Source organism: Manis javanica, chromosome 3 (assembly GCF_040802235.1).
Source record: "Manis javanica isolate MJ-LG chromosome 3, MJ_LKY, whole genome shotgun sequence".
Taxonomy (NCBI): domain Eukaryota; kingdom Metazoa; phylum Chordata; class Mammalia; order Pholidota; family Manidae; genus Manis; species Manis javanica.
The window spans coordinates 184,307,241-184,451,419 of NC_133158.1; the positions used below are offsets into that span (position 1 = coordinate 184,307,241).

The following is a 144,179-nucleotide window of genomic DNA, read 5'->3' on the forward strand; positions in this document are numbered from 1 at the left end:
GACAGTATTAATTTTTCCTAGCCAAGAGAATGGGATGAGTTTCCATTTGTTCGTGTCATCTTTAATTTCTCCTAAGAGTGTCTTGTGGTTTTCAGGATATAGGTCTTTCACTTCCTCAATTAGGTTTATTCCTAGGTATTTTCTTCTTTTTGATACAATTGTGAATGGAATTGTTTTCCTGATTTCTCTTTCTATTAGTTCGTTGTTACTGTATAGGAAAGCAACAGATTTCTGTGTATTAATTTTGTATCCTGCAACTTTGCTGTATTCCAATATTAATTCTAGTAGTTCTGGAGTGGAGTCTTTAGAGCTTTTTTATGTACAATATAATGCCATCTGCAAACAGTGACCGTTTGACTTCTTTACCAATCTGGATGCCTTGTATTTCTTTGTTTTGTCTGATTGCCATGGCTAGGAGCTCCAGTATTATGTTGAATTACAGCAGGGAGAGTGGGCATCCCTGTCTTGTTCCTGATCACAGAGGAAAAGCTCTCAGCTTCTCGCTGTTCAGTATGATGTTGGCTGTAGGTTTATCATATATGGCCTTTATTATGTTGAGGTACTTGCCCTCTACACCCATTTTGTTGAGAGTTTTTATCATGAATGGATGTTGAATTTTGTCATATGCTTTTTCAGTGTCTATGGAGACGATCATGTTATTTTGTCCTTCTTTTTGTTGATGTGGTGGATAATGTTGATGGATTTTTTAATGTTGTACCATCCTTGCATCCCTGAGATGAATCCCACTTGATCATCGTGTATGATCCTCTCAATGTGTTTTTGAATTCGGTTTTCTAATATTTTGGTGAGTATTTTTGCATCTATGTTCATTGGGGATATTGGTCTGTCTGTAATATTCTTTTTTGGTGGGGTCTTTGCCTGTTTTTGGTATTAGAGTAATGCTGGCTTCATAGAATGAGTTTGGAAGTATTCCCACCTCTTCTATTTTCTGGAAAACTTTAAGGAGAATGGGTACTATGTGTTCTTTATATGTCTGATAAAATTCAGTGGTGAATCCATCTGGCACCGGGATTTTGTTCTTGGGTAATTTTTTGATTACTGATTCAATTTTGTTGCTGGTAATTGGTCTGTTTAGATTTTCTGTTTCTTCCTTGGTCAGTCTTGGAAGGTTTTATTTTTCTAGGAATTTGTCCATTTCTCCTAGGTTTCCAAGCTTGTTAGCATATAGGTTTTCATAGTACTCACTAATAATTCTTTGTATTTCTGTGGGGTCCATCATGATTTTTCCTTTCTCATTTCTGATACTGTTGATTTGTGTTGACTCTCTTTTCCTCTTAATAAGTCTGGCTAGAGGCTTATCTATTTTGTTTATTTTCTCGAAGAACCAGCTCTTGGTTTCATTGATTTTTGCTATTGTTTTATTCTTCTCAATTTTATTTATTTCTTCTCTGATCTTTATTATGTCCTTCCTTCTGCTGACTTTAGGCCTCAATTGTTCTTTTTCCAATTTCAATAATTGTGATGTTAGACTATTCATTTGGGGTTGTTCTTCCTTCTTTAAATATGCCTGGATTGCTATATACTTTCATCTTAGAACTGCCTTTGCTGTGTCCCACAGAAGTTTGGCTTTGTGCTGTTGTTGTCATTTGTCTCCATGTATTGCTTGATCTCTATTTTAATTTGCTCATTGATCCATTGATATCTATTAGGTTCATCTGTTCTAGTGCATTGTTCAGTGCCTCCATGTCCTTACTTATTTTCTGTCTGGTGGATTTATCCTTTGGATTGAGTGGTCTGTTGAAGTCTCCTAAAATGAATGCATTGCATTCTATTTCCTCCTTTAGTTCTGTTAATATTTGTTTCACATATGTTGGTGCTCCTGTATTGGGTGCATATATATTTATAATGGTTATATCCTCTTGTTGGACTGAGTCCTTTATCGTCATGTTATGTCCCTCTTTATCTCTTGTTACTTTCTTTGTTTGAAGTCTATTTTGTCTGATACTAGTACTGCAACACCTGCTTTTTTCTCCCTGTGCTTGTCTTTGGGTTTGAGGTGAGTTTCTTGTAAGCAGCATATAGATGGGTCTTGCTTTTTTATCCATTCTATTACTCTGTGTCTTTTGATTGGTGCATTCAGTCCATTTACATTCAGGGTGACTATTGAAAGATATGTACTTATTGCCATTGCAGGCTTTAGATTCATGGGTACCAAAGGTTCAAAGGTACCTTCCTTACTATCTTACTGTCTAACTTAACTCACTTATTGAGCTATTGTAAACACAGTCTGATGATTTTTTATTTCTCTCCCTGCTTATTCCTCCTCCTCCATTCTTTATATGTTAGGTGTTTTATTCTATACCCTTTTGTGTTTCCTTTGACTGCTTTTGTGAATAGTTTTTATTTTTTGTCTTTAGTTAGTATTTTGTTCATCTGGTTTCTTTGGTGTGATTTTATTTTCTCTGGTGACACCTATTTTGCCTTAGGAGTGCTTCCATCTAGAGCAGTCCCCTTAAAATATCCTGTAGAGGTGGTTAGTGGGAGGCAAATTCCCTCAACTTTTGATTGTCTGGGAATTGTTTAATCCCTCCTTCATATTTAAATTATAGAATCATGCTGGATACTGTATCCTTGGTTCAAGGCCCTTCTGTTTCATTGCATTAAGTACATCATGCGATTCTCTTCTGGCCTGTAACATTTCTGTTGATATGTCTGATGATAGCCTGATAGGTTTTCCTTTGTAAGTAACCTTTTTTTTCTCTCTCTGCCTTTAATACTCTGTCCTGAGTTTGATCTTTGACGTTTTAATTATTATATGTCTTGATGTTGTCCTCCTTGGGTCCCTTGTGTTGGGAAATCTGTGGTCTTCCATGATCTGAGAGACCATTTACTCCCCCAGTCTGGGGAAGTTTTCAGCAATTATTTCTTCAAAGACACTTTTTTCCCCTTTTTCTCTCTCTTTTTCTTCTCGTGCCCCTATAATGCGAGTATTGTTCCATTTGGATTGGTCACACAGTTCTCTTAATATTCTTTCATTCCTGGAAATCCTTTTATCTCTCTCTGCCACAGCTTCTCTGTATTTCTGTTCTTTGATTTTTATTCCATTAATGCTCTCTTGCACATCATTGAGTCTGCTCTTACATCCTTCCAGAGTTTGTTTTATTTCTGTATTCTCCCTTCTAACTTGATCCTTTACCTCTTGCATATTTCTCTGCAGGTCCACCTGCATGGTTATGACCTTTATTTTGAATTCTTTTCCAGGAAGATTGGTTATATCTCTCTCTCCAGGTCCTTTTTCAGGGGTTGTGTGGGTAATTCTGGGCTGCACCAAATTCTTCTGCCTTTTCATAACAATAGAGGTAGTCGTAGGCAGGTGGCATGTGTGTCAGCTGGGATAACAAAGTCTCTTCCTGCTTGCTGTTCACCCTGCCCCTCTCTGTTGCCTGTAGCAGTGATCCACACACTGGCAGCAGCCCTCGGAGTAGCCCAGAGCCCTACAGGGAGTGGCAGGCATACCGGGTGTGCTCTCCTGTGAGAACAGTGCCCCTTCACGCCCTGCTCCAGCTTTCTCTGCCTGTGCTGGGCAGCTGTGCACTGGTGGCAGCTCTTGGGTCTGGTCCTGGTGGCTGTGCGCTGGGAGGAGACTCTGAGCGGGTGCTGTGAGCACGGCTGCTCTCAGGCTCAGCTGCTGTGGTGGGGCCATGCTGGAGGGGGAATGGACGGCAGGCTGTTTTTCACTGTGAGGGGCTTCAGATCTTTACTGCCTCCTAGGGGGCTGGGGTGCCCGAAGCTCCTCAGATTTCCCAGCCTTCTGGGCTGAGTGTGCTGGGACGATTCCATCCAGCTGTGAGTCCCCTGTTCCTTTAAGACTTTGAAAAGGCACTTACTTTTCTTTTGTCCCAGGGGAGCTGGCTGCAGGGACCCGCTCACAGATTTTACTTTTCTGTTTCCCTAATATGCAGCACACCATGCAATGTGTTTCTGTGTTCCTGGTGCAGATTACTAGGACTGTGTATTTAGCAGTCCTGCGCGTCCTCTCCGTCCCTGCTCCAACTTCTTTCCTCCCCCAGGTGAGCTGGGGTAGGGGGAGTGCTCAGGTCCCACCAGGTTGCCGCTTGTATCTTACCCCCTGCATGCGATGCTGAGTTCTCACAGATGTAGATGTAGCCTGGCTGTTGTACTGTATTCTCTGGTCTCTCTCTTAGGAATAGTTGTATTTGTTGTATTTTCAAAAATATATATGGTTTTAGGAGGAGATTTCTGCTGCTGTACTCATGCTGCCATCTTGGCTCCTCCTCCAGGATTTATCTTTTGAGGTAGAACCACCATCTGCTATAATAAAAGAGGATTATTTATAATATTTTTCTGTTTATCCGGTCTAGTTCAACAATTCATAGTATTGCTATTGAATACAATAAAACAAGAACATGCTTTAAAATAAACACCACTAAATTTATATAAACAGAACTATCAGTCACTCTAAATATCATTTATCAAAGATGCATATTCTTCTTGTTACTCATTATTATTTTCATCACTTTTAAGAAAGTTTTGAAGAGTAAGTAGAATGCAACAAATAAAGGAAAATACATCGGCATAGAAATAATACCAGGTGATTAATGAATATCTTTACAAATGATACAATTAGAAGTCAGTAAATGCTCCCCAAATTTCTATTCTTCCGAATTTAGTCATATTTAGCACATCTTTTCATTTTTCCATGCATATACTATAAGAAGATAATAATTGCAATAGCTTATCATAAGTCCAGAGAAAGATTATTATGGAATTATTATTATGGAAACATTATAAACCTAATTTGGCACAGATTTAAGTTACACAAACCTTTGGAAACTATTTTAAGTTCAGAGGCAAATAATTGCCTGAGTCATGGGCAATCTAGTTCTTTTTTAACCCATGTTATTGTATTAATTGTATCTGTAATATAGTTCTTTTTACAATTTTCCTTCCATTAAAAATGTTCCAGAACTTCAGAGGAGATTACTTTGCCTTACTTGGTGTTGGTAAGAAAACAGAATGTGGTGCTCATCTTGAAGTTGCCTATTTTCAGAAGAATATTAAAAATCTAGAGAATACCTTCTGTTCATTTATTCACTTATACATATATGAAATACTTATTGAACATGTGCATGGTCCAGGAAGCATGGTTAAAGTGAAGCAACATCTTTTGTAGGAGTCTGGAATTTATTTAAAGGAACTTCAGAAAGCTTGCATTTTCTCCTGGGATGGCGTCTAAAATAAGTAAAATTATTAAGGCTAGTAGCCAAGTTTGTATAATCATGAAATGGAACAAATGCTACAGCTATAGAGACTTCAAGAGAAAACTGTCACCTTCAGAGACTGCTTAACCTCAGAATTCCCGGAGAACTCTATTGAAATCTATGGGGTAGTTTGTAGTTGCTGTAAGCCATAAAATTGTGTTGCTTTAGCCAGATCTTGTGTTTGCAAAGAAAATTGCAAAAAGAAACTTTGCGCATAGCATATTGACTAGGTATTTTTGGTGAAACTTCAAAGAATATGTTACAAAAGCCAGCTAATTTATATCCCTAGGATGCTTGCAACAACATAAAAAACACATATACCATATATTTGTGGACCAGACCTTATTTGGTTCTTGTTATGGGACAGAAATTTCAGCTCACTAAGATACAGAGACAAAATAAATGTTTTCTTATTGGAAAAAAAGTATTTTCAGTAATTCTAATCCTAACTAAGAACTGAAAGTTCTGGACAAGAATTAAATAAACTGAAATCTATTTGAAGGAATAGGAAAGATGCCAAAAAGCAAAGATTTGGAAGATCAAGATACCAGAGAGAATAGAAATTCAGAGAGGTGAGTCCAGAATCCATCAATTCCAAAAGTAACTGAGGCTACAAATCTAAGCAGAGACTTTGATAGACTCCAAAGGTTCTAGTGCCAAAAAAAAAAAGAAAAAAAAATGGGTCTAAGGGGCTGCAAAGGAGGAAGCCTAATAAATGTTACCGGTTTTATGGTAGGACCCTGACAGTCCCCATTGTAAGAATCAAGGGTGAGCCAGAAATAAGGCCCAAATTAGAATCATTTCAATCCCTAATTAAATTAAGGTGATTTGTGATTTCTAGCATCTTAGTGTAAGAAAATTTTATCTGCAGGAAAATATCATGTAGAGGCTCAAGTTATCTATAATTTTCCATAAATAATGTCTGACATTAGTAGAAAAAAACATAACAGAATGAAAGAAGAATAAGTGAATAAGAATAGAGGCCAGAAAAAAAAGTGTCCAAACTGAAGTATGAGAGACAAAAAGACAGAAATACCTAAAAGAGCACAAGCAACATGTGACATGGTAAAATGGTCTAGCTCATGTGAATTCAGAGTCCCAGAAAGAGAGGACAGAAGCAATGGGACAACAGTAATGACAGAAGAGATAATGCCTCAGGTTATTTTCCAAAACTAGATTTCATAATGAAGAGCTGAGAAAAATACCCTTGTCGCTCTGATAGCGTACAGGAATATTTTCACGGTTTTCATTGTGAAAAATGCCCAGGGCATTCTCCATAACAAAGACTTGCTTTCTGTGAGAAAAATCTTTAGCAGAGCCTTATTCCAAGTTGGGAAAGAGAATTTCACTTTAGCTTTTCTGTCTTACATAAGAGGGGAACATTGAGAAGGTAACAGTCCAAGGACAGAGATGCACTAACAGTGATCATGGAATGCCTCCTCTCCCTCACACCTCACCACGTGCTATAGTGTAGTGACAGTGGGTTACTGCTGAAAGCGCTATGAGATGGAGACTCTCTCTGAGGAGGGGTCTTCATGGAAGTCTAGAGTCAACAGGGAAGAAAAAAGAGGTCATTCAAGGAATTGGATGTTTCTGCACTTACAGCTACAGAGACATTAAACACAGCTGAATTCCTAGCCAGATTAACATGAAATCTACATTGAAGACTATTTGCTTGTTTTATTGCCTGATATATCATGTCTAGCTTTTAACAAAAATAATTACAAGGTAAAAGACAAGAAAAAACAGTCTGAAGAGAAAAAACAAACATCAGAACAGGACTTAGCTATGATACAAATGTTGAAACTATGAGACAGGAAATGTATAATGCTATGATTAATATGTTAATTGTTCTGATGGAAAAAGCAGGCAACAAGCAAGAACTGATAGTAATATAAGTAAAGAGATGGAAACTCTAAGAAAGAATAAAAAATAAATGCTAGAAATAATTTTTAAAAACACTTAAATGAAGAATGCCTTTGATGAACTCATAATGGGACATGCGAAGACTGATGAGCTTGAGACAGGTTGACAGAAAATTCCACAAAAAAAATAAACTTAAAAAGGATAAAGAATGAAAAGGACAGGAAAAAAAATCCAAGAATTGTGGGAAAATTTCAAAGGTGTAATATATGTGTAATTGGAACATGTAATGTACTGTTTGCATATAATTTATAAGCAATGAATATGCATATTTAGGGGGCACATACTCTCAAATCATTTTCTGATGATGTGGTATAGCAAGTATTTTTCATTTTCTGGCAGAGGAGAGACCGGCCCTCCAGGGGTTAGCCAATTCTCTGAGACAGCACAGGGCCCAGTCAAAAGAGTGTCTCTGATATGCAAACTAACTGATCCCAAACTAGACTTCCTGTCTGCTGCATGCACCCTGGAGGCAATACTATTCTGTTTTAGTCATGCCTGGCCAGGTGCCAGATAACTAGGGACCAAAACCAGCTGAAATTATTCAAACTAGCCAATCCTAAACTGCTCACCTTGTCCTTCTTGCCTACCCACAGAAATCCCAATAAAGACTGTAGCCTAAACCTCTCCCTCATTTTTTTTTCTTGTCTTGTCTAGCCTGATGACTTTCCCATGGGGTTCTGCATGGCATGCTTTGCCTCCTGTCACTAGGACCCCTGAGTACAATAAACTGTTGTTTCCTCACCTCTCTACTGTGTCTTGTTGTAAAACACCTGTCCGACCATCTCATGAAATAATACAAAACAGGTGCATGTACCAAACAAAAAGTTTGGAGACCACTACTCAAGCTGTCATCTAGTCTACCTTCAAGCACAGTGTAAAATTCTTCAATATTCTCTTATCCTTTGCTTGAAATATTCTAGCATGGTTTTAAACTCACCAATCATGAAGAAGCCGACTACACTGTTAAACCATGTAGCTTGCAACAAACAAACAAGCTAACAAACAGTCTTCAAACTGGCACACCCCAGGTGAGAGGAAAAGAATGGATAGATGTAGTTGGGGCACTGTTTTTACCTTTAGGGATGATTGAGAAGAGCTGAAAAGTGAATTAATCACCTGATCTCTGAAAAATATTGAAACACTCTTACCTACTTTTGTCAGTGCTCCAGAATGTCTGACAAAAAGACTTCAGGGCCAGCAAGGTTGAACCTCCTTGTCCTCATGCTATCATCCCACCAGCACCTTTCACACGATATATGCAGTAAATGATGCACTGTTTGCCAGCATCCAGTCATTCAGAGGATTGAACAAGAAGGACCTGGACATACCTGAATTTGAGATCTGGAGGAAAATAAAAATAAACTGTTGTCTAGAAGAATGTTCCTCTGATCATTAGTAATTCTCAACAAGGTGAAAATAATTTTTTCTGGCTCAGCAAACAAACAAACCACCAAACAGAATCCATTTTTGTAGCTTTTTCTCCAAATGAAAATGATAACACCTGCTTTGTTCTCATTGGCTGGTTCACAAAAGTGTTCAGCAATTGATTGACTTCTGCTTAACTTTCACATGGCTTTATTAAAAAGAAAATATTTTTCTTGGAAGAGTAAAATCAATTTTAGTAACTTCAAGATTGAATTATAGGCAGCAAATAGAAATGCTCAAAATTGGCCAGTACACTATAATTTAGAAAAAGTGGAATGTAACCCTGGCTTCAGACAGAACTGAAAATAAACAAGAATGAAGTGTAAGAAAATTGTTAAGTGTATTTCTTTCATATCCACTTTAGGTTACAGCAGTTCCAAAAACACACAATAGTTTCTTTTTTCTATTCTTATTTTTAAAAAATTCAGCTTTATTAAGGTATAATTGACATATAAAATTGACTCGAACTTTCCTGATGGTATCTGCTCTCAGGCCCCTGTGCCTGCTATGTCTGCTTGACTCAATTCAGATCCTGCCCTTTGTAAATAAATAAAAATTCAACTGAGTAAATCTGAAGACCTAATCAGCTTTATTCAATGACTCATGAATCAGGCAGCATCTCATCCAGCAGGTGGACAGGAGCTCCAAGAAACTGCACAAAATGGGAGGCTTTTATCGGCAGAAGGGGGAGGAATATGTAAAGAGAGGATTACTGCATCTGCCTTTGGGGGACGGGAAAGGTCTGTGCGGCAGATGACTTCAGTAGTGTTGACTAGAAAGCTCCAGACTGAACGTTTAAGAGTACATGCCTGGTGAAGGCTGACACTGCTTTTAGCTTAGGCATTAAACCTTGGCTTAGTGCTGTGGGCTTAGCACAAGTGACTCTGTTTTGGGCCTGTTGTTTCTTTTTAATACCTTAAAGCAGAGGTGAGCTAAGTGGGTGGCAGAACTGTTCACAATGACATACCCACAGGTTAGAGATTTTTTTGAGGTTAAGTAGCGATTTTGAAGCAGTATTGGCCCAGATAGTTCTAAGCTGTACAATGGGATGAAGAGACAACATTTAATAGGGTAAAAACATAAATAGATACAACAATGAATGCAAAGTCCAAAAGGTGGGACCAGAAAAGATTTAAGAATAATAAAGAGTTAATCAAAGATAGATGTACAGTATGGCTTGTGTCCTGAAGTTCAACATGACTGGGTCTAGGAGTTTAAGACACCTTTTAACCTGGGGCCCTGAGCCTGTTGTGGAAAGTGGCTAGCCATCAGTTTTTGCTTTGTTGTTATACTGCACAAATGAGTGAAATTATTTGGTACTTACCTTTCTCTACCTGGCTTATTCCACTGAGCATAATATCCTCTAGCTCCATCCAGGTTGTTGCTAATGGTAGGATTTGTTTTATTATTATGGCTAAATAGTATTCCATTGTGTATATGTGCCACACCTTCTTTATCCATTCATCTACTGATGTACACTTAGGTTGCTTCCATATCTTGGCTATTGTAAATAGTGCTGTGATAAACATAGGGGTGCATATATCTTTTTAAATCTGATCTTGTTTTCTTTGGATAAATTCCTCTGAGTGGAATTCCTGGGTCAAATGGTACTTCTATTTTTAGTTTTTTGAGGAAACTCCATATTGCTGTCCACAATAGTTGAACTAATTTACATTCTCACCAACAGTGTAGGAGGGTTCCCCTTTCTCTGCATCCTTGCCAGCATTTGTTGTTACTAATATTTTCAATGTTTACCATCTGAACTGGTGTGAAGTGATATCTCATTGTGGTTTTAATTTGCATTTCCTTGATGATTAGCAATGTGGAGCATCTTTTCATGGGCCTGTTGGCCATCTGAATTTCTTCTTTGGAAAAGTGTCAGTTCAGACTCTCTGCCCATTTTTTTAACGGGGTTATTTGGTTTTTGAGTGTTGATGTGTGTAAGCTCTTTATATATTTTAGATATTAACCCCTTATTGGATATGTCATTTATGAATATATTCTCCCATACTATAAGGTGCTTTTTTGTTCTACTGAAGGTGTCCTTTGCTGTACAGAAACTTTTTAGTTTGATGTAGTCCCGTTTGCTCATTTTGACTTTTGTTTCCCTTGCCTGGGGAGATATGTTCAGGAAAAATTGCTCATACTTATATTCAAGGGAGTTTGCCTGTGTTTTCTTCTAAGAGTTTTATGGTTTCATGACTTACATTCAGGTCTTTTATCCATTTTGAGTTTACTTTTGTGTATGGAGTTAGACAGTAATACGATTTCATTCTCTTACATGTAGCTGTCCAATTTTGCCAATACCATAATATAGTTGAAGAGGCTGTCATTTCTCTATTGTATATCCATGGCTCCCATATCATACATTAATTGGCCATATATATATATATATATATATATATGGATTTATATCTGGACTCTATTCTATTCCATTAATCTATGGGTCTGTTCTTGTGCCAGTACAATATTTTCTTGATTACGGTGTTTTTGTAGTAGAGCTTGAAGTTGGGGAGTATAATCCCTTCAGTTTATTCTTCCTTCTCAGGATTGTTCTGGCTATTCAGGGTCTTTTGTGTTCCATATGAATTTTAGAACTATTTGTAGATTGCTTTAAGCCGGATGGCCATTTTGACAATATTAATTCTTCCTACCCATGAGCATGGGATGCATTTCCATTTATTGATGTTTTTTTTTAATTTCTCTTAACAGTGTCTTATAGTTTTCAGGGTATAGGTCTTTTACTTTGGTTAGGTTTATTCCTAGGGATTTTATTCTTTATGATGCATCTGTGAATGAAATTGTTTTCTTGATTTTTCTTTCTGCTAGTTCATCATTTTTATATAGGAATGCAACATTCCTGTGTATCAATTTTGTATCCTGCAACTTTGCTGAATTCAGATATTAGTTCTAATAGTTTTGGAGTGGATTCTTCAGGGTTTTTATGCACAGTATCATTTCATCTGCAAAGAGTGACAGTTTAACTTGCTCCTTGCCAATATGGATGTCTTTTATTTCTTTGTGTTGTCTGATTGCCATGGCAAGGACCTCCAGAACTATGTTGAATAAAAGTGGGGTGAGTGGCATCCTTGTCTTGTTCCTAATATTAGAGGAAAAGCTTTCAGATTTTCACTCCTAAGTATGATGTTGGCTGTGGGTTTGTCATATATGCCCTTTATTATGTTGAGGTAATTGCCCTCTATACCCATTTTGTTGAGAGTTTTTATCATGAATGGATATTGAATTTTGTCAAATGCTTTTTCAGCATCTATAGAGATGATCATGTGATTTTTGCACTTCTTTTTGTTGATGTGGTGGATGATGTTGATGGTTTTTCAAATGTACCATCCATGCATCCCTGAAATAAATTACACTTGATCATGATGTATGATCTTTTTGATCATGAATTCAAAAAGTATTCGGTTTGCTAATATTTTGTTAAGTATTTTTGCATCTGTGTTCATCAGGGATGTTGGTCTGTAGTTTTCCCTTTTTGTGGTATCTTTGTCTGGTTTTGATGTTAGAGTGATGCTGGCTTCATAGAATGAGTTTGGAAGTATTCCCTCCTCTTCGACTTTTTAGAAAATGTTAAGGAGTATGGGTATTATGTCTTCTTTAGATGTCTGATAAAATTCAGCAGTGAATCCATCTGATCCACGGACTTTGTTCTTAGGTAGTTTTTTGATTAAATTTCATTGCTGGAAATGGGTCTGTTCAGATTTTCTGTTTCTTCCTGTGTCAGTCTTGGAAGGTTGTATTTTTCTAGAAAGTTGTCCATTTCTTCTAGATTATAGAATTTGTTAGCATATAATTATTCATAGTGTTCTCTAATAAATATTTGCAATTCTGTGTTGTCCTTAGTGATTTTTCCTTTATCATTTCTGAATGCTTATGTGTGTAGACTCTTTTTTTCTTGATAAGTCTGGCTAGGTATTTATCTATTTTGTTTATTTTCTCAAAGAACTGGCCCTTGGTTTCATCAATTTTTTCTGTTGTTTTATTCTTCTCAGTTTTATTTATTTCTTCTGTGATCTCTTTTATGTCCCTCCTTCTACTGACTTTGGGCCTCATTTTTTCTTCTTTTTCTAGTTTTGTTAATTGTGAATTTAGACTATTCATTTGTGATTATTCTTCCTTCTTTAGATAGATATACTGAATCGGTATACACTTTCCTCTTAGGAAAGCCTTTGTTGCATCCCACAGAAGTTGGAGCATTGAGTTGTTTTCATTTGTCTCTCTATATTGCTTGATTTCTGTTTTAATTTGGTCATTGATCTATTGATTATTATTGTTAAACTATAGGAGCATGTTGTTAAACCTCCATGTGTTTGCAGGCCTTTTTGTTTTCTTTGTACAGTTTATTTCTAGCTTCCTATCTTGTGATTTGAGAAGTTGGTTGGCACAATTTCAATCTTTTTGAATTTGCTGAGGCTTTCTTAGTGGTCTACTATGTGATCTATTCTGGAAAATATTCCATGTGCACTTGAGAAGAATGGGTTTCCTGTTGCTTTTAGGTGGAGTGTTCTGTAGATGTCTGTTAGGTCCATCTGTTCTAATGTGTTGTCAGTGCCTCTGTCTCCTTACTTATATTCTCTCTGGTTGATTTGTCCTTTGGAGTGAGTGGTGTGTTGAAGTGTCCTAAAATGAATGCACTGCATTCTATTTCCCCTTTAATTCTGCTGGTGTTTTTTTGCACATATATGGGTGCTCCTATGTTGTGTGCTTAGATAATGGTTATATCCTCTTGTTGGACTGACCCCCTTTATCATTATATAATGTCCTTCTTTGTCTCTTGTTATTTTCTTTGTTTTGAAGTCTATTTTGTCTGATACAAGAACTGCACCTCCTGCTTTTTTCTCCCTATTAGTTGCATGAAATAAGTTTTTCCAACCCTTCACTTTTAATCTGTGTATGTCTTTGCATTTGAAGTGAGTCTCTTTTAGGCAGCATATAAATGGGTGTTGCTTTTTTATCCATTCTGTAACTCTGTGTCTTTTGTTTGGTGCATTCAGTCAATTTAGATGTAGGGTGATTATCAATAGATATATACCTATTGCCATAGCAGGCTTTGTATTCATGCTTACCAAAGTTTCAGGTACAGCTTCTTTACTATCTCACAATCTAACTTAACTCACTTAGTAAGCTATTATAAACAGAACCTGAAGATTTTTTCTCTCTCTCTTCTTCTTCGTCCTCCACTTTTTATATGTTAGTTGTCATATTCTGTACTCTTTGTGTATCCTTTGACTGACTTTGTGGGTAGCTGATTTAATTTTACATTTACTTAGTAATTAATTGGTCTACTTCCTTTAGTTTGGTTTTATTTTCTCTGTTGACACCTATTTAGCCTTAGGAGCACTTCCATCCAGAGAAGTCCCTTTAAAATATACTGTAGAAATGGTTTGTGGGAGGTAAATTCCCTCAACTTTTGTTTATCTGAAAATTGCTTAATCCCTCCTTCAAATTTAAATGATAATCATTCTGGATACAGTATCCTTGGTTCAAGGCCCTTTGGTTTCATGGCATTAACTATATCTTGCCACTCCTTTCTGGCCTGTAAGGTTTCTGCTGAGAAGTCTGATGATAGGCCAATGGGTTTTCCTTTGTGTGTGATCTTATTTCTCTCTCTGGCTTCTTTTAATAGTCTGTGCTTGTCCTTGATCTTTGCCATTTTAATTATTATATGTATTGGTGTTGTCCTCCTTGGGTCCCCTGTGTTGGGAGATCTGTGTACTTCCATAGCCTGAGAGACTATTTCCTTCCTCATACTGGGAATGTTTTCAGCAATTATTTCTTCAAAGACACTTTCTATCCCTTTTTCTCTTTCTTCTTATTCTGGTACCCCTATAATGTGAATATTGTTCCATTTGGATTGGTCACACAGTTCTCTTAATATTCTGTCATTCTTAGATATCCTTTTTTTCTCTCTCTGCCTCAGCTTCTCTGTATTCCTGTTCTCTGATTTCTATTCCATTCACGGTCTCCTCTCCCTCACCTAATATGCTTTTAAATCTATTATTTGTTTTATTTCAGTTGTCTCCCTCCTGAATTCATCCCTTAGCTCTTAAATATTTTTCTGTAGCTCCTTTAGCATGTTTATGACTTTTATTTTGAATTCTTTTTCAGGATGATTGGTGATTTCAGTTTCACTGAACCCTCTTTCTGGCATTTGAGGAATTTTGGATTGAAGAAGGTTCTTCTGCCTTTTCATAATCCTGGAGCAAAGGCAAGGGTCACAGGCAAGTGGCACTGGTGCCTGCCAGGAGGACAGAGCTCTTTCCTGCTTCCCAGCTGCAGTTCTTGCCTCCATGGTCAGGCCAATGCACCCACAGGGAGTAACCTCTGCATCAAGCCCCTGTAGTTGCTGTTGGCAGGGCTGCCCTCTGGCTGGCTTGTAGTGGTAGCAGAGGCAGCAGGTTTTCATGCAGGTGCCAGCTGGGAGGAAGGAGCGGTAGGCTGCTTATTGCAGTGGGGTGTCTCAGGGCTCATTGCCAGCCATGGGGATGGAGCGCCTGAATCTTCTAAAAGTTCCCAACTGCTGGACTGAGTGTGCTTGGATGATTTTGTCCACCTGTTCCTTCTCCTGAGCTTCAAGCTCTGTGAAATCCTTGCCCCTTTAGGAGCCATCTCACTGTTGGGAAGTCTTTCAAAGTGCCTGCCTTTGTTTTGTCTCAGAGCAGCCGGTTGTGGGATCCTGTTCTCCACAAGTGGTGGAATCTCAGTCTCTAACTTTGCTTTTCAACTCCTGTAATCTCTAGAACACCATGCAATGTGGGTTTGTGCTTGTGGAGTAGATCTCCAGGGCTGGCTATGTAGTGTTCCTGGGCTTCTACTCCCTTCCTGCTCTGTTTCTCTTCCTCCTGCCAGTGAGCTGGGGTAGGGGAAGGGCTCGAGTCCCACCAGGTCATGACTTTGTTACTTTATCTTTTTCTGTGAGATGTTCTTTTTCCAGATGTAGGCTGGCTGGTGCAATCCTATTTCTGTTCACTTTTTAAGGATTAGTTGTATTTGCTGTATTTTCATATTATCTATGTTTTCAGGAGGACAGTTCTGCCTCACTTCCTACACTGCCATCTTTTTTCCCTCTCTATAACTGCTGTTGTGAACACAGTGGACTACAGAGTAATCCATAAAACAGCTTCACTGAAAAATAAATAAAATATATATATATAGAAAACAAAAAGCAGCTTTACTTCAGTATTCTGCTGTCCCATTAAATCTGTCCTCTAGGAGTAATTCTTCTGTTTGCATGAAAACTCAATTCCTTTGGCTTTTATGGTTATTCTGCAAAAAGAGAAATTCCTATGACCTTTTGAAATGGATCAAACATGGTCACAATTCAGAAATGCAATATGTCCTAAATAATAATTGGAATTCTAACTTTGATTTCAACATAAAATCTTTACACTTCCCTCAAACTGAGGCCTTCTTTGAGCTGGTTACAGACAGTGAGAAAGCTGACATGATCTTCCTTTTCTCTTTTATCCTGTCCTACTGTTTCTCCCCCTTACCCAGCTTGTTCTCATTCTAGGTTTTTTGGTCCTTCCTGTATTGAAGGGAAATCATGGAGAGAAAAACTGTGGTGGGATTGAGGAGAAGGTGGGAATCACAATAGCCCATCATCCTTTTCCTTCCAAATCTTCATAAAATCCATTGACTGCCCCTCCTTCTACTCTTTCATATTTCTGATGTGAGTGAAGAAGTACAAGGTTTTTTTAAATGAGCTTTGGCTATTTACTTTAAAGTCAGCATTCAAGGACATCTAGCATTGGCTCCTGATGCACTCTGAAGGGTTTATGAGCTCTGCTCTGATAACCATCATTTAAAACTAAAATTGCATAGTTTGAATTCCATGAGCTCTAGGACCTTCTCTGTTTTGTTTACCAATGTATACCCAATACCTAGCATGGCACTTGACACACACTTGGTGCCTGGAGCATATTTATTGAATGAATGAGTACTTGAATATCAGACAGGGAAAATTACACAACTTGAACTAAGTCACACAGTAAATTAGTGAGGCTGAGACTTAGTATACAGTGAGTGAGTGGTTAGATGTTGCTGGCATTACCAGAATAGGAGACAAAGGAGGAGAAGCATGGGGAAAAGGATGTTAAGATCAGTTTTGGATATGAGAGTGAGACTTTTGCAGGACATTCAAGTAGAGGTATCAGCAGCAATGAACTATTCAGTCTCTTCAGTTCAAACTCGAAGGTCTAGCAATTCCACTCTTCTTACAAAAGTCTTTAATTCATTATACTTGCAAGCATTATGTTAGTCTGAGGATGTTTCCTGACTGACATAGCTATTAGGGCAGAATTTCTTAAACTTTAAAGTGCATGCAAACCACATGGGAAATCTTGTTAAAATGCAGATTCTGATACAGAAAGTAGAACTGAGCCTATTCATTTTTAAAAAGTTTCCGTGTGGTGCCAAAGCTGCTTCTCCATCACCACATTTTTTTTTGTAGATAATTATGTTTTATTGAGGGGTAGTTGACACACAGTATTACATTAGTTTCAGGTGTACAACACAGTGATTCAACATTTATATACATGATAATTCTAGCTACCAGCTATCACCATTCAAAGTTGTTACAATATTTTGACTATATTCCTTATGCTATACATTACATCCCGGTTACTTATTTATTTTACAATTGGAAGTCTGTACTTTTTTTTTTTTTGAGAGGGCATCTCTCATATTTATTGATCAAATGGTTGTTAACAACAATAAAATTCTGTATAGGGGAGTCAATGCTCAATGAACAATCATTAATCCACCCCAAGCCTAATTTTCATCAGTCTCCAATCTTCTGAAGCATAACGAACAAGTTCTTACATGGAGAACAAATTCTTACATAGTGAATAAGTTACATGGTGAAAAGTACAAGGGCAGTCATCACAGAAACTTTCAGTTTTGATCACGCATTATGAACTATAAACAATCAGTTCAAATATGAGTATTCGTTTGATTTTTATACTTGATTTATATGTGGATACCACATTTCTCTGTTTATTATTATTATTTTTAATAAAATGCTGCAGTGGCAGGTAGATGCAAGCTAAAGGTAGAAAACATAGTTTAGTGTTGTAAGAGAACAAATGTAGATGATCAGGTATGTGCCTGTAGACTATGTGTTAATCCAAGCTAGACACGGGCAATAAAACATCCACGGATGCAGAAGATTTCTCTCGGAACAGGGGGGGTGAGGTTCTATGCCTCACCTCTGTTGATCCCCAATTTCTCACCTGATGGCCCCCCTGTGACTGTGCCTGTCTTAGGTTGTTCCTCCCTTGAGGAATCTTACCCGTCTCTGGCTAACCAGTCATCTTCCAGAGCCATACAGGGAAATGCAAAGTTGGTAAGTGAGAGAGAAGCCATATTGTTTGAAAAGGTTAGCTTTTTACTTCTTTACATATTTATGCCCTGTGGCTTCTATGCCCAGCACTTGTCTTGAGGTATCTTTACCACTGGAAGAATTATGTGGAAGAAAACATGGGAAGATTGATTATTTCTTTGACATATCTTCTTGTAGAGTAACTTAAGCATGTATAGGTTTTGTCCTACTAATTAAATTGAGCACACATATCAACATAATAGGAGTACAGTTACATAACCAAAACAGACCTACAATTATCAGCCATCTCCAGTGAAACCAAGAAAACCAGTTAGGCACCTTAGGCATTTGTCCATCACCACATTTTGAGTAGAAAAGCACCACCAATCAGTGAAAATGGCACTTTGAGCTAATTAATAGTTTGTTTTCTTTTCGTAAAGTTTACAATCTTTATAGAGACTGTTGAACTTGCAAAATGTTGTTTTTCTAATATATTTCTTCTCATAAACTTTATTTTTATACTTTAAAGAGTATGTTTAGATTTTTTACATTTTTTCTTTGAAATACGGTTTTTAACTCAGAATTAATTCAAGAAAAACTCTTAATTTTATTAGTGGTCCTATAAGTACTTAGTCTCTCAAGGAGCTTTTTATTTTATTTTTTTTTTTTATTTTTAGCTTTTAGCCTTGGGCTAAAGATTTCAGGCTAAATTTAGAAGCTGTTAGAAATAATGCATTAGAGAGGCAGGCTCTGGAAGCAGGTAAATTCAAGACATTTTGAAACATCCAACCACTTAGAAAAAGTGCAAATTGCAAAATAGTGACCTAGTTCAGAGGTAGGCAGAGGTAGTTATTTTTCTCCTGAAATGTGGAGACCTCAAAAACAAAAGAGATTTTTATTAGAAACCAGTAGCCTCTTTTAGATTTTATAAGATTCATTTACACTGAATGAATAAATTGGATCTCATCTGTGCCTTTATCTGTAAAATCATTTCACCTTTACTGTGGTTGTTTCATAAATTTTCTTTTCTCTTTCATTCATTCAAAAAAATCTTTTTAGGATTTGTTATGATCTGGACACTGGGAGACAACTGTGAGTTAGACAAAGATCTTGAGTTCATGATACTTAGTTTTATGGGAAAACAGATGATAAAGAAGTAAATAAATATAACTTCATGTGAAGATATGCATTGTTAAAAAGCAATGAGAGTGACTGGTATTAGGGGGTACTCTTAGAGTGGCTAGTCTGGAAAGCCCAATTTAGGCTGTAATAACTGAATAGAGACATGAATAAAATGAGGAAATGAACCATATTAAAATGGAGAGAAGAGATAGTAGCAGGGAGAAAATTCCATAGGTAAAGAATAAGTTTGCTGTTGAAGTGAGATGAAGAAGACCAGTGAGATGAATAGCACAAGGAAGGGAAGTGATGGGAGGTGGAATTTGGAAAGATGAGTAGCAGCCAGATCAGGCAGAGCTCTGAAGGACACAGTAGGGAGTCTGGACTTTATTCTCAGTGTGATTGCAAGTATTTAGGGCTTTAAACAGAGAATTACATGATGTTATTTATTCCCCCTTATGAAATTCTACTTTCTAAGATTAACAAATTCATAATACTCTTTAAAGGCCCAGTCCAAATGTCTTACTCATTGGAAAGCCTTCCTTAACTTTCCCAGTACTTTCTCTCTCCTAAGAATTCCCATTGGTACATTCCACTATTATACTACTTGTTTCTACTATAATACATTTCTCTAATTAGTATTTATTGCTTGTCTCCTACTTGTCTTTTCTAGTAAACTGTTAGCTCCTAAAGGGCAGGGACTGTGCTTTAGTGACATGCCCACTTCATAGTGCAGAGTGTAGCACATAGTCAAGTACATTATTATTGAATGAACAAATGAGTATTTGAATTGTTTCCAAACCTATGCTTCTGGTCTTAATCTTTCTATCAAATTATAGTTCTCATATTTTCAAATGCCTATTGGCATTTTCAATTGATCAGTTTTTCCTCAAACTCAGCATCACAGACTCATTATGCCATTCCATCTTCTCTATATTTATTGGTAACACCAAGTACTTTTTAGTTTGCTTTGAAATTTTAAAGTACTTTGATTCTTCTGAGTTGGGGATTTATTTTACTATTTCATTGACCCTAGCCCTGGTTCAGACTTTCATCACTTAATTCCTGGAAAAATGCAACAGATGACTGGATTACAACAGCAATGGCTGGAGGGTCATTCTCTCCTCAAATTCATGCTGCATAGCTTTGCAAGATCATTGTCACTTCAGTTTCATTTTATTCAGAAGTTTATGCATTGTTCTGTTTATTTTATAAAAAAATTATTTTTGCTATTATGTATATGGTTTGTGCAATTCACTCATGTAAATCCTAATGCTTACATCAACTAAATGAGATAGTATTTTTATCTTCATTTTACAGATAAGGAAAATGAGATTTAGGTGCCCAAAGTTACAGTTACCCTGGCAAGGAAATGAGACGTGAGATTTGAACACAGGTCTATTTAGCTGGGAATACTAATACTAAACTCTGTTTAATCATTGTATACTAGTGAATAATTCTTCAAGTTTAAATTCCAGTATCACTTTGGAGGATTTCCATAATAAAGTCTACCAGTCTTACTTTGTTGTGCCCAAAGTCGCGAATCCCAGACCACCAAGGAGCCAACACCGATGCAAAAGCAAAGAGCCTTTATTCGAGCTAGCTTGAGCTCAATCTCTCATCTACACCAACGCAGTGGCAAGATGCCAGAGAAAGGGAGTGAGTTTCAATACCACAAAGGTTTTGTGGGGTTCTAGGGCAGTTGGTGGGGTGGTCATGGCTCTGGCTGATTGGCTGGATCTAGGGGTAGTTGGTGGGGTGATAGGTTGTGGCTCTGGTCAATTGGCAGGGTTTAAGGGTGGTGGGGAGCTCTTGGCTGACTGGTGAGGAGAGAGACCAAGCTCCAATTGGGTGAAATAGGATCCAGGTCCTGATTGGATCTGGGTCCCAATTGACTGAAATAGAATCTGGGAGCTTGCCCTTTCATTCCCCCCTTTCTCTGGATCCTAAAAAGGGACCCAATCATGGGTCTAATAAGGTTTTGCAGTTGTAAGGAGATAAAGGCTGATACTGTTGTCTTAGCACCATTAGCTGAACTGTATTAATTATATCTTTAATAAAAGTTATCAGTTTATTGAGCATACATGGTCTAAAGGTAACAAGATTACTAGGGGCTTGTATTGAGCAAGGAGGACTATCAGTTGGATGACCCCCACATGGTCTCTGAGAATCTGGACCAGCCTGTTGATGATACAGGACCCAAGGGTTAGTAAAAGGAGTAGGATGGCAAGGGGTCCTTGAATATTAAAAATAATTTCCTGCTTTGATTTCTCTCTGGGACACTGGCGCCTTGGTTCAGGCACACATCAAAAGACTGCGTGCCGAGCTTCTAAGGTGGGCTGAGATATTGTCTATTTGCTAAAGAAACCTGTCTTTTACTATGCCATCTACAGCTGGGTCTGCATGCTCAGTCAATTGCTCAGCTTGCAAAATTACCTAGTCAGATCTGAAGGAGGGAAGACAGCACATAGGCCTGGGCCTTTTAGTATGCTAAAGTGAATCTTATACACGATTACAAATGATTAGCATAATAAAACATGTGCTACTCTTCTTTATCTGGGGAACATTAACTGATCTCACTGAAGAATGATTCTAGAGCTTAATGTTCAAACATAGTTTTAGTGGGGGGGTGGGGGTTTCCAGCATGTAGTTATGTTGCCCTGATTGCAAATATCCTGCCTTGCTTTCTCCAGAGGCTCTCACCTTATTCTGTCTAAGCCTATGGTCCCTGTCTCATTCTCCCCACTACAGATGGAGACCCTAGCTGCTGCTAGGGAAAAGGGGCGATGACTGCTCTGGCTGCTTCATGCTGAGAGGGGGCGCAGTAAAGGGTGAAGCTAGATCTCCATCACTGGTAAGTTGAGAGGGCCTCAGAAGGTTGGCACTTCTATTCCGGGTTTTATCTCTATTACTATTTGCAGTTTTGTGGCTTCTAGGCAAGATAAAACAAATTGTGTTATTAGGTTAAGTAGCAACATCTGGAGTTGGATTTTCTATTCTGGAAGGACAAACTTGACAAGATTAAGAATGCATGGCTGAATATGAGAACTAGAAATATGAAGACTCTAATTGAGAATCATAGTCAGGTATTATGGGGAAACTAGAATTCTGGATATTAGGATTTAGTATAGATAAGACAGCATTATTGAAACAACACTTTTCTCTAAAATCACCCTTATTTTTATTAGAATTAGCCAGATTAAGAAAACAATTAAGAGTTGGCTTGATTATTTGCATAAGTGCAGCAAGAAGAGCAATTGATTACATAGGCTCTTTTAAACGTGCCTTGGTGGAACTTTTTGTAAGGAATTTCAGATTGAACTTTTAAAGGCCTCTTGAGGCCAGACAGCCAAGCCAGACTTGCCATCAGGTTTTGCCTGCAGTACCTGCAGATTTGGGTGAATTCCTCTCTTCTTGAGGTTCCTGCGCCTGCCAGGAAGTGACCTTCCTTACTCACCTGGTAAGGCTGCTGGGAACTCTGTAAGCAAGGTACCAGGCCAGTTCTTCCAAGGGGCTTTGTTGGCTTTATAAAGTCAACCTTAGTTCCTTAAAGCTGTCTTGCTCATATCTGAGTATATGCACGTGTCTCTCAGGTATGACATTCCAGTCAAAGCTTTGGTAGTATAACCTGTGTTTTTAATTGGTCCTCTTACAAGGAAAGCAGGTTCTTATTACACTTATGCAAATAAACATACTGCCATGAAACATAAAAATACTGAAAGCTTTTAAATTCTTGAGGGGTCAGGTAGAGAGAAAGATAAATGTTTCAATTCTGCTTATAAAGGTATTGTCATTTATGAAACTGTTGTCAGCTTAAGAGAAAAAGCTTAAAACACTTTATCAACATCTGAAACAAAAAGTCACAAAACCATCTTCTGTAGTTCACTTAATCCTATGTAACCAATACCTGTTCTGCTGAAATCTAGTTCTTTACTAGTGTAGGAGTAATAAAACAGTGACTATAAATGGCAAAAGACTTACAAATGACAATGGTTAAAGATCTGATGAGAGCTTACTGCAAGACAGTACACATAAGGAAATTCGGCTATTTCTGTAACAAAAAAACATTCAGTAACAAAGTTTAGCATCATTCCCTTTGACAGTGCTTTCCAGGTAATTAAGCAGGTAAGTATATATCAGATAAATAAGCCAAATTAGTCAAATACTTTCTCCAATGAGAAAAAAAAATTCCTCTGACATGTTCCAGGGGCCCTCTGGAAAATATCAGAGTTAACTAGAGGTAAAAGTACCTTTTTGAATTTGATTTTGGGAAGTTGTCAGAAGAAAGTTTATTTGGCACTTGCCTAAATAGTATTATAGGTTGCTCTGAAGCAATACTTATCTATTTAACCAGAATGACAAAATACCTCAAAGGCAAATAAAGAAGTTTACACAGTTGTTAGCAAACTTTAGCTTTTAGTCTTTTTAATATTAAGATGTCATTTTCTTAAATACTCAGACAACTCATTGAGACTTTAAGCATGAGAAACTTCTTTGATAAAACAAATAGAAAGCCTTTTGCAATCTTTCAACATTAAGAGTGGACTAACAGTTTAAGAAAACTTTGTCTTTTTAACTGAAAACAAAATTCTAATTTTGCTGTGTACTTGATACCGAGATTCATTTGCTTTAATTTTATATAGCATGACCATATTAAATTCTTCCAAAGCTTTCTACAACCTTCTTATATTTAGATTTCTCTTTCTAAATAAACAGCTGGACTTTACAATGAAGTTACTTTCTTTTATCAAAAGACACGTTCTTTAGCATACAGAAATGTTGTCCTTATTACTTTAAGTAGTTTTAATTAAAACTTAAAACCATTAGATACCTTAATTTCTAGTGAACACTGAGAAGCAGGCTATTGTAAACTGTTACACTAGCATTCTTTAGATTGAAAAATTTATGAACATTTTATAATTTCTGTAACTATGAGCTTTACAGCACAATCTCTCACTAAACATAAAGTATATCAACTTAGCAAAACTTTAAGATTTTAGGTTACTACAAAGATTCTCAGGCTGCAGGGAGGTATACACACTGTAACACACAATTAAAGAGGTGTTCACTTGCTACACTCATTCAGTTCACTCATTCGTAACAACTATGCTAGATTACTTACCAGACCTTTACTGAATATTAGACAAAGCCAAGCCTTTAAGCATTTTATTCTTAAAAGATTTAGCAGATAACATCACTTAAATGACCTTAGGTAAACTTAGGCAGCTGATAACTACAAGGACATGCCCGCCTCAGGCAAACCCAAATTAGTATCATTAATGCTTAACACTTTTTTATCAGATTTTCTGGAAGTTTTAGAATGCCCAATTTTCACAAGCGCTTGTCTTTAAATCAATTTCATTAATACCATCCGGAAGTAGAAAGATATTTTCATTTACACACTTAGACACACAAACATACAGACTGAGACATGATGATAAGGTTCCCTCTGGCAGCCATCTGACATTGAAAACTGGCTACTCACTAGAACAAGAGTCTGCCACCGACCCTTCTGGACTTCCACACTGAAGTTGTTAGCTCTTCCCTTGGTATCTTTAACCTGTAAGAGAGTGGTTGGATTAAATGTTCCCTCCGGCAGCCAGCGAAAGTTTAAGGACGGCCACTCGGAGGTGCAGAAAACACGAAATTTTCACTGACATCCGTGCTCAAATTGTGAGCTCTCTCCCTTACGTCTGAGAAAAATGGTCTGTCATGAGAGAGAAGGGGGTCATCTGAGTCTGTCCCATTTCTTTTGTCAACAAGACTTAAGACAAACACGACAAACAACAAACAGGCGCCTACAGAGAAGAATCTGCTGCGGCCGCGGAGGCAAAACTGAAAGTAAGTTGAGGGCGTGTTGGACTGCAGTGGCAGCCGACTTTCCTCACAGATGAGGACCTCATCCTCCAGACGGGGGCACGGGATGTCTCCCAAGACCCCCCGGTCGACGACCTGCCAGCGCGTCCACCTAAGTCAATGCCGACCCTGATACAGATTGGAGCTCCTACAGGCTTATACAGGCTTGTTCGCGAACAAAAACAGTGAGACACAGACAGACAAAGACAGATAACTGAGCCGGCACTCACCAGCCAGCACAGGGCTCTCTGGGTCGGGGGTCCTGGGGATCTCTGGGATCCCGGACGAGCCCCCAAATGTTGTGCCCAAAGTCGCAAATCCCAGAAGACCACCAAGGAGCCAACACCGATGCAAAAGCAAAGAGCCTTTATTCCAGCTAGCTCGAGCTCAATCACCTACACCAACGCAGTGGCAAGATTCCAGAGAAAGAGAGCGAGTTTCAATACCACAAAGGTTTTATGGGGTTCAAGGGCAGTTGGTGGGGTGATGGTCGTGGCTCTAGCTGATTGGCTGGATCTAGGGGTAGTTGGTGGGGTGATAGGTCGTGGCTCTGGTCAATTGGCAGGGTCTAAGGGTGGTGGGTGAGCTCTTGGCTGACTGGAGAGGAGAGAGACCAAGCTCCGATTGGGTGAAATAGGATCCAGGTCCTGATTGGCTGAGGTAGGATCTGGGTCCCAATTGACTGAAATAGAATCTGGGAGCTTGCCCTTTCAAGCTCCTATCACTTCCTATCACCTTAACTTCCTATCACTGTTGAACTTGAATCTTCCATTCCACATTTCAAATATTTTTCTTGCTGTCTCCTGTGTATTCACCTTTTTACTTTAATTAGATAGTAAGCTTCTTAAAACCAGAGACCAGGTATTACTTTTGTATTTAATTTCCATGAGGGTCTACTACTGGGGAAGGCACACAATAAATTCTCAGTATAGAACTGATAAAATATTTAGAACAGTTGTTACTCTGGGGGGGAAAATCCCAGGGCAAACCAAAATCAGGCAAAGGGAGAAATAAAGTGAAAGAAACCCTTTTATTTCTCACAGGCAGCCCACTTCTGCTCTCCCTGGTCTCTCGCCATTGGGATGCAGAAGACGAGAGTCCACCCAACCACTACTGTCCAGATAAGCCCTCCCTTGACCCTGTAATCACCTATTGATATGGAGATGCACTAAGGCCAGGTGAGAGATTCTGGAAGTATTGCAATTTTGCACACAACAGTCTTGGTACATATGCATGCTTAATAAATGGTAATAATGATTATTATTTATTATAACTGGAGGGACTGATGCATCAAACTTAAGTTCTAGTAGGAAATCTAGAATTTTGATTTCTACATCAATCCTAGAACATTTTGCTTGCCTTCCTTACTCTCTAGAGTAATGCCTCCCCAGCTAAGGTGGTATATTTTGGTCTCAGCCCATCCTGAAGCAGTGTCAACCACAACATAGATAACACCTTATTATAATATCAAAAGCTGTAACATTCAGAACCCCATTACTGCTCTTTTGAGAGCGCTTTGGAGAAAAAAAATGAAATCGTTGTAATTTCTTCGCGATGAATGTCAACATACTTACTATCTATCAATCGATTTAACTTCATTTAACCTTAGCGAAGTTTACGAGAGTGTCTGTTCAAGAATTCCTGGCTCACGTTTCTGCTTCGAGTAGGCCTAGCCCAGATCCAGGGACAGGCAAGTCCAGCCACTGGGCTTTGCAGTGTGAGAGGAAATTCGGATGAGGCTGTGAAACGGCGGGGTTAGGGCCGCGCCAAGTCTGGTTTCCAAAGGTTCTGCGACTTCGCCCCGCCCCAAGCGAGCGTAGCGCGTCACGTTACGTAAGACACTCTCCCGGAAGTGCCGCTGGTGAACGGCGAGGGGCGTGTCTCCGGGCGGATCGCGTGCAGTTACCGGAGAAACGCGGGCGGTCGGGCCGTTGCGGTGTTACCTCCGCTGCAGATACTGTTTTTGTCTCTTCCCGACGGAGCCGGAAGCCTGTCTGGGTCTCCTGTGAGACGCCATGGAAGTCGTGGAGGCCGCCGCCGCTCAGCTGGAAACTCTGAAATTCAATGGCGCCGGCTGTGGGGGTGGCCAGGGGGAGGAGGCGCGTGCTGAGAGCTCCGCAGCCGCCCCAGGGCCGCGGCAGCGGCCGCCGTCGGAGGAGGCGCGGCCGGACACTGGGCAGGTCGCGGGGCCCCAGCCTGCCGGGGAACGGCCGCTACACGTCCGGCCGAGCGCCGCTGACGGCGGGGTCCCTGAGCCGCGGGCCAGGCCGGAGCCGCCATCCGGCGGGAGCTGCGTTGCCGGCCCGGGCGCCGCGGAGCCGGCGCGAACCCCATACTCGCTGGAGACGTCGGGCTCGGACTCGGACTCGGACAGGTCGGGCGCCTGCCGGTCCTGGAGCCGCGGGGAGAGGGCTCGTGGGCCTGGGGCCGGGAGGGGAGAGGCGGCTGGAGCGCGCTGCGCACGCGGTGACACGCAGCTCGCTCGCACCGCCCGTGCCTCGCGGTTCACGACAGATGGAGTTGTGAATCTGAGTTTAGTAGTCACATCTCTTCTTCCCTAAGTATAGTAGTCTGAGAGGTCCTATGTATAGATGGTGCCGTTTTTGGTTAGAGTATAGAAAACGTGAGGGTATTGGGTTTTTTCCATTAGCTACTCAGTGTGGCGTGTTTTCTTTGTGATTATGACTTGAGTTTTGTATGAGAGGTGTGTGTCTGTGTGTGCATATATGTATAATTAAGTTTAGCGTGTGCTCTTGTGTTTTGAACCAAGTGAACTGAGAATTAGTAACAGGATTTTATTTGTTGGGTTCTGACAATTTTATTAATTCGTAGAATTCTCGTGGGGAGCACGTGTTCCTGGAGTAAGTGGAAAATGGTTGTTAAGTTTATTCTATGATTATATAGTTTATATAAGAGCTAATCCTTTTTGTGTATTAAATATGAAACCCCTGTGTTGGGAGAGGACTTAAGCATATAAGATGTTACTGAACTATACTGAATATTGTCTACACAAGTATTTGAGTGTATTCTGTGGGAAGCTGAACAGGTGAACAAAATAAATACAATCCCTGCCCTTCATTCTAGTAAGATGTATTTTAAAAAACCCACTAAACTAAACATACAAATAAATTAGATGTGGTAAAAATTACCAGTGGGGAACAAGCAAGGCATTGAGAAAATATTAAGAGCCAACACTGTAGGACCCTGTAGCCATGTTAAAGTTTTAATTCTAAGTGCTGAAGAAGCTATTGAATTTAAGCAAAGAAATAGCATGCTCAGGTTAACACTCATAAGCTTTCCTCTGTACGGAAGGAATTGAACTGGGTTCAAGAGTGAAAGCAGAGGAGGAGGAAGAGTGGAACAGGTGGAAAGATGTTCTATATGGCCATGATGTGACCATAACTGTTTATATTAAGTATTTTAAAGTTACTCTAATGAAATTTGCTAATAGATGGGGCAATAGGGTAGACAAAGAGGCATCAACTGGGAGAGTATCACTGAGGTGGAGAGTAGCTTATCTGGGATGGGGGCTGGAGACCAATACAAATGTTTAATTTGGACAGTCAGTTTGGATTTCTCTGACAGCTCATTGGAGAAGCCATGAAACCAGTTGAATAAAGAGTTTAGAGTTTAGCCTGGAGATGTAAATTTGAGCATCATCAAATTACAGATACAACTTACTTTAACTTTTATTATGGATATCTTCGAACTTGTAAAGAGTAGAAGATGATATAGTGAATGCACATATACTCATCACCAAATTTAAGAGTTTCCAGTGTTTAGCGAATCTTGTTTAGTATTTCTAACATTTTTAACCTAAGAGTTTTAAAGAAAGTCTTAGCAAGACCCGTTACCTGCATATTCTTTAAATATATTTCTGATAAAATACTTCTCTACGTAACGACCCAGTCATTATCAAACAATAAAATTAACCCTAATTCCTAAATACCACTTAAATCCAGTCTGTATTCACATTTCTCCAGTTGCCTCAAGGTTGTATTTTTAACCGTTGATTCTTTTGAATTAGAATTCAAGCAAGATTCAAACAGTGCATTTGGGTGTTACATCTTCTTAGTTTCTTTTAGTGAAGGTCCAAAAAATTTTTTTTATTAAGGTGTTATTGATATACACTCGTATGAAAGTTTCACATAAAAAAAACATACGGTTACTACATTCACCCATATTATCGTGTCCCCCACCATACCGCATTGCAGTCACTGCCCATCAGTGTAGTAAGATGCCACAGAGTCACTGTTTGCCTTCTCTTTGCTACACTGTATTCCCCATATCTCCCCTACACCATGTGAGCCCCTCAATCCCCTTCTCCCTCCCTCCCCACCTGTCCTCACCCACCCCTCCCCTTTGGTAACTGCTAGTCCGGGCTTGGAGTCTGTGACTCTGTTCCTTCAGTTTTGCTTCCTTGTTATACTCCACAAATGTCTTTCTCAGCCTCACTTATTTCACTGAACATAATATCCTCCAGCTCCATTCATGTTGCAAGTGGTAGGATTTGTTTGTTTCTTATGGCTGAATAGTACTCTATTGTGTATATGTACCACATCTTTACCCATTTATCTGCTGATGGGCACTTAGGTTGCTTCCATTTCTGGCTATTGTAAATAGTGCTGCAATAAGCATAGGGGTGCATATGTCTCTTTCAATCTGAGAAATTATATTCTTGGGGTAAATTCCTAGGAGTGGAATTCCCGGGTCAAATGGTATTTCTATTGTTAGTTTTTTGAGGAAACTCCATATTGCTTTCCACAATGGTTGAACTAGCTAACATTCCAACCAGCAGTGTAGGAGAGTTCCCTTTTCTCCGCATCCTCACCAGCAATTGTTGTTCTTAGTCTTTTCTATATTGGCCATCCTAACTGCTGTGAGGTGATATCTCATTGAGGTTTTTATTTGCATTTCCCTGATAGTGATGTGGAGCATCTTTCCTGTGCCTATTGGCCATCTAAATTTCTTCTTTGGAGAAGTGTCTGTTCATATGTTCTGCCCATTATGTGATCGCGTTATTTGTTTTTTGGTTGTTGAGGCATGTGAGTTCTTCATGTATTTTGGATGTTAACCCCTTGGTGGATATGTCATTCACAAATATATTCTCCCATAATGTAGGATGCCTTTTTGTTCTGTTGATGGTGTCCTTTGCCATACAGAAGGTTTTTAATTTGATGTAGTCTCACATGTTCATTTTTGCTTTTGTTACCCTTGCTCAAGGAGATGCGTTCAAGATAAAGTTGCTCATGTTTATATTCAGGAGATTTTTGCTTATATTGTCTTCTAAGAGTTTTATGGTTTCATGTAATTGATCCATTTCGAGTTTACTTTTGTGTATGGGGATAGACAATAATCCAATTTCATTCTCTTGCATGTGGCTGTCCAGTTTTGCCAGCACCAGTTGTTGAAGAGGCTGTCATTTTCATCATTGTATGTCCATGCCTCCTTGATTGTATATGAATTGACCATATATGCTTGGGTTTATATCTGAGCTCTCTAGTCTCTTCTATTGGTCTATGAATCTGTTCTTGTGCCAGTACCAAATTGTCTTGATTACTGTGGCTTTGTAGTAGAGCTTGAAGTTGGGGAGCATAATCCTCCCTGCTTTATTCTTCCTTCTGAGGATTGCTTTGGCTATTCAGGGTCTTTTGTGGTTCCATATAAATTTTAAAACTATTTGCTCTAGTTTGTTGAAGAATGCTGTTGGTATTTTGATAGGGATTTCATTGAATCTGTAGATTGCTTTAGGCAGGATGGCCATTTTGACAATATTAATACTTCCTATCCATGAGCACAGGATGTGTTTCCATTTATTGGTATCATCTTTAATTTTTCTCATGAGTGTCTTGTAGTTTTCAGATTGTAGGTTTTACCCTTCCGTGGATAGGTTTAGTCCTAGGTGTTTTATTCTTTTTGATGCAATTGTGAATGGAATTGTTTTCCCTGATTTCTCTTTCTGCTGGTTCATCAGTAGTGTATAGGAATGCAGCAGATTTCTGTGTATTAATTTTGTATCCTGCAACTTTGCTGAATTCTGATATCAGTTCTAGTAGTTTCGGAGTGGATTCTTTAGGTTTTTTATGTACAGTATCATGTTATCTGCAACAGTGACAGTTTAACTTCTTCTTTACCCATCTGGATACCTTTTATTTCTTTGTGTTGTCTGATCCCATGGCGAGGACCACCAGAACTATGTTGAATAAAGGTGGAGAGAGTGGACATCCTTGTCTTGTTCCCAATCTTAAAGGAAAGGCTTTCAGCTTCTCGCTGTTAAGTATGATGTTTTTGTATCATGATCTTTATTATATTAGGCTGTGGGTTTTTGTATATGATCTTTATTATGTTGAGGTACTTGCCCTCTATACCCATTTTGTTGAGAGTTTTTATCATGAATGGATGTTGAATTTTGTCAAATGCTTTTTCAGCATCTATGGAGATGATCATGTGGTTTTTGTCTTTCTTTTTGTTTATATGATGGATGATGTTGATGGATTTTCGAATGTTGTACCATCCTTGCATCCCTGGAATAAATCCTACTTGATCATGATGGATGATCTTTTTGATGTATTTTTGAATTTGGTATGCTAATATTTTATTGAGTATTTTTGCATCCATGTTCATCAGAGATATTGTTCTGCAATTTTCTTTTCCTGTGGTATTTTTGCCCAGTTTTGGTATTAGAGTGATGCTGGCCTCATTGAATGAGTTTGGAAGTATTCCCTCCTCTTCTACTTTTTGGAAAACTGTGAGAATGGGTGTGAGGTCTTCACTAAATGTTTGATAAAATTCAGCGTTGAAGCTGTCTGCTCCAGGAGTTTTGTTCTTAGGTAGTTTTTTGATTACCAGTTCAATTTCATTGCTAGTAATTGGTCTGTTCACATTTTCTGTTCCTGGGTCAGTCTTGGAAGGTTGTATTTTTCTGGAAAGTCCATTTCTTCTAGGTTATCCATTTTGTTAGCATATAATTTTTCATTGTCTGCTCTAATAATTATTTGTATTTCTGTGGTGTCTGTAGTGATGTTTCCTTTCTCATGTCTGATTCTGTTTATGTGTATAGACCCTCTTTTTTTCTTGGTAAGTCTGTCTAGGGGTTTATCTATTTTGTTTATTTTCTCAAAGAAAACCAGCTCCTGCTTTCATTGAATCATTCTATTGTTTTATTTTTCTCAATTTTATTTATTTCTGCTCTAATCTCTATTATGTCCCTCCTTCTACTGATTTTGGGCCTCATTTGTTCTTTGTTTTCTAGTTTTTTAATTGTAAGTTTAGACTGTTCATATGGGATTGTTCTTCTTTCTTGAGGTACGTGTGTATTGCAATATACTTCCCTCTTAGCATGGCCTTCACTCCATCCCACAGATTTTGCAGTGTTGAATTATTGTTGTCATTTGTCTCCATATATTGCTTAATCTCTGTTTTAATTTGGTTATTGATCCATTGGTTATTTAGGAGCATGTCGTTAAGCCTCCATATGTTTGTGGGATTTTTAGTTTTCTTTTTGCAAATTCTAGTTTCATATCTTTGTGGTCTGAGAAGCTGGTTGGTACAATTTCAATCTTTTTTAATTTACTGCGGCTCTTTTTGTGGCCTAGTATATGATCTGTTCTTGAAAATGTTCCATGTGCACTTGATAAGAATGTGTATCCTGCGTGTTTGGGTGGAGAGTTCTGTAGATGTCTGTTAGGTCCATCTGTTCTAATGTGTTGTTAAGTGCCTCTGTCTCCTTACTTATTTTCTGTCTGGTTGATCTGTCATTTGGAGTGAGTAGAGTGTTGAAGTCTCCTAGAATTAATGCATTACATCCTATTTCCTCTTTTAATTCTCTTAGTATTTGTTTCATATATGTAGGTGCTCCTGTGTTGGGTGAATAGATATTTATAATGGTCATATCCTTTTGTTGGATTGACCCCTTTATCATTATATAATGTCCTTTGTCTCTTGTAACTTACTTTGTTTTGAAGTCTATTTTGTCTGATAGAAGTACTGCTTTTCTCTCCCTATTAGTTGCATGCACTATCTTTTTCTGTCCCTTCACTTTTAGCCTATGTATGTCTTTGGGTTTTAAGTGAGTCTCTTGTACACAGCATATAGTTGGGTCTTGCTTTTTTATCCATTCAGTGACTCTGTGTCTTTTGATTGATGCATTGATGTCTCAGCTTCTTTGTATGCCTCTTCTCTAATTTCTATTTCATTTTATTGTCTCCTCCACCTTTTCTAATTTGCTTTTAAAATGCTCCATTGTGTTCCTTAACGATTGGATCATCTCCATCCTAAATTTGTTTCTGAGTTTTTGAATAACTGATTACGGTTATTATCAGTAGGTATATACTAATTGCCATTGCAGGCTTCAGATTCAAGGTTTCCAAAGGTTCAAGGTTATCTACCATACTATCTAAGAGTCTAACTTAACTCCTTTAGTATGCTATTGCAAACACAATCTAAAGCCTTTTTTTCTCCTCCTTTTTCTTCCTCCTCCATTCTTTATATATTAGGTATCATATCCTGTACTCTTTGTCTATCTCTTGACTAACTTTGAGGGAAGTTGATTTAATTTTGCATTTGCCTAGTAATTATTGTTCTACTTTCTTTACTGTAGTTTATCACCTCTGGTAACAGCTATTTAGTCTTAGGAACACTTCCATCCTCAGCAGTCCCTCCAAAATACACTGTAGAGATCATTTGTGGGAGGTAAAATCTCTCAGCTTTTGCTTATCTGGAAATTGTTTAATCCCTCCTTCAAATTTAAATGATAATCTTGCCAGACAGAGTATTCTTGGTTCAAGGCCCTTCTGTTCATTGCATTATATATATCCTGCCACTCCCTTCTGGCCTGTAAGGTTTCTGCTGAGAAGTCTGATGATAGGCTGATGGGTTTTCCTTTGTATGTGATCTTATTTCTCTCTCTGGCTGCTTTTAATAGTCTGTCCTTATCATTGATCTTTGCCATTTTAATTATTATATGTCTTGGTGTTGTCTTCCTTGGGTCCCTTGTGTTGGGAGATCTGTGCGCCTCCTTTCCCTGAGAGACTATCTCCTTTGCCAGATTGAGGAAATTTCAGCAGTTACTTCCTCGTAGACACTTTCTATCCCTTTTTCTCTCTCTTTTTCTTCTGATACCCCTATAATACAAATATTGTTCCATTTGGATTGGTCATACAGTTCTCTCAATATTCTTTCATTCCTAGAGATCCTTTTTTCTCTCTTATGTCTCAGCTTCTTTGTATGCCTCTTCTCTAATTTCTATTTCATTTTATTGTCTCCTCCACCTTTTCTAATTTGCTTTTAAAATGCTCCATTGTGTTCCTTAACGATTGGATCATCTCCATCCTAAATTTGTTTCTGAGTTTTTGAATATTTTTTGTACCTCCAGGAGCATGTTTATGATTTTCATTTTTAAATCTGTTTCAGGAAGATTGATTAGTTCAGTTTCACTTGACCCTTTTTCTGGTGTTTGTGGAATTTTGGTCTGAACCGGTTTCCTTTGACGTTTCATGTTTGTATGTGGTGTCCTCTAGTGCCCAGAAGCTCTAGTCTCTGGGGCTTCTAAGCCATTGTAGCGATATTGGGGGTGGCAGAGGAGGGGTGCTGGTTCCTTGGGGGAGGAAAGAGCTGTTTCCTGCTTCCTGGCTGCTATGCCTGTCTCCACTGCCACATCCAGTGGGCTGAACATACAGGTGTAAGCCTTTATGCTTTGCCTTGTAGCTACTGTAGGTGGGGCTTCCCTCTGGCTGGATGGCAAGGCAGGGGTGGCCGCTTTGTGAGCCAGATACTGGCTGGCTGGGAGGAAGGTGCAGCAGGCTGCATATCATGGTGGAGGGTCTTGGAGATGTATAGCCATCCAGGGGGATGGAGTGCCTGAAGATCATGAAAGTTCCCAACATGCTAGGCAGAGTGCACCTGGACTATTTTTTCTTTCTGTCCTTTCTCCTGAGCAGTAAGCTCTGTGCAATCCTTGCCCCTTTAGCAGCCCTTTCACTGTTAGGAAGTCTCTCAGACTGCCTACCCAGAGCAGCCGGATATGGATCTCTGTTTTCCACAAGCAGCTGGAATCTCTGTCTCTCCAGGAATTCCACCTCTCTTAGCTTTCCAATCCCACACTAATCACCAGAGCACCATGCAATGTAGGTTCGTGCTCCCAGAGCAGATCTCCAAGGCTAGGTGTTCAGCAGTCCCATGCCTCCTGTCCCTCCCCAGTCCATTTCTCTTTCTCCCTTTGGTTAGCTGAGGTGGGTGAAGGGCTTGGATCCCGCTGGGTCACAGCTTTGGTACGTTATCCTGTTCGGTGAGCTCTGTCCTTTTCTCCAGGTGTAGGCAATCTGGCGCAGCCTTCTTCAGCAGCCCTTTCGCTGTTAGGAAGCGATTAGTTGTTCCTCTTTCAGGATTAGTTGTATTAATTGTATTTTCATATTATATGTGGTTTTAGGAGGAGTTCTCTGTCTCACCTCTCACGCTGCCATCTTAAATCTCAAGTGAAGGTCAAATTTAAAGCCAGGAAGACAGAAATTACATCAGAGTGGAAAACAGCGCTAGCACAGTAGATGCCAATAAATGAAAGTGTTTTGAGGAAGTGAGTGGGGAATCATGTCAAAAGTTACGATGGGTGTTGTCCACTGCACTTGGCAACATGAAGATTGTTGGTGACCGTATAAAGTAGTGGTGGTGATGTAAGCCAGTTTGGGGTAAAAACTAAATTGGAAATAAAGGAATAGAAACAGCATGTGGTAACAACTCTTTTAAGAAATTTTAAGGGGAGAATTGAGGGCATAGCTGGAGAGGGGTTAAACAGAATGGTGGTATGCTGATGGGAAAGATTTGGGAGAGAGAGAGATTAATTCATAATACTGTAAGAGTAAGAAGGAATTTACTGTGAATGGGAAAGGATACTGATCCCAAGTAGAGAAACTCGCCTTTTCCAGTTTCCCCTTGTAACAGGAGGAAGACAATACTTGTCAGAAGAAACATTCACGTACAAGTTTTACTTTCAAATACTTTATAATCCATCTGGAAAGACATGTTTTTCTGTGAAATATGATTTAGTATGGGGCAGGCTCTAGTAGGCAGTTTGAAAAAATGCTGTGGGAGATACGGAAGGAAGCAAGTCATTCTCCTCATGGTAATGGGGTGGCATAGAGAAGGTAATATTTGAGTTGAGCATCTGAAGAGGAATGGAATTTCTCTGAACTAAGGACATTCTAGTTAAAGGAAATAGCACAAACGGTGGCATGTGGCATTGAAGGTACAAGGGGGTTTGGAAAGTTGTACAAGCTTCCACACTAGATACAGGGTCTCTGTGTGAGAAGTGGTAGGAGGTGGGATTGTGAAGGTTTCAGGGGACCTGATTGCAAAGCGCTCTGCATTGTCATGTTAAGGAGCATGGCCTTTATCCCTTATGTAGTACACAGTGTAGGTTTATGGAGGAACATTTTAAGCTTTTCTCTGTTTTAATGTCTTCTAGTAAAAAATGGAAAGCATAGTACAAACCATATAGCAATCATCTTGATTTAATAGTTACTAACATTTCAGAACTTCTAGTTTTACATACATACATTTTTGAGCCATTTTAAAGTCATTTACAGATGACATGACATTTTATCCCTAAACATTTCAGCATGCATTTTGTAAGAGGACGTTCTCGTACATAATAACAGTACTATTATTACACATAACAAAGTTAAAATTCCCTCATATCTAATGGCCAGTTATGAATTTCTTTCTTTTTTTAAAGCAAGAGAGTGAACTCATTAGGAAGGAAGGTCTTGAGAGGTAACAGTAGTAGGAATAAGGGGTGATTGTTGTATGAGGGGACTAGTATTGACATCAGTTATATGATTATCATAGAAAAAGTGGTGATAATAGGACCCACAGATAGGGTTATAGTAGAAGCAGAAATGGGCTGCAGAAGTGGAGTAGGAGTGATATTTCCCAATCTGAAGGTAGGATTTGATCATTGACTATGAAAATGGAAAAGGTCAAAATGATTCCAAGGTTTCTACTTATAGTGACTGGACTGAAGAATAAGCAGTGAGTAAAATAGAAGCTCAAGGAGAGAAGCAGGTTCAGTAAGAGAGAATGCCCTTTTTTTTCCTCTTGTTGCTCTTATGAGCTAAGTGTAGGTTATTCATACACAGGTGGGCCAGTATGCTACCAGAGATGAGGATTAGAGCTTAGAGTTATCAAGGCTGAAGATTTAGGAGTTATGTCTTCATGGGTGATGATTGAAAAATTGGAGTAGATGAGGTTATCCATGGAAAGAGTAGAGAGAGAGGGAGGAGGAAATAGAGAGGAGTAGAGAGAGAGGGAGATAGAACGCTTAGAAACAGCACATAAAAGGAGTTGAAGCAGGGTAGCCAGCAAATACAATATAAACTAAGTGAAGGGTTACTAGTAAGAATTGCTGTGAAATTCAAGGGCTAAAGGAATTTTCAGGAAGAGTGGTCAGCAAGGTTGATAACTTTGAGGTTTCCAAGTTGTGTGAAAATTGAGAAACTTTATTGATAATTAAGTGATTTGATCATTGTTGACTAATTTGTTAGTGATTTGTCACATGTTTAAGAGAGCTGTTTGTGATGTGTGAGACTTGTAATATGTAATAAGAGGGCTTGAATCATGGCAGGGATTTTGAAAACTTTATCAGTGTTTTGAAGACCACTTTCATCTAACATAGTCAAGTTTGAAATGCTAGCTTTTGAGTATACCAGCAACAGAAATGTAGTAAAGTAGATATTCCCTTGTTGAATCATTTTACTGTTATATCATGGTGCAGTTATATGTAACTGTATCAATATAATAATCCTATACTGTTTTCAATTTTTCCTTTCCTACAGTGAAACAGATTCAGAGAGTTCAAGTTCCTCTTCTTCCTCATCATCTTCCTCATCATCTTCCTCTTCATCTCGTATGTCACTTCCTCCAGTGCTGTCAGATGGAGAAGATGATTTACAAGTTGAGAAGGAAAATAAGAATTTTCCTCTTAAAACAAAAGACGAGTTACTTCTTAATGTAAGTATTTACATTTGTTATTACATTTAATTTGGATGATCAAGAATAAATTTTGGTTCTAATGTTGATCTCATTTTGCCTATATCTGCTCCATAAATTTGAAGACTATTCTCAACTTGTTGGGCATATTTTTGTCATGCTTAGCTTTCTTACATAAAAGGGAGGATCTGAATAATTTCTCAGGGTGCTTCTAACTCTAATATTGGGTATTTGTTCTTGCTAGGACAGCAACTTTAGCTAGCTCTCTTCTGTTTCTTATCTTTCTTAGAAGATATTTATTACATAGATTCATAACCTTGCTTTTTTTTTTGGTTACAAGTTAGGAAATTTTGCCCAATGGCAATTGGAATCATTCTTTTTAGTTGATAACATTTAGAGAAATAGAAAGTGAGATTAGATGAGTTGAACATTTAAGATTCCTATTTACTTGAAGTTTTGGGAACATTTTTATTATTAAATAGGTGGAGAAAATTTATTACAGGATGGTATTTATTGCCACTTGACAGTTTGCAATAAGTAGGTTGGTTTGTAAAGTTGATCCCAGTGTGGTTATTAATACCATTAAGCTGTAAGCTGCCCCTAGGAGGAGGATGACAGTCTGGTTGAAACCTACCAATGACATGGTCCAAGAGCAAAGTCCTCTCAGAATTTTAGGATGTAGGCTATATTGCCACATGTTTATTCTTCCCACTCCTATTATGTACTTTAGTTATTTTTAATGTTCTTCCAATATTTAATGATCACTAATTACAAATTACCATGTAATACATAAGTCAATGAAATAGTTTAATGCCCTATTTTCTAAAAATTTTAAAAGGCTAAAGGTAGTTAGGCACCTTCTCATGACTAAATTCTACCAGTATTATTTCTTTTTCTCTACTCTATTAGTAATTAATAAAAAATTTCCTGTCTCCCTTCATGTAGTGAAAATGCTTGGATTTGTAATGCAACTTCAGCAGTGCTTCATGTTTTCATATTACAGACATTGATATGTCTCAATGGATTTTTTATACAAGGCTCTCCCAACTTATGACTGTTTTCTGAAAGTATTGGGAGACTTGATATTTTTCCCCATATCTTGATCACCTTTCTACTTAAGCTCACTCTTAGTGTATAAAAAAATAACAAAGGAAAGTACTTTGCCATATGTATGTGTATCATTTATTTTTTATTTTATTTTGGTATCATTAATCTACAATTACATGAAGGACATTATGTTTACTAGGTTGCCCCCTTCACCAAGTCCCCCCCACATACCCATTCACAGTCACTGTCCATCAACATAGTAAGATGCTGTAAAATCACTACTTGTCTTCTCTGTGTTACACAGCCCTCCCCATACCCCCCCAACATACATGTTAATCGTATGCCCCCTTTCTTTTTTCCCACCCTTATCCCTCCCTTCCCACCCATCCTCCCCAGTCCCTTTCCCTTTGGTAACTGTTAGTCTATTCTTGGGTTCTGTGCTTCTGCTGCTGTTTTGTTCCTTCAGTTTTCTTTTGTTCTTATACTCCACATATGAGTGAAATCATTTGGTACTTGTCTTTCTCCGCCTGGCTTATTTCACTGAGCATAATACCCTCTAGCTCCATCCATGTTGTTGCGAATGGTAGGATCTGTTTTTTACTAATAGCTGAGTAATATTCCATTGTGTATATGTACCACATCTTCTTTATCCATTCATCTGTTGATGGACACTTAGGTTGCTTCCATTTCTTGACTACTGTAAACAGTGCTGGGATAAACATAAGGGTGCATCTGTCTTTTTCAAACTGGGCTGCTGCATTCTTAGGGTAAATTACTGTGAGTGGGATTCCTGGGTCAAATAATATTTCTATATTGAGCATTTTGAGGAACCTCCATACTGCTTTCCACAATGGTTGAACTAATTTACATTCCCACCAGCAGTGTAGGAGGGTTCCCCTTTCTCCAGAACCTCGCCAACATTTGTTGTTGTTTGTCTTTTGGATGGTAGCCATCCTTACTGGTGTGAGATAATATCTCATTGTGGTTTTAATTTGCATTTCTCTGATGACAAGCGATGTGGAGCATCTTTTCATGTCTCTCTCGGCCATCTGAATTTCTTTAGAGAACTGTCTGTTCAGCTCCTCTGCCCATTTTTTAATTGGATTGTTTGCTTTTTGTTTGTTGAGGTGTGTGAGCTCTTTATATATTTTGGATGTCAACTCTTTATCAGATCTGTCATTTATGAATATATTCTCCCATACTGTAGGTTACCTTTTTGTTCTATTGATGGTGTCATTTGCTGTACAGAAGCTTTTCAGCTTGATATAGTCCCATTTGTTCATTTTTGCTTTTGTTTCCCTTGCCCGGGGAGATATGTTCAAGAAGAGGTCACTCATGTTTGTGTCTAAGAGATTTTTGCCTATGTTTTTTTCTAAGAGTTTTATGGTTTCATGACTTACATTCAAATCTTTGATCCATTTCGAATTTACTTTTGTGTATGGGGTCAGACAGTGATCCAGTTTCATTCTCTTACATGTAGCTGTCCAGTTTTGCCAGCACCATCTGTTGAAGAGACTGTCATTTCCCCATTGTATGTCCATGGCCCCTTTATCGAATATTAGTTGACCATATATGTTTGGGTTAATGTTTGGAGTCTATTCTGTTCCATTGGTCTGTGGCTCTGTTCTTGTGCCAGTACCAAATTGTCTTGATTACTGTGGCTTTACAGTAGAGCTTGAAGTTGGGGAGTGAGATCCCCCCACTTTATTCTTCCTTCTCAGGATTGCTTTAGCTATTTAGCTATTCTGCGTCTTTGGTGTTTCCATATGAATTTTTGAACTATTTGTTCCAGTTCATTGAAGAATGCTGTTGGTAGTTTGATAGGGATTGTATCGGATCTGTATATTGCTTTGGGCAGGATGGCCATTTTGAAGATATTAATTCTTCCTAGCCAGGAGCATGGGTTGAGTTTCCATTTGTTAGTGACCTCTTTAATTTCTCTTTAGAGTGTCTTATAGTTTTCAGGGTATAGGTCTTTCACTTCCTTGGTTAGGTTTATTCCTAGGTATTTTATTCTTTTTGATGCTACTGTGAATGGAAATGTCTTCCTGATTTCTCTTTTTATTAGTTTATTGTTAGTGTATAGGAAAGCCACAGATTTCTGTGTGTTAATTTTGTATCCTGCAACTTTGCTGAATTCCGACATTAGCTCTAGTAGTTTCGGAGTGGAGTCCTTAGGGTTTTTTATGTATAATATCATGTCATCTGCAAATAGTGACAGTTTAATTTCTTCTTTACCAATCTGGATTCCTTGTATTTCTTTGTTTTGTCTAATTGCCATGGCTAGGACCTCCAGTACTATGTTGAATAACAGTGGGGAGAGTGGACATCCCTGTCGTGTTCCCGATTGCAAAGGAAAAGCTTTCAGCTTCTCGCTGTTCAGTATGATGTTGGCTGTGGGTTTATCATATATGGCCCTTATTATGTTGAGGTACTTGCCCTCTATACCCATTTTGTTGAGAGTTTTTATCAGGAATGGATGTTGAATTTTGTCGAATGCTTTTTCAGCATCTATGGAGATAATCATGTGGTTTTTGTCTTTCTTTTTGTTGATATGGTGGATGATGTTGATGAATTTTCGAATGTTCTACCATCCTTGCATCCCTGGGATGAATCCCACTTGGTCATGGTGTATGATCCTTTTGATGTATTTTTGAATTTGGTTTGCTAATACTTTGTTGAGTGTTTTTGCATCTATGTTCATCAGGGATATTGGTCTGTAGTTTTCTTTTTAGGTGGGGTCTTTGCCTGGTTTTGGTATTAGGGTGATGTTGGCTTCATAGAATGAGTTTGGGAGTATTCCGTCCTCTTCTGTTTTTTGGAAAACTTTAAGGAGAATGGGTATTATGTCTTCTCTGAATGTCTTATAAATTTTGATGTAAATTCATCTGGCCCGGGGGTTTTGTTCTTGGGTAGTTTTTTGATTACCGCTTCAATTTTGTTCCTGGTAATTGGTCTGTTTAGATTTTCTGTTTCTTTCTGGGTCAGTCTTGGAAGGTTGTATTTTTCTAGGAAGTTGTCCGTTTTTGAAAGTTTTAAAGGGTCAGGGACCCCAGAGCTGGACAGAAGCATCCCAGGTCACAGTCCAGCAGCTGGAAATTCCAGGGAACTCCGGGTGCACTAACCCCCTGGGTAACAGCTCTGAGACCCCTTACAGAAGTAAACAGCCAAACAGCGCCCCCCCCCCATTCATTACCCCACTGGGGCCCCACCATAGCATAGCAGCGGGCTGAGGCTGGCCTCGCCCACAGCTAGGGAGCTTCCTCATACCCGCAGGGCAAGATACAGAGACCCACTCTACACACAATTGCCCAACACAAGCCACTAGGGGTCGCAGTTTCCCAGCTTGTTAGCATATAGGTTTTCATAGTACTCTCTAATAATTCTTCGTATTTCTGTGGGGTCCGTCGTGATTTTTCCTTTCTCGTTTCTGATTCTGTTGATGTTTGTTGACTCTCTTTTTCTCTTAATAAGTTGGGCTAGAGGCTTATCTATTTTGTTTATTTTCTTGAAGAACCAGCTCTTGGTTTCATTGATTTTTGCTATTGTTTTATTCTTCTCAATTTTATTTATTTCCTATCTGATCTTTATTATGTCCCTCCTTCTGCTGACCTTAGGCCTCATTTGTTCTACTTTTTCCAATTTCGATAATTGTGACATTAGACTATTCATTTGGGATTGTTCTTCCTTCTTTAAATATGCCTGGATTATTATATACTTTCCTCTTAAGACTGCTTTTGCTGCGTCCCACAGTAGTTGGGGCTTTGTGTTATTGTTGTCATTTGTTTCTATATATTGCTGGATCTCCATTTTAATTTGGTCATTGATCCATTGGTTATTTAGGAGCGTTTTGTTAAGCCTCCATGTGTTTATGAGCCTTTTTTGCTTTCTTTGTACAATTTATTTCTAGTTTTATGCCTTTGTGGTCTGAAAAGTTGGTTGGTAGGATTTCAATCTTTTTGAATTTACTGAGGCTCTTTTTGTGGCCTAGTATGTGGTGTATTCTGGAGAATGTTCCATGTGCACTTGAGAAGAATGTGTATCCTGTTGCTTTTGGATGTAGAGTTCTGTAGATGTCTATTAAGTCCATCTGTTCTAGTGTGTTGTTCAGTGCCTCTGTGTCCTTACTTATTTTCTGTCTGGTGGATCTGTCCTTTGGAGTGAGTGGTGTGTTGAAGTCTCCTAGAATGAATGCATTGCATTCTATTTCCTCCTTTAATTCTGTTAGTATTTGTTTCACATATGTTGGTGCTCCTGTATTGGATGCATATATATTTATAATGGTTATATCCTCTTGTTGGACTGAGCCCTTTATCATTATGTAATGTCCTTCTTTGTCTTTTGTTACTTTCTTTATTTTGAAGTCTGCTTTGTCTGATACCAGAATTGCAACACCTGCTTTCTTCTCTCTGTTGTTTGCATGAAATATCTTTTTCCATCCCTTGACTTTAAGTCTGTGCATGTCTTTGGGTTTGGGGTGAGTCTCTTGTAAGCAGCATATGGATGGGTCTTGCTTTTTTATCCATTCTGTTACTCTGTGTCTTTTGATTGGTGCATTCAATCCATTTACATTTAGGGTGATTATTGAAAGGTATGTACTTATTGCCATTGCAGGCCTTAAGTTTGTGGTTACCAAAGGTTCAAGGTTAGCTTCTTTACTATCTTACTGTCTAACTTAACTTGCTTTTTGAGCTATTATAAACACGGTCTGATGGTTCTTTATATCTCTCCCTTCTGATTCCTCTTCCTCCCTTCTTCATATGTTGGGTATTTTGTTCTGTGCTCTTTTTAGAAGTGCTCCCATCTAGAGCAGTCCCTATAAGATGCCCTGTAGAGGTGGTTTGTTAGGCAAATTCCCTCAACTTTTGCTTGTCTGGGAATTGTTTAATCCCTCCTTCATATTTAAATGATAATCGTGCTGGATACAGTATTATTGGTTTGAGGCCCTTCTGTTTCATTGCATTAAGTATATCATGCCATTCTTTTCTGGCCTGTAAGGTTTCTGTTGAGAAGTCTGATGATAGCCTGATGGGTTTTCCTTTGTAGGTGACCTTATTTTTCTCTCTGGCTGCCTTTAATACTTTGTCCTTGTGTTTGATCTTTGCCATTTTAATTATTATGTGTCTTGGTGTTGCCCTTCTTGGATCCCTTGTCATGGGAGTTCTGTGTAGCTCTGTGGTCTGAGAGGCCATTTCCTTCCCTAGTTTGGGGAAGTTTTCAGCAATTATTTCTTCAAAGACACTTTCTATCCCTTTTTCTCTCTCTTCTTCTTCTGGTACCCCTATAATGCAGATACTGTTCTGTTTTGATTGGTCACATAGTTCTCTTAAAATTCTTTCATTCCTGGAGATCCTTTTATCTCTGCATCAGCTTTTCTGTGTTCCTGTTCTGTTTTCTAGTCCATTAATGGTCTCTTGCATCTCGTCCATTCTGCTTTGAAGTCCTTCCAGAGATTGTTTTATTTCTGTATTCTCCCTCCTTAGTTCTTGCATATTTCTCTGCAAGTCCATCAGCATGATTATGACTTTTGTTTTGAATTCTTCTTCAGGAAGAGTGGTTAAATCTCAGGGGAAGATGTAGAAGATGTCAAAGCTGTCTGGGTTAGTCTTGTCTCGATCAAATTTTTTTGCCTTTTCATGTTGATAGGTGCAGTGATATGCTATTGACTCATCTGTCAGCTGGGAGAGTCAACTCTTTCCACTTGCTCCTGGCCTTTCTTTACAGGGACAACTGCGACCCCTAGTGGCTTGTGTTGGGCAATTGTGTGTAGAGTGGGTCTCTGTATCTTGCCCTGCCGGTATGAGGAAGCTCCCTAGCTGTGGGCGTGGCCAGCCTCAGCCCGCTGCTCTGCTATGGTGGGGCCCCAGTGGGGTAATGAATGGGGAGGGGGGGTGCTGTTTGGCTGTTTACTTCTGTAAGGGGTCTCAGAGCTGTTACCCAGGGGGTTAGTGCACCCGGAGTTCCCTGGAATTTCCAGCTGCTGGACTGTGACCTGGGATGCTTCTGTCCAGCTGTGGGGTCCCTGACCCTTTAAGACTTTCAAAAAGCACTCGCTTTTCTTTGTCCCAGGGGCACCGGGTGCGGGACCCGCTCACAGGTCCTACTGTCCTGCTTCCCTCATTTCCAGCACCCCATGCACGCACTGTGTCTGTGCTCTGGTGCGGATGGCTAGGGCTGGTGTTTGGCAGTCTTGGGCTCCCTCTCCCTCCCCTCTCCGACTCCTTTCCTCCTGCTGGGAGCTGGGGTGAGGGGCCTCGGGTCTCGCCGGTTTGCGGCTTCTTTCTTACCCCTTTCACCAGGCACTGGGTTCTTGCAGGTGTGGATGTAGTCTGGCTGTTGTCCTGTGTCTTCTGGTCTCTCTTTTGCGGATAGTTGTATTTGTTGTATTTTCAAAAATATATATCTTTTTGGGAGGAGATTCCCACTGTCCTACTCACGCCAACATCTTGGCTCCGCCTATGTGTATCATTTTTTAAATCTGTTTTACAAGATATGGAATTCTGACCTTAGGAATCCCTTAAAATCTAAAGCAAAATTTTAGTTTACATGTTTAGGTATTTTTCTGGATAGAATGCCCATATTTTCATCAGAAGGTCAAAAAGAGTCCACGTCCACCAAGAGGCCAGGAACTGTGTTCATTCTTGAGGACTGAGTTTATTACATTCAATCTTTGCAGCTCCCACAGTGCCCAGTAGAGAACTTTACAGATGATGGGTCCTCAGTCAACAGTGATAGATGATTGTAGAATGAGTGACTGAACAGACATCTTATGTTCATTCATTCTTTTTTTTTTAATTAAGGTATCATCGATATACGCTCTTATGAAGGGTTCACAAGTAAAACAGTGTGGTTATTACATTCACCCTTATTGAGTCTCCCCCATACCCCATTGCAGTTACTGCCCATCAGTGTAGTAAGGTGCCATAGAGTCCCTGTTTGTCTTCTCTGAGCTACACTGTCTTCCCAGTGTCCCCATACATACCATCTGCACCAATCATGATACCTCACAATCCCCTTCTCCCTCCTTCCCCACCGCTCCCCTTTGATAACCACTAGTCCCTTCTTGGAGTCTGTGAGTCTGCTGCTATTTTGTTCCTTCAGTTTTGCTGCTTTGTTATACTCCACAAATGAGGGAAATTATTTGGTATTTGTCTTTCTCTGCCTGACTTAGTTCACTGAGCATAATACCCTGTCATTCATTCATTCTTAAACTATTACAGCACACCTGCCATATGCTAATTGCTATAAACAAGCTCCATCCAGTTTCTGGAGAGAAATACAGTAAATAAAGCAGAGACAAATATAATTGCTGGAAGTGCTATTGAATTGTGTGAGTGTATGTTTGGTTCATATCAGAAAATTATATTTTTCTGAGAAAGGATATTAGCTTGGAACAGTGGGCTGGTTTTTTTCTTTTTGTGCCATTTCCTGGGGATCTCTGAGAAAGATGGAAGAAGCAATTAAGGTCTTTATTTTTAATTTTTGGGTTTTTGAATAGCTGTTCACTTTACTTCACATTTACATGATTAGGAAGTAAACTTGTTAGAAGTTCCTAATCCTAATCCTTTAGACCACTATCCTACTAGACATAGGTAGAGGAATGAGTTCCCTGGTCTGCTGTTAATCTTTGACTTAGGGCTCTTAAAAAGTATGTTAGGACTCCGTCAGGACTTCAGCTCTGAAGTTCAAAGGAAGAGAATGACTTGGCCCTGCTGAATACCAAGGATGGTATGGCTGCATGTACTCTTTAGGGCTCTGCCTCTTTCTCTGTTACTCAGTGTTTCTCCATGGGGCTGGCAGTTTGGCCACTGATACTCCTATACAAAAGTCATGGGGAGGATTTGTTCTGGCTTATCGGAGGCTGGTATACAGCCCTGAACAAGTCATTGAGACTAGTGGATTGGCTATACTGATTGCTTGAGTCACATAATTACTCCTGTTTGTGGGGGAGAGTATGTAGGAAAGTGAGTGGTTTAGAGAAAACACACTGAGGGCAGGAGTGTATAAGAGCCAGCAGACAGAAAGGGAGTGTGAATGTGTATTTTGAGGAGGGTGGGGGTTAGGTGGGTGGGATAGCTCCATAGCAACCACAAGGAATTGGTTTGCTGTCAAAGGAAAGGGAGGCTTATATCCATTGCAGAAAGGGGATGCTGTTCAGTTAGTAATAATTATCCTGTTCAGAGGGCAAAAGGGATATACTTGGAAGGGGTTATCAAACGTGACTTAGGTGGATTTGGGATTTGAGCAACAGAGACTCTCACATTACCTCCAGAGAAGGGGGATTTACTGTGAACTTACTTGGATAGGAAAGCCAGTGGTAACTAAGGGAGCTGTCAAGGATGGCCATGCTGCTGCTTTTATATGCCTCTTAGACATTCTCACTGTTTTCTGAGTGTCATTTTATTCTTTCTTTACTCACTGACTTTCTCTATTTACCTGTAGATTTATCTTTTAAATCTTAATTCTAGCCTGCACATGAGTTTCTGTGACCCTAGTTGTAAATAAAGTATCTTCTATTTTCAGCTTCTCCATGAACTGGCTAATTAGTGCTATAATTTTTTGCTGACTTTTAGGACAATCCTATTATTTAGCTTATTAGATTTATTATTTTTTTTGGAACATGACAATCCACATTTGCTGGGAAGTATCCCCTCTTGTTACAGCTGGATCTGTCTGTTGTCAAATGTGCCTGTTTGTTTTTTTTTTTTCCGGTTTACCTGAATATCCTTAGGCAACAGGGGTTGTACATAAAGCTGTTTGCTGAATATAGTCTACTAATTTAAGTTCCTAATGAATCTGGAGAAAATTAATGAAATATTCTATCCATGTTGTCTTTGCTAAAAGATATATATAAATTAAAATGGGCCAAATAGTTACTACCAATTTCAGAGTTTGTGCTGGATTTTGAGATCTCTAGAATATAGACATGCCCAGTTTAGCCCAGTTTTATGTTCCACCTCTTTATAAAGTGTCTCATATTCTAGACCATTTCCTGTTGTCATTGAGGAATTATTCTTTTAAACATAAACCCTTCTTTAATGCTGAGGTTTACATATAACTGAAACAGTAAATGTAAACAGCATACATATTGCAATTTTGGAGCTACATTAGACTACATAGGGTTTATTCAGTGTTTCAGTCAACTAGAAAATTAGGTTTTTTGAAAAAACTTATTGGCATTTTATGCACTGAACTCTTCATTAAAATAATTCAGTTGTAATTAAATTTAGAATCAAAAACATTTATGTAATTATGACATTTCAAAGTTATAATCAGAAAATCAAATTTTATATATTAGTGCTTATTGGTTTACTGTTCTGAAAACGTGAAAGGTTATACTAAGATTTAAAAATTATGATTACCATGCTTATGGGGTAAGAAATGGGTACAATAGAGATAATAATGCATATTTATACACAGCATTACCAAGAAAAAAATTTAATGCTTGTAGGCAATTCCTGGTAAATTTACTTACGTGATTTGTAGACTGTCTTTATTATATTGTAAAACAAGTGGACTTTGTAGTTAGGTTGGGTACACTATATTCTCTTTCTGATTCTAGCAGTTTGGACACCTAATATAAAACATCCTAACATTAGGATATGGAAATACTTGGGCCACCTCGAGTTGTCAGAATTTACAGGAGATTGCTTCATACCTTTTTGCGCTCCCATCGTATGTGAAATTGTACCATGGTTTGTACTTAATAATTGTTGACTGAATATGTTATTTTAAAAATGTCTACCTTGGTTTATAAGTTTTGTCCTAAATGCAGGACTCTTTTAACTTCAGCTTTTTATGACTCTAGATGTATTTGGAATTATTGCACCATATCTCAGAATACTGATGACACTTATTAACATCCTTCTCAAAATGCCTGATATTTAAGAAATGGCTTATATATGTAAGAGGAGATATTTTTAATTAGTGCTTTGAGCTTTTTAAAAATAATACTCAGATTTTTTAAAAAATTAAAATTATGTGCTTCATTGTACAAAATTATTTCAGCACAGCTTATATCAAGTACAAAAGATCCCTTAAACTTCAAATAAATACTGTTTTATTCAGTATTATGTCCTACATATATAAGTATTTATGATTGTCATTACACACAAACATTCCATTTATTAGATTACCCCTTTCTCCAGTATAGTTTGTGAGTTCTGATTGCTTTAGGGCATAAAAACAAATGTTTTTACCTAAAAAACAAGAGAAATCTAGCTGGAGAGTAAGCGTATACACTTACGCCAAAAGCAGAGAAGCACCAGAGATTTAATGATTGAATGCCAGTTGAATGACAGACATAAAAAGCTGTAAAATAGAGAACAGGAGATAACTTGTGCTGTAGTGGTCAAGGAAGGTATCATGACTTTGATTGAATTTAGATTGTAAGATGAATAGGACAGATGGGAAAAGGTAACAGGTGAAGAGGAGATGAACTTCCCAGTAAAAAGACCAGGTTTGTTGCATGACAGTTATATTCCCAATGTTGGTTACACAGTAAGGACATTATTTTATTTATTTATTTTTTTGTTTCTTTGTTCATCCATTCATTCATTCATTCATCATCCATATAGCTAATGTCAGTTTTAAAACTGACACTTTTTTCATCTTTTAGCATTTCTGAAAAGTTGGAACTAATAAGTGATGTCATCTCATAGTTATTTGTTAGTGCTTTTATCTTTATTATGTATAAAAATCTGTGTCTCAGATCTGATGGAATAGGAACTCAGTTAAATAAAAGGTAATGTTTAGTGGTTATCACTGATGACTTTTTTCTTACTAAGATGGATTATAATTTTAGTTTACTTTTATATTGAGTCAACTTTTGAAGGTATTCTTACGAACTTTGATTCTGTGACAGTGATTTTGGAGAAAATCAGGATAGCATTGTATTATTAGACAAGAGAAATATAAAGATACTTCAAAGAAGTGTTGACTTTCATTTTTTAGGTGAAATTATTTAATGGGCTAGTCTGAAGCTAAGTTTAGTGTCATATAGAATAATTAATGAAGGCAGTTAATGTGTACTGATGATAGCTAAGGAAAAAAGTGAGTTCCACGGAATGTTGTAGAAGTACTTTCCCTGGAGAAATTCATGAATTAGACTAAATATTATATGTGGTCATAGTTGACACACAATGTACAGACCTAATCCATTTTTTTTCCAATATGTTTTACCAGCTATAGGGAAAAAAAAAAATCCAATTATGGCTCTCAGTCCTCCAGGGATTGGATTCTACTTTCCAACCATATCTGAAAGTGAAGCCTCACCTAATAGCATCAGGTAATTGGCTGCCGCCTGCATGTCCTCTATTCTTGGGTAATATGAGAAAAGTGGTCGGATAATTTCATTCCACTTTCCTCACTTTTTAAATCTCCCCAAACTAGCACCAAAAAGGATTAGTTGCCATTTGGAATGTTTGATTCCTTTTCCACCACCCTCTGCTGCCCATTCTCTGTATTTGTGAGTGAAAACTCAAATCAAGGTTCTTTAGATAATTTTGCTCAGAAGATGAAGTTACTGGCCGCCTCAGAGTAAGGGAAGTCAAGGCCATTGTAAAGTATGACTGCCATATTCTCAGAGGGTCATTTCTGACCCGTTAGCTCCTTCCCTTTCTGGGCTGGAAATCTTAGATGCTTGTTTTTAGAATGGTATGTCTACAATTTAGTTTTTACTACAGTATATTTTTAATGTTTTGTGCTACTCATTTGAATATTTTGTTTCACTGAGCAATCTTATTAGCCATACAGATGTTGATGAATATGAATATAAAAATGTTCTTGTAATAGATAATACTTGCTCCATGGATATTTCAGAAATGTAGTTAGGACCTTGCATTTTTTTAATGCCATAATCATGAGTATCTATTATTTAGAATCATAGTAATTTTGTTCAAGTCTGGTATATAATTTCTATATTAATGCCCTGTCTTTGATTCCATGCAGTTAACATTTTAAAAAATTGTATTGTTAGCCATTCTCATGAATTATTCAGAACTTTGCTCAGTTTCCTCACTATTTATAGATGAAAATTGATACCCAGAAAGTGATCTGCCTGAGGTAGTGTAAGGGGGGAGGAGAAGAATGAGAACTAGTAACAAGTAGATTCTTGTGTGCTGTATCTTTAGTACATGTACAGACATCGCTAACAACACTGGAATTTGATCTTTTGAACTTCCTTTTTACTTGTTTTCTGAATAATGTAGAATATTTTTGTCATGGTAAAGGATTGTATCATCTAATGTAAGCTTTCTTCAATTTTATTGGCTTAGACCATTGCCTTTTAATAAAGCTTTTGACTTGGAACCATAAAATGTGTAGGAAATAAATGATTGCATTTCTTCAGTTGTTGAATTTCAGTAGTCCTTTGATAGATATTGTGATGTGCCTGGGATTTATTTCCGTGTGGCCTTTTTTTTGCTGATAATGTGAATGAAATATCTTTCTTCCTTTCCTTGACTACCCTTTGTTATTACAAGTTTGAATAAATAAGTCCAGAAAAACTTTTTACTGTTTTTTGATTCTGAATCAGTAAACATAGTATTTTTGTTTAAATGACAGCATAGATATTTATCTCTAGGTACACATACTGTACATCCAAAACAGGTTTTTAGTTTCTTTTTAACTTTGGGAAATAACAATGATGAAAATAGAGATTTATCACAAATCTTTGTTTCCCAAGTAGAGTATTTGGTTTAGCATTAAGACTTCATACATGTTGTTACAATGCAGTCTTAAAATGAGACCTGAATTAATGACCAAAAATGTTGGTGCTATTAATACCTGGGTATGTTTTATAATGGAAGACTCTGGATGTGTGAGAATGTAAAGCAGTGCTGTCCAGTAGTGGAGGGAATGCAGTGATGGGAAGTTCTATATTCATGTGGTCTTAGTACTGTAGGTATTGAGCACTTGAAATGTAGCTAGTGCAACTGAAGACTGTATTGTTCAAGTTTAATTAACTTAATTTAAATAACCAAATATAGTCAGTGTCTAGTATTGGATAAGCAGAATAAAAGGAGTCTTTCCTATCCAATCCACTTGTCCATCTTTTTTTCATTGAAGTATAGTCGATACACAATATTATATTGGTTATTTTTCTTTTTTGAGAGGGCATCTCTCATATTTATTGATCAAATGGTTGTTAACAATAAAATTCTGTATGGGGGGGTCAATGCTCAATGCACAATCATTAATCCATCTCAAGCCTAGTTCTCGTCAGTCTCCAATCTTCTGAAGCATAACGAACAAGTTCTTACATAGTAAACGAATTCTTACATAGTGAATAAGTTCTTACATGGTGAACAGTACAAGGGCATTCATCACAGAAACTTTCGGTTCTGATCACGCATTATGAACTATAAACAATCAGGTCAAATATGAATATTCGTTTGATTTTTATACTTGATTTATATGTGGATCCCACATTTCTCCCTTTATTATTATTATTTTTATTTTTAATAAACTGCTGAACTGGTAGGTAGATGCAAGATAAAGGTAGAAAACATAGTTTAGTGTTGTAAGAGAGCAATTGTAGATGATCAGGTGTGTGCCTGTAGATGATGTGCTAATCCGAGCTAGACAAGGGCAATAAAACATCCATGGGTGCAGAAGCTTTCTCTCAACACGGGGGGGTGGTGAGGTTCTAAGCTTCACCACTGTTGTTCCCCAATTTCTCACCTGATGGCCCCCCTGCGACTGTGCCTGTCTTAGGTTGTTCCTCCCTTGAGGAATCTTACCCGTCTCTGGCTAACCAGTCATCTTCCAGGGCCATACAGGGAAATGTAAAGTTGGTAAGTGAGAGAGAAGCCATATTGTTTGAAAAGGTTAGCTTTTTACTTCTTTGCAGATTTATGCCCTGTGGCTTCTATGCCCAGCACTTGTCTCGAGGTATCTTTACCACCTGGAGGAATTATGATACTCGGTAAATTCGATATGAGGCACAAATTCTATTTAAGGGTTGTATTAGGAAGGAAGAAGAAAAGCTATAGAGGTAGCATATGGAAGAAAACATGGGAGGATTGATTATTTCTTTGACATATCTTCTTGTAGAGTACCTTAAGTATGTATAGGTTTTAAACTACTGACTAACTTGCATACACATATTAACATAATAGGAATACGGTGACATAAACAAAGCAAATCTATAATTACCAGCCATCTCCAGTGAAGCCAAGAAAACCATTTAGGCACCCTAGGCATTTGTGAAAATTAGTCTATGATATGATGGATATTGTCCAACTGTACTTGAACAGTCTGAGAGAAATCAGACAAATTAAAGCAACCCATTTCTGGAATCTGTTCACATCCCATATGTTCTTTTAACCGTAGATAGTCTATAGTCGTAAGATTTTGGAGCGCTACAACTTGCACCCCTCCCAACTCCTGGTTGAGTTCCAACAGTACAGATCCGGTCAAATTCGTTGTCTCACTGTATGCACATGCCAGCCTGGACATCTCCCTCCTCATTCCAATGGCAAGTCCAGGAAACGGTGGGGTGGACGTAGCCACAACCGCAGCATCGCCCGGATCCCTGTGGAGGCTTTTTTGATGATCATCCCCCGGCACAAGTCCTCCAGAGAGTGCTGATGCCGGAAGCTCCTCCTCATATCGTATCTTAGTTCATTTTCTGGGTAGCCAAGCTAGGCCTTGATCTTCTGCATAGAAACAAACAGACCCTTTGCCCACACTTTGACATGCCCTCTATACCACTGTGTAGAACTCATTGGAGGTCAGCACACAGGAGCTGCTTTTTTTTTTTTTAATTTTTATTAAGAGAAAGGAATATTATCAGAAAAGAGTACCTCCATAGCTGATCATCTGACACCCTTTAAATGATCAACATTAAGGATATTTAAAGCATGCGTTAATCTTTTATTTACCAATTGTTTTATCCTGTCAAGGAGTAATCCCCCTTTTCTTTCTTTCTTTTTTTTTTTTTTTTTTTAATCTTTAATCTACACTTACATGAAGAATACTATGTTTACTATGCTCTCTCCTATATCAGGTCCCCCCTAAAAACTACCTTACGGTCACTGTCCATCAGCATAGCAAAATGTAGAATCACTACTTGTCCTCTCTGTGTTGTAGAGCCCTCCCTCTCCTTTCTCCCTCCCTCCCTATGCATGCTAATCTTAATACCCCCCTTCTTCCCCCCCTTATCCCCCCTGCCCACCCATCCTCCCCAGTTCCTTTCCCTTTGGTACGTGTTAGTCCATTTTTGGGTTCTGTAATTCCGCTGCTTTTTTGTTCCTTCAGTTTTTCCTTTGTTCTTATACTCCTCAGATGAGTGATATCATTTGGTATTTCTCTTTCTCCGCTTGGCTTATTTCACTGAGCATAATACTCTCCAGCTCCATCCATGTTGCTGCAAATGGTAGGATTTTTCCTCTTCTTATGGCTGAGTAGTATTCATTCCATTGTGTATATGTACCACATCTTCTTTATCCATTCATCTACTGATGGACATTTAGGTTGCTTCCAATTCTTGGCTATTGTAAATAGTGCTGCGATAAACATAGGGGTGCATCTGTCTTTCTCAAACTTGATTGCTGCGTTCTTAGGGTAAATTCCTAGGAGTGGAATTCCTGGGTCAAATGGTAGGTCTGTTTTGAGCATTTTGATGAACCTCCATACTGCTTTCCACAATGGTTGAACTAATTTACATTCCCACCAGCAGTGTAGGAGGGTTCCCCTTTCTCCACAGCCTTGCCAACATTTGTTGTTGTTTGTCTTTTGGATGGCAGGTATCCTTTCTGGTGTGAGGTGATACCTCATTGTAGTTTTAATTTGCATTTCTCTGATAATTAGCGATGTGGAGCATGTTTTCATGTGTCTGTTGGCCATCTGTATTTCTTTTTTAGAGAACTGTCTGTTCAGTTCCTCTGCCCATTTTTTTTTTTTTTTTTTTTGAGAGGGCATCTCTCATATTTATTGATCAAATGGTTGTTAACAACAATAAAATTCAGTATAGGGGGGGTCAACGCTCAATGTACAATCATTAATCCATCTCAAGCCTAATTCTCGTCAGTCTCCAATCTTCTGAAGCATAACGAACAAGTTCTTACATGGTGAACGAATTCTTACATAGTGAATAAATTCTTACATGGTGAACAGTACAAGGGCAGTCATCACAGAAACTTTCGGTTTTGATCATGCAGTATGACCTATAAACAATCAGGTCAAATATGAATATTCGTTTGATTTTTGTACTTGATTTATATGTTGATCCCACATTTCTCCTATTATTATTATTATTTTTATTTTTAATAAAATGCTGAAGTGGTAGGTAGATGCAAGATAAAGGTAGAAAACATAGTTTGGTGCTGTAAGAGGGCAAATGTAGATGATCAGATGATCAGGTGTGTGCCTATGGACTAAGTTTTAATCCAGGCTAGACAAGGGCAGCAAGACATCCACGGATGCAGAAGATTTCTCTCAAAGCAGGGGGGGTGAGGTTCTGAGCCTCACCTCTGTTGATCCCCAAATTCTCACCTGATGGCCCCCCTGCGACTGTGCCTGTCTTAGGTTGTTCCTCCCTTGAGGAATCTTACCCGTCTCTGGCTAACCAGTCATCTTCCAGGGCCATACAGGGAAATGTAAAGTTGGTAAGTGAGAGAGAAGCCATATTGTTTGCAAAGGTTAGCTTTTTACTTCTTTGCAGATTTATGCCCTGTGGCTTCTATGCCCAGCACTTGTCTCGAGGTATCTTTACCACCTGGAGGAATTATGATACTCGGTAAATTCGATATGAGGCACGAATTCTATTTAAGGGTTGTAATTAGGAAGGAAGAAGAAAAGCTATAGATGTAGCATATGAGGGAAACTTGGGAGGATTATTTCTTTGACATATCTTCTTGTATAGTACCTTAAGTATGTATAGGTTTTAAACTACTAACTAATTTGCACAGACATATTAACATAATAGGAATATGGTGACATAAACAAAGCAAATCTATAATTACCAGCCATCTCCAGTGAAGCCAAGAAAACCATTTAGGCACCCTAGGCATTTGTGAAAATTTATCTATGATATGATGGATATTGTCCAACTGTACTTGAACCATCAGACAAATTAAAGCAGCCCATTTCTGGGATCTGTTCACATCCCATATGTTCTTTTAACCATAGATAGTCTATAGTCATGAGATTTTGGAGTGCTACAACTTGCACCCCTCCCAACTCCTGGTTGAGTTCCAACAGTACAGATCCGGTCAAATTCGTTGTCTCACTGTATGCACATGCCAGCCTAGACATCTCCCTCCTCATTCTTATGGCAAGTCCAGGAGACGGTGGGCTGGATGCAGCCACAACCGCAGCATCGTCCGGATCCCTGTGGAGGCTTTTTGATGATCATCCCCTGGCACGAGTCCTCCAGAGAGTGCTGATGCCGGAAGCTCCTCCTCATATCGTATCTTAGTTCATTTTCTGGGTATCCAAGCTAGGCCTTGATCTTCTGCATAGAAACAAACAGACCCTTTGCCCACACTTTGACATGCCCTCTATACCACTGTGCAGAACTCATTGGAGGTCAGCACACAGTAACTGCTTTTTTGTTTTTTTTTTTTTAATTAAGAGAAAGGAATATTATCAGAAAAGAGTACCTCCATAGCTGATCATCTGACACCCTTTAAGTGATCAACATTAAGGATATTTAAAGCATGCGTTGATCTTTGATTTACCAATAGTTTTATCCTGTTAAGGAGTAATCCCCCTTTTCTTTCTTTCTTTCTTTCTTTTTTTTTTTTTTTTTTTTTAATTTTTAATCTACACTTACATGAAGAATACTATGTTTACTATGCTCTCCCCTATATCAGGTCCCCCCTAACAACCACATTACGGTTACTGTCCATCAGCTTAGCAAAATGTTGTAGAGTCACTACTTGTCCTCTCTGTGTTGTGCAGCCCACCCTCCCCTTGCTCCCTCCCCCCCATGCATGCTAATCTTAATATCCCCCTTCTTCTTCCCCCCACTTATCCCTCCCTGCCCACCCATCCTCCCCAGTTCCTTTCCCTTTGGTACCTGTTAATCCATTTTTGGGTTCTGTAATTCCACTGCTGTTTTGTTCCTTCAGTTTTTCCTTTGTTCCTATACTCCTCAGATGAGTGACATCATTTGGTATTTCTCTTTCTCCGCTTGGCTTATTTCACTGAGCATAATACTCTCCAGCTCCATCCATGTTGCTGCAAATGGTTGGATTTTTCCACTTCTTATGGCTGAGTAGTATTCCATTGTGTATATGTACCACATCTTCTTTATCCATTCATCTACCGATGGACATTTAGGTTGCTTCCAATTCTTGGCTATTGTAAATAGTGCTGCGATAAACATAGGAGTGCATCTGTCTTTCTCAAACTTGATTGCTGCGTTCTTAGGGTAAATTCCTAGGAGTGGAATTCCTGGGTCAAATGGTAGGTCTGTTTTGAGCATTTTGATGCACCTCCATACTGCTTTCCACAATGGTTGAACTAGTTTACATTCCCACCAGCAGTGTAGGAGGGTTCCCCTTTCTCCACAGCCTCGCCAACATTTGTTGTTGTTTGTCTTTTGGATGGCAGCTATCCTTACTGGTGTGAGGTGATACCTCATTGTAGTTTTAATTTGCATTTCTCTGATAATTAGCGATGTGGAGCATCTTTTCATGTGTCTCTTGGCCATCTGTATTTCTTTTTTGGAGAACTGTCTGTTCAGTTCCTCTGCCCATTTTTTAATTGGGTTATTTGTTTTTTGTTTGTTGAGGCGTGTGAGCTCTTTATATATTCTGGACGTCAAGCCTTTATCGGATCTTATGTTGGTTTTAAGTGTACAGCACAGTGATTCAGCAGTCACACTGCACTTGTCCATCTTTGCATAAGGGTTGTAGGATAATCTGGGCTTTATAATTTTCCTGACGTGCAGCAAATAGCCTTCTTGCCTTTTATTTTCAGTACACTAGGTTTTTGCTTATAATATGATGAAGAATCTGTCCCAAGTTTCCCTCAACACGTCTACATTGAATTTTTTAGTTTATCTGTATGCCTTTTACTTCTAATTCTTTATATCTCATGTACACTGGCTGTACTTCGGTATGTGTTCTGACCATTATTGTTTCCTTTTTTGTAGTGTGTGTAGTTCTCTTTCTCTTTTCTGTCCCACTCATTGAAAAGCAAGTGATTAATTTTTATTTCCTTAAAGGAGATTATGAGATTGAGCAGATTTATGCATTATTTTACCAGGGGCAGCTGCTGTGTTATCTGGGTGCCAGGTGTTAATCTTATCTACTAATCTAACATTGTAATGTTTGCTGCTGCAAACCTGAGGTGTCTGTGCATCCAATCTGGGCAGTGAAGCTTCCTCAGAAGCCTGCATTTTTTACTTTCCTTTTAAGAAGATTGGGGTGAAGTCTTCATTCCTTGATGATTCCCTTTTGAATTCTAGCATAAATGTTCATTATCTGATTTTGCTCTGACTAGAAGACCATGAACTGTTCTCACCTCTGTGCTGGTCATTGTTTTGGGTGCTATAGCAGTGAGAAAGGCTTACAAGTCCTAGTTATTACTGGATTCATTGTCTAGTTAGGACAATGAACTTTAAGCAAGTAAACAAATAGGCTGTTAGACAGTAATGTGTTTACAGGAAAGAAAAGCAGTGGGATAATTTGATAAAGAGTCACTAGGTTTGGTGGTGTTGGTACAGTACTTTAGATTTAATAGTCAGGAAAAAGACAGTGATATTTGATATCCAACGTCAAGACAAGATCTTATATTGCCCTGTCTGACATGGCAATCCAAGGAACTTTCCCTTTGAACCTTCTAAAGTCATGTCTCTTCAAACCTGCCAGAAATCTTTATTGAAATCACATCCCTTAGGTGAATTCTTGTCAAGGGAGTTTGGAATATTTTTTCCCTCACCATCCTTCTTGTCTCCTAGCATGCTTATTTAAAAGGAACAAATACACCTTTTATCCCTTGATTCAGTCCCCAAAATGTCTGCCATTTTCAGAGCAAATATACCGCTTGCCTTAACTAGGCAACGGTAAACTCTGTAAGAGGCTCTTAACCTAGAATTGTACAAAGCTGGTTTTACTTACTGATCTTAACCTGGAATTGTACTATACTAATTTCACTTATTTTTTATGAGGCTTATGTATACTATTTAGTTATTTATACACCTTTTGTGTTCCTACAGTATTTGGGATAGAGATTTCATGTACTTTTATAGGTAGGTCTGTTACTGTGGAGAGATGCAATGTCTTCATTGGCCTTTGTTAGGAATGCTCAGAAAACTGCATGTACATTCTTATGTTACATGCACAGGTACTATGATCACTAAACTGGAATTGGAGGTATGGTGATCATCACAGATAACAGTGTCTGTCTGTTTTTGTCCCTAAGTTTGGTTCTACATGAGATCAGTGATTCTTCCCATTTGTAGGCAAAACTTTTCATTCTCTTAATACATAGGTTGGAAACAGGGTAACAGCAGGAGTTTAAAGGACCTCCCAGATAGTTTTTGACCATAGTATAAGACTGTCTCACTGCAAATATCCTGGCTTTTTGTATCTTCCTTTGTCTTCCTCATGCTACGTGATCCCATAGACATCCTTAGAGTAGAACATCAGGACTTCATCAGACTCATCAGACTCTGTAGACTGACCTCAGTTTATAGTAAATTATGTTATAATGATTTCAAAGATGATGAAAAAGCATTTAATAAAGGTCATCATCATTTCTGATTTAAACACACACAAACAAATAATAAAAGATGGATACTTTCATAATCTTATTAAAAAGAAATTGTAATAAAAATACATCCATTTGAGTAACATTTGAAGCATGTCCACTATCATCACAGTGACTTGACACTTGATATTCTGAAAATGCCAATCAATGCCATTTGAAAAGTGAAAAATATGTACTAATATTGAAAAGGAGGAGGAGGAGGAATTATTTTTGAGAATATGGTAATATAGTGAATATAGAAGAAAATCACTAGACATAAATTTCAGCATGATGCTTTCTTTTATTTAAGTAATACCCTGTAAAGAATCCATTTATAATAGCAACAAAAGATATTTTATAATAGTAAAGTATAAAATGGCTTCAAGTAAGTCTAAGGACTGTGTAGGACCTATGAGAAGACAATAATTAAGTGTGATTTTAATCAGGACTAATACTACTAATATTGACAAAATGGTTTTAAAGGTTATCTTGTAAAATAAAAATATATGAATGAATAGCTAGAAAAATTCCCAGGGAACAAATATTGATGGAGTAAATAAGGGAACTATCCCTTATTCAAAAATATTAAAACATGTTATGAAAGGTACAGTTGTTAAAATTGTTTAGTACCGATACTGAAGTAGATCAGTAGAGGTAAGTGGAAATTTCAGTAAAAACTCCAAATATATAAATATGTTAACATTTGTTTTTCAGTCAGTAGGGGAAAAGAGTGATTATTCTACAACATGTTGGGGATAGGCTAGGAATTTTGACAAAGATAATGCCAGTCTCTGCCTTGCTTTTATGCAACAGTAAAGTTGAAAATGTCAGTGAATTTTAAGTGATTTTGGTATAGGGAAGGTCTTCTAAATGTGATACAAGTCTGAAAAGCCAAAAAAAGAAAAGATTGGTATATTTGACTACATAAAAATTAAAATGCCAAAGTTTGTTGAACTGAAATGTTAAAAAACATGCTGAGAGGTAAGGGAGTGTGGATATTCCCAACATACTTGATAAAGTGCAGATGTTCTTAAAACAAAGTTATCTTATAAATTAATAAAAAGACATACCCCCCACCCCGCAAAAAAAAAAAATTGTAAAATGTGCAAAAAATTTATCAACACATTCAGATAGCCAGAAAACACGCAAGGATGTCCAGTTGTCCTGATTAATAAAGAAATTCTAATTAAAGCAAGATACTATTTTAGACCTACCAGACTGGGAAAGATTTAAAGTTTGCTTCTCAGTGATGGCAAGGATGTAGAAAAATCCCTCATTCATCGTTTGTGAAAGTGTGAATTGAAGTAACCTTTTTGAAAAGAAATTTAGCATCTGTCAGAATTGCAAATGTTCATCATTCCTTTGGATCAGCAGTTCTACTTAGAAGACCTTATCACAGGGGTTCACAAAGATGTATGTAGAAAACTGTGGTATCATTCTGTTTAATGATAAAATCTGGAGCAGATAAGGCTTTATTAGGTGACTGGTGTACTAAATTATAGTACGTCTATACAGTGGAATACCATGAGTGTTAAAATTAGATATTCATGTTTTAATGTAGAAAGATGTGTGAAATGTAATAGGTAAAAAGGGTAGTTTGCATTTCAAAGTGGATAAATAGAATATTTAAAAATTAGAAATGTAAAGTTTATATCTGCATAGTAAATGTATTTGAAAGTTACACTAACAATAGCTATCTATGGAGAGAAGTTGTGAGGTTGTAAGGAATAATGGGAGAATTTTTGCTTTTTCTTTGCATCCTTCTGTACTACTTGAGTTTTTCCTTTTTTGAAAAACAGAAACGTATTACTTTTATAATTTAAAGCTAAAAAATCTCAACAGCATGAGGGTTTATATATGTACCGAACTATAGTTATATTGCATGGGCCTTTATTCCTAATCAAAAATACAAAATAAAGAGCTTTCATTGTGTGGTCAACCAGCATTTATTTTTTAGAGTAACCTTAAATTCTGTGCCTTTGTGCTAATGGCATGTGGTTAGTTGACCCTCCAACCCAGTCTGGAGGTTTTCATAAAAGTTCTAACAGTGCTTTCTCTTTTGAAATCTCCCTACCTTTTCTTCAACGCATTCCTGACTTTATTTACCTACTGGGCATTATCACAGTCCAAAAGCAATGAAAGTTTTCACTTTGAATCTTACCATAATTTAGGTAGGTAACAGCAGATTTCATCACCATGCTTCTGCTTTAGAAGTGCCACTCGCAATACTTCTAAGAGGTGCCATTCGTGGAACCAGAATCAGTGTGAGATCTCTATCACAGTTGTATCTTCATAAATGTGCGTATTACCTAAGTGTGTATATTACTCCCATTTTTTTTCAAGTTGTTAAAGCTGGAGAAAAATTAATACTTTTTTATATTACAGGAACTACCTTCTGTTAAAGAACTCACTATTATTCTGCCTGAAGATATTGAATTAAAGCCTCTTGGGATGGTCTCAAGTATTATTGAACAATTAGGTATGTAAATTTTATTAATAATTATTTGTATCTAAGCATGTATACTAATTGAATCAGAATTTATGACTACTGAATTTTCTGTGGAATATGTAATAACACTTAATTTTTATACTCATTAAGTTTGAACAAATAAATTCAGTTCTTATACAAGTAACCCATAAACACACTGTCATTATAAACATGTCTGCTTTTACTGATATGTTTCTCCAGAATGGTCTTTGATTTGGTACATTTTTTTTTTATTGCTGTTAAAGTGCTATAAGTTTAGTGGTGAAACAACACAAATTTATTATTTACAGTTTTGTGAATAATGTGGATCTAATATTTGTCTTGCTGGCCTAAAATTAAGGGGCCCACCGGGGCTGAGTTCTTTTCTGGAGGCCTTAGGGGAGAGTGTGTCCTTGTCCCTTTTAGCTCCTAGGGGCTGCCACATTCCTCAGCCGGTGGCCCACTCCATCTAGTGATGTAGCTTCTCTGTGACACTTCTTCCATCCTCACATCTCTCTGTGACCACAGCCTGCAAAGGTTCTCTGCTGTTAATGACTTCTTAGATTTGGCTGTATATGCATAATCCAGGATAATCTCTATGTCTCAAGGTCCTTAACCATAATCACATCTGCAAAATCTTTTTTCCCCAATTAAGGTAACATGTTCACAGGTTTAGGAATTAGGATGTAGATATCTGTTTTTTTTGACAAGAGAGGTGTTATTCTGCCTACTCCTTTGATTTTTATCATATAAATGTGTAAATTTTATCATATGAAATGTTCAAAGACTATCAATAAAAAATACATACTAGTTATAAGATCCTTGATTTCATGAAATGTCTCCACTTCTACCCAGATGGATAATAACTGGTTAGCCTCTCATATTTTCCAAACTGAAAAAAGAAAGAAAGGAAAATAAACCAGCATAACTTCTAGAAGAACTACAGGGTACAAAACCAAATCCTCTTTTTATTTTTGGGTTATTTGAATTCACAGATATTTTTTGCCTAACATACTAATACATGTATTTTCTTTTTTGTGATTTGGTCCAAATGATGATATTTAGGCTTACAAGACCAAGCAGTATTTACCAATTTGGATTCATTCAATTTTATTCCCAACACCTTGAGAATTTTGTTAGTCTATCAGGATGTGTTAGTTGAAACAGTATCTTTAAAAATTTCCATATGTGTCATATTACATTTTTTTACTTGAGGATAAAAATTATGACCTAAATTTTTTCTGTATACATCAAATCTAATAAATTCTCAGCTCACACTAAGTAATCAGGTAAATACTTGTTTGACTGACTGGCTTATGCATATTATTAAACACTGTGACTAAAAGACTAGTAAATGTAATGACTCAAGAATTATAGTTTTAATAATTATGATTTTTATAAAAATATTTCACTTTCATTGGAATTTTGGTTAATTACAGAAGTACAAAATTATGTAAGTATTAATTTTTTAAAGTATTGCTGTAGGCACTGTTAAAGAAAGGTCAAAAGAAAAAATCCAAATTCTACCAATTACTCATACAACTGATTATAACAGCAAGTGACTTGAATTTTTCTGTGTCCTGTAAGTCCTGTAAACTAAAGGGGCTGATAGACTAGGTCTTTTTCTCAATTCAAAAGCTCTGTTTGATTTTTTTCAACTCTGAGTTCTATTCTCAGGTGTATCTTACTAGAAAGTTAATGGTAGCTACATTAACTTTAAGGCCTTTCGTATACCACCTGCACATTAAGGACTAGAAGAAATCTACAATATTTAATTCTCTTATAACCCAACAACTTCATATTTTATCCCATTAATATCGGTATTAAAATCCAGACCAAGCCAATTCAGACCAAGTTAACAATTTTAATAATACAAACTAATGTATTTCATTTCCCAAGTGGACATGACATTCTCTGTGTAATGTGACAGAGTATTCTTGCTTGTTGCTCTAATTTTCTAAGAACCTATTGTGATTTTTTTTCTCTTTGCTGTGATAGCTCTGTTGTTTAACATTTGTGGCACTTAACAATAATTGAAGATTATGCTAGACTGATAGTGCTGTTTGAGGTTATGCTCTTTTGACAAGGGAAGTGATAAAAATTACTGTGAGCCCTATCATTCTTTACCGGATCAGAGGAAGATCCTTTTGTGAATTCTTTAATTTTACATTCTTCATATATCAGTTAGTAATTGGCTCTTTGTAGAAAATAATTTCTAGAGAGAGAAAACTAATTTCTTCTAAAGCAGGAGTTTTATGATTAAATGTGATTGAACTTCTTTGGGTAAAAATTACTTTAAAAAATGCACACAGCTTGAATTTGTTGAATTTTTAATGGATGATTAAAATTTTTCTGTGAGCTCTTTATACTTTAACTTTTTTTATTGGAATTTTAATTTCTGTATTAAATAAAAGTATGCAGAATGTATTTCCCTGAACTACTTGGTAATAGACTGTTTATCAGGAAGTTACAGGAGGTATATTACCTCATGTTAAATTTCATTTTAAATTATGCTTGAATTAAAGCCTAAACCATTTAAATTTTACATTATCTTCTGATTAAATCTTGAAGTAATCTGTTTTGTTTCATTTTTCAGTAATAATTGAATCTATGACTAACCTACCTCCAGTTAATGAGGAGACGGTAATTTTTAAAAGTGATCGAAATGCAGCAGGAAAGGTTTGTAACTTCACATCCTATACATTTTTCTGTTTCTTTGTTGATTAGTTTTTCTGACTTTCCCTATCTGTTCTAATAAGAGCTTATTAACTTTGTAGGAGAGCAATCTAGAGCTTAATTCTCAATTTCTTTAATATTTTGTGTCTGTATATTGGTTAAATACTGCTTATTGTGCTTTGCTGCCCGAGTCATTAAATGCATCTGTACAGAATTCTTTCCTAATGTTTGTCAGGTAGGCAGTGGATTTACATGTTGAATAGACACAGTTCCCCACTCACCCACCCTCCAGGCACTTGAGAGAACTGTGTGCAGGAGACCTTGCGGTAGTGTAGTAGTTCTGACCCTTTTTGTTTGGTGAGTCCCTTTGAACAGGGCTCTCAGAACTTTTTGGACTTCAGCTTCCTCAGGGAAGCTGAGAGTGGAATCTTTTTCATGGAAAAGGATTTCTGTGATAGCAGTAAAGTGTCACCTAGGGAACTCTGAATATGTGTACTTAGAACTCTCTATAAGCTTGGTTCCCTTTTAATGTTTTACTAAAGGAACTTCCATCCTTAATAGGGAAGAATTCAATTCTGCGCAGTTAGCAGAGGACATTAAACCTTTAAGATCAAGAATATAAATACCAACCAAGTGGTGTTGTTATTTTTTTTTTTCTTGGCAGTAAGAACAGAGTTTTATCCACCTCTGTATTGCCCACTGTTTGCACAGTGCTTTGTTAAATTACATGTGCTATGTGTTTATTAAGTTGAAGATAAACAAGGAACCAGCTGCTATCTTTGGAGAAGCAGCTTTCTGGGGTTTAGTTTTTCCCAGAGAAGCAACACTTAGCTTTTGTTGTTCTTGTTCTGGGACATGCAATTAATTAACATTTCATCAGAAAAAAGCATGTTTTTAACTATATTATTGGGTCACATGATTTTCCTTTTCTCTGCCTTTTCCTACTATTCTAACACAAATTAGAAAGAAATTAGGTTTTTATCAAGATCTTGCCACCTTATAATACCTACATATGTTTTTTAGGTTGACAGGCTAGTTTACCAGAGAGAAATTCATCACTTAGGACTGCAAAGCAAGCAGTGGCAGAATTAATGGAGCCTATAGCTAATATTTTTGTCAATTCTTGAGAAAATTTATGAAGGGAAGAAAGACTCTTTAACGCCTGAAGGATGGTGTTGTACCTTTCCCTTTGAAATATCTAGGCTTAATACTTTTCTTTCAAGTATGGGTATGGCCAGTGCCATTTGAAAGGGGTTCGAGATACCCTCAGAGAGAAGAAGAACGGGAGTGAGTAGGTGACTGGGCTGTTGGTGACTCTCCATGCCACCGGTATACTTCCTTCAGAGAAACCGTATTCTGCGCTGGTGCAAAACCAAAACACTTTTTTGCTGTCCTCAAGAAACTAGTAGAAAAGAGGGGAGAAGAGGCAAGGTAAATGTATTTCTTGATTTTCTGACTGTGAATTGAAACCAATTCCTTTTATTTATGATTTTCCTGACAGTTGCCTTTTTCTCTAAGTAGCTAACCTAGGCAGTTTTAATTCCAATATATCCAATACTTCGCTAATTAAAAAACCTCCGAACTCACATTTCTTACATCCCCCAATACATTTGAGTTTTCAGTACTATAATCATGATTAATAATGTTAATATCAGTTCTTTTGTCATTTGACTTTGAAAGGAGTCATGTAAAAATGCAATATTTATGCTTCTAACTTTAGCTATGTGACATAAATCTAGAAGAAAAAAATTAAACCTATTTCTAAATCTTACATAAAAAGCTTTGTAAATTCAAGAAGTGACAAATCTTTCAAAAATATTTGATTATAAAACCAACTAAACACCTTGAAAGATTCCCCAGAAAAATGGCAGGGGCGTGGAGGATTGAGAATATCAGTTAAATAAGCCCTTCACATGCACAGCCCTCCAGCATTGTTCCTGGGCCTGGAGATTCATTGATGTGTTTCTTGATACCTAGAGAAAGTAGGAGTTATCTAATCCCTCTTAGGCTGGTCCATAAGTACCATGGTGTGTGTGGAGAGGGGAGGAGAGTGCAGCTTATCCTGTGTCTTGGAGCACTCCCTGTGCAGGTCCAGCCAACTGACCCGGGTGGCCCCCAGCTGCTGGAAGTTGTGCGATGCTGAGTACAGAACAGCTAAGCCCAGTCTATGCTGTGGGATGAGAATCTGGGGACCTGAGTGTAGTCTTATGTCTCTGCTTGTCAGTTTTTTCCCCAAGAGACCCTATGCTGTATCTGTACTGTGTGGTGGTAGTGTTATGTGTTTGTGACCCCTTAGTCTGAAATGAAGCTTTGAGGTCTTTTAGCAGAGAGATACTGTTTTTGAATAAGAGATAGTAAGTATTATACCATAGAGCCAAGCAGAAGGTCACTTTGAAAACCACATTTGAAATGACAGGGCAAGTATAAATATTAGTTGGATTAAATTTTTATATGAGTGTATGAGTAAATTCATGAGTAAATTACAGAACATATATCACTACTTAAGGTATAAAGAAAGCTACTTGTCCACCTTGAAGTAAATAATCTTAGACATTATAAGCTAAATTCTGTTTCTTACACTGTCCTTGCAGTCTATGTCTTCCCCTCTAGTCAGATAGTTCAGAAGTTGCAAAATCCACAGTAAGTGGAAAGACTGAGCAGGGCTACAAGGTTTAATGGAATTGTGAGATGAAGTGAGCTGTCCTCAACCCTACTTTTGTCTATAGTTGCTCTTCACAGTTTAGCTGCCAGGTATTAGCCAGTTTAAACCTCTACTTTGAAGCTGATTGTGGTTTAAAATACTGTTAAATCCTTCTTTTCTGTAATAGTTAAATCGCTTTTGTTCTCAGGCTTTTTTGTGACTATTTGAAGTAGGACCATAAATCTCTCTCAGTACTGGTATATACCATATACTGATTCCATAGTACAGCTTCCTGTTAACCTGCTGTATGTGGTATTATTTTACTTAAAACTTTTATAATGAATTTATTATAGCTGTGGCTCATCAGCACTTCAGATCTTAAGAATAGGCAACAAGCATGCTTTGATTTTATCCAAGAATTTTGAATATCTTTCATTTTAGTTCAAACCAGTATTTCATAAGCCCAAAGTTGTTAGACATTTCTCTAGTGAAATCTTTTCTCATGGTTAGGAAATACAGTCATACTATCTGGGAAAGCAGTCTATTGGTAACAGCTCTGTGTACAAGATCACAATTGATTAGTCAATGGGGTTTAAAAACATGAGAATCATTTTAAAGAATTTTTTAAAAAGTGACAGGTAAGACAATAAGTTACTTTAATCTATGTAATGTGCTGCAATCTCTTTTCTTTGCAATTCTGGTTAGAAGAGGTCTGCTGTTAGTACACTCATGGGTGAGCTGTTTTATGTCTTGCTGAAAATTATTGAAAGCTTGAATGGTGTACTAAAGAGAATACAATGAGAACATTTACTATCAAAAATCAAGAACTGAGGATGTAATAAAACAGGTACTTTCAGTGTACTTGGTTTAAAATGGTGCAGGCTATTTGGAAAAGTTATTTAATAGTTCACATCAAGAGTTTTAATAATAATTATACTTTTGGCTCTAATAATTCTGTCCCTTACAAATCAATTTCAGGAAGTCTGAAGTACAGAAATTTACATATAAAGATACTTATCATGGCATCAGTTTTTATATTGAACAAATTGGAAGCTGCTTAAATGTCCTGTAAGACAAGTTTAATGAACTGTGATAGATCTGTAAAGGAATCTTATATAGCCACTGAAATTGGACTTGTGAAGAATATTTATAATATGGAAAACCTTAATGCAACTTTAGGTTTTAAAAGAGCACAGTTTACAAGACTGTAATATACTCTCAAAAAAAAAGCATTTATTAATAGAAAAAAGACCAGGAAAACCTATACTGACATTGGTTATGGTCTAGTTTCTATAACTTACATATATTTATTATCAAAAACATTATTTTCAAAAATTCAGGTATTTATTTTGACAAGACTTTGAAAATGAGAAGCTTCCTTTTATCATTAAAAAATTTTTTTGGAAATAAAATGTCTGTGCTAAAAGAAACTGCATAAAAGTTAAAGGCTGTTTAGCATCTTTCGTTTTTGAGAAATAAGCAACTTCAAGTTCAAATCTACTTTACTACTTTTGAATTAGAAAAAGTTGTGGTTTATAAAAATGTTAACCACTATATGGAAACAGCCAAATGATTGAATTAGCCATAGAAAAAGAAGCTTGCTTTAAGTTTTGTGTTATAAGATTTCAAATGACAGCATTTTACTTCTCAAAAGTTACCAGTTGTAATTCTTTTTTCTACCTTACAAATTAAATAAGCAGTAATAAAGAACAGTTCATAATTTGCAACTAGTTGATACACCAAAATGTATTGAATTTAGCAAGGAACAAATTTGTTGCACTTGTTTTAAATTCATAAAAAGGACCTCTGCAATATGCAAATGCATTTATAATCGAAATCTGAAAACTTTATGCAAAAGTGGCTTAAATATAAATGCAGTTTTATTTTATTGCTCTAACATGACAAAATTACCATTTTAAAATAATTAACAGTGATTCCTTTTAAATATTACTAACTTTTCCAGTTATTATTTTACATAATAAAGGAGGTCTCTATGTTACTTCTATTTTATAGATATTTGAGATATTTGGACCTGTTGCACATCCATTTTATGTGTTACGGTTTAATTCTTTCGAGCATATTGAGAGTAAAGGTATTAAACTAAAGGATACTATGTATTTTGCTCCATCAATGAAAGACTTCACCCAATATATATTCACAGAAAAACTTAAACAGTAAGTACTTTATTGACATGTTTGCTGTTTGCTTATCTAATGTTTCATTTTAGGAGTAATTCTCAGTAATGATAGTTCCTTAGTCACATGGTATCTGTCTTCTAAAGAGTTCATTTATATTCCTAAAACATCTCTGAAAGCTACAAGTTGTCAGATTTTATAGGTAGAGATCATTTTTAGCTTTTGTCCAAAATGATATGATCAGGAATACATTTGGGCCATATAAATTTGATGAACTCTAATTCAGTGTTATTTTCATTGTATGCTTTTTTTAAATATACATGCTACTTCAATATTATTATTACCATTTAAAGAAAATTCTTTTCCATTTTAAATAAAATTTTCTTGGGATTACATTCATAAGGCTTAACTATTTAATAACTCTGTAATTCTCAAGAAAAAAAAAGGTGAGTAAATTTCAGGTTGCTTATAAATTGTAAATTTATCTAAGAGGCAATTAAAAGGTATCCCTGAGAATCTGTGTATCTGTAGCATGTGGATAGTAATATTTTTGCATGTTAATACTCCCACTGGTTAATCATGTATTTTCCAAGTGTTTATTTTGTTGCCAAGTGTTAGCTGTAGAGCTCTTTATATCAGCTGAATAAACTTGTTATAATTATATAATTTAATTTTCACATAAACTAATAGCATGTAGTTCAAATAGAATAGCTAGCTTTTCATGTAAAAATAACTTTCACTCTTTGGAAAGATGTAATGAATATGAGCCACTAAAAGTACGGTCAAATTTGGGTGGAAGAAAAGACTGAAAAAGATTGGGAGAGGGAAAATGGATCTTAAATCCAGAAGGACCTTGCTCTCAGTTTGACATACAGTCCTTTTTAGGTTTAGCTCTCTTTTAGTTGGAAATTTAAATGTAGGTGAAGCTTTAGAGATGTGGTTTTTGCAGCAAATACAAAGGAACTTCAGTGAGTTCCTTGGTGCAACTTCAAAAATATGAGTCCCAAATGCCTGGCTAACAAGGTCTCTATATCACTTATACATTAAATAAAGCCTCTGAATTATGTTTATTATTTCAGAGATGAAAATTTTGTTCCTGATAATCGATTAAACTCGTGTTTAAGAATTCCCATAATTACCTGATGGAACATTTTGCCTAAGTTATTAAGACTGTGTAAGGTTAATTTTTCTAAATAAACTACTAACAAGAAAGGTGAATTAAATACACAATAAAGTCTTAAATATTTTAATATGCAATCAAAATCATTCCTTAAATGATTAGCATTTCATTCTGCTTTAAATATTAGGTTGTTGCTGTGGATATGCCATCTATGTAGATTTTAACAAATAAAATATTTTAGCTTAAAACATACAAACTGAAAAGGTTTTCAGAGGATGCTTATTGAATAGATTTTAAATAATGGATGCAGTCTTTGTTCTTGATTTGCAAAAACAAATATTTTGTCCTGGAGAGAAATAACAAACTAAAGAATTGGGAAATTAGGCCTACCCTGCAGAAGCCTTATCTGACGAAGATTACTCTAGACTGCCTTTTGGTGTCATGAGAACTTGGGCATGCTTTGTTTTGGAGGAAAAGTTTATCTCCTGTCCATCTTACCCACTTCTTAAGGCTATTTTAATCTTAGCTTCTGGTGAACTTCTCTTATTAAAAAGTACTTAGTGAAATATTTTATCTTTTCTTTAATGGAGTTTTTCTGTGGAAAATGCGTTAGTTGGGGAACTTTTCCCTTTATGCCTTTAAACTGTAGGCCATGAGATGGTATATGTGCAAAGAGGAGTACTGGAGCTATGTTAAATGTATAGATGTAAGATGATAATTGGCAAGTAAAAGCTTTTTCTTTTTAAGTGGTGGAAAAATCATTGATAATGCCTCATATATAATGTCAAAGCTCTCAATGAAAATTTTAGAGCTAACAATGATTTTCATATTGTGCCAGCCCACTAACAGCTAAAAATCGATTTTTATACATTATGGATATGGATTAATGATCTTAATAAATTAAATCCTGAGAATCTCATTTTTGAGATCTAATTTAAAGCAGTGAGAACAACATATACTTTATAATATGAATAACAAGACATTGTCAATATATGAAATCAAAGAGTTTAAAAAGATAAGATTAAAATGACCTTTCAAAAAATTATAATCATACTCAGATATATGTACTTTTTTAAATTTATTTTTTATTTTTTATTTAGGTATTAATGATATACACTCTTATGAAGGTTTCACATGAAAAAACAATGTGGTTACTATATTCACCCACTATTCACCCATGTTATTGTGTCTCCCCCCATACCCCATTGCAGTTACTGCGCAACAGTATAGTAACATGCCACAGAGTCACCATTTGCCTTCTCTGTGCCACACTGTCTTTCCCATGATCCACCCCACACCATGTATGCCAATCATCATATCCCTTAATCCCCTTCTCCCTCCCTCCCCACCCACCCTCCACATCCCTCCCCCTTGGCAGCCACTAGTCCCTTCTTGGAGTCTGTGAGTTTGTTCCTGTTTTGTTCATTCAGTTTTGCTTCATTGTTATACTCCACAAATGAGGGAAATCATGTAGCACTTGTCTTTCTCCACCTGGCTTATTTCACTGATCATAATACCCTCCAGCTCCATCCATGTTGTTGCAAATGGTAGGATTTGTTTCTTATGGCCGAAGAGTATTCCATTGTGTATATGTACCACATCTTCTTTATTCATTCATCTACTGACAGACACTTAGGTTGCTTCCATATCTTGGCTATTGTAAATAGTGCTGCAATAAACATAGGGGTGCATGTGTCTTTTTGAATCTGAGAAATTATATTCTTTGGGTAAAATAGTAGGAGTGGAATTCCTGGGTCAAATGGTATTTCTATTTTTAGTTTGTTGAAGAAACTCCATATTGCTTTCCACAATGGTTGAACTAGCTTACATTCCCACCAGCAGAGTAGGAGGGATCCCCTTTCTCCACATCCTCGCCAGCATTTGCTGTTCTTCGTCTTTTCAATACTGGCCATCCTAATTGGTGTGAGGTGATAAACTCATTGTGGTTTTTATTTGCTTTTCTCTGATAATTAGTGATGTGGAGCATCTTTTCATGTGCCTGTTGGCCATCTGAATTTCCTCTTTGGAGAATTGTCTGTTCATATCCTCCACCCATTCTTCAATAGGGTTATTTGCTTCTTGGGTGTTGAGGCATGTGAGTTCTTTATATATTTGGGACATTAATCCCTTGTTGGATATGTCATTTACAAATATATTCTCCCATACTGGAGGATGCCTTTTGTTCTGTTGATGGTGTCCTTTGCTGTACAGAAGCTTTTTAGTTTGATGTATTCCTATGTGTTCATTTTTGCTTTTGTTTCCCTTGCTCGAGGAGATGCATTCAGGAAAAAGTTACTCATGTTTATATTCAGGAGATTTTTGCCTATGTTTTCTTCTAAGAGTTTTATGGTTTCATGACTTACATTCAGATCTTTGATCCATCAAGTGTACTTGTATGTATGGAGAAAGACAGTAATCCAGTTTCATTCTCTTGCATGTAGCTGTCCACTTTTGCCAACACCAGTTGTTGAAGAAGTTGTCATTTCCTTATTGTATGTCGATGGCTCCTTTATCATATATTAATTGACCATATATGCTTGGGTTTATATCAGGGCACTCTGTTCCATGGGTCTACGTGTCTATTCTTGTGCCAGTACCAAATTGTCTTGATTACTGTGGCTTTGTAGTAGAGCTTGAAGTCAGGGAGTGTAATCCCCCCCTGCTTTATTCTTCCTTCTCAGGATTCTTTTGGCTATTTAGGATCTTTGGTGGTTCCATATGAATTTTAGAACTATTTGCTCTAGTTCCATGAAGAATGCTGTTGGTGTTTTGATAGGGATTGCATTGAATCTGTAGATTGCTTTAGGCAAAATGGCCATTTTGATAATATTAATTCTTCCTATCCATAAGCATGGGATGCAGTTCCATTTATTGGTATCTTCTTTAATTTCTCTCATGAGTGTCCTGTAGTTTTCAGCATGTAGGTCCTTCACTTCCTTTGGTAGGTTTATTCCTATGTATTTTATTCTTTTTGGTGCAATTGTGCATGGAATTGTTTTCCTGATTTCTCTTTCTGCTAGTTCATCATTAGTGTATAGGAATGCAACAGATTTCTGTGTATTAATTTTGTATCCTGCAACTTTGCTGAATTCAGATATTAGATCTAGTAGTTTTGGAGTGGATTCTTTAGGGTTTTTTATGTACAATATCATGTCATCTGCAAACAGTGACAGTTTAACTTCCTCTTTACCAGACTGGATAACTTTTATTCTTTTGTGTTTTCTGATTGCCATGGCGAGGACCTCCAGCACTATGTTGAATAAAAGTGGAGAGAGTGTGCATCCTTCTCTTGTTTCTGATCCTAAAGGAAAGGCTTTCAGTTTCTCGCTATTAAATACGATGTTGGCTGTGGGTTTTTCATATATGACCTTTATTATGTTGAGGTACTTGCCCTCTATCCCTCTTGTGTTGAGAGTTTTTATCATGAATGGATGTTGAATTTTGTTGAATGCTTTTTCAGCATCTATGGAGATGATCCATGTGGCTTTTGTCCTTCCTTTTGTTGATGTGATGGATGATGTTGATGGATCTTTCAAATATTGTAACATCCTTGCATCTCTGAAATAAATTGTACTGGTCATGACATATGATATTTTTGGTGTATTTTTTAATTTGGTATGCTAATATTTTGTTGAGTATTTTTGCATATGTGTTCATCAGGGATATTGGTCTGTAATTTTCTTTTTTTGTGGTGTCTGCATGGTTTTCATATTAGGGTGATACTGGCCTCATAGAATGAGTTTGGAAGTATTCCTTCCTCTTTTACTTTTTAGAAAACTTTTAGGAGAATGGGTATTAGGTCTTCACTAAATGTTTGATAAAATTCACCAGTGATGATATCTGGTCCACAGGTTTTGTTCTTAGGTAGTTTTTTGATTACCAGTTCAATTTGTTGCCAGTAATTGGTCTGTTCAGATTTTCTGTTTCTTTCTCGTTCAGCCTTGGAAGGTTGTATTTTTCTAGAAAGTTGTCCATTTCTTCTAGGTTATCCAGTTTGTTACCATGTAATTTTTCATAGTATTCTCTAATAATTCTTTGTATTTCTGTTGTGTCCGTAGCGATTTTTCCTTTCTCATTTCTGATTCTGTTTATGTGTGTAGACTCTTTTTTTCTTGATAATTATGGCTAGGGGATTATCTATTTTGTTTATTTTCTTGAAGAACCAGCTCCTGCTTTCATTGATTCTATTGTTTTATTCGTCTCAATTTTATTTCTGCTCTAATCTTTATTACCGTCCTTCTGCTGACTTTGGGCCTCATTTGTTGTTCTTTTTCTAGTTTCGTTAATTGTGAGTTTAGACTGTTCATATGGAATTGTTCTTATTTCCTGAGGTAGGCCTGCATTGCAATATACTTCCCTCTTAGCATGCCTTTCGCTGCATCCTACAGATTTTGCAGTGTTGAATTATTGTTATTTGTCTCCATATATTGCTTGATCTCTTTTAATTTGTCATTGATCCATTGATTATTTAGGAGCATATTGTTAAGCCTCAAAGTGTTTGTGGGCTTTTTCACTTTCTTTGTGTAATTTATTTCTAGTTTCATAGCTTTGTGGTCTGAGAAGTTGGTTGGTACAATTTAAATCTTTTTGAATTTACTGAGGCTCTTTTTGTGGCCTAGTATATGATCCATTCTTGAAAATGTCCCATGTGCACTTGAGAAGAATGTGTATTCTGCTGCTTTTGGGTGTAGAGTTCTGTAGATGTCTGTTAGTTCCATCTTTTCTATTGTGTTGTTCAGTGCCTCTGTCTACTTGTTTTCTGTCTGGTTGACCTGTCCTTTGGAGTGAGTGGAGTGTTGAAGTCTCCTAGAATGAATGCATTGCATTCTATTTCCCCTTTTAATTGTGTTAATATTTGTTTCACATCCTGTGTTGGGTGCATGGATGTTCATAATAGTTATATCCCCTTGTTGTATTGACCCCTTTATCATTTTGTAATGTCCTTCTTTGTCTCTTGTGACTATCTTTGTTTTAAAGTCTGTTTTATCAATACAAGTACTGCAACACCTGCTTTTTTCTCCCTATTAGTTGCATGAATATCTTTTACCGTCCCTTCACTTTTAGTCTGCATGTGTCTTTGGGTTTGAAGTGAGTCTCTTGTAGTCAGCATATAGTTGGGTCTTGCTTTTTTATCCATTCAATGACTCTATGTCTTTTGATTGGTACATTCATACCATTTACATTTAGGGTGATTATCAGTAGGTATGTAGTTATTCACATGGCAGGCTTTAGTTTCATGGTTACCAAAGGTTCAAGGGTAACTTCCTTACTATCCAAGAGTCTAACTTAACTCACTTAGTATCTTATTACAAATACAATCTAAAGGTTCTTTTTTTCCCATCCTTTTCTTCCCCCTCCATTCTTTATATATTAGGTATCATATTCTACACTCTTTGTCTATCCCTTTTTATTACCTCTGGTGACAGCTGTTTAACCTTAGGAACACTTCCATCTATAACAGTCCCTCTAAAATACACTGTAGAGATGGTTTGTGGGAGGTTAAATTCTCTCAGCTTCTGCTAATCTGGAAATTGTTTAATCCCTCCTTCAAATTTAAATGATGATAATGCCAGATAAAGTGTTCTTGTTTCGAGGCCCTTCTGCTTCATTGCATTAAATACATCATGCCACTCCCTTCTGGCCTGTAAGGTTTCTGCTGAGAAGTCTGATGGTAGTCTGATTGGTTTTCCTTTGTATATGACCTTTTTTCTCTGGCTGCTTTTAATAGTCTGTCCTTATCCTTGATCTTTGCCATTTTAATTATTATGTGTCTTGGTGTTGTCTTCTTTGGGTCCCTTGTGTTGGGAAATCTGTGTGCCTTCCTGGCCTGAGAGACTATCTCCTCGCCCAGATTGGGTAAGTTTTCAGTAATTACTTTCTCAAATACACTTTCTATCCCTTTTTTTCTCTCTTCTTCTTCTGATACCCCTATAATACGAATATTGTTCTGTTTGGATTGATGATACAATTCTCTCAATATTCTTTCATTCCTAGAGATCCTTTTTCCTCTCTGTGCTTCAGCTTCTTTGCATTCATTCCTCTTCTCTAACTTCTGTTTCATTTATCATCTCCTCCACCATATCTAACCTGCTTTTAATACCCTGCACTGTGTTCCTCAATGATGGATCTCCATCCTAAATTCATTCCTGAGTTCTTGAATACTTTTCTGTATCTACAGGAGCATGTTTATGATTTTTATTTTGAAATCTCAGGAAGATGTATTAGTTCAGTCTCACTCAAGCCTTTTTCTGGTGTTGAGATTTTGCTTTGAACCAGGTTCCTTTGACATTTCATATTTGTGTGTGGTGTTCTCTTGTGCCCAGAAGCTCTACTCTCTGGAGCTCCTCAGCCCCTGGAGCAATGTTAGGGGTTGCAGGGGAGTTGTGCTGGTGCCTGGGGGGAGTAAAGAGCTGTTTCGTGATCCCCGGTTGCTATGCCTGTCTCCTCTGCTATATCCATTGGGCCGAACATGCAGGTGTAAGCCTTTGTGCTTTGTGTTTGTAGTTGCTATAGGAGGGGCTTCCCTCTGGCTGTCTTGACGGCAGGGAACGGTTTGTTGGTTTGCAAGCCAGGTGCCACCTGGCTGCATATCCCACTGGGGGGCCTTGGAGCTGCGTAGCCAGCCAGGGGGATGGAGCGCCTGACAATCGTGAAAGTTCCCAACCTGCTGGGTAGAGTGCACCTGGACAATTTTGTCTACCTGTCCTTTCTCCTGAGCATTAAGCTCTGTGCAATCCTTGCCCCTTTAGCAGCCCTCTCACTTTTAGGAAGTCTCTCAGACTGCCCACCCAGATCAGGATATGAATTCCTGTTTCCCACAAACAGCTGGAATCTCAGTCTCTATGGGTATTCTACCTGTCTTAGCTTTCTAATCCCACTGATCACCAGAGCACCATGCAATGTAGGTTCATGCTCCCAGAGCAGATCTCCAGGGCTAGGTGTTCAGCATTCCCAGGCCTCCACTCCCTCCCTGCTCCATTTCTCTTCCTCCCGCTGATGAGCTGGAGTGGGGGAAGGGCTTCGGTCCCGCTGGGTCATGGCTTTGGTACATTACCCTGTTCCATGAGGTCTTTTCTTTCCCCAGGTTTATGCAGTCTGGCGCAGCTCTCTTCCCTGTTGCTCTTTCAGGATTAGTGGTATTAATTATATTTTCATATTACATGTGGTTTTAGGAGGAGGTCTCTGTCTCACCTCTCACACTGCCATCTTTAATCCTATCTCATGGTATATTTCTTTAGATATATGTACTTTTGATGGTCGTAGAGTATAAAACTTCCCCCTTAAAGTCCTTAATGCTTGTGATACTATCCTCCAGAATCTTCAAAGCTCCTCATTCTTGCCAAACTGTATGGCCTTTATTTCACTCTTTCTGCTTTGAAAATCATTATTGGAATAAGCTTTGATTACTCATAGAGTATCACTGTTACTCCTCAAGTAAATTGAGGAAAAGTAATTTGATGTTGTTATTTGTATCACTAAAATATTAGATCAGGGACTGGTTGCTTCATATTCATTTTTCTGTCCTTACCATCTGGAGCAGTGTCTGACCTATATTTGGTGTAGAATAAGCACTTACTGAAGTGAGTTTTATGAGCTAAGCTCAGATACCATGATCGTATCAACCAAAGCCATAACATCTAGAGATGCTTAGGAACTGCAAGACCACATTCCTCTGCACACCCATCCCTGGTTTCTCATTCTGATTCCCCAAGCCTAATTTATGTGTCCAAATGTTAACGTTTTTCTTACAAACTTCCCACATCTTCTGAAGGAAGGTAAAGGACTTACAAATGGTCATTTATTTTTTGCTCTTATTTTCGTATATATTGCAAAATTAAATGTTGAGCTCATGTCTTTCACTGTATTATCCTTCATGCTATTAAGTTATAAACCCTAAACGAAATCTTAAGTGCTTCTTTGACTTTTTTTCTTTTCTAGGAATAGGGGATCAGATGCCTCGTGGAAGAACGATCAGGAACCACCCCCAGATGTAGGTACAAGTCTTTTACGCACAGTATTTTAGACAGTGAGCCAGGACTTAATCTTTTAAATTCATTGTTCTTACCCTGAGGAGGACCTTAATGCTGCTCTGCAGTCATACTGCCTCCTGGGAGCCCGTGCACTCCCTGTTCTCCCAGATGACTGTTCTAAACCTCTACATTAAGAGTTTTTGATGGATCATTTTAGAAAAAAAAATTTTTTCAGCCACATTTTAATAATTATCAGCTTATTTTCCTTATAATTTCCTATATTTTTTAAAAGCCAATTTAGTTGACACCTGGTAAAGGCAGAATTAACATTAAAAAATTTTTTTGCCTTAATTTCATAAATTTATCATGTGGGACATTTACTAATTTTGTTCTTAATAAGCTGCCATTCTTATTGAAGTACAAAATCATTGGATTCTGTCTACCTCTTCATATTTTACAATATTAATTACCTTCCTAAAAAGAGTGTTCTTGGTTTTTCTTTCTTGAATCCATGTCAGAAAAAACTTGTATTGTGTTCCAAAGTAGCTTGATGGCAGTCTTTAGAGATGTGGAATAGTCAGGAATAATCTGTAGGATTATTTAACTATTGATAGAAATGTTTAAGCATATTCTTATTGTGTCTCTTTTCTTCTGCCCTGTAGTCCCATAGCACTAAGTCACGGCTCTTGCTCATTGGTGTGTTATCTGTTATTCTCATTTGACTGAATGCTTTCAGAGAAAGGAATGTTTTCCATCTGATCTCAGTACTAGCTAGTGTTTGGCAGATGCTGTATTTAACATGAGCTTGAAAATCTTAACACATTCAGATCAGTAATAAAAGGTCATATGTTTGAAAATATAAAAATTAGTTGGTGTTTTTGAATTTGATCATATATTCTGAGGTTAAGGACTTGATTTATGGAAAATTTGATTTAAAATATATTTCAGTGGGACCATATTAGAAATCCTATACAAAGACTTTCATATATATTTTATTTCTTCCTTTTAAATGTGTATGCATGCTTACACAGTAAGCCTGCCTTCATCTATTTTTTAATGAAAATATGTTTTCTGATATTAATAGAATAATAAAATATCTTTATTCTAAGAAATCATTGAAGTCATAATACGTATAACTTCATAAGTCTTGGCTTTTTGGTGAAGTATAATAGTGATTCTCAATTCTTAGTTAAATCTAACTGCCTATTGTAATTTAAAATGTTTCCTCTTGGAAGTGAGTAATGCATCTGTCTGCTTTTCAAAGCCTTTTCCTGCAGTCCTATCTAAATATCATACCCAGTGATATTTCTCTACCCTTACTTGGCCTGATTATTTATTTTTAGCCCTTATTATACCTGACATTATATTATTAAAAGAATAAGTACTTGTGAAGTGTTTAGAATAGTGCCTGGCATATAATGGGTGTGTGAAAATTTTTGAATTAATAAAAAGATAGAACATTTTCTTTTATTTTTATATTAGATCTGATAATTTATGTTCTTTAAGCTTATTCCTGACTTCTTCCTTTAGCTTCATTTTGGCAGCTGGAACTATGATGAATCTTGACTCTAAGGTGGAAGTCAAGGCTTTCTAGCTAGTAGAATACCCATATCTAAAGTCCGTTAAAGATTGGCATTTTAATGTTACCTATCTGAAACTTCCTAGGAATTAAAAAACGAAACACAGCCTTGAATACTCATCTTGATTTCTGGCCTGTGTTAATTAATAGTTATTAGGCATTTTTCAAAAAATACTTACTTTTCTATCATGTAATTCAGATATTACTGGAAAATATTAAGTATTGAAAAGAGTGATTTTTTTCTTTCAGAGTCAATATTAAATAATAGGCTTATGCTTTCCACCTCTAAAGTATGTACCATTGAATTGGTAAATCCATGTGACAAAAGTCTGTTTTTCTCTGCAAGGCTTTAGATTTCAGTGATGATGAAAAGGAAAAAGAAGCCAAACAGAGAAAAAAATCGCAGGTTCAAGGCCGGAAAAAATTCAAATCTGAACTTAATGAATCAGGTAAGTAAATGCAGTATATAGTAATTTTTAATTTTCATTTATGTTTATATAAGTTCATCAGTAATAAAACTGAAGGGAATGTTTAAGTTCTTTTTTACTTCCTGGCATCCACCTAGCACTGGAGTATTACACAGCATGGGATGTGGTGAGAGAGAGTCAGAGGGATATTCAGTGTTAGTTTTTTAAGCTTAAGGATGTAAAAATGGCATCTAGGGGTAAAAGGCAAATGGAGTCTTGTCAGAGTCATTTGTGCTAATCAGCATTTTTTTTTTAAGAAACCTATTTGCTTCCATGTTTAGAAGTAAATGATATACTTAATACCTAAGTCAAGTTATTTTTTTTAACCTGTAGTCCCTTTTATTATCTTTCCTGTTTTTCCTTTTTTGAAACTAAACTTTTAATAGATTCACATGCAATTGTAAGGAATAATACAGAAGATTTTGGATGCCCGTTACTTAGTTTCCCCAAAAGCTAAAATCTTGCAAAAACTCTACAATACCGTACTACAATCAGGATATTGATATTGATAACAATCAATATATAGAACACTTCTATCACAAAAAAATTCCCTCCTCTTGCCTTTTTATAGCCACTCCCATTTTCTTCCTTTCCTTCACCTCATTAACTCCTGGCAACCACTAATCTGTTATCCATTTCTGTAATGTATTTTGTCATGTCAAGAATGGGTATATAAATGAAGTCATACAATATGTTACTATTAGGGATTGGCTTAATTTTCTGGTAATTCATCCAAACTATTACATGTGTCAAGTTTGTTTCTTTTCATTCCAGATTTTTAGTGTTCCATGGTATGAATATAGGATAGGTTGTTTAACCACTCATGCACTGAAGGACATCTGGATTGTTAACAGTGTGTGGTGATAAGAATAAAGTTATATACATTTGTATACAGGTTTTTGTGTGAACACAAGTTTCATATCTTTGGGATAAATGCCCAAGAGTTCATTTGCTGGTTTATTTAATAGTCACATGATTGGCTTCTTAAGTAACTGTCATACTGTTTTTCATTCCCATGTACATTTACTTTCCATCACTAATGTATGAATAACTCAGTTTCTCTGCATTCTTACTGGCATTTGTCATTCTCATTATTTTTTTTTAGCCATTCTGATGGGTGTGTAGTGATATCAAATTGTGATTTTAACTACATTGACTAATAATATTGAACACTTTCCATGCACTCATTTAGTGTCTATAGAATATTCAATGATGTATTTGTTTCATGTCTTTTGCCCATTTTCCAATTGTATTTCTGTTTTTTCCCCTCTTGAGTTTTGAGATTTTGAACATAATTTATTCTAATCTATAGCTTGTGTTTTCATCTTCTTTAGAGGGTCATTTGTAGAACTAAAGTTTTAATTTTTATAAAGCCCAATTTATTAGTTTTTCTTATATGGAACCTGAGAATTTCTTGTCTGGACCTACATTCCAAAAATTTACTCCTCCATTTTTCTTTCCTAAAAGTTTTCAAAATTATTTTAGCTATTCTAGTTCTTTGCCTTTCCATGTGAACTTTAGAATATTCCATGTATTACCAAAAAGTCTTGCAGGGATTTTGGTAGGAATTGTGTTAAATTTCTGTACTGGTTTGGAGAGAATGGACATCCTACGTGTATTGAGTCTTCCATTCTACAACCATGTATACATCTCTGTTAATTTAGATCTTTAATTTCTTTTAACATTTTGTAGTTTTTAGAAATAAGTCCTGTGCATTTTTTGTTTAGTCTACACCTAAGTATTTCTTTTTTTTTTGAATCATTGTAAATGGTGTTGCAATTTTAATTCTAATGTCCTTGTGTTCATTGATAGAACCTAGAAATGTAATTAATTAGCTTGTATGTTGGGAACTTGCTGAATTCACTTGTTCCTGGGGTTTTTTTCCTTGAGAGATTTTCTATATAGCCAATTATGTCAATTGAAAATAGAGGCAGTATTATTTCTTTTGTTAATTTGAATGCTTTTTGTTTCCCTGTCTTTTACTAGCTATAACTTCTGGAAGTATGTTGAATAAACATGCTTTGTTCCTAATCATAGGAGAAAACAGTCTTTCATCATTAAAGATAATATAAGAAGTTGGGTTTTTGTAGATACTCGTTATCAAGTTGATAAATTTGCCATCTGTTCCTTTTTTTCTGAGCTTTTTAGAAAGTCATGAGTAAGTACTAAATTTAGACAATTACTTTTTCTTCATTGATTGATAATTTTTCCTCAATAAGGTAGATTACCATGGTTTTAAAATACTGAACCAGGCTTGCATCACTGGAAAAAAATCAGAGGTGGTCATAATATGCAATTCTTCATATTGTTGAACTCTATTGTTCATATTTGATGGATTTTTGCATTTATAATCATGAATGTTGGCCTATATTTGTTTTTAACTATTTATTTGGTTTTGGTGTCAGGAGAATAGTAGCTTCATAAAATGAGCTGAGAATTTTTTGTACTCTCATTTTGTTTATTTTGTATAGAATTGATATTAATTCTTCTTAAATGTTTGGTAAGTCTCCAGTGAAACCGTCTCAGCCTGGAGATTTATTTTTGGGGAGGCTTTTAATTACAAAATCAGTTTCTTTAATAATGTTACCTCTTTCACATTGAACAGATTGTAATAGTTTGTATTTTTCAAGGAATTGGTCCATTTCATCTAATTTATCAGGTTTATGTGTGCAGACTTGTTCTCAGTATTGTCTTACTGTCCTTTTCATGTCTTCCCTGATATTGGTCATTTGTATCTTGCCTAGAGGATTACCAGTTGATCTTTTTGAAGAACCAGTTATTTATATTACCGATTTTTTTTTCCCCCTGTTTTCAGTTCATTTCTTTCTGCTCTTTGTCATTTCCTTCCTACTGCTTGCTTTGGGTTTATTTGATTACCTTTTTTTTAGGTTCTTTAGGTGGGAGTGTAGATTATTGATTTGAGTATTTGCTGCTTAAATATTTGTTCAACAGATGTTGGTATTTTTAATTATTTTCATTCAACTGAATGTACTTAAAAAAAAAATTTTCCCTTGAAATTTCCTCTTTGACCAATGGAAAAGTCTCCAAGTACTGGGGGATTGTTCTTGTACCTTTATAGTTTGATTCCATGGTGGGTAGAGAACACTGTATGATTTCAATTTTTTTACATTTTTTTGAAGTTTGCTTTATGGGCTAGGATATGGTCTATTTTAGATTTGTTCTGAGGGCACTTGAAAACAATACATGTTTTGTTGTTGTGTGGTAGAATGCTCTATAAATGTCAGTTAGGTCCTGTTGATGGTGTTGAGTTGTATATCCTCAGTGACTCTGTCTGTCAGCTGTTGAGAGAGTAAGTGTGGCTGGTGCATGTACATTTAGGATTGCTACGTCTTCTTGGTAGATGACCCTTTTATCATTATAAAATGTCTCCCTCTTTCTCTGGTATTTTCTTTACTTTGAAACCTACTATATTTGAATTTAATGGACTACTCTTTCTTTTGATTAATGATTGTGTATTGTATCTTCTGCCATTCTTCACTTTCAACCTGACTATATATATCATTTGAAATGAGTTTCTTGTTGACCTATAATTGGGTTATTTTTTTTAATCCACTCTGCCAATCTCTGTGTTTTAATTGGTGTCTTTAGATGATTTATATATTTAATGTAATTACTGATATGTCAGTAGTTAAGTCTGCTTTTTTCTGTTTATTCACTTTGATTTTCATTTCTCTCTCCTTTTTTTTTCCTGCCTGCCTGTAGTTATAACATGTTTTAGAATTTCATTTTGATTTATTTGTAATGTTTTTGAGGGTATCTCTTTATATAATTTCCACATTGGTTGCTCTAGATATTAGCTTGTATATATGTTAGTTTTCACAATCAATAGGCAGTGGTGTTTTACCAGTTTGAGTGTACTCTAGAAACCTTTCTCTTTATGCCCCTGTATTTTTGCTATTCATAATATAAATTGCCTTAAATATTATATATATTACATATTGCTTAAATATTATATATATTATATAAATATTATATATATTATGTGTATATATAAAATTAGGCTCATTAGCTGTTATAATTTTTGCTTCTGCCATCAAATGTAATTTAGAATACTCAGAGAGGGAAGCTTTATTATGTTTACTGTTTTTGCTCATTTTATTCTTTCTTCCTTCCTAATGTTCCAAGTTCTATTTGGAGAATTTGCTTTAACCATTATGTTAGGATAGGAGTCTGCTTTAGTTTTCTATTTTCACTCAGTATAGAATTCTAGATTGACAGTTTTCTTTCAGCATCTGAAAATATGCCACTTGCTCCTGGCTTCCATGGTTTCTGATGAGACATCTACTATCATTCAAATTAGTTTTCTGTTTTCTCCTATGGCTAAAGTGTCGTTGTTCTTTTTCTACTTTCAAGTTTTTTCCTTGTCTTTAGCTTTGAAAAGTTTGACTATGATGTGTCCTGGTATGGATTTCCTTGAGTTTATCTTAAATCTGTAGCTTTATATTTTATGCCACACTTGAGAAGTCCTCAATCATCATTTCTTCCAGCACATCCTCTGCCTCACTTCCTTTCTCCTTTCTTTTGACAATTCCAGTGAAATAGTTTGTTACAGTTCCACAGGTCCCTGAAGCTCTTACTTTTCCTGCAGTGTATTTTCTTTGAGCTGTTCAGACTGAATATTTTCCATTGTTCTGTCTTCCAGTTCTGTGATTCTTCTCTGTTCTCTCCAGTCTGCTGTTGAACCTCATTGAGTTTTTTATTTCCACTATTGAATTTTTAGTTCTAAATTTCTGTTTGTTTCTTCTTTGTAAAATCTGTTTGTATGTTTTTTTTGGTTGAGACCAGTGTGTTCATAATTTGTTGTTGAAACATTTTTATGATGAGTGTTCTAAAATACTTCTCAGGTAATTCTAACACCTTTGTTATCTTGGTGATTGTCCTGTATTAATTTTCCTTTTTTATTGAATTGGAAATTTTAGTTTTTGGTATGACAAGTGATTTTTAATTGAAACCTGGACATACTGAGTATTATGAGACTGAATCTTATTTAAATCTTCTTCTTCAGCACTTTTAAATAGGGGGGTTTGTTGTTTTTTAAACTGCTCTGGCAGGGTGAGGAAGAAGGGTGTCACCTTATTACTATTACTGCCAGTTGTGGATAGAAATGTGGTCTTTCATCTCAGCTATGGTTGACATCTAAGGCCAGGAGTGTGTTGTTATTGTTGGGCAAGGGTTACCCTGCTTTTATGCCAGGGAAGGGTAGGAGCACCTCATTATTGCTACCCTGATGTCCATGGGGAATGGCCTCATTATGGCTGGGCAGTGATTATAGTGCTAACACTCTGCACAGTCTCTGGCACCACCCCAGTGCAGGTGGTGCAGGAACACTGGTTCTGCTGGTGGATGTGGAAGTTCCCGTTTTCCATGGGATCTCCACTGTCATTGTGAGGAGGCCTCTTGACTAGCTCCCTGCTTATCCTTCTCCGACTCCACCCTGGTTGGGGGCTAGGGCATCTCATTACAGCCTGTCAAGGGTGAAAGTCTTGGCTCCCCCACTTAGCCTTTGAGGGTGTGGGTGGTGATGGTGTCCAGTTTTCTCTGTGGCGTTCAGCTGGAGTAAAGTCGTTATTGTCTAAAAGTTTTCTGTCTCACTAGACTTTACCTTTCCTGATTCTTTGGCTTTTTGGATTCATTTAAAATTGAAATTTTAAGCCTCATGATTTTTAAGCTACCATAGATATATTGGAGATAAAAGTAATAATTACTGAAATTTTGAACACTGCCTTTTGATGTATTCAAATTAATCTTAATTTTGTTTTTATGCTCTTTTACCCTGCCCAAAGGTGAAGATTTTGCAGAAGTTCATCAGAATTGGAATGCTCATAGTTCTGCTTCAGAACAGTCAAAAGGATATCGCAACAGAGAGTTCACACGAGGATTTTCCCGGGGTAGATATCCTCGACCTTGTCCTGGCAAGCCCCCATCTCCACAGTTTTATAATTCAGAACATATGGTATCTCAGGAGTCCTCAGGATTTCCACCTCAGAGACAAGAGAATCCTCTCATGCCACAGTATCGCTTTCCTCCTCCAGTATTTGACATGCATAATTTTTCACTCCCTCCTCCTCCACCACCACTTCCGCCTCTACCGCATGCCTCTATGAACATGGGTTGGGCTGCATCTCATCCGTTACTCCACTTACCATACTCCATGCCCCCACCTCCTCCGCCTCCCCCCCTGGCCCCACCCTCACCTTCTGACAAAAATTCCTCTCATTTTGGATCTTATTATTAGGTGAATATGTGCATTTCCAGAGAGACTCAGACTTTTTATATTATATGGAAAGGATTTTTTTTTAAAGAAAGCAATTATAGAGTTAAAGTTTTAAAACATTGTAAAATACTAAGTGATTCCTTCACTTAGAAGAATCACAACTGACATATATTTCTAACCTTGTAAAATTGTATCCATATGAAAATTCCACTGTAAATTCATTGGGTTGGGGGGCAGGATCCAATTGTGTAATATTGAATTCAAACTTTGAATCCATACTTCCCCCCAAGTCTACTGAGTTAAACAGTATATATATGTCTAATAATAGATCTGGAGCAACTTTGATCATGGATGAAAATATATTGAACATATCTCCTTGGTATATCTGAAATAAAGATGTTTAGTCCTCTTGAAAGTCTTTAAAATAAACTATTTTTATAAACTACTACTTTGGAAAATGATTTTGATCATAAATGCAATTTGCCGATATATTTAAGTGTGAGGTTTTTTGTTTTTTTTTTTTTAACAAATGAAGGGTACAGAGAGGAAAACCCTTACATATTGGTAGGAAACTATGATTATAATTGTTGGTATTTACTAATCATGAATAAGCAAGCTTTTCATTATCTATGTCTATTTCCATTATTTGTGTGCTATTCCGTAGACTTTACTGTTTCACTACATAAAGGGTCATGAGGGTTATACACAATAAAATGTTATTTTTTTTATAATGTATATTTAATCCCATTTTAGGAGTTTGTGTTTTCCATATCTGTTTCCCAGATTCTCACATGCCTGGCACAGATTAGGTGCTTAATAAATATTTATTCAATAATGACTGAATTTAGAGTTTTTAATTAACTGACCAGTATTATTTTTATATCAAGAAATGTGTATGTAAGGAAAATTTGGAATTTTAGAAATAGAAGTAGTCTAAACTAGTCCTCAGTTTAATAATGAGGAGCCTACCTAAGGGTCCTAAAGAAGTTAAATAACTAAGGTCACTCAGTGAGATGGAGGGAGTTAACTCTAGTATTCTTGATTCTCTGATCAGCACTTTCTGTTAAACTGGTGCATCCCAATTGTATTCTTTAACATATTTAGGAAATAGCATTTGTATGCCTATCAGGCTGATCTGGAGACCATTCATCCACAAGCCCATGGACTGTGGTTGTATCCAGACCCCTCTTCACCTTCCCATGGGCTGAGGAGACTGCAGGCTTTCTGGGTCTCAAGTTGAGAAGCTCTTTCTTTGGTATATAGTGACTCTACCATGTGTTTTGTTTTATTGAAATATTTTTGCAGCTTCTTAGGAGTTACCTTCATAGATTATGGCACAGTCTTCTGGTTGATAAAATACTGGCAGAAGTTGTATCTGGATGTTACCCCACCACCAAGAAAAAAGAAACACTTCTACAAGAATGGGAAGAATAGGATGTACCATCCATTATGGTCAGTCAGTGAGCCCTTATAATCACCATGGCATTTAAAAAAAATCTTTGAACCTCTTTACCTCAAGTACTGGTATCTGACAGTAGATATTCAATAACTGAAGAAACAGGGCTGAATTCGATAACCTGCTTTCAGTTCAGTTGCTACCTTAAACACTTAGATCCAGTTTGCCTTCTTTCTTAAGTTTAATTCAGGTTTTCTGAAATTTCAGGTGCCAGAAATCACTATAATAATCACCTAAGCTTTGGATAGCTTATTCAAAAAGCATTTGGGGATTTTATCCCTAGATTTAAATTCAGTGGATCTGAGATGAGACTTTGGAAGCTCTTTTTAGCAGGTACCCTGAGGTGATTCATTTCAGGTTGTGCTAGTCTGTGGATTTCAGGGTGGGTATACTGCTCCAGCTCCAGCTCTCGGGCCATTCACTTTGCAACTTCAGGGAGTGACTGCCTGGAGTAGTGGTGAGGATGTGTGGGAGTTGGAAGGGGGAAGAATAGACAAATAAAACCATAGCTACTTAAATTGTATCATAGAATCTCACTTGGCTCTCAGAGCTGTATATCCTGTTAACTTACATTTATCTTTGGAGTTTAAGAGGAAGAACTCATGTCTTTTATTTGGAAGAGAGATACTACGATTTTCATGAATCCCCCCTTTATCTACAGTGCTTCTTTTAAAATTGTGTGGCCCTAGAACTTTAAACTTGTAGTAGCTGCTACAAAGATAAATACTTAAAATGTACTACTCACATAGTTACTCATCTCAAATAGAAAATTCTTTATATGAGCATTTTTATATAATAAAGTAGATTTGACATTCATGATTAAATGTGTATAATGCCTTTGCATATCTGCAGTTGTAAATGTAAAATTACTACCTAAGCTAATATATTTGTTTTATTAAGATGAATGACTGTCTCCTCTTACTGTCTTTTACAGAAAAGGTAGTGAGGTCCATGGTAACTGGAAGAGTTGTTCACTTACTAGAAATAGGTATTGAAAAAACTGGGTTGAGACTGTCTAGTAGAGACCTGGAATAGAATCTGCATTTCCAGAACCTACCTAAGAACATTTCTTAGAAGTTAAATATCAAAATGTATTCATCTCTTATGCATAACTAAAGTTACTAGTAGACGCCAATTGTCAGTACTAATTAGACATGGGGGAAACATAAGTGATGACAATGGCAGGGCCTCTGTGTGCTGTGGCCCTCGTTGCCCCAGCCAGTGAGGCGTGCAGGAGGCTTAAGCTGTGCCTTCTTTCCCCCGGGCATTCTGATTTTATTCCCTGCCTTCCATCCCTGCCGCTTCTGTGCTACTGTTTTGTTGTTGCTTTGAGTTGGTGAGCACTAAGTTCATTAAAAAGGCAGTACGTTTAATGGATAAGAAATGAGTAGAATCCTGGTCCTAGTCTACTATAATTTTGAGCTACTTAATAAGTGGTATTTTAAATCCACAGGTGCTAAAAATTTTAGTGTATCTTTCAAGGACAAGGTTTCTTAAGAAAACAATAATGATGTGGGGAGAGACAATCTCAGACATAATATGTCATATATATTCTATTTCAACAGTACTATTGTCATTTGCTATAAATTTACATAAAGATTTTAAGACCATCTAATTAACTTGTTTCAATGCTTTCTTTTAGTTCTTTTACACAATGTCCCACCTCCATTGAGTTCTTACCTGTTGCAGAAAAGGGCAGTCCTTCACCCCCTCCAATGACACAAGTCAGGGAATTTAAGCAGAGGAACATAAATAATTCTTTACATATATATTTCTCACCCTTTCCCACTCTGTTCAGCCAAGGTACCCGAAGCAGGTTTGAGAAAATTCTCTAGGACACTGTCTTCAAACACTCAGGGTAGTTAGAATTTTTCAAAATAAAGCCGTGTACTGATACAAGTGCTAGAGAAAATTAGTATGTTAAATACTAGATCCTTCTTTAAAAAAAATCTAGATTAACATTTTGTAGAGTGAATTTGTGTGTTCACAATATGCGGAGATTAAATGTTCATTCTGACAGCACGTTCGATGTCAACAATATATGCTCTGAGGTATAACTAAAAAAACACATACACTCTTAGTAGAATGCAAACCGGGAAATAAACTTATTTTTGAGAATTCATTGTTAACTAATGTTGCAGTTACACCATTTATGATTTAATACATTCTATACTATTGATGATTTAATACATCCATTTAGGGTAAAAAAAAAAAAACACGCATTTGTATCCTTTTCTGCAGATAAATTGCCAATATTCCAAAAGCTTTTCTATACTCCTGAAGTAGTGACCTAGTTTGATCCTAAATTTATGTATCAATTTTGTTCTAGAAAACCAAGGAAACAATTACTGCAGTGTACCTGAAATTAAAGTTGAAAAATATCATTTTAATACTGTCTATCAGAGCAAAGTATTTGTTTTGGGTTACTAGCAGCAATGAAATTACATCTCCTTTTTGACTCTGTGTCCTCTGTACCTAAATTGTTATCATTCGTGGATTAGACATGTACAATTACATAGTATCCTGGAAACAAATTTGTGTATCAAATGATAAACTAATGAAAATAGTCAATGAAGAAAAATATCAAAATTTTCTTAGTCACATTCAATACAAAGTATATATGCTTTTTAATATACTACTTAGATGTGTGCATATGCATATACATACTAGAAGGCTAGTATAAAAAGCCTGTTACACAATTGTTTAGCAGTTTTATTTTTATCTTTTATTTCTACTCATAAGGTTGATGAAATGGGAGTAAGTTTTACACTGGCTTACTTTGTAGTTACTGACTGCACTGTCTCCAAACAGAATGAGTTGATGTTATATGGTGAAAGCTTTTTATTTATATTGAGGATGGATGGGCTAAACATTGTTTCTAATGAGAAATGACCAACTAATAATAAAATACAGCAAAAACAAAGTAGCAAAACCCATTAGCATAAAATCCTTATTAAAATGTGATAAAATAGATGACGGTGTTGTGCAGTGTTTGGATGGTAGATAGGAATTTCTATAATGTTCTCAGTATCAATAGCCACTACAGTGTGCAAAACCTGTTACTGCAGCTCTAAGCCTGTCATTGTGTGCTCCCATTACATACAGGAGTGCTCGGAAAACATTTGTTCTATCCATAAAGATGGCTTTCAGAGAGCTAACTTTATAAATAATAAAGAATAATGGATGATATATGTGTATATAAAAGTTTCCAGGAATTTAAAGAATAAGAACACTTAGTATTCTAGGATATATTTGCTTTCCCCTCCAAGTTTTCTCTACTTTATAAAAATAGCTTCAGGATGAGGGAGCCACTTGAGGTCATGCACTAGCTTTACTTGCAAATAAGAAACAAAAATAAAAGCACAGATTTGTAAATCCCTTGTAGCAACTAGTGGGGAAGTACATATACTTTGCTTTTAATATTTCTTTTGATTAATCACCCTAGTGAAATTGGGGTACTCATCTATTCAGTAAACATTTGTGCTTATCATTGGCCATCTGCTTGATGCTGGGGATACAACACTTACAGCACAATAGTAGGCAATACAAATGGGCACCATGTGAGTCTATGTTTTTACAGAGTACAGTGGGAACATGAAGGTGAGAGGTCAATTCTACCGTGGGTTTTTTGGGGGATCTTAGAAAACAAGGGATAAGCCTGGAAAAAGATATGGAGCTATAAAGCAGCTCAGCATTTTTAGGATTCAACGGGTAGATAGGTATGAATTTAGACAACATGGGTGGGATGGAGGAAAACAATCCCAGATTCTAGAATGGAACTAAAGGCTAGATGACATACAGTTTTGGGGGCCTTAATGGGGAGTCCTCTTCCTTTGTTCCACACTGGGCTTGTGACAGCTTTAATTCATATTCTGGAAATACCACTGCCCAGGAGAATAATTGGAGGGACCTACTGGAAAGAGGCAGATTAAGAAATTGTTAATGAAAGCCATGTAGGAGAACAATGATGAGGATTTACTATTGGTTGAGACGGGAAGATGATTTTGGATGATAGGAATTTCAGGAATGTGAATTGACAAGACTTTCATTGTTAGGGAGTGGGGCAGAGGGGAAGGCATGTGGAATGACTCCTGTGTGTAAGGTGTCATTCCGGAAAATAGGGATGTATTTTGTGGGGTTTATACCTTTTATGAGGTAAAAAAGGCTATTACTATAATTGATAAAAAAGGAGTATGAGGCCTTATAGAGATTAAGGACTTACCCATTTTCTCATAGCTACTAATGTTGAAATCATTGAACATAGTTGTCTGATTCTAACCACCATACATGCTGCCTCACAAGGAAAGATTTTTAAAAGTGGGAATTAGAAGAATAGAAAAACAAGTCTTACGACAAAAACTAATAAAATGATTAAATATTTATGGAGACATTAGTAATGAGAAATTCTGCTAGAAATTTATCAGCCCATATTTAATACATATGCCCTTGATACAAGGATAGATGAATATACAACTTGAGTAAAAATAATTCAAAGTGAATTCAATATATAACTTTCTATTCATCCTCTTATAATTTTTACTTATCTCAAAATTCCAATACAAGAGCACTTTTTATAGCAGTTACATAATTAAGCTGCAATATTTCCAAGAGTTTTATTCATGCATACTCCATGGATTAATACTTGCTAACACTCCTACACCTATTAATTAATTGGGAAAATGGATTGCTTTTTAAATTATAAAGCAGTTGTTTTAAAAATTGATGTAAAATAATTAGTAAGATATTATAGATTGTTTTTAGAATTAGCATAAACTTTTATGATTATTAACATTGTCTAATTGTTAATATTAACCTAAAACTGGTGATGACATATTTGTTGCCATTGTCTCTGAATTTTAAAATGTGTTTTGAGTATTTTTAGCAACAACTCGATTTGTAAGATCTTTGAATTGATGCACCTGTTACATCTTAATTATATTAGTTTACAGAAGAAGCAATCTTCCTTCAAGAGGCAATTTGGGGTCATAATGATGATACTAAGTTACACTGTAGCAAACACTTGTGTGTAGTCTGTTTTACCTTGAAAATTATGCATAGAAATAGATCTCCACAAATAAGGTTGACAGAGAAGAGTTATGTAAAATAGCTAACTACAAAATTTTATTGCACATATACCTATAAAAAATGCACAACTTATGATATTTTAAATAAAGAATATCTCATGTATAGTAACACTGGTTAGTAGGCATATTGAAAGAGTGATATTTTTTCTGCTTATAGATTGTTTAGTCTCAAGTAAAAATGTAACTCATAGGATATGGACAGTCAAATCATAAAGACCAATTAAATTCGAAAAAAAAATTCTCAGCCCTCAAATGAACTTTAAGAAATACCAATAAAATTAAGTAGAATACTATTTTCAGCATATCAAATAGGCAAAAAATAGATAAAAAGAAACATGATTATCATACTTTGTATGGCCAAGGCTACAAAAGTTATGCATTTTTCTATGTCACTGATGGTTAAACTTTTTGGAGGATAATTTAGTAAAATGTACAGAGCCTTTCATTAGCCCTTGGTCCTAGTGATTATACTTTTTGAAATTTATGCTGATGATATTACAAAGAAGTCTACTTGAACATTGTATTCATATAGTTAAAACAACCATAATGCTAATATTAGGGAATGCTAATAAAGGATATTATGAATAACTTTATGCCAATAAATTAAAAAACTTAGATGAAATAGATTTCCAGAACAATAAACTTCTGAAAATGGACACATGAAAAATAAAATGCTAGAGAAATCCTTTAGCTCTGTAGAATCCATATGAAAAAAAAAATCATTTTACATAGAATACTCCAGGCCCAGATAGCTAGTTAAGTGAATTCTACTGAATATTCTAGGAAAAAAATGCACAAATTTACACAAACTTTACCAGAAATATAAAAAGAAGCAATGAGATCTAAACAAACTGGACAAAATCTGACAAGGACATTAAAAGGAAAGTTATAGGTACATCTCACTTGTAAATATAAAAATACTACAACTCACAAAGCGTATTAGCAGCATGAATTCAGCAAATGTAAAAAAAAGCTATGTAACAGCCCTACCAGGTACAGTTTGTTCCAGCAATAGAAGACTGGTTTAATATGTAACGACCAATTAATACGGTTCATCACATAAACAGATACGTTACACTTACCTACTTGGCACTACCACTTCCAGCTTAGCCTGGGAATACATCTTCCAGGACCCTCTGTCCTGTACGGTTCTGGGTTAGTGTTGATCGAGGGCCTTCACGAAAGGTTGGATGAGTGGAAGCGAAGGGGAGGTAACTCCTCGGGAGGCTCCTGGGGTCGGACGTGGTGACAGACACAGAGCAGGCTCCATTGTTCCATCCAGCTCCTGGCCCTGCCAGCCACCAAGCACCTTATCGTAATTTCCTCATCGGCGGTACCTTCCACGCCTCTCCACAACCCTCCTCTGTGGCTGGACACACTCAGCTTGCAAGTTCCTGTACGCTCCTACCTTCCCACCCGCTGTCATGTTACTGCTTTGCTATTATTTCTCAACTTGCCTCTCTCTGTCTCTGCCTTCTTAGTTCCCCCCACATTTGTGTATGTGTCATTTCTGTAGTGAACTTCTTATTCACATAATATTTTAATGGTTCTGTTTTTCTGACTGAATGTTGACTAACAAAGTTTTTGACAGTGGAGGTGAATTCAAATAGAAACAATAGAATTTTAATGAGGAATCTGGAGTTGCTTTTCCTCTGATTAGATTTAAAGGTATCCTTAACTTCATCATCATGATAAATAAAACATGACCACTCCATGGCATGCAGTGACTAAAGAGTGAGCTAGTGTCTGGAGAGCACAAAGTTTTCAGGGATCAAGTAATTGCCATAAAACATTACTGTGGGAGTGAAGACCAAGGGCTTCATACTGGGCTGATGAGCTCCTAAGTGTCCTGGAAAGTTTGGGGAGGAGGAAAGATGAGCTCAGGGCTGTTGAGCTCACAGCCTTGTTGAGGACCAAGGAAACATCTTTGTTTTCCTGAAGTAAACAAACATAAAAACAACTCCCTCCACAAAACTCTCTCCTGCAGCTGCAGGGTTAAAATTTCTGAAAGCCACACCCAAATCTGAACCTGTGGTTGGCTGAACGAATCTCAAAAAACAATGTAGAGCAAAAATGCCACACACAGAAAGTACGTATTGTTTGATGCCATTTATAAAAAGATGATAAAAGCAAAAGCCTGCTAACGCAGTCTTTAGTTTTTAGGGATACAAGATTGGATGACACAACTACTTAAAAACAAAAGGCAAGAAAGGAATTACTGTAAATGTCAAGAGTTCAGACACCACAGGGAGGCAGGAAGAAATTATGGGGGGAAGGGCGAGGGCAGGGCCTCCCAGGGCGCCAGCCACGCTCAGTTTCTCCACCGGAATAGAGTTATTTGGGTGATCACTTTGTGATAACATTTATGTTCTATGCAATTTTTTATATGTGCATTATTTTTCAAAATCAAAAGTTTAAAAATAAACACTGAAATGCCTTCTCATCTCATTCACATTAAAAAGACAAGGTCCTAAAATAGCTTTCAAGTCTCTCAATGATCTGGTCCCTTTTAACTGGTTTCTGAATTCGTCTTCCTCTCGCTCTGTTCCTGCATCTACACGTGTATAGTTGAATATGATTAGAGAAAACCCAACTCCCATGCTCTCCGGGATCACTTGAAATTTATAACTACTTAAACTAAAATGGACCCTTAAAGCTGCCTGGAAATACACTCCAATTTCCCTAACCTGTTCACTGGTAATTCAGCCCAGTGACAGTTTGATACCTCTCCTCTACCTTCAAACCCTCTACCTTCCCCGACCTCCGATTTCACTGTCCTTCCTCATTCCCAAATATCAATTTTTCTCACCTCTTTGTACTGAGAAAATGGAAATGATCCTCCTTGGTGGACATTCCACATCTCCCTCTAAGGAGACGGCCATTACCCCAGCTGTGGGGAGAGCTGTCAGCACAGTCCCCCCTGCAGTTAGCTCCTTCAGGGTCCACCTTGTCCAGCAAGAGCCCAAGAGGGCACCCTTTCAGAGGAAGCCGAAATCCAATGTCTGTTTGGGGGAATTGGGTGGGGGTGGCAGAGAGGCCCTCAGGGACAAATCCAGAGCTCTCCTTGGAGTTGATTAAGGCTTTGTCAGGCATGCATTGTAGTTCGAATTTTTCTTCCACCCAATGCCGGTTCCTACCTCTCCTTCCTGTAGGTGTTGGTCCCTAACAAATGCTCACCACTCTCAATTCCATCTCAGTTTTGCTTCCCGAGAGCCCAGTGTGTGACTCCACGGAGAATGCTGTCACCACACCCATCTAGGAAGCTGCTTCGGTTCCCGTGTTCTGTATTCTGTAGATAGTGCTTTCATTTAAAGCCTAGCACTTTATTTGTGCTCTGTATTAGCTGACTCAAAGACATCACCCTAACAATTCTTCCCTCTCCTATTGCTTTTCCATTGCTGGAAAAATTGTTATTATTTCTCCCATCCTATAGTTGAAAAAAGAAATAATTCTTTTGGCCCACTTTACTAATTCTCTGCTCTCTTTTGAAAAGCAAAACAGCTACTTTAAAAATGATGCATAATCCCAGTCTCCAATTCCTCTTCTCACATTTTCTCTTTAGTTTATTCTGATCAGGCTTTTGCCCCTGCTAATCAGTGGAAACTGCTCTTGTCAAAGTCCTCAGTGACCTCTACAGGGCAAACTATGGCGGTCTGATCTCAGCCTTCGTCACGCTTACCTCGCAGCCATGGTTAACGAGTCTCTTCTCTGAAAAGCTTTCCACGTGCCTTCTAGGTTATCAGTCTGTGGTTCATTCTTCCTCACTGGCCATGCTTTCTCAAATGGGCCATCTATTTATTGAATAATTCCAATAGATGACATTTAAGCAGACAAAAATATAAATGGTCTCTCCTGGAGTTATGCAGTGAGGTGGCTTTTCTTCTCTCATTCTTTGTCTGGTTTGTTCTTTTTGAAGAGTACCGGAGGGCTCTGTGCTTGTGCACCTCTGTTTTCTAAGTACACTCATTTCTTTTCCAAACTTCTTGTAGACTCAGAAGTCCACAGACTATCTGACATCTTTACATAGATGACCAACACCTATCTTAACATGTCCCAAACTGATTTCTAAACTTCACTCCTACCTTGCTTTGCTGGAAATGTCTTTAGCTGGTGACAGCACCATGCTTCTAGTTGTTCAAATCTCAGACCCCTGATAAAAAACAAAACAAACAGAAAACCAGTAAGTACTGAATTTACTTTAAGCTGAGAAATGAGAAGGGAATAGTGGTGGTTAACGTTGAGAATTAACCTACTTTCCAATTTTCTAGGGATAGCTCTCTAAATTTAGGCATTTTGAATAGGTTGGCAAAGACCAAAGAAACTTGCCCTTTGCTCCCACTTTTGACACTGATATTCATCAATTTGTTTAACATCAAACCAATCTTTCAGCTTTGTTTCTGGAAGAATATATTCAGCATTTGTCACTTTAAAAAAAACAACAAAGAGTAAGTATGGAATAGCCAGAGTCAAATCCCAAAATCTACAAAAATGGAGACTTTTTGCAAGATCCATTTACATAAGGAAATTCCCAAGGAGTCTTTGAAAAGTGATTCTGGGGTTTAACTTATGTGAAAAGAAACACAATTTCTAGTTATGGTAGGAGGGAGAAATAAACTCAGGCAGCTCTATCAGTTTTTAAGTAGGCCTTTAATATATTTTCTAAGTACAGATAAATCTCTAGAGATTGTGGTTCTTGATTCCTGGAAGATCTCAACAATTGTGGGTTCAAAAAATCCATACTCAAGTTTAACCTGATGGAAACAAAACTAGAAAAGCCAAAGGCAAAACTTAAAGTCCCCTTAAAATGTGTAGAAATGCATTGATACACAGATGCATCATTTTTGTTGACCTTAGATTTGCAGAGTAGTGAGAGGATAGACAAAATATGTTTACCATGCATGTTACCTTTAAAGTTAGGATGGTGGGATTTGCAAACGTTGCTGCAGCTGGTGATGGTAACAGCAAATCTGCTAGCCTAGTCAGGCATTCTTTCGTATAGAACAGTTTCCATAGAAACCCTGTCTGCAACCCACAGATTTCATGTATTGTATGTTCTGGCTAAATAAATAATGAAAAGCTTTATTTGTCTTCTTTCTTATTTAATGGCCTCCAGATCTGCATACTCAATAGGCATGATGCCACCACACATAGAAGACAAAATGAGAGACCTGACAAAGCAAATATTCCATCTCTGCGTTTTGAAAGCACAGTCTGTGTTAAGAAATTATATTTTCATTTCACCTCAGGCCAGCGGATCAGATGTGTCAGGGGCATTCACATCTCACCAATTCTATTTATAGGCCACTCTCACACTCAGTGAGGATGGCAATCTCTAAAAATATGCAGAAATGTGAGGAGATTCAGAGAAACCCCTTTTTGTGTACATTGGAGTCAGGCTTTAGCCCCCCACGGAGGAGCGCTCTCCTTCCGAATGGAGGACCTTACAAGGCAAACTGGGCGTGTTTCTGTGGCTCCGTGAGGTAGGTTATATGTCATCACCCCCTTTCTCTATGTCCTTATATGTTACTTTAATCACCAACTCATAGGAAAATACTTTAAACAAGTACTAGACTCACAAAGGATTTATTTTTCCTCCTACACAAATAGTAATGTTTTAGATATTAGAAAATAAAAGCTTTAATAAATTCGGAGTAAACACTTTTTTCCTCCTTCCCCAAAGTGAATAAATAACAATTGTAGGTCATTGTTTCAATATAATCTAGCCAGGTAATAATATTAGCTTTACAACCAAGAAATTATTTTAAGCACTTCATTTTGAGGTAACTTATGGTATAAACTATGAGTTTTATATTGTGATAGGAAATATAAAAGTAAGAGGTAATGTTGGGAGAAGGAAGAAGTATTTTGAACTTTATCTAAAAGAAGTAATTTTCTCTAGTTGTAGTCTCTCAGCTCCTGCAAGATTTTAAGTTTCTGCTTGTGCTGCCGGGCAGCTGCACCCGGGGAGGTCTCTGCCTGCACACTGGATGGAACCTTAGCCTGGACGGGGGAGGGGTGTTGTCTCAGAAGAAGAAAGAATTCTCGAGCAGGTCAGAAGAGCGCAGGTAAGGAAGGAGTTCATTAGAGCGGGAGCAGCAGGGAGTGGTGGATGCTTGAAGGGAAGTGCAGAGGGAAGGAGAGGAAGCTCCCTGAACTACGAAGAGATCCTGACTTAGACTTGCTGGACATACACCCGGAAGTGGCATTGCTGGATCATATGGTAGTTCTCTTCTTAATTTTTTGAGAAGCTTCCATACTGTTTTCCACTGGCTGCACCAATTCACACCCCACCAACATGCACAGCTCTGCATGTTTGCCAACATTTATCTCTAAAAGCAAGTATTTCTATTTCACTGAATTTCCTAACTCTTGGAAATAGCTAAGTAGGTGTTTTATTTTGTAGAGATTAAACTTCTTTACAATAAAATAAAAATGCCATTCAGCATGTTTATTATCTTAAAAAATTATCATTTCCAACAGAATTTTATAATAATTATAAAAGACTATCTTCTAAAGTCTAGGTATTGACCGTATGAGAGAGAAAAGTCATATTAATTGGTCAAATATTAGTTAAATATTTTATGTTAAGAATCATAGATAATAGTATTAAAAGTATGTTTCAACTTATGATTATTCCCCTTGTTTTCCTCCAGTTTTCATTTTGTGATCTAATTATAGTTAACATTTATTAAGCATTTAAAATTATACAGCAGGCATTATGTTAAGTCCTAATTTTATAGACGTTATCTCACTTAATGCTTATAACCGTGCTGTTACACAAGAGCTATTATTATCTGAATTATACCACGGAGTAAACTGCCCCTCACAGTGATTAATTTACCAAGGCTCACACAGACAACAAATTATAGGGCTGAGATTTGCATAAGGCCCTGCCTCAATCCAGAGCCCAGAGCTTGCATCTTAACCTCTATACCAACTGCCTCTTAAGAATTTTCCAGTATATAACAGCCCATGCTGTGAACAATAATAGGGACTCTGCAAACTAGCAATTATAAAGGAGGGTGTCTGCTGATGTCTTGTTGTAACTGTGAGAACACAACTTGTGGTAATATCAAAGATGAAGACAGATTTGTAGTGAGCTTAGTAATTAGAATTTCAAGTGTTGGGGTTTTTGTGTGTTTTTTGAGGCAATGTCCTAATGCATAAAAAGGTAGTGAGTGAATAAATTGAGTTGTGGCTATTATTAAGTTGGATTTATCTTATGCACAAATAATAGCTTTCCGAGTTATTTATACTAACTCATCAGGAATTTCACAAGATTTATGTGATCATTACAGAGGCTGGGAAGACCACTCCACAGGCATTCTCCTGGAACCGTCTGCTCCGATGTCACTCAGAAAGTGAAGCTGTGTTATTTCCATTGTGTTGTGAATTGTTTCTTACTGATCATTCATCATGACTCTGATTAATAAACTAATAAAGACAGTGTTGAGTGTCTTTCCTTAAATATAAATGTCCATTCTTGCCATTTTATTTCTGAAATTACCAATGAATAATTTCAGAAATAAAAATATCAACATCTTTATGTATTTGTATTTTGTCATGTTCAGTAAAACTTGAAACAAAAAGTACTCATGTGCATAAAATGTCGTAGCAAACAGGCCAATGTTAACAATATTTTTACAGACATGCCTGCTACAGCATCTCTTTTTGTTGTTAAGTAGATATATTCAATTTCATTAAAAACCCATATTAATGAAATTTTAAGTACACCCAATATGGCATTAATAGAAAGTATAGCCTGCACCACATTTGCACGCATTGTCTGAGGGGCTATTGAAATCACCCAATTGATATCCTGTACTATGTATGTATATAGAGTGGTTTACCAAGGAGGTAGAAGATAGACTCCCTGTCTGTAGCAAGTACAATCTAGTGACCAACAAATATCTAAGAAGCTAAGAACAGCCCGAGTCAGTGCACTGACACCTCAAACTCTGACGTGCACAGCTTGTGCGGCTCAGCCCAAAGGAGGCAGGTATTCTAATAGCAGAACACTTGACAAAGACCTCGAGTGCAGGGGAATATTGAATAAAAGAAAACAAAATGTAAACTCCCTGGGAGTCTGGGAGTCATCTTATTTATTTATTTAGTTGAAGTATAACTGACATACTCTGAGTCATTTTAAATCATGGGAGGTTTAAGTTTAGAGGTTGTGACCTCCTGGTGTTAAAACAATCATGGAACTTGCTTTGTTCCCTTCCCTTCATGAAAAACTTGAAAGGTAAAAAACAGGAAGGAACAGTTAGAAAGGAGGCTGCTTTCTGTTCCCTTCCCGTAGTTCATCCTCGGGCGAGATGAAAGAGGGCAAAGAGGAGTCCATAGCCAGCCTGCAGCAGGAAACAACGCCTGGAGGGGTTTGTTCTGCAAGAAAACCCCCAACCAGCACCGTGACAGTCTTGGCGTCCCAGAACCGAGGCATGTGGAAGAAGTTAAGAGTGTCTTTCTGAACTAGAAGGAGAAGTGCTAAATAAGGAGAACCAAAAATAAAAGTTGAGTGAGAATGGCGATAATTTTTATTTAGGTTTGTAGTTAACTTAAAGATGTTTTCGATAGATAATACACTTGGCTGTCGTTAAGCTCCTTTGATCCGGTAAAGGTTTACATTTGAAAAATGGAGAGAGCCTACTTATCTTTCACTGAGACCAACCGTTACTGGAACATAAATAGGCTCTGTCCTTCTCTCAAGCAGGACCAATGTCATCCGCTGATGGGTCTTTCCTTATTGTACCAAAAATTTCCCAAATTATGATGTCTTCTTAAGCAAAATGTCTCAAAAGTTGGGTCTGAATGGCTCCAGAGAGCCAAGTCTCAGGCCCCCTATGCCAGTCTGCTCACACTGCCACAGCCAAGCACCAGTCATGGCGGCTTTGGCAAAAGCAATTTTTTCATAGTTCTTGGGAGCTGGAAGCCCGGGATCAGAAAGCCCACAAATCGGGTCTCTGGTGAGGCTTCTGTCCCTGGCTTGCAGACGTTGCCTTCTCGCTGGGTCCCTGCTTGGCCTTTCTCTGTGCACACGTGGGAAGGTAGATGAGAGCTCCCTGGTGTCTACCTCTTACAAGGACAGTCATGCTTTGGGACTGGGCCCCACAGCTTATGGCCTCATTTACCTTAATTATCTCCTTAAAAGTCCTGTGTCCAAATACAATCCCACTGGGGGTAAAGGAGCTTCAACATATGAATTTTCAGGGGACACAGTCTGGTGTATCACACATTTCATCTGCCCGATGACACTGCTACCAAGTTTATTCCGATGTGGTTGTGTCCAGGTGTGTGTGGGCAGCTCAGGGGCTGCCTCCTTCCGCAGGCCCCGCTCTCCCTGGTCTTGCCGCGTCCAGTCTGCCTCTCTCTTACTCTAGAGAACCTAAAATTTGACCCACATATGAGCACTTTACTATCCTGTCTCTTTCTCCTTCTTCTCCACACACCCCAGTAAAGGGATTCTCTATATCATTTCCTCTGACTTTCTCTTCTCCTCTTTCTGACTCTACTATACTTTAATGATAGATAACAGTTCCTTTTCTGAACTATAGAAAACTCTGCAAACTAAGTTCTTCAAAATTGGCTGTTGATATGCTAGTGGGAAGAAAAAACGTCATTTAAAAAATTTTCTCAAGTCTGTCAGTGTGGCTATTGTTTCGCTGCATAATGCTATTTTGGAATTCTAAATTTAAGCTTTCTTATGTAATAGAGAATATAGTTATGTGATTCATTTTATATGTGACTGAAAAAAGGAGAAACAATCATAAGAAGAAATAAAACATTTTCTATATGTATAAGGCAAAGTAGAACTTACAGTGCAAGTTATTCTATTTTACTGTAACAAGAAGAAAAATGTGTTTCATTTAGGTTCTTTCTTTTCTGTATTAGGGAAGTGAGAGTGCCGACCAGCAGGAACAGAAGTGCTGATTTTCTTCTTATTTAATCATCTTTGCCACTAAAGCTTAGAGAAAATTTAAAGTAAAAGGGGGTCAGTGTTATTTGTACACTTATATACTGTTAGCAAACTGTTGAAACTCATTTAAAAGCACTGAATCTAGTGCTCAGATGAATCCAGAAGATGGGACTCATTTCTTTTCTCCTAAGTTCTTAGGAGGAAGTCATGTTTTGAAGTTCCAGAAGCAACTAATACTCCTGAAATTTTTATTTGGGCATTAATTTTTACATTTTGTGAGCTTTCTATGCCACAGGACCTTCTAGTTATTGGAATTCTTACCCCAGATGATTCTTTTACAGAGAAGATAGTCACTAAGGTAAGTGTCTTAATCATTTCTGGTTCCAATTAGTGAACAAGAAGCATGAACAGAAGACCTACATGTTCCAGGCATTGCTTTAAGTGCTGGAAGCACACAAACTCCTTGCAAGAAGCTGCTGTCTAGCAGGGATGGTGGAGAACAGAATAAAAGACTCCATTCAGTGTGAGGGGTGCTTAGTAGGAATAATTATGGGGCACAGTGAGATAAAGAGTGAGTAGAAAACAGGTACTACAGAGGAGGTAACTAACACTTGTGCTGTTGTGAAGGACAAGTAGGAGTTTTCCAGGCTAGTAAAGAGAGGGAACAGCGTGTCAAATAGGCTACAAAAAGTGCTGAGACCAAAAAATTAGATCTTTATTTTACTGACATTCTGCTTGATTCTAGGCAAAAACACAGTAATTATAATTTTGATAAGTCTTTACCATTTCATCTTCAAAAATCTGGAACAGTAGCATATTTATATATTTTCATACATTGGTCTTAACACTTTAAGGATGAAGTTCATCCTTAAATTCAGAATAAAGTTCATTTCATCCAAATATTCTACAATATGTTTTCCTTTTGCTTCTATTAAAAAAAAGATAAACTGCAGTTAAATGACAGTAACACATCAAGAAGGAGCAGTTTATATAGGTATGCCTGTATTACAGGGACCACTTTAATCTGCCTCAAAGGGGGCAGTTTCGGGCTGATGTAGGGTGGCTGTGCTCGCAGGTCACAGTTTGATAGCTTGGGTGGAGGATATTTCTGCTTTGTTCTTCCCACATGCCTTCCAACACCCGCACAGGGAAGAGAAGGGGCTGCTTGGCTGTATAAACCATGGCATTCCACCTCTTTCACCAGGGGAGAGATGGCTGTGAGTTAAAGATACGTGTTAGTCCAGAATATGCATTCTCCTGTCTTTTCCTTACATTTTATGTGACTCGGTAAGAGAACTCACAGGCAAACTCAGCCGCCCTCTCCCCAGTGCTGTCCATGAATGACCGTATGTGATGGCTAGGGCCTCCCAGGACGGACTTGAGGGCAGCCTGGGGCCGTGCGGGAAAGGTCGGTGCTGGACAAGTTGCAAAACCACTGCCAGAAATCTGCTTTTGTGGTCATTGGCCACTGACTCCATGGTTACTAAAGTAGACTTTATTTTCCATTGAGCTATGTTTCCTTTTATAGAGCTACCTTGGGAAAATTCTGAAATGAATAGTGATTTGGACATTTTTCTATTTCTGGATAGATTAGTTAAACCAAATGCTATCAAAAGTATGTTCTCAGTTTCTAAATTTTGGGTGCAGTCCCAACAGGCTGGAAAGCTAACTTCTGCAATCAGCATTTGAGAACAAAGATTGCACAGAGTGTCACCAGGTCAGCAGGTACTGGACCGTGCTTGATGTGACCAAGAGAAGAAATTCATTCTGGGGCTGGGAAAATTGTATCCGGTATTTGCTGAGGTTTGGGGAAAAACTCATACACTGCTGTTGGTATCGTACTGCATGCAATCCTTTAAGTGAATAATTAACTATTAAAAATCAGATACAAAACCCCCTTTACCCAGAAATTCCAGTCTGCAATTTCTCCTTCAAATGTACTTGCACAAGCACTTAAATATTTATGTTCAAAGATCTTCATTGTAGCCCTGTTTGTAAAATTGGGAACAAGTCAGATAACCATAGTGGAGAACAGATTTAAATGGCACAGTGACTTATGTGTGATACATTGTACAATAGATATCAAGCACACATTGAAAAGAAGATTTATGTAGTTATATTTATTAGGCAAAAATTCATTTTTAAATAAAAAAGATAAAAAACACTGTGCATAAGATAATCCTATTTATGTAAAAACAAAAGTGTATGTGTGTTTGCATAATTACAGAAGTCCCAGGAAACACCTCTCCCAAACACACAATACTGCTAACTGTAGTTACACTGGAGCAGTAGGTGGGGTGTATGTGTACATATTTACAAAAACTGCATGCATGTATCACTTTTATGATAAAATCGTTTTAAGAATAAGTAGGATAGAGCACCAATAATAATAATACAAGTGTAAGATAAAACATTAAACAGATTTGGTTAAATACTATCACTTGAAGCATTTTCTGTACTTGTTTTCAACGACATTACTCCTAAGTGATGAATTCTTCTTCTAAGTCCCTGATCATTCGTGATTTCTCCATCATTGCCTTCTCTTCCACCCTCTCCTAAAATCTAGATTAAACCTATTTTCATCTCAGCGCAGTTTTCTCCAGATAAATTTATCTGCTCCATTCCCTGTGGTTTCACTTACTGTCTCTGTGTTGAGGGCTCTCAGGTCCATTTCTCAGTCTGAATTCCTTTTCTGAGTCGCAGATCAATAAATTACCTCCAGAAATCTGTCCCCCACACTCAACATGCACAGAACAAAACTATGCTCTTACTCTTCAAACAATCCTATTCTCCTCCAGTATTTTGCTTCTTAGTAAATGTCACCAGTCAAAGGTCAGTAGGAGACATTTACAGTCAAACAAGGTAGGGTTTATTATCCTCACACAGTGAGGGAGCTGCTCACACAGGGCACGTGGGCATCTCAGCAAGAGTGTTTCGAGGGGTCTGGTACAGAAGATCAGGGGGTGTTAGGGATCTGGAAGAGGTTTCACAGAGGAGGGGATTGGGTCTGGACTGGTTGTGTTCAGTAGGGGCGGTTCTGTAACTGGCGGTCTTAGTACCTTTCATGCAAGAGGCAGGAGGCACGGGGAGGGCGAGAGGTGCGGTGGGAGAAGAGGCAGCGCTCGCTGGCGTTTGCAGGCAGAGGGACGTGGCTGGTCGTGTTTGCGGTTTACATTGTCAAATGACACAATGAAATCAATTTAGTAAAGAGTTTGATGTACTTTATCCCAGGGAAAATGGTGCAAGGATTCGGGGAGTGCAGCAGAGCGCTCTTCCTGAGGGGTGTTGGGCAAGAGCGGGTATGTGGAGCTATGGAGAGGCAATGGGGAAACGAGGGAGTGGCTGGGAGCGCAGGATTTCCTTAAGTCCTGCGGGGCGTCTTCTCTGGGTGCGCTAGGCCCCGAGGTGGAGCCCTGCGCCGGGTGCATGTCAGGCGCCCTGGGTAGGTGGTGGCCCTCAGGGCAGGCTGGGTTAGGTGGAGATCTGTGACATGAGCCAGGGCCCTGGGGTCGCTTCCATCCGTGGTCCTCCAGATGTGTGAATGGGCTTTACCAGTGTGGTGTTTTTGTTTTATCTGTGCTCAGTCGTGATCGAGGTGATGGCCTTGCTTTCGTCTTGCAGCGTCGAGGCCACAGAACGGACTTGCCAGACGCTGAGTGGGTGCGTGTGCTGCACAGCACCACTGCCAGCTACTTGGCAACACTAACAGAGAAGCGAAATTTTTTCTCACAACCATAGATTCAGTGGCCCAAGCCAGAAACCTGTGTCATCCTTGAATACTTTCATTTTACCCAACACATTCAGCAAACTCTTGTGTCAACCAAGAAAAGGAGGCCAAACTAAAAAGAAAAAAGGCCTTTTATTTGGGATATCAGATTGCAGTTCGGGGAGCACAGATCTTGCAGTAACCAGGAAAGTGTCCTGCTCTTGTGGGGAAAGCAAGAGTTTTTATGAGGAAGAAGGGGAGTGGTAATTACATGATTCAGGCAAAGACAAGAAGAGGAAAAATCCCACTAGTTTGGCTCTGACCAGTTGAGCCTCCCTTGATTAACAGCACATCAGTGGTATTGGTTTTGTTAAGCAGAATTATTCTTGGTGTGCATTAGGTGACTATTCTGTCATCATAAAGTTTCTATCAACAGTTTTTTGTCCAAATGCCAGTTATTCTGTTGCATTTTATGAATAACTGCTTATAAAACAATTAACGATTCTGGCCCAGTTTGAGTTCCTTAGTCAGAAAGGAAAATGGAGCTTCAAAAGGGAATCTCACGTCCAGAAATTTTATACAATTCCATACCTGATTGTGCTAAATAACTTTAAAACCTTCGACCTTTTTCCTCCATTTCCACCTCAATCATCTCTCAAATCTGCTACTGTGCTAGAATTCTAGCTGGGTTCAGTGTCTCCATTTTGCTCCTTTTGTGCTGATTTTGTTGGTTTCCTTCAGAATGCCATTCTCTTTTAATGTATTTTTCCTTTAAAACAGTACTTGGTATTTGGCCACCTTGGCTGCCAGTCAGGATCACACGGTGAGGCCTTGAGAAAGCACTGGCTCACTTCCTTTCCCACGAGGAGGGAGTCGGACGGACACTCACTCACACGCTGTCCCTAGGTCAGCAGAGCCTTAGCACCTGACTGGACTTTGAAGGGAACGGCGACGACATAGAAGGGGGTGAGTGGAACGGCAGAGAGGTCTGTGAGGGAGGGAAAGACGACGAGGAGCGAAGACAGAGGACCTTGCAAGCAGCTGATGGGGAGTGTGCTGCTGTGCTGCATAACAAGAACTGCACACTCGGCCTTCGACCCCTGACGGGGACCTCCCAGACTCCTGGGACTCCCTGGGCAGTGAGAGCCACGGGAGATCTTTTGCCGTACTTGGTCTCTGGTCCTCAGTTTCTGAGATTGCTTCAGAGCCGTTGAAGATGAAATGGGTGTCACACCGTTCGTAGTGACTGGGTTCATGTTGATGAGGTGGCTTTGGAGGCTCCAGAGGATGGCAGCTGCTTGCCAGGGAGCCCGCCTTGTGACTACAGGGTTGGAGCTTTCCAGTCCCAACCCCTGGGCTGGGTTTGGCCCCCAGCAGTTTGCTGACCTGTGCCCTTGACCTTTCCCATTTCTCTCTTACAAATATTTTCTTCTTCCACTGACTCTTCTCCGCTCACTCTTTCTCCATTCCAACCTGTCACCAAGGCCTACTGATTCCCAAAGCTAAATATCTCCTCTGTCTACTCCTTCTGGCTAATTCCCACTACCATTGTTTTCATAATCCTCTTATAGAATTATGATATTGACCCAAATCCAGTGAATCCTGATTCAAGACTGAATCCAAACTCTCAGGACCCGTCATGCAGCCTCCTTTCCCAGGAAGCCTTCTGCCCTTGCTGGGGCTGACCTCCTACCTCTGTGTTCTGTAGCTCTGCACCTTGCTTTACCCCTGTCATTATATTCATTTATGTGGGCTCTATATCTTTTCATCTCCAGTTCTTAAACCTTGTTTTATTCATTTTTGTATCTTGTATACAGTGTCTGACTCAGTACAGTAACAATACAAGAGCATTTTTTCCAACTCTGCATACATGTTACTCTTTCTATTATGAAGACAGAATGATGGGTGAGAGAACTGTGACAGAAACTGGTGCCAAGTAAATTAATTGTCTCAAAAAGCTGATATAAATTTCATTTTGAGGATGGCAGCCATGGTTTCTCATTCTAGGTTGATTTTTACCCCTAGCTCTGCTTTTAACAGAAAGAACAGAATACGTGATTTTCAAATAGAATGTCATTATTATCTGTTATCAATCATGTTGAAGGTGAGGAGAACAAATAATGTGGAGAATAATCTTACATGTGTTAAGAGATGAGAAAGGTATACTCCAAATGGGGATGAATGGAGTCTTATTTTTCAAAAATACACTTAGACATCTGTCATTTGGTTATTTATTTAACAAGTACTCTTCAGCACTTGCTATGTGCTCAAAAGTGCTTTGAGAGTTTCACATGGATGAGGACTGAACAAGATTCTTTTTGTAGTGTATCTGCTTCTCAGCATTTAAAATATCAATCTATTTTCTTTTCTTATATTTGTGGGAGCCATCAAAGACACATGAATATGCTTCAAAATCAAAATAACTTCCTAAATGGATCCTATCAGCTCTCTTTCATGCTGGTAATGTCTTCTTTGAGGCATTAAAAGTTTAAAAAGTAGAAACAAAAATTTTATTGCTTGATAGAAAGAAATGGGCAGTAGAAAAATTTAACTGAGAGGCTTATACCTCTCTCATTAAGAAATTGGCCACACAGAGGTTCTCCCTCTGCCTGCCCCTCCTAGATTTTGCAGAAGGGATGGTAAAAATAACCCATAATCTGTCTTTTTAAAACAAGAACAGCAGGGGAGTATAACAATGCCTTAGAACCGATTAGGATAAAAACAAAATGCATTTCTTTTTTTTTTTTTGAGAGGGCATCTTTCATATTTATTGATCAAATGGTTGTTAACAACAATAAAATTCTGTATAGGGGACTCAATGCACAGTCATTAATCAACCCCAAGCCTATATCTCAACAGTCTCCAATCTTCTGAAGCATAACAAACAAGTTCTTACATGGTGAACAAGGTCTTACATAGTGAGTAAGTTCTTACATGGTGAACAGTACAAGGGCAGTCATATCACAGAAACTTTCGGTTTTGATCACACATCATGAACTATAAACAATCAAGACAGATATGATTATTGTTTGATTTTTATGCATGATTTATATGTGAATCTCACATTTCTCCCTTATTATTATTATTATTTTTTTCAAATAAAATGCTGAAGTGGTAGGTAGATGCAAGATAAAGGTAGAAAACATAATTTAGTGCTGTAAGAGGGAAAATGTAGATGATCAGGTCTGTGCCTATAGACTTAGTATTAATCCAAGCTAGACAAAGGGCAACAAGACATCTACGGATGCAGAAGATTTCTCAAAATGCATTTCTATATAGCATCTTTTGGCTGTTTGCCTTAATATAAATGTTAATTTCCTCATTTCTCACCATTTGCATGGATTTATGAAACCAGGAGACCTGGAGACCTGCAATAAGCAGGTCCTCGTACTACATACATTTTCCTGCTAAGAAACTAAGAGGGAGACTCTTCTGCTCTCAGAATCAGAATGGATTTGGAGAGAAGACAGCAGGAGTGGCCCGAGGGAATCATCGTGGAGGCATCGCTGATCCTACCCCTAGGGCGCTCCGAATTAAAGAAGTTTTCAAAGTGATCCTGCTTCCAGGCAGGAGGGCTGGGCCTTTCCCACGCTGCCTGGCACCCACAGACTCACTGAGGACTGCTCTGGGAAGGGAGGGTAACCTGGAAGCAGTCACCTGGGAGGAGGACCCTGGTGCCTGAGAGCTGTTGGCCCTCCTAGAATCCTCTCCTTGGAAGTGGGAGGCATGTGCAGAACGACACCGTGTACACTGCAGGGGCAGCAGAGATGACCGAACACACCGAGTGACCTTAGCATTGTGTAGGTGACACCACAGGTGTTGAGGTTGGACGGTGAAGAACGTAATTGTGCCAGGCAATTTAATAAATAAACTGGTGAGATATTATGCTTGTGCTTGTGTTTATGTAAGTTGTCATGTGACGTCAGTCTCTATAACACAACAGCTAGCTTTATGTATGTAGGTATGCACATCCCATATACAACGTAGGTGAATGTATGTATCCCCCAAGCTATTCTGTGATGATCTCTGAAAACAGAGTTGGGGGAATTCTGGATGAGAGAGCCTTAAAATTTGAAAATTTTAAATGGTTTTAAAAGATATTTGTAACAACATAATTTTGGATTACATGTAGTTAACCTCTCACTAAAAAGTGATGGAAAAAAACGTACTTATCGAAGAAAAAAGACTCTCAGGTATGGGATTTTAATGAGTCCTGAAGGATGAACTGGAAGGTCGATTTCTTTGAATCAGTGAAAAAAAGGTAAGAGGAAGCTGATCGCAGAACATAAAAATGTTCTGTTTTCTTTTCCTCTGCATCCTTCTGGGAGACTGAAGGCTCTGGGGAACCCTTCTGCAGCACACCGGGAAGGGGGTGGGCAGAGGACTCGCACCCCCACCCACTGCACCCCTGGGTGAGAACTGACATGAGCAACAACAGGATCTTAACCTAAGACCTTTCTGAAGCTCTGGAAACACACACACACACACACACACACACACACACACACACACACACGTGAATGTACAAGGCTTTTGAACTGCAAATTAACATCAGTGTAATCTATGTGGAAGATCAGGGCTGGCATGAGTGTCTGTCGGTTAACTAGTAAGGAGAGCAGCGATTTTACCAGAGTGCTTTTCTTGGCTTATTTTTCAAGTATGAGCTGCTTTATTACATAACTGGTAACATAATCATAGGACTGGTGTCTCACCGTATTCAAAGATTCCACCCACACTTAAACAGGAGAGGAGCATAAAAGGGAAAAGGTCATTTGAGATCATTTTAGAATTCTGACTACTACAGTGTATAAAATTTCAAGTGTAAATTACTAACAGTTCCCCAAATTCTTGATTTTTAAATTCCAATTCTTTTAATTCCATTTTTTCCCTCTTTAAGTGAATGATTACTCTTAATTCCTCTCCATTCATGAACTTTGTGGAGTCAGCTAGTGATCTCAATATACTCCGTATTTCCTTTACTTTTGAATTTTCTCCAGTTTTGTAAAGCCAGTCTAGACTTAAAAGAAATTTAGAAGGAAAATTCGAATTTGTTTTTTTTTTATTCCCAGAAATGTAAAGGAGGCCACGGCTACATAATGCCATTCTTAAAATGAAGGCCTATATAGTTCCATTGTCTCTGCTGCTTGTGTCTGTAGTGGGAAGCAGTCAAATTTCTTTTCCCTTTTTCTTTCATGGGATAACTACGTGGCTCAACAGTATTTACCTAATGTTCTGCTTTTTGCTTTCTGACCTGCGTGCGATCCTGCTCTGCCAGATACTAAGTTCCTGTCTCTGTAAGTGTGCGATGGAACCAGTCCCCCGAGGAGCCCCTCAGGACAGTGGGGGCCCTGCACATGAAGTCCAACTCCCTCTCCCCCCGGGGTGGAGGATCTCCCTTCTTATTCATCAGCAGTACACTTGTCTAATCAGCTTTATAAGCAATAGTGACCCCTGGGAAGGTCACTTCCCTTTGCACTCCCCTTGTCTTTCTTCCTCTTGAGTGTTTGGCTACTTTTGGCCATTTGTACTTTCATGTAAATATTAGAATCAGCTTGTCAATTTTCGCAAAAATCTTTTGCAACTGCATTGATCCTCTGTATTAATCTTGGGAACCGAAACATTTATAATATTGGATCTTCCTATGTTTGGACATAATATATTTCTACATATAATTTGATTTTCTTTCATGTCTTCAATACTTCTAAAATAATTTTTTCTATAATGGTCTCACATAGTAATTTAAAATATTTGTTTTTAGTACCTTATTTATTTTTTATTACGAAAATGGTATGTTTATTAGACGTATTTTTTTTCTAATTATTTGTGACTTGGGTATAAATTTTATATGCTCACTTTGTATTCTGCAAATTTTCTAATCATCTTACTAATTTTTATAATTTAGTAGTAGATTCCTTTGGATTTTTATGTGTACAGTAATAAAATTTTCAAAAGTGACAAGTTCATTCCTCACTTGCCTTATGTTTGATCTCTGCCGTCTCCTACCATCAGGGCTCTGCTCGGTGCTCTCAGAACTGCGTAGGATAGAGGTGGTGATGATAGGTCTGTTTGTTTGCTAGCGCTTTCATACAAACACCACAGACAAGGTGGCCTAAATGACAGGAATTCATTTCTTACAGTTCTGGAGGCTAGAAGTCTGAGATTCAGGTGTTACCAGGGTTGGTTTATTCCAAGGCTTCTCTCCTTGGCTTGGGCATGACCTTCTTCTAGAATATTCATATGGTTTTCCCTCTATATGTATCTGTGTCCTAATCACGTCTCCTTATAAGGACACTAGTCATAATAGATTAAGGCATATCCAATAACCTCATTTCAACTTAATTATTTCTTTAAGGTCCTTATCTCTAAATACAGTCACCTTCTGAGATATTAGCAGTTAAGACTTAAACATATGAATTTTATGAAGGCACAATTCAGCCTATAACAACAGGTATTTTTGTCTTATTCCTACTTTTAAAACAACAGTTTCAAATGTTAAATTGCATATAATACATCACTTTCAGTGACGTTAGGGGACAGAGAGTTGGCTCTGGATCCTTCTTACCCTTCAAAAACAGTGATTCAGCAATAATTCATGGATAAATTCTCTCTGAGAAATCAGAAGTTAATCGGAGTCTCCTGCACCCTGGGACTCCCCATGAGCATCAGGAAGATGGGGGCCATCCTCTTGCCGGAGACTCGAACCCAGTGCAGTGCCATGTGATCGGGACGAGACCCTCTGGCCCCAGCTTCCCCCAGGGGAGAGAAGGGCTTGGTTTGTACATCCAGTGCCCCAACTCTTCTTCAGTCTAGCTGCCTGGGCGAGAACAGAGGCAGTGGCTGGGGCTGGTGGATGCCATCGACCACCCTCCACTAGGACAGAGTGAGTGGACAAAAAAATCCCAGCACTTCCCTCTGGGGAAGGAAAGAGTTGATCTGTGCATCCAGTGTCATAACTTCTCCAAGTCTTCCCCAAGAACTAACATCCGTCTTGCCAGTCCTGAAGCCCTGATGAACCCAGCATAGTCTACCTGCCAGGAGGAGAGGGGAAGCCACAGGCCTGGTGGGAGGGAAAGAGCTAGTAGACAAAACTGGTTCATGAAGGCTGAATTAGGTGCCTGCTTTGTCTAACGCACAGTCACCAGCACAGAGTCACGAGACATGAAGAACCAGGCAAAGATTTTCCAAACAAAAGAACAAGATACATCTTCAGAAACACTCCAGAGGAACGTAGTTATATGATCAAAGTAGCAAGAAATTAAAAATAACTCTTCTCAAGATGTTCACCAAATCAAGAGAACAATGCATGAACAAAGTGGGAATTTCAAGAAAGAAACAGAAAATACAGAAAATGTACCAAACAGAAATCATGGAGGAAGTACACAGTAATTGAACTAAAAAAGTCACTGGAATGGAGAATGCAATGGCTGCCAGCCTGGCGTGATGCATTGCTGTGATCCATGCGAGAACATCAGCAGTCCACTCACAATCTTTTCTATATCATCAAAGTAAATATCAAGACAGTAAGACAAGCAAATAGTATATTAGATTATTATGACATTAATTTTATCCTGCAACCCTCATGTAAAACTCATAAGGAACAGGCATCAGTGAATTATACTTTGAGAATTATTGCTCAGACATATTGTGGGTTCCATTCTGGTCCCAGCAATAAAGTGAATATTGAAATAAAATGAGTTAGATGAATTATTTGGTTTCCCAGTGCATATAAAGTTATGCTTACACTATAGTCTATTAAGTGTGAAATAGCATTATGTCTAAAAAAATGCACCTACCTTAATTAAAAATCATTTCATTGCTAAAAAATGCTCACCATCATCTATGCTTTCAGCAGGTCATAACCACTGATCAGGTCATCATAACAATATAATGAAAAAGTTTGAAATATTGTGAGAATTACCAAAATGTGAAACTGAGACACAAAGTGAGAAAATGATGTTGGAAAAATGGTGCTGATAAACTTGCTTAATTATAGGGTTGCTACAAACCTTTGATTTGTAAAAAATACAATATCTGCAAAGTGCAATAAAGTGAAGCACAAAAAATAAGGTATACCTGTACCAAGAAAGTAATAGTATTTTTACTTAATGTGGGCCACCAATGGTTTCTGTCAATCAGCCTCATAAAACGTTGAAACTGCTTCCAGTCATTTGTTGACACATTCAGTCTAGAACGACCCCATATTAATAATTTGAGCTCACACCAACATTACATTTGTTTCTCCAGAGGTGGAATCCTTAGAATCCTTTCTCCTTATATTCCCCAGATGTCTGTTGACATAAGATGGCAAAGTCTTATAATTCCTCTGATATATTTTGTAGCTCCTAAGTGGCCACATGTTTACCTTTGGTGCCTTCCCAGACTTGTCTGGTTGTACAGTGAGAGATGGTGAGGATAGGTCAAGGGAAGAATTAGTAAGTATCCTTTGGAAGCAAACTGCCTCGGGGTGGGGGAGTGCGGAACAGGTTCTGCAGGTCAGGGAATATTGATCTTTTCAGGCAGGATTGCAAGTTTCTTTTATTGGAAAAGGAAGCAGCAGAATCTAGAGTTTCAAGGGTTCTTTGCTTTGTAAGCACCTGTCATGAACCTGCCCTGATATTTGGGTCCAAGTCCTTCCTAATCAGTGCTCTAACGTTAGCAGAAGAGAACTTGTGAACCTGGGAATTCAGTTTGCACTGTCATTCAGTCACCTGTAGGTTTGGTTTTGGGAACCTGGTTTCAGACATACCAGTCCCTCAGCAATAGGAAATAAGAGTTTTCTTTTTAGAGTAATCACAGGAAGTGGTCACTTAATCAGACCTTGAACTTGGAATTTAAAATGTCAATATCCATGACTCTCTCCCCCTTTTATTCTCCAGTGCCTTTAGAAGCAACCAAACAACTCCACTGAGCTCCTTACTTTTTCTAAAATGCTCGATAATACCAACTACTGGTCATCCTAAGTCCTGTTCCCTCAGCTATTCATAAAGGTTTATGAAGATATTAATGGAAGTAACTTTCCTACTGTCTGCCATGGGTCATCAAGGTCTTTACATTTGATCATACTGGAGAACTAATTCCAGAGACAGCAGGATCAATTCGTTTTTGCATCCTTTAAGATTCATTCCAAGATGCAGAACAGAATTATGAGTGACAAAGAATGAGGAATTGTTGTAGACATTAGACCTTATAAAACTGTGATATTTAATGAAAAAAAACCTATGGAAAGCCATTGCCTCTGAATCTCTTGTGGGGGGCCTGAAGTTACCATACATCAGCAAGACCAATAATCAGAATGAAAACCTGGATTTAAAGAGGGAGAGAGCAAGGATACACTGGAATTCATGAGGACAAGCTGGGACTGCGTCTGCCTCTCAGCAGCTCCAATCAGAGTCACGGCAGAAGGAGCTACGAAAGGAGCCGGCAGCTTTCTGTAGTAGACTGCACGCGCGCCTGGTTCAGAACTTGAGAAGCCAAAAAATAAACTCCTGCAGGGGCTGCAAGCACTACAAGGCTCAACAGTAGCCCCTGCCCTCAAAGGAAGGCAGAGGAGCAGTGGCGACGGTGACCGCTGTGTCCCTTCCACCTCATCAGCCTCGTGCACATTGTTTTGGGGCCAGTCTTTGCCTAGAACTACATAGGGAAGGTTCTCTGGTTCCAGCTAGCTGCATGACACGGTGCAGCACTGCGACAGACTGTTCGTTTCCTCAGAATTTTATATTTTTGTCTTTAGAAATAATTGATTAGTTTAGTTTTATATTTGGCACAATTTGTATGAAATTATTCATACCGGTCAAAATGTAATCTTGCCATCATTTCCCATTCTCAAATCTTATTTTGATTTCTTGTTCATCATTTCACAACTAATCTATGTACATAGAAATAAGCATATATTTATTTTCTTTTTTTTGCTTCATGTGTTTATTCTTCTGACACTCTAACTTTGGAAGTCCAGGTTTAGTTTCTCAAGTAGCTACCTTTACTACTGTTACTTTATATAATATTCTTTGTTGTTTCATCCATAATGACTTACTACTATGAATAATGACAGTATTAGCATTATTTGACATCTCAATACCTCTGTTCCCTCTACTGTCCGACTTTTGTTTTTATTCTACCTGATGTTATATATTAATATAGGTCTGTTTTACTTAATCTTTATATCTTTATTACTTGATAGTTCAGCTTTAAACTATATCTTTTGGTTATAGTATTAAGTTATAAAAAGATGAAGCTAGCAGCATACTTCTCCTTCTATATGTGTCCTCAGTACTTTGCCATTTCAACTTGTAGTAGCCACATTACTGTTTTTACTGAGCCACAATTTACAACGTTAAAATTCTCCTCTATTACCATAGCTTTTCTAATCAGTTTTGCCTCTGTCTTCTCTTTTGATGGATTCAATGCTCTATGTCAGCAGTTTTTACCAGAGTGTCTCATTCATTTCTTTTTCATTTTAGGTTCTTCCCCTAATACATTTTACAAAAAGGGATCATGTGAATCACATTTCCTGAGTTCTAGATATTAAAAATATTTTTCTGTGGTCTTGAAATTTACAACGCAGCTTGGCCAGGTAAATTTTTTTTATACAGTGGTTCTCCTTGCTGAAGAGGTGGCATGCATTGTTCTGCTCTTTCCCAGAAAAGAATATGGCTGTGAGAAGAGAGAGGCTACTCTAATTTTTAAAAGGGAAATAGGCTGTTTTCTGGATGTTTCAAAAGTTCTTTCTTTTCTTGGAAAGCCATTAGCTTTTCTAGTATTGCATGTATTGCAACTGAAAATACTTACCAATATCATCTGACCCAAGGTGCGCCCTTTTAATCTGTAATTTCTCATAATCTGTAATATCAAGTGCATCTTTTTATTTCAAGTGCATTAAAGTTCAGTGGAATTAATTTCTGTCATGGTAGATTCCCTTTTATGCTTCTTTCATAAACTCCACATGTTAATTTTCATTTCCTTTGGTTGACTTCTTGATTCTTCACTGACTTTGTATCTTTCTTGCTGTCTTCTTTTGAAGGGCAACATATTCATTACTGTTTTTGAGTTATTAAAAATGTTTTTACTCAATGTTTTCATTTTTTAAAACCACCAGTTTTCACCACTCATTTTTGCTTCCTTTACTTTTCACATATATTTATAAATCTTATATAATTAAAAAGATACATTCAAACAGGAAATTTCTCCCCAGACCAGCAATTTATTTGAGGATGTTTGATAGAGAGCCGGGGCTATTGTCTGGGCTCATGGACACCTTCCCTGGCTCACTGTGCAGCCCTTCAGACGCTCAGCTGGGAAAATGAGAAGCCTGAGAGCTCTTGATCATTCACACAGCTCTGCATCGCAGCACGTTTGTGGAGATGGTGTTTTCTGTACATTTCCAAATTTAGCTGTTGCTTCTGCCACATTGTGATATCTGAAGGAATATAGACAGGTGTGCAGACAGCATTCATAGACAGTCCTATATCCCATTTTTATGATTCCAAGTAAGGGGTTACGGACTGTGCCCTTCAGGGTATGCCATGACTTGGAGAATGCTGAACTGCCTGCCCTTAAGCTGCTGAAATTCTCACCATATGCTCTTACTGTGAATAAGTAACCCATCTTATATGAATTTTGACTATATCAGTTATATCCTTATTCCATCAAAGATGGAGTGTCTCTTTTTTTATTTCATGTTCTCCCTATTGTCTTGGGTTGCAATTTAAAAAGGGAAAGGGAATGAGACATCTTTTATACTTCACTATTTTCTGACTTAAACTTTTCTATAATAGCTGTAGAAAATTTTGATGCTTTCTCAAACATCTTCATAATATTGGAAAATAAAAAAGAAACAGTTGTGCAGAAAACATAGAAAATGACAGGTTTACACCGAACTGGCACATCTACTTTGTGATCTTAATAGAAAGTTTTCTCCAATACATTTTGTAAATGCCAGATGAAGAGGGAACAGCAATAGAAAGATTTCCATCAGGACAGCAGGCAGCTGGCCCTGACCCAGGATTTTCCCTCGATTTCACTCTGACTTTCTTTGCTGGAGTTCTATTCTCTTGTTTGAATACATTTTTGCAACAAAATATTACTAGGCTTCTGAGAGTCTTGTCCTTTCCTGGGTTCTCAGCATGCCAAGGGTATACAGAAGACTGAGAGCATCTTGGGGGAAAAAATGACTCTCCTTTTCCTTTTTCTCTCCATTTAAAAATGCTGTGCTGAGCAAGGATAGATAAGGTATCAGAGAGCCCCAGAGTCCTCAGACCTGGCAAGATCTTTGAGAGTTTTGGAGAACTTGTCTGCAAAGAGGATTGAGCTGTGGTCCAAATCCCAGGCACGCAGCAAGGCCCTGGAAAGGGATTTGGCTGTGGGGGCTGATTAGAGAACCTTATACCCGTTCCTCGTGCATTCGAATGTCTCTAGAGCAGCACCGGAGTTCATAGGCCTTCAATAAGGCACAGAAGTACTGTAGAAATCCTCTGACTTAAGGGGCCTTGTGGATCAGACATGAAGATGGTTGTCTAGGCAACTGCCTGTCTGCCCAGAGGACATTGAAAGCTGATTGCATACACTCTGATTCCCTGGTATTGTATAAACTCCTCAAAACTTAGATAAATAAGAGCAAAAATGAGTTTTGACTCTGAATTACCATCTGCCATAAAATTAAAAGACATAGCATATCTTTAAACTGAGATGGTCCAAATCAATGATACACTGTAGGAAAGGACAATGTAATCTTTTAAAGGAGAATTTGCTGAATTAGAAGGTTGAGTCTAGATATCTGGCTTATACTTACCACAAGGTGGGTGTTATTGAACGGGCATATATGACTCATGTGAATTTATTCTGAATTTGCTTCCTACCTTCACAGGAGGAAACTCACATGTAGGAAAATGCTGGTGGTTGTGGTATAAAGGTAAATTTTCCTTCTACTGCAACCACCAAAGAGAATCTGAAAATTGCCCATTTGATAGAAGTCCTTCTTGCTGGTAAAGGGACTGAGGAAATCTACATAAGAAAACACAGAGAGACAAAGTTTGGTGAAGAGAGGGAAAATCAACTGTATCATTCAGTAGTTGGATAAAAAAATTTTAAAGAGAGTTTGAGACAGGATATATTGGGCATAGAGAGAAGAAATGTGTAGAAGTAGAGAAGGGTATTTTTATAAGTAACAAGTGGTATTTTTATTTGGATATCCTTAATATTCTTTATTTTAAATTACATCTTAGCATTCTGTTGAGATTATTCAGTGCATCATGACCCTAACACAAAGATGTGCAAATCTAAGATGTATAATAATTAGAGTGGAATTTGCCTGAATTCAAAGAGCTGTGACATTGAAGGAGAGGGAATTCTGCTATGAGCTACCTGACTGAGTACTGCTTGAAATCGCCTCCCTGCCTTCCCCGGTAGACTGGCAGCACGAGCAGCAGTAACAGTGGCACCTTACTACCAAACAGAGGTGACGGTTGGAAAAGCAATCAGGTCCAGTGAGGGGTTATCAGGCGTGGGGTCTGCCATAGAGGAGAGGGTCTTTGCTCCTCCATTACCTCTGTGAGTGTCAGCAAATAATCCATGAATGGGTGGGAACCCTAGTAAGCCCCTTGGGGAAATCCTAGTAAGTATTTAGAAGGAACACTGAAAAATTGGAAATCATGCCAGTAATTTGAGAAGAACTTTCCAACCTATTATAAACTGGGTGTAAATATAAAGAGCACCTATCTTATAGATACAAGCTATGCCATAATCTATTGGTGATGCTTTCTGTGAGTGCCAAATTTTTTTCAGGTTTATTTTACTCAAATTATAGTTCACACCAACAGTATTTAGAATACCTATAGCACAATAGGCTCTGCCCTGCCATGTGATCTTTAAGATAATGAAATATTGGAGGTTTTCTACTAAAAAATGATTAGAGAGGAGGAGCCAAAATGGCAGCATGAGTAGGACAAGGAAACCTCCTCCCAAAAACATATATATTTTTGAAAATACAACAAATACAACTATTCCTAAAAGAGAGACCAGAAAATACAGGACAACAGCCAGGCCACATCTACACCTGCAAGAACCCAGAGCCTCATGAAGGGGGTAAGATACAAGCCACGGCCTGGCAGGACCTGAGTGACACCCCCACCCCAGCTCCTGGCGGGAGGAGAGGAGTCAGAGCAGGGAGGGAGAGGGAGCCCAGGACTGCTGAACAACCAGCCCCAGCCATCCGCACCGGAGCACAGACATACAGTGTGTGGTGTGCTGGATACTAGGGAAATGGAACAATAAAACCTGTGAGCGGGTCCCCCATCTGGTGCCCCTGGGACAAAAGACAAATGAGTGCTTTTTGAAAGTCTTAAAGGGACAGGAACATCACAGCTGGACAGAAGCATCCTGGCACACTCAGCCCAGCAGCTGGGAATCCCAGGGAACTCAAGGAGCCCTAACTCCCTGGGTGGCAGGGCAGCTCTGAGGCTCCTCACAGCCACAATTGGCCTCCTGCCCATTTGCCCTCTGGTGCGGCCCTGCCATAGCAGAGCAGCAGCTTGAAAGCAGCAACGCCCACAGCAACCAGGAAGAGCTTACTCCACAGCGGCCTGGGCAAGAATAGAGACCCAATCTGCATGCAACTGCCCAGGAAAAGCTGCTAGGGGTCGCCATTCTCCCAGGAAAGGAAGGCCAGGAGAAAGTGGAAAGGGACTTGGTTCTCCCAGCTGACACACGCACCAACTGCCCACAACAACCTCTATCTCCAAGAAAAGGCAGAAGAATTTGATCCAGACCAGAAAAACCCAGACATCCTCCCCTGAGGGGGAACCTGGGGAGATAGATTTAACCAATCTGCTTGAAAAAGAATTCAAAATAAAGATCAGAACCATGCTGATGGACTTGCAGTGAAATATGCAAGAGCTAAGGATTGAGAATACAGAAATAAAACAATCTGTGGAAGGACTTCAAAGCAGAATGGCCAAGATGCAAGACATCATTAATGGAATAGAAATCAGAGAACAGGAACACAGAGAAGCTGATGCAGCGAGAGATAAAAGGATCTCCAGGAATGAAACAATATTAAGAGAACTGTGTGACCAATCGTAAAGGAACAATATCCCCATTATAGGGGTACCAAAAGTAGGAGAGAGAAAGGGATAGAAAGTGTCTTTGAAGAAATAATTGCTGAAAACTTCCCCAAACTAGGGAAAGAAATGGCCTCTCAGTCCACAGAGCTACACAGAACTCCCATGACAAGGGATCCAAGGAGGGCAACACCAAGACACATAATAATTAAAATGGCAAAGATCAAAGACAAGGACAAAGTATTAAAGTCAGCCAGAGAGAAAAATAAGGTCACCTACAAAGGAAAACCCATCAGGCTATCATCATACTTCTCAACAGAAACCTTACAGGCCAGAAGAGAATAGCATGATATATTTAATGCAATGAAACAGAAGTGCCTTGAACCAAGGATACTGTATCCATCACAATTATCATTTAAATATGAAGGAGGGTTTAAACAATTACCAGACAAGCAAAAGTTGTGGGAATTTGCCTCCCACAAACCACCTCTACAGGGTATTTAAGAGGGATTGCTCTAGATGGAAGCACTCCTAAGGCCAAACAGATGTCACCAGAGAAAATAAAATCACAGCAAAGAAAGCAGAACAATCAAATACTAACTAAAGGCAAAAAATAAAGTCAACTACCTACAAAGCAGTCAAGGGAAACACAAAAGAGCACAAAATAAAACACCTAACATACAAAGAATAGAGGAGGAGAAATAAGAAGGGAGAGAAATAAAGAATCATCAGGCTGTGTTTATAATAGCTCAATAAGTGAGTTAAGTTAGACAGTAAGATAGTAAAGAAGCTAACCTTGAACCTTTGGTAACCAAGAATCTAAAGCCTGCAATGGCAATAAGTACATATCTTTCAATAATCACCCTAAATGTAAATGGACTGAATGCACCAATCAAAAGACACAGAGTAAAAAGCAAGACCCATCTATATGCTGCTTACAAGGGACTCACCTCAAATTCAAAGACATGCACAGACTTAAAGTCAAGGGATGGAAAAATATATTTCATGCAAACAACAAGGAGAAAAAAGCGGGTGTTGCAGTACTAGTATCAGACAAAATAGACTTCAAAACAAAGAAATTAACAAGAGATAAAGAAGGACATTACATAATGAGAAATGGGTCAATCCAAAAAGAGGATATAAGCATTATAAATATATATGCACCCAATACAGGAGCACCAACATATGTAAAACAAATACTAACAGAATTAAAGGAGGAAATAGAATGCAATGCATTTATTTTAGGAGACTTCAACACACCACTCACTCCAAAAGACAGATCCACCAGACAGAAAATAAGTAAGGACACAGAGGCACTGAACAACACACTAGAACAGATGGACCTAATAGACATCTACAGAACTCTACATCCAAAAGAACAGGATACACATTCTTCTCAAGTGCACATGGAACATTCTCCAGAATAGACCACATACTAGGCCACAAAAAGAGCCTCAGTAAATTCAAAAAGATTGAAATCCTACCAACCAACTTCTCAGACCACAAAGGCATAAAACTAGAAATAAATTGTATAAAGAAAGCAAAAAGGCTCACAAACACATGGAGGCTTAACAACATGCTCTTAAATAATCAGTGGATCAATGACCAAATCAAAACAGAGATCAAGCAAATATATGGAAACAAATGATAACAACAACACAAAGCCCCAACTTCTGTGGGATGCAGCAAAAGCAGTCTTAAGAGGAAAGTATATAGCAATCCAGGCATATTTAAAGAAAGAAGAAAAATCCCAAATGAATAGTCTAAAGACACAATTATAGAAATTGGAAAAAGAAGAACAAATGAGGCCTAAAGTCAGCAGAAGGAGGGACATAATAAAGATCAGAGAAAAAATAAATAAAATTGAGAAGAATAAAACAATAGAAAAAAATCAGTGAAAGAATAAATCAGTGAAAAAATAAAACAATAGAAAAAATCAAGAGGTGGTTCTTTGAGAAAATAAACAAACTAAATACCCCCCTAGCCAGCCTTATAAAAAAAAGAGAATCTGCACACATCAACAGAATCAGAAATGAGAAAGGAAAAATCACGATGGACCCCACAGAAATACAAAGAATTATCAGAAAATACTACAAAGGACTACATGCTAAACCTAGAAAAAATGGACTACTTCCTAGAAAAATACAACCTTCCAAAACTGACCAAGGAAGAAACAGAAAATCTAAACAGACCAATTACCAGCAATGAAATTGAAGTGGTAACCAGAAAACTACCCAAGATTGTGGAAAGCAGTATGGAGGTTCCTCAGAAAGCTCAAAATAGAAATACCATTTGACCCAGGAAATCCACTTCTAGGAATTTACCCTGAGAATTCAGCAGCCCAGTTTGAAAAAGACAGATGCACCTGTATGTTTATTGCAGCAGTATTTACAGTAGCCAAGAAATGGAAGCAACCTAAGTGTCCATCAGTAGATGAATGGATAAAGAAGAGGTGGTACATATACACAATAGAATATTATTCAGCCATAAGAAGAAATCAAATGCTACCATTTGCAACAACATGGATGGAGCTAGAGGGTATTATGCTCAGTGAAATAAGCCAGGCGGAGAAAGACAAGCACCAAATGATTTCACTCATATGTGGAATATAAGAACAAAGGAAAAAATGAAGAAACAAAACAGCAGCAGAATCACAGAACCCAAGAATGGACTAACAGTTACCAAAGGAAAAGGGACTGGGGAGGATGGGTGGGTAGGGAGGGATAAAGGCAGGGAAAAAGAAAGGAGGTCTTATGATTAGCATGTATAAAGGGGGGAGGGGCTTGGAGAGGGCTGTACAACACAGAGAAGATAGGTAGCGATTCTGTGGCATCTTGCTGCACTGATGGATGGTGGCTGTGGTGGGGTATGTGGGGAGGGACTTGGTGAAGGGGGGAGCCTAGTAAACATAATGTTCTTCATGTAATTATAGATTAATGATAACAAAAAAAAAACCCATAAAAAAACAAAACAAAACAAAACTACCCAAGAGCAAAACTCCCGGCCCGATGGATTTACCGCAGAGTTTTATCAGACATACAGAGAAGACATAATACCCATTCTCCTTAAAGTTTTCCAAAAAATAGAAGAAGAGGGAATACTTTCAGACTCATTCTATGAAGCCAACATCACCCTAATACCAAAACCAGGCAAAGACCCCACCAAAAAAGAAAATGACAGAGCAATATCCCTGATGAATGTAGATGCAAAAATACTCAACAAAATATTAGCAAACCAAATTCAAAAATACATAAAGAGGATCATACACCATGATCAAGTGAGATTCATCTCAGGGATGCAAAGATGGTACAACATTAAAAAATTCATCAACATCATCCACCACATAAACAAAAATCGCATGATCATCTCCATAGGTGCTGAAAAAACATTCAACAAAATTCAACAACCATTCATGATAAAAACTCTCAGCAAAATGGGGACAGAGGGCAAGTAAAAGCCAACATAATAAAAGCCATATATGAAAAACCCACAGCCAACATCATACTGAACAGTGAGAAGCTGAAGCTTTTCCTCTAAGTTCAGGAACAAGACAGAGATTCCCACTCTCCCCACTGTTATTCAACATAGTACTGGATGTCCTAGCCACAGCAATTAGAAAAAACAAAGAAATACAAGGAATCCACATCTGTAAAGAAGAAATCAAACTATCACTAGTTGAAGATGACATGATATTGTACATAAAAAACCCTAAAGACTCCACTCCAAAACTGCTAGAACTGATATCAGAATACAGCAAAGCTGCAGGATACAAAATTAATGCACATAAACTTGAGGCTTTCCTATACACATCTGAGGCTTTCCTATACACTAACAATGATCTAATAGAAAGAGAAACCAGGAAAACAATCCCATTCAAAATTGCATCAAAAAGAATAAAATACCTAGGAATAAACCTAACCAAGGAAGTGAAAGACCTATACCCCAAAAACTACAAGACATTCTTAAGAGAAATTAAAGAGGACACTAACAAATGGAAACTCATCCCATGCTATTGGCTAGGAAGAGTTAATATTGTTAAAATGGCTATTTTAAAAAGCAAACAATCCAATTAAAAAATGGGCAGAGTTGCTCAACACACAGTTCTCCAAAGAAAAATTTCAGAAGGCCAACAGACACATGAAAAGATGCTCCACATTGCTAGTCATCAGAGAAATGCAAATTAAAACCACAATGAGATAACACCTCACACCAGTAAGGATCACCACCACCCAAAAGACAAACAACAACAAATGTTGGTGAGGTTGTGGAGAAAGGGGAACCCTCCTACACTGCTGGTGGGAATGTAAATTAGTTCCACCTTTGTGGAAAGCACTATGGAGGTTCCTCAGAAAGCTCAAAATAGAAATACCATTTAAACCCAGGAATCCCACTTCTAGGAATTTATGCTAAGAATGCAGCAGCCCAATTTGAAAAAGATGGATGCACCCTTATGTTCATCACAGCACTATTTACAATAGCCAAGAAATGGAAGCAACCTAAGTGTTCATCAGTAGATGAATGGATAAAGAAGAAGTGGTACATATACACAATGGAATATTACTCAGCCATAAGAAAAAAACAAATCCTACCATTTGCAACAACATGGGTGGAGCTAGAGGGTATCATGCTCAGTGAAATAAGCCAGGCGGAGAAAGACAAGCACCAAATAATTTCTCTCATATGTGGAGTATAAGAACAAAGGAAAAACGGAAGGAACAAAACAGCAGCAGAAACACAGAACCCAAGAATGGACTAACAGTTACCAAAGGGAAAGGGACTGGGGAGGATGGGTGCGTAGGGAGGGATAAGTGGGGAGGAAAAGAAAGGGGGCTTTATGATTAGCATGTATAATGTGGGATGGGGAGCACAGGGAGGGCTGTGCAATACAGAGAAGACAAGTAGTGATTTTACAGTATCTTACTAGCTACACTGATGGACAGTGACTAATGGGGTATGTCGGGGGGACTTACTGAAGGGGGAAGTCTAGTAAACATAATGTTCCTCATGTAATTGTAGATTAATGATACCAAAATAAAAAAATAATGATTTGAGGTTTGGAATATTTTATCTTGAATCATTACTTGTGGTGGTAATTAATTATACAGCAGGGCTAGGCAAATGACAATCCTATTTTATGAGAATAAATTGTGTTTAACTTTCTATTCATTACAGAAAATGGAAATAGATAGTAATCCAACTCATAACCAGAATAATATCAAAATATAAAGTTAAAAAGAATGAAGTAAAAATCTAGCCCTACTTCCTTCCTCTGGAAACCCCTACTGCCCTTCCCAAATCCCAGACATCTCTGGAGAGCCTCCTAGCGTGTTAACCTATCAATGGTGAGGGATACTCTATGGAATTAGAAAACAGCTTCCTAGTTACAGATTCCAGGAGTAAATTGAAATATTGAGGCCAAAGAAAGATTGAGTGAACTTCTGGTGCAAGGTTATGTGGCTCCAAAGGAGCCTGCTGCCTTGACTTATCTTTCTGAAACTGAAGGAGCGTGCGCATGTAATAATGGCGACCTGCCTGATGCAGTCCGAAGCTTGATTCATGATCATCAGCTGAGATATAATTATGTACCGCTTCCTCCAAAAGAAGGCGGATCAAATCAGAATTCCAGCTGTGTCTCTCCCAACCCTTTGCTCATATATCCAAGCCAAATAAACAAGAAATCTGTTACCCCTTACAATGATGTGGTAGCTTGACCATCAATGATAAGGCTTCTTCCTACCCCAGTCTTTCCTAATTCCTCCTACACTTCACAGACATATCCACATAACATGAAAACTACTATTATTCTCACTGTGGAAAGAAATGAAGGATGATATTTATGACTCTAAACCAGGAGGAAGGTAAGTAGTGCTTAGAATATAATATACCTCTTCTAAATCTTGGAATTCCAAGTAAAGCAGTGAGTGAATGGTTTACATTGCTTTGCAAGTTACATACTCCTTTAGGAAAATGATGAAGGCTCTAGATCCATCTCCAATCTGGCCCGGGAAAAAAATAATAATTTTCTTGCATTAAATTCAATACATCAATATGTAGTATGCATGTGTGTTGAGATCATATGAGTATTTTAACTCATCAATGGAACTCTTAGAAAGAGTGAAGAGAACGTAATCTAATGTTTGCTCTCTGGTGATCTGTCTAGATGAACTTATACAATCTGGAAGAATGTATAATTAAGTGTGCATGAAGAACCTGTGTACAAATTAACATGTTATTAGTTTGACTATTATTTTGTAAATATTTTCACCAGAGAAGAAATTATTTTCCTATTGTATAAAAATGTCTTATATACAAATAAAGTAAAATTATTTCCCTACACCATGAAATGTTTTATTACCTCCTATTATTAACTAATTAAATATTATTAATAACATTGGGCATTGGGTGTATGGTAAGTCACATTAGACAAATTTTTTTGGTTATGTTTCTCCTTTTGTTTTCCTCTTTAAAAATCTTACTGATATAAACATTGAGGAAATTTGCTACTAATGAAATATATAATGGAAAAAGATGAGTTCATTTACTTTTGTGTTCAGCTATCAGGAGAAATACCACTTCTTATTATGAGAATAATGGGTAATTTCTTTGAAAGGGCCCTAGGGAATGACTATTAGGAAGCTAAGTAATGGTAGTCTCTCTCTGAGCTGCACGTCATCAGAGAATACTTTGGTCATGGAATGGAGCAGATGTTCAGTCTACATTTGTGTACTTGAAACACACTGAAAGCATAAAGTTAGGCTGAAAGCACTTGAATGGAAGATGCAGGTAGAGATGAAATGGCTGTAACTACAGGAAGAATTACAGTGCAGCAGGTTCTAGAAGCCATTTGGTTGGAAACATTTAAAGGATCCAAATGGTAATAGTAGCAATATCTTCCATGAATGCCAGTCCTGAGAAAGCAAAGGACATAAGCAATGTAGTTTCAACCACAATAATAAAAAGTCTTTATGGAACTACTAACGTCCTTAGAATAAAATAAACTAAAGCACAATTCACTGTGGTTTTAATTCCAAATTGCTTGAAGGAATGATTTGTGTTGCTTATGGTAAAATATTTCTAGACACAATTTTAGATGAAACTTTGATATCACTACATCATAAATCTGTTCCCTTTGTGTATATATAATAAACTAATTTAAAACTGAAGCTTCAGTACCATCTTCTATTCCCAAAAGAAGAACACACTTCATTTTTTTGGTACATGATGAAAATAACCTGAAAAAATGCACTTTGGTCTAGGTCAAGGTTATTGTACCTCAACACCACGATATTCAGGCTGGACGAATCCTTGCTGTGGGGATTGTCCTGTGCAGGGCATTCAGCGGCCTTTCCACCTCCACTCATCAGATGTCCGGAGTGTCTCCTCTGCCCAGTCTGACGACTGAACTGCCACAAGACATCGCCACCAAATGTCCACTGGGAGCAAAACTGCCCCCACTTGTGGACTTCCACCCCTTTAGATTCTAGTCCTCTGAGATTTTTCTTTAAGTGATGAAATCTGAAAGCCTAGCAGCACTGAAAGAATGCTACTGAATGGTGAGATATGGGTTTCAATCAACCCAATTGCTCCAGTCCTTGAAAAATTTAGAAAAAAATAGGTTTAAAATGTACTAAACTAATAACTTTCTTGGTGACCAAGAATGGTAAAAATTCTATCATATGAATTGTTTACTCTTGAGTCGCTTAGGTGCCCTTCATGAACCATAGCTATAATCATAAAATCCATTAGCATGCTGCCTTAAGAGCTTGGTGGTTGTCTTTTATTCATTGGATAATTATTTACTTGACCTCTTTTACCAGGTCCCTCCAACTGGTGCTACAAAAAGCTTTCATAGCTAAGAATAAGAACTCATATTCTTTCTTTTTCACACACAGAAGCACCTGCATGAATTCTAAGATGCAGGAATGGTTTTCCTCCAGCCCAGAGTAAATGCACCAACACCCCTGTCGGTACAAACAGGCCCAGTGCAGATGGAAGATAATTTTGCACTATGTTAGGTGCTACAATTGCTAGGATAGGACAAATCCTACATTCAGAAGGCACTAAATTTGGGAGGGCTTCTTTCTCAATGAGAAAGTGACACAGATATTTGTGGCAGGTGCTTCTCCACATTCATTCATTTAGGATTTATTGATACTAGGTATATAGCATCAAAATACCACTTGCCTTAAGATTTGCTACCCTCTAGACAGGGAGAAAAGACTTTATTTTGTGAAAAGGTAAATTACAATGCAGATGAGAATTACATGTTAAGAATTTATAATAGGGTCTTCTATGCAGTAAGTGATAAAATCCAGAGGGGAGAGAGGTCATTGTATTCCCTTCAACTGCCCTAAAATTTCCATCTAGATCATCTTGAAGGGTAAATAGAAGGAAGGGCTTTTCAAAATGGTACAATAATACGAGCAAAACACGAAAGGGTAAATTCAAGGTGGCTGCTTGGGGGACGGGGTTACAATATATAAACCATTCTGATTTGAGCAAATGTTCAGTATATAGAGAGGTTAGTTGGAATTAGGTTGGAAATTTGAGTTTTATTCTTTAAGAGAAAGGGAGACCTCCTGGATGGAGAAAGATAACTTAAATATAACAGTGTTTGAGTGACATGAATTGGTAGTCATGCCCAGTGAAGACAATGGGCTGATGAGAAAAGCAATGAGAAATACAAGGGAAATACGCAGGTGTTGAATTGGTTATTTAATGTTGTCCCCAAAGTCATTTTAAGTGAGAAGCAGAACCAGCAGGACCTGGTCTCACAGTCACTTTTCCTGCATTCAGTGCTGTGGTGCTGGCTGAAGGGGAGGACACTGTGATGGTAGTACAGCCAGACTCCCTGCAAGGCTGAAGGCCTCTTCCTGGCGATGGCACACTGCCAAAGGCCAGCCACCTTCAGCTGCCAGTTTTCTCTTAGAATTTACCTTTGCTGAAGAAAACTACCTTGACTGAGGTCCCAAGAGCTTCCAGAGGGAAGTTGCTGGGGGGTATAATCACCCTGCCCACTCACCACAGTTGGGACTTTTCTGAAGGGCCATCTCAGCCACAGTATTCCCCACAAAGACTGCTGGGGCCTAGCTGGGAGCACACTGCTGCCAACCTCTGCAGCTCCTCTGTCCTCTCCTTTCATCAAATTTGTTGATCCCAAGACTACGCCTTTGTAAACTTCCTGCCCATGAATCCCCACATCAGGGTCTGGTTACTGGGAAACCCAAGCTGTGACAGTGGGTGCTGGGAGTGGTGTGAGAAAGCAGACACTGGGGAGACAGGAGCTGTTGCCGTCATCATCTCACTCTCGGGGGTGCCCTGCACGTCGGCAGGCGGGAATACCTGCAGAGCATGCATGGTCTTGGCCCAAAGAATCCTTAAAATTTTCACATGGTGGCAAGATGGGATGATATATCCATGGAAGGAAATGAGTTAGTTAGTAGTATGTCCAACACATTAGAAATATGGAAGTGAGAGCTAATGCTGGTTAACTGTCAATTAAAAGCTGACTATGGAGTCAGAAGGTCTCTTTGGCAGCATAGAAAATGCAGTCAGAGGGCAGGGAAAGCTGGAGAATGTAAGGCTGGAGGCACCGGAGAGAGGAAAGCGAGGACAGTGCAAGCTGAAGACAGACAGCACTGAATAGCTCTGTGCCATATAAGGAAGGAATGGACAGCTCTTCCGGGATTCCAGTCCCGTGACTTGCCGACAAACCCCGGATGTAGACCCCCTCCATCTGGAAGGAGGAGACCTCTGGCTGTCCATCACCTGATCCTGAGCCAATAAAAAATTCCCCACATACCCCTGGTTCGGCCCACTTCCCCCTCCCCTCCCTGTGCTTGTAAAAACTCGCTGCCTTATCTGGTTAGAGGCGACTTCAGCCTGTGTTTCAGACTGGTGAGCCTCGCCCAGGATTGCACTCAAACTGGCTGGCCTTTTGTTGCCTCTCGTCGCCTGAATATTTCAGTTAGAATTTATCTTACGGAGACTAGGCACAGAATTCTGAAAGCGTGTCAGAGCTACATGTGAGGTCACCCCAGACCAGGCAGGGTCTTTCTGAGAAAGAATGGGATCCTGAGACATGGGATAGGGATATGTGAGTGACGGACACAAAAATCCTGAGTCCCTGCTTCTTCTGAGCCTCAGCCTGAAGCAGCTCTGTTAAAGCAACTGCTTTCTCCACCTTCCTTGACAATGAAGTGGAAGGAGATGCCCCAGAGTCCTGCTGTTCTGCGGTTTTCCCCGTCTCTCCTCTGTGGCTGAGTCACAGTGTCATCTGACTGGCAGAATGCTGGGTTTGGCTGGAGGGGAAGGGAATGTATTCTAGAGAAGCTGTATGACTTCTTTGTCATGTATTAGCGGGAACTAGGAGAGGATATTTGGCCTGGACTCTGGAGTCTAGGATCAAGGTAGGTGGGACTTAAAGTTGCAAAAGGAGAAATTTATTGATGTGGGAAGTTTTCCTCACACACAGGTAGATTGGCAAGAGACGATGTTCACATGCATCTAGAATGGATCTTAGAACCTTGCAGAAAGTTTTAGCCCATGACAAATAAAGAAATGGAAGAATAGCCATGGAAGACAATAGAAAGGAAGGTCAAAAAGCTTAGACAAGTGCACATGCCAAAATGGATATATTATGTGAGGGTCAAGGCCCTCTGAGGGAAGACGTGAAGGACCTTCTGCTCACCACGGCTGAGCAGCGTGATAGTGAGCAGCCCTCAGAGTCACGGGGAAGCTCAGTGTAGCCATCTTTAGTGGGTCAGGACTAATGGCAAGAGCTGCTATCACTGAAGCAGGCTCACTGGCAGCAGAGGCAGTGGTAGGATTCTGACATACCTGGCAGGGTGAAGCCAGGAGGCACAATTATCATAATTAGTGATGAGGTCTAACCAGGAAGGCCTGACCTACTGAGAGCTCTGAGGAATTAATAGTATGTGGTACCTCTAAGAACCAAGTAGATTGTCAGCCTGAAAGGGTTATTCCTCAACCCATTTAACCAGAAAAGATCAATGATGAAGGATCAGGAGTTTGAGTGTAAGCATCTCAAATTCAGCTGCTGAGCCTCACATGGCTGAAGGGTAGACAGTATTGGACACCATGGTGCCTCACTCAGTTCCCATTTCAGAACTGAAATGCTTTTTCTCCCAGCTGCTAGGAATGACACCTGCTAACTAACATCCTCAGTTCTCTGCTTTCTCCTGGCAACCTGCCACAATCACATGCCCTTCGTGGGGCAGCCTGCACCCACTCTGTGGTGGAGGTGGATGTGGGGGCTGGGGAGTGGGTTATCAGAGCCTGATGTCTTTGTTTCAGTTGAGAAAATCTCTGAAGGGCTGGTCCAGCTTCTAACTTCATAGTCTCTAATTATGACAGCACCTCAGCAGAATTTCTCTCTGTGCAAATACTACTTTCCTCCCATCCAGAGAGTTGGTTCTGGGGGTGTGTCATAAATGGTAATACATTTCTTGAATGACACATCCGAGTCTGCTTCTTGGAAGCCCACTGGTGAGAACTGTGATCTTTGTCTACCACTCTGCTTGCCTTTGTTGTGATTTGCATAACATCTCACAACATCCATTTTGTTTCCTTTCCCCATCCCAATTTGGACTTTAAAATAGACCAAATATAAAATGAAGTCACACAATTATCACATTACATTCCTCCCAAGATAGCTTTAGCACAGTATCCTGGAAAACTGGTAAAGGAAAATTTGCTTTTACACATTTAACTGTGAAATCAGCTGATGATTTACATAACAGTAGGTCTTCTGCTTTTAGAAGCTTTCAAATTGCTTAGATAGCAATTTGTCACTCCAGTTTTATCATAAGTTGTTATTAGTAACCGATGAAATACGAATGTAGATCGGTCCTTCGCTGTTTTCTCTCTCTCAGAGTCTTCATCGCGTGCCTGCTCCCTTTTGTACTCCAGCAGGATATTCTCCCCCACAAAACACATATCCTACAAAATGCATAGACTCAAATATGTTTTTCTATTATTTTATTTGTACTTCTTTTGCTGAATTCCAGAATAGTTATGTTTGAAAAGAAGACAGGGTAGTAAAAAGTATTATATTTAGTGTCTGTTATATATGAACTCACTATAATTGGTGGAATATTCAAAGAGAAAAGCAAAGGAACAGTTTCACCCCATTAAAAGTAATAAAAGTTAGAAAGGAATGAGTTCTTTTCCTGTATTTGTCTCATACCTTCACAGCTATAAAATTGTATTTTCTCATGGATGTTAGCCTACTAGATAAATAAACCTAATTTTTTCATTACATTATGCTTAAAAGCCAATTTTTCTGAAATCTGAATAAAAAATGTACAATAATGAAAGAGGCTTAAGACTTGACCTGTGACTTAGTTTTCTGTTCTCAGTCCATCTTGAGGCATCTTTCCATGTCAGCTTGGATTTCTTACTTCAGCACATTTGGAAATGAGCTGAAGCTCATGACCTCATCTCCCCAAGCAGGGAGTCAAGACAGAAGTATCTATGGCCAGCAGAACCAGAAATATAAAACTGAATAGATTAAAAAAAATTTTTCAGTAGTAACCAGTTAAAAAGTGAATATTGTAATATTCTCAAATTTGGAGGAGGAGGGGAGGGGAGGGCATCCTTATAAGTGAAAAACAAACCTCATTAATCATATTAGGATGACAACGTGTAAAGTTAAAAATTTATGAATCAAGACATAGGAGACAAGTGAAGCATGTTGGAGATGGCCATTAGAGAAATTTAAGCAGAAATGGGAGAGGAGAGGTGCTTCTTACTTTTTGATGTTTTTAAATGTTTGCCTATTGCTCTGAATTTAAAAAGGGAATTCAAGTTTGTATGCAAATTTTAAAACATCACTTGATATTTCTAGATCAGAATGCAATTCAGCTACTTCTCCCATTAAGAACAATTTGTGATCTGAAAAAACCTATGGATAGTCTGTATGTTTGAGTATTCTTGCATCAATAATCCCCATTGGCTTACCCTTTACCTATCTTTTCTATATTTGACACTAGACAAGGATTTTTTCTCCCAAAGCCTTAGTTTTAGATTAAGATTCATTTAATAGGGTGTCAGAGCATCTTTTGTTGTTGGCCTATTCAGCGGTTCAATGTCTATTTTCCAGCCCCCTTTTTTCTTCCAGGGAATGTGAGAACTTTGAATTTACAGCTCAGAAAATAAGTGTTGTGTTTCAATTGTAGAATTGGCAACTGAAAAGATTACTTTATTCCTATGGTCATCTGAATATATGTTCCTTTCTAAAACCTACTATTTATGTTTTCACTTTTTATTGAGTAACAATTATATTCACAGTGCTGTACAGTATACCTTTTGAGATGCTGAGTAGAATAAAAATAGTTCTTGCCCAAAACAGGTGTGATATCCCCTAGGATAGCTAAAATAACAAAGTTAATGACAACGGCATTGAAATAATTCAGCAATTTGGTCAGGACAGGCTTCCAAGAAGCAGAGCATTAACAGAGTGACGTGATGTGGCTGTGGCTGGAGAGGCTGCAAATGCTTCTGATGAGGCGAGTGGCATAGCCATAGGAAAAGTATGGAGGCAGGATCCGCTGTGATCATTCCCACAAGACCAGCATGGTGTAGTTGATTGGGTGGGGAACAGAAACAAAGTATAGTTGACCATTGCTTAAACAGTGGAAGCTACTGGTAGTATAGGTTAAGGTCATGTAGAATTTTTTTTTATTGAAGTATAGTTTATATACAGTCTTATGTTGGTTTCAAGTATACAGCACAGTGGCTCACCAGTTACTCATATTATTAAATCTTCACTCAAACTAGTGCAGTTACTATCTGTCAACATAGAAAGATGTTACAGAATCATTGTATTCTCCATGCTGTACTATCATCCCCATGACCCCATTATGACTGAGAATTTTTGTGCCCCTTTATCCCCTTCCCCTTCCCTTCACCCACCCCAACCACTCCCCAGTGGTACCCACCAGTCACTCCTTAGTGTCTATGAGTCTACTACTATTTTGTTTTGTTTTATTTTTAGACTGCACAAATAAGTGGAGTCATATGGTGTTTGTCTTTCTCTGCTTGACTTATTTCACTTAGCATAATATCCTCTGAGTCATCCGTGGTGTTGCAAATGGCAGGATTTCTTTCTTTTTAATGTCTGAATAATATTCCACTGTGTGTATGTAGCAACTCTTCTCATCCATTCATCTATTGATGGACACTTTGGTGCTTCCACATATTGACTATTGTAAATAATGTGGCATTAAACATGGGAATGTATATATCTTCTTGCATCAGAGATTTTGTTTTCTTCAGGTAAATCCCTAGAAGTAGAATTACTAAGTTGCATGGTATTTCTATTTTTAGTTTTTTGAGGAACCTCCATTCTCCTTTCCACAGTAGCTGCAACAATTTACATTCCCACCAATAGTGTAGAAGGGTTCAGTTTTCTCCACATCCTCACCAACACTTGTTATTTCTTGTCTTTTGGATAGTGGCCATTCTAACTTGTGTGAGGTGATATCTCACTGTAGTTTTTATTTGCATTCGCTGATGATTAATGATGTGGAGCATCTCTTCATGTGCCTCATGGCCATTTGTTTTTCTTCTTTAGATAAATGTTTGTTCAGTTCTTCTGCCCATTCTTTGATCAGGTTATTTGTTTTTTTGGTGTTAAGTCATATGAGTTCTTCATGCATTTTGGATGTTAACCATTTATCAGATAATCATTTATGAATATATTTTCTTATATTGTAGGCTTCCTTTTTGTTTTGTTGATGGTGTTTTTTGCTGTACAGAAACTTATTAGTTTGATGTAGTCCCAGTTGTCCTTTATCTCTTTGTCAGATTGCTATGCCTAGAATCTCCAGTACTATGCTGAATAGAAGTGGTGAGAGAGGGCATCCTTGTCTTGTTCCTTGTCGTAGAGGAAAAGTTTTCAGCTTTTTCCTATTGTGTATGTTGTTAGATATGGGTTTGTTGTATCTGGTGTTTATTATGTCGAGGTATGTCCCCTCTATACACATTTTGTTCAGGGTTTTTATCATGAATGGATGCTGGATTTTGTCAAATGCTTTATCAGCATCTATTGAGATTATCATAAGGATTTTATCCTTCTTTTTGTTAATGTGGTGGATGATGCTGATGGATTTACAAATATTGTGCCATCCTTTCATCCCTGGAATAAATCCCATTTAGTTGTGTTGGATGACCTTTTGATGTATTTTTGAATTCCATTTGTTCATATTTTCTTAAGGATTTTTGCATCCATGTCCATCAGGAATATTAGTTTATAACTTTCTATTTTTGTAATACCAAACTTTCTGGTTTTGGTATTACAGTGATGCTGGCCTCATAGAATGAGTGTGGAATATTTTAAGATAATGCTTTTTGGAATACTTTAAGAAGGATGAGTATTAGCTCTTCTTTAAATGTTTTGTAGAATTCAGCTGTGAAGTTATCTAGTCCTGAACTTTTGTTTGATGGGAGTTTTTTGGTTGCCATTCAATTTGGTTACTGGTAATTGGTCTGTTCAGATTTTTCTGCTGCTCCCTCCACTCATCTTAGAAGGTTGTACTTTTCTAGGAATTTGTCTGTTTCTTCTAGGCTCTCCCATTTATTGACATATAATTTTCCATAGAATTCTCTAATAATTCTTTGTATGTCTGTGGTGTCAGTTGTAACTATTCTTTTTTCTTTTCTGATTTTGTTTATTTGTGACCTCTCTTTTTTTCTTGATAAGTCTAGCTCAGGGTTTATCTATTTTGTTGATCTAATCAAAGAACCCGATCTTGGTTTCATTGATTTTTTTTTATATTGTTGTTTTATACTCTATTTTTATTTATCTCTGCTCTGATCTTTATTGTGTCCCTTCTTCTGTGAACTCTGACTTTCATTTGCTCTTCTTTTTCAAGTTTTTTAGTTGTAAGTTTAGACTGTTTATTTGGGATTGTTCTTGTTTCTGGAGGTAGGCCTGTATTGCTACATACTTCTCACTTAGGACTGCTTTTGCAGCATCCCACATAGTTTGAATTGTTGTATTTTTGTTTTCACTTTTCTCCATGTATTGCTTGATTCTTCTTTGATTTGTGTACCTTCTGTTTTGGGGTTGAATGTTTTCTATGTATCTGTTAAATCCATCTGATATAGTATGTTGTTTAGTGCCTCTGTTTCCTTTCTGGTTGTTCTGTACATTGATGTAAGTTGTGTGTTAAAGTCTCCTAATATGATTGAGTTGCAGTCTATGTCTCCCTTTAGTTCCATCAGTATTTGTTTTAAATATTTAGGTGCTCCTAAGTTGGATGCATAGATATTTTTAAATGTTATATTCTTTTGTTGGACTGATTCCTTTATCATTATGTAATTTCCTTCTTTGTCTCTTGTTATTTTCTTTGTTTTGAGATCTATTTTGTCTGATACAATTACTGCTATTCTTGCTTTTTTTTCCCCAATATTTGCATATATCTTTTCCAATCCCTTCACTTTCAGTCTATGTAAGTCTAGGTCTGAAATGAGTGTCTGGTAGGCAGCATATAGATCGGTCTTGTTTATTTATCCATTCTGCCACCCTAAGTCTTTTGACTGGCACATTCAGTTCATTTACATTTAAAGTAGTTATTGATAGGTATGTACTTATTGTCATTTTTAAGTGTTTTCTGGTTGTTTTCGTAGCTCCTTTCTGATCCTTTCTTCCTCTCTTACTGTATTCTCTGCTTACTGGATGGTTTACTTTAATGTTTTGATTGGATTTCTTTAAAAATTTTTTTTTTGCAGATCTATTATAGGGTTTAGGTTTGTGGTGACCATAAGGTTCAGAGATAGATTTTCCTAAATAGATAACAATCCATATTAAGCTGATGGTCACTTTACTTCGAACACAGACTAAAAGTACTTATTTATTCTTCTTCCTCCACACCTTATTTATTGGATGTCATAATATTCATTTTTTTGTTTAGTTATATTTTGTATATTGTTAATTTTATTACTTTTGTTTCTTTTAACTTCATACTTGTTTAGATATTAATTAGTCAACTACCTTTACTGTGAGTTTATTTTCACTGATGAAAAATTTTTAGGCTTAAGAATATTTCCATCTACAGAAGTCCCTTTAACATATCCTGTAAGGCTGGTTTAATGGTAGTGAATTCTTTTAACTTTCATTTATCTTGGAAATGTTTAATTTCTCCTTCAATTCTGAATGATAGTCTCTGAGTAGAGGAGAGGAATCTTGGTTGATGGTCCTTCTGTTTCAGTACATTTCAATACATTAATATTTCATGCCACTCATTTCTGGCCTGTAATGTTTCTACAGTGAAGTCTGCTCATAGCCTTATGGGGTTGACCTTATAACTAATTTTTTGACTTTCTAGATACCCTCTCCTTATCCTTAATCTTTGTCATTTTAATTATTACATGCCTTGGTATTGTGCTTCAGGGTTCCTTTTGTTAAGTGCTTTCTGTACATCCAGGACCTGGGTGTATATTTCCATCCCCAGATTGGGGAATTTTTCAGCAATTATTTCTTCAAAGAGACTTTCTAATCCTCTGTCTCTCTTTTCTCCTTCTGGTACCCCTATTTTGTGAGTATTGTTTTGTTTGGAATTGTCACACAACCCTCTTAGCATCCTCTCCTCTCTAAAAATTATTTTTTCTCTCTGTTCCTCAGCTTCATTGTTTTCCTGTTCTCTTATTTCCATCTTACTGTCTCCTCTACTTGCAGCACTCTTTTATTCATTCTCTCCATTGTATTTTTCATTTCAGTTACTGTATTCTTCAGCTCTAAGTGGCTCTTTTTCAACCCTTCTATCTCTTTTTTGAATTCCTTCTTGAGATCATTAATACTTTTCCACACATCAGTGAGCATATTTATGACTGTTACTTTGAAATCTTTATCAAAAAAGTTGATGATTTATGCCCCATTAGCCCTTTTTCTAGTGTCTTATCTTCTTCTTTTGCTTGAAATATATTCTTCTGCCTCCTCATTTTGTCTTTTTTGTTTGATTGTTTGTTTGTTTCTTTCTTTGTATTAAATAGATCCACTATACCTCATGGTCTAGAGAGTGATGGCTTTATGAAGAAGGCATCCTGCAGTGCCCAGAAGCTCAAGAGTCTTTGCTTACCGTGCTTTGTTCTCCTTTGTGGTGGGGCCCCAGTTGCTGTTGGTGGGCTATGAGAAGGGCCACCTTTCTGTCTCTCTGGCAGCAGTGGTTGATAGCTGTCAGCTGAGGCCTTTCATGAGCTGTGAAGTGGAGCTTCTGCTAGGATCATTGTATGCAGGGCATACCCTTTGCCTACCCTGAAGCAATGGTGGAGCTGCTGGGCCAGTGGAGTGGGTTGGGTGGGTATACAGGGGAGCATCTTGGGGCTGAGGTACTAGGAGGGGGATGGACAATTTGGGGCTAGATTCTGCTATCACCATACCTGTTAGGCTGTGGGAGCACTGAGGAATTGCCATCCACCTGCTCTTTCTCCTCCGGAAAGAGCTCCATCCAACCCCTGCTCCTCTGGCACTCTCCCCACTGCTGGTCAATCTTTCTCTTCACACTACCATCTCTGTTTTGGGTTTCAGTAAGACCAATGGGAGTGTGCCTGTCCTCCACAAGTGGCAGGATCTCAGCCTCCCAGAGTGCTCTGACTCCCCCTGGTGTCCAACTCTATTAATCATGAAAGCCCAATGTAATGTGGACTTGTGTTCCCAGAGCTTATCTCCAGAGCTAGGTGTTCAGTGTTTCTGAGTGCTTATCCCCTCTCCATTCTGTTACTCTTCCTCCTGCTTGTGGGCTGGAATGTGGGAAGGGCTTAGGTCCCACTGGATCATGCTTCTGTCACTTCACCCTTCTCTGTGTGGCCTTTCTTCTTCACTAGGTGTATATGGTCTTTTCTATAATCTTCAGGTCATTTTCAGGGTTAGTTACATTTGCTGTGTTGTTTCCTTGGTGTGAATGTGGGAGGTTTATGCCTTGCCTTCCTACTCTGCCATCTTTTTCCTGAACTCCCCAAAATAGGGAATTATAAAAGTTTTTAAGCAGGGGAGTCACATATTATAATGAAAGTTTATGGAAACCTAGAAGTGGTATAAAAATGGATAAACTGGAGCTCTAAGGTGAGATAAAAGGCTGAGAGAATTGTGTGAGTTATATCTAGTGTTTTGCTTTTCAAGTTTATAACTGCTTTCTCATGTTCCTTAGGTAGTTATTTTGTTCTTATAGATCATCACATTTCTATTTAATATCAAACAAATTTTTTCTCTTAAAATTTTTTTAATACATAAGAATACAATATTGCTATGCTTAAAAACAATTCTCTGCCTTTGTTACCACTTCCCTGCCCATACTGCATTTATATATGGGTCTATGTTAGCTTCTACTGATTAAATTTTAGTAACTTCAAATATCTCACTATAATATGGATAACATTTTATTAGCAGTGATATTTTATAAAAAATACTATATTTTATATCTTTTATATCATATTTTTAGAATATTCTTATTCACTGAAATTTATTTGCATTAAAAATATTTTTCAAATTTAAATTAATACTCTTATAATTCCCCAATATTTTGAGAGAATGTAACAGGCCAATAGTTTGCAGAAGAATAAGTGGAAAATACTTATTGTTGTAGCACTTTTTCATTAAGGTAAGTAATTATAATATTTATTTTTGGGTAAGTGTTAATTAAATGAAACTATTCTTTAATAATTTTGATTTTCATCATCATTACTAGCTAAAGAAAATATTTTAAGTATACAGCTACTATATATTATTCAGTCTTTCATTTGTCCATTTACCACAGTCTGGAACATGTGAGAAATCAGTCAAAAAACAGAAAGCTGAAGTATAGTTCTACAGTTCACATTATGTGGCTTTTAGGTGTCTAATTCAAGATATAACCTTCTGAGCTTTAGCTTATTTTTTTTCCCTATAAAGTGAAGTGATTGACTAAATGGCCTGTAATGTTTGATTTTATTTAGAGAGAGTTTCCAGTGAATTATTACAACTGTACAGAATCAAAGATCCATGTTTGTGGTACTATTATCGCCTTAATTTTGTACCTCTATAGATTTTTCACTAAGCTCCCATTTGTATTGACAGAGCAATCTAGAAGTGAAAAGGAATGACATTAGAAATAGGCATGGTTACATCAACATGGCTTATGTAATACAATCCTCACCTGCTGTACTCAAGTCAATTTTACTCTTTCTCCCTATTTAAGAGAAAGTGTTTTATCTACTTCCTATTGAAGACAAAATACTATGCTCTTTCTATTCCTTTTAGATAACAGTGAAATCTAGTAATTGGTTTTCAGAAATAATGCAAGCTTCTTATTTCTCTTCCCTAGTTCACTGGGTATAAACTCACATATCAGTCAAATTACCAGATGTTTTTCTTTTCTTTGGTTTATCCTTGCATATCAAGTCTATCTGAATCACATTTTCATATCTAAACTGTAGGAAATAGGAACTTATTTTAAGCATTTCCAGTGAAAGTGGCCAAGTTTTAGCAAATAATGGCTTTGGTCTTATGATTTGTAGAAATGACTTCTCTGATAAGCTCTTAGTTAAACGAAATTAATTTCCTTTTAAGGAGTGTTCAATGCAAGCTTCTAGGATTCTATTTGCATATACCAAAAAAGTAATGTGGAAAGGAATTTGTTCTTACTTTTTTAAATTTAAAGAAAAAATGTAAAAATATGTGCCAGCACTCAGCTCCAGAGTCATAAGTAGGCTACTATTTCTGACTAAAAAGCCAAGTAAGTGGATATGGGATTTTATTCTAAATAAAATGTCCTTTTTTAGCAAAATAAATGACTCTCTGTAGAAGGGAGAAAAGAAGAACTACATAGATCATTATATATGTCAGTTCTAAGAGCAAAACCAAAGAGAAGAATTATGCAATGAATTATAGGGAATTTAAAAATCCTACAAAACAGTTCTGAAAGTAAAAACTAGGGAGCTGCATATCGCTCTGGATCAAGTAAACCAGAACAAGAGTTAATTTTCTTCAAGCACAACTACATTAAGAGCACAGTCCTAAGGAGAATAGAATAGAAATAAAGTTTATGAATAGTAAATGATGATTATTTGTGACTAGTATAAATGATGCAATCACAAATTCCTTCAGAAGCAGAGGTAAATAACCTGACTAATCACCACCATCACTTCTACATCTTCTCTTAATGATACCTCAGAGACACATGAGCAACATCAGTAAGACCATCTCATGTCAGTTTGCCTATTACTCCAGTAGAGTTCTTGGCATGTCATGTAATTAATATTCATCTGCCTTTTCCCTCTTCTTCATATTTATTCTTTATGCTGTCACTTAGTAAGTACTAAAGCAATATTTGTGTTTGAATAACAGCGAATCATTAAGGAAAATAAACAATTATGCCACCTTGTTCATAAACTCGTATTTTTCTCTATCTTCTATGCACTCCAGAGAAGACTTGAATTTCTGAAGGCTAAAAGAATAACACTGAAAATTTAACTCAGACACTGAATGAACAAAAACTAGGTTATTGCCTCAGAGACATTTAACCACTGAAAAGCTTTAGTCAGAACATACAGAGCAGAAATTAGAAAGAAAATCTTCCCTTATAACTACATATCATTTTCAGATGACTTAGGGAGAAGTATCTTGTCTGATCTCCCTGGGGTGGAGAGAGAGCGGGGAGCAGAGTCAGCATTCTGGGGACTTTTTGCAGTATGTGGAGCTAGGGAACAATTATGTAACTAATGCACCTTGTGGATTGCTAAGTCAGAACCAAGACCAACATTTCCAAAAACATTCCTGATCCAGATGAGACAATATTTAAAAATAGTTCTAATGTGAAGCCATAGAGCTTGGGAACTAAAGGAGAGAGTGCTTGCAAAAACAGAAGGCAAATCTAAATTCCCAAAGAAGGTATCAGAAGAGGCTTTCCATGTGCTGCCTTTCGCATTCATAATTACCCTGACTGTAAAGGGTCATTGCTGAATGGGCTCTCCTGTGTTGCTGTTTAATTTCATATATATGTTTATTGTAATGTATTGTAAGGTTAAAAAAATGTGTATTC

General features: G+C 37.7%; 1 protein-coding gene and 1 long non-coding RNA gene across 2 annotated transcripts; one reads left to right on the forward strand and one right to left on the reverse strand.

Moving 5' to 3' along the window:
• Positions 1 to 20,627: 20,627 nt before the first annotated feature.
• Positions 20,628 to 26,135, reverse strand: LOC140848532 (uncharacterized). Its single transcript, XR_012129592.1, has 3 exons — positions 25,140 to 26,135; positions 24,539 to 24,613; positions 20,628 to 23,104 (listed from the first exon to the last, which is right to left on the reverse strand). It is a non-coding gene; the product is annotated as an uncharacterized lncRNA (long non-coding RNA).
• A 640-nt stretch (positions 26,136 to 26,775) lies between these two features.
• On the forward strand, positions 26,776 to 87,452 carry NAF1 (nuclear assembly factor 1 ribonucleoprotein). The gene is made up of 8 exons (XM_037016461.2): positions 26,776 to 27,283; positions 37,737 to 37,911; positions 62,026 to 62,119; positions 64,704 to 64,786; positions 69,438 to 69,598; positions 78,618 to 78,669; positions 80,575 to 80,677; positions 86,500 to 87,452. Exons 1-8 carry the CDS (start codon positions 26,925 to 26,927, stop codon positions 86,949 to 86,951), a joined length of 1,479 nt encoding a protein of 492 aa, XP_036872356.2. The 5' UTR covers positions 26,776 to 26,924; the 3' UTR covers positions 86,952 to 87,452.
• The last annotated feature ends 56,727 nt before the right edge of the window (positions 87,453 to 144,179 follow it).

Excerpts from the sequence above, each read along its gene's own strand:
- NAF1 (XM_037016461.2), top strand. The coding sequence starts at position 26,925 with ATGGAAGTCGTGGAGGCCGCCGCCGCTCAGCTGGAAACTCTGAAATTC. Across the intron at positions 62,120-64,703 it reads AAGTATTATTGAACAATTAG|TAATAATTGAATCTATGACT; the intron begins GTATGTAAATTT and ends TTCATTTTTCAG. Across the intron at positions 80,678-86,499 it reads ATCTGAACTTAATGAATCAG|GTGAAGATTTTGCAGAAGTT; the intron begins GTAAGTAAATGC and ends CCCTGCCCAAAG.